This window comes from Phoca vitulina, unplaced genomic scaffold, assembly GCF_004348235.1.
Source record: "Phoca vitulina isolate PV1807 unplaced genomic scaffold, GSC_HSeal_1.0 scaffold6, whole genome shotgun sequence".
In the NCBI taxonomy this organism is placed as follows: Eukaryota; Metazoa; Chordata; class Mammalia; order Carnivora; family Phocidae; genus Phoca; species Phoca vitulina.
The window spans coordinates 66,902,229-67,046,407 of record NW_022589709.1 but is presented as its reverse complement, the minus strand read 5'-3'; the positions used below and the strand labels follow the sequence as shown (position 1 = coordinate 67,046,407).

Sequence of the window (144,179 nt, the reverse complement as noted above, 5' to 3'; positions counted from 1 at the left end):
CTAGCACATAAGGCAAAGTATGCAGTCATCTCCTTATTTCAGGACTAGAACATTACCATTATGAAAACCTTCTTTGAACAAGGCTCTGTGCTCAATTTTATTTATTTTTTTTAGATTTTTTTTTTTTTTAAATTCATTTGAGAGAGAGAGACAGAGACAGAGAGAGCCCAAGCAGGGGGAGAGGCAGAGGCAGGGGGAGAAGAAGGCTCCCTGCTGAGCTAGGAGCCCAACATGGGGCTCGATCCCAGGACCCTAAGATCATGACCTGAGCCGAAGGCAGATGCTTAACCATAACCATCTGAGCCACCCAGGGGTCCCACTGTGCTCAATTTTGAAAAGGGATTCAAAACCCTCCTTGGAATGCAGTGCTATCAGAACTTTCTGACAATCAGAGCTTTTACACAATAGGAGAGGCTACCTGGGAGACCACACTGAGGTCTGGGTAAGGGTGTGGTAGGGGGAGGGGTCGTCGCAGGAGGGGAGGAAAGCTGGTAGTGACTTGGCAAAGGTTTCAATACTAAATCCTAAATTTTCAAATCTTAAAAATCCTAAAAATTTCAAGGCAACGAATAGAATAGATATATTAAGAGCAAAGCTTTCAAGAAGCATTTAAAAACCTTGGGTGTTTGGCATCTTAGAGTTAAATATGGAAGGGCAGCCACTTTTTTAAAACAATCCCTTGATATTTGGAATAAGATGGAACCGTGTGCATACATATATTCATATACATAGCAATACATGTGGCTGAAGTATTTTGAGTTCTTGAGCCCCCAGAGTAGTGGGTAAGGAGCAGGTTGAGGGCTTAGTTAGATGGTGTTTCTGAATTCAGAGAAACAGTGGCAATAACTCCAATGTCTATTGTGTAGCATGGGTTGGCACACAACTGCTTTTGGGCCAAATGCTGCTTGTTTTTGTATGATCCGTGAGCTAAGAATGGTTTGTACATTTTGTCTGATTGACTCAACTTTTAAATTTGAGGTAACTGTAGATTCACACACAGTTATAAGAATATAGAAAAGAAGTTGATGAACTGGATTTATTAAAATTAAAGTTTTGTTCATCAAAGGACTATCAAAAGTGTGAAAAGGCAACTCACAGAAATGGAAAATACTTGCAAATCATGTACCTGATAAGTGATTAATATCCAAAATATATATTCTTATTCAACAACAAAAATCCCCAGATAATCCTATTAAAAAATGGGCAAAGGATGGGGCGTCTGGGTGGCTCAGTCAGTTGAGCGTTAAACTCTTGATTTCAGCTCAGCTTATGATTTCAGGGTTGCGAAATTGAACACCTCCCCCTCATTGGGCTCCATGCTGGGGGTGGAGCCTGCTTGGGATTCTCTCTCTCCCTCTGCCCCTCCCCCACTCTTTCTCTCTTAAAAATAAAAGGGCAAGGACTTGAATGGACATTTCTCCAAAGAAGATATAAAAATGGCTAATAAGTATTTGAAAAGATGCCCAACATCAGTAATCATTAGGGAAATGTAAATTAAAACCACAGTGAGGAAAAAAAAAAAACGCAGCAAGAGACCACCTACACTCATTAGGATGGCTATGAAAAATCAGGGAAAAAAACTCAGAAAACAGCAAGTGTTGGCAAGAATGCGGAGAAACTGGAACTCTTATGCACTGGCAGTAACAATGTAGAATAGTGTAGCTGCCATGGAAGACATTATGGGGGCTCTTCCAAAAACTAAAAACAGAGTTACCACATGATCCAACAATTGCACTTTTAGTTATATATCCAAAAGAATGAGAAGCAAGGACTTGACCATACATTAGTATACTTAGGATCACAGCAGTATTATTCACAATAGCCAAGACAGCTCAAATATCCATCACTGGGTAAAAAGATAAATAAAATGCGGGATATACATACCATGGAACATTATTCAGCTTTAAAAAGGAACGAAATTCTGGGGGCACCTGGGTGGCTCAGTTGGTTAGGCATCTGACTCTTGGTGTCAGCTCAGGTCATGATCTCAGGGTTGTAGGATCGAGCCCCAACCACCACGTCCAGGTCCGTGCTAAGCGAGGACTCTGCTTGGGATTCTCTGCCTCTCCCTCTGCCTCTGTCCCTTCCCCCACTTGTGCTCTTTCTCGCTCTCTCTCTCAAATAAACAAACACACAAATAAATAAATAAAATCTTTAAAAAGGAATGAAATTCTGCTATATGCTAGAATACAGGTAAACCTAGAAAACCAGACACTAAAGGACAAATACTGCATGGTTCCACTTATTTTAGGGTATTGAGAATAGTCAAATTCATAAAGACTAAAAAGGAGCTGCAGGAAGGGAAGAATGAGGAATTTTTCTTAAGTGGATGCTGTTACATTTTGGAATGATGATGTTCTGGAGATGGGTAGTGGTGTAATGCCACTAAATTATAAACTTAAAAATGGTTAAAATGATACATTTTATGTTATGTATGTTACCAAGATTAAAAAAAAAAAAAAAGGAATACAGAGAGATAGATCCCATGTATGCTCTAGGTTCCCCCAGTGATGACATCTTAAAAACTATACATCATATAACCGGGATGTTGACATTGATATAATCTATTGATTTTTGTTCAGATTTCCCCAATTTTACATGTAGTCATTTGTGCAGTTTTTACATTTTTTTAAATGTCTGAAAACAGTCAAAAGAATAATATTGTGTGACAGGCGAAAAGTATATGAAATTCAAATTTCAGCATCCATAAAAAAAGTCTGACTGGAACACAGCCACTTCCGTTCATTTTTGTAATGTCTATGTCTACTCTTGTAGCGATCATGGCAGAGTTAAGAAGAACTTGCAACAGAGACATGTGGCCGACAAAGCATAAAATATTTACTACCTGGCTCTTTACAAAAAAAGTTTACTAACTCCTGTTCTAGAGTATAATTAGCTGTCCCCGCCTCCGAATAAAAGCAGTGAGTATAAAATAACTCGGGGAAAACTACTGAATAATATGTATAAGTTTAGGCAAAGGAATGATAATGAAAACGATAAATTGTCAAGGGTGATATTTATAAAACATTAAGTCGGTGCTATTTGGCCTTGCTGGGAATCTTAATTGTTCCCAGCACGCATCCTCTTAGCTCTTCTCACCAGGGTGAATGTTGAGTGTTGGGTTTTTTGCTGTTGTTGTTGTTCTTGTATTTTTGATTATTATACCAATGAATATGCTTTTAAGTAACAGAAAACAGAACTGAATATAGTTTCAATAATAGGAAAATTGTATTACTTTTCATTAAAATGTGAGAAACCCGGGGACTCCAGAGTTGACTAGTTCAAAGGCTCAAAAATGTAATCAAGGAGCCAGGTTCTTTCCACTTTTCTGTTCTGCCATCCTCAGTTTATTCTCAGGTACACCCCCTCATGTTCTCAACACAGCTGCCATAGCTCACTGTGTCTTAAGGCTGGAAGAGGGGAAGAGGCATGTCCCTTCCTCATGTGCCACCGTAAGGATGATGTAAACTCTTGCAGAAGTCCCCTGACAGACTCCCTTCCTCATTTGCTTCATAATCCTACGCTAGCCTTGGTAAGAAGAGAATACCATGACCAGCCTAGACTAATCAGGATTCATCCCTGGAACGGGGAAGAGCCCTGTGTTTCTGAAACACGTGGTTATCTAATATGTGAACCAAATGGGACTGTATTAGCAAAGGAAAATGTGGGGGAATGAATACTGGGAGGCAAGAAATGTGTCTGTCACAGTCACAGTTTGGGTGTCTGCAACCTTAGTTGCTGAGCGGATGAACCAGGAAGTGGGCTTTCACCAGACACCAAATTTGTCAACACCTTGATCTTGGACTTCCCAGCCTCCAGAACTATGAGAAATGAAGTTCTGTTGTTTATAAGCCACCGCGTCTATGGGACTTTGTTATAGAAGCCCAAATTGACTAAGACACAGTTCAGTATTGCTCTCCATCTGAGTCTTAGAGTACTTTTGAATGCTGACTTTCCTTTCTTAGGTGACATAATTCAGTAGTAGTCATTTCAATTTGTGGGTGGAAATAAAACACTTACATCATCCTGATTCACGTAGAATTTCAAATTTACCCACAGTCAACCGACCCCCTCTTTTTAGAAATAGGAGGAAAAGTCTAAGAAACGTATCTCTGATTGAAATAGAGGAAAGAGGTCAGCACTATCAATGAGAGGGCTTCTAGGACAGTGAAGTCAGAGGGGTGGGGGATGCTATAGGAGGGCAGTCTGGGAGCTGAATATGACATGGGAGGGGCATTTGGGGCCAAGGCCATCAGAACTAGAAATGTAGAATAATGGTAATACCTCTCCCTTAGATTGAGTTGTCACTCTGACCTGAATCTGAGATCCTGAGTGATTAGAAGTTTAAGATGGAAGCTATTGGGGGTGCCTGGGTGGCTCAGTTGGTTAAGCCTCTGACTCTTGATTTCAGCTCAGATCATGATCTCAGGTCGTGGGTCGTGAGATCGAGCCCCATGTCAGGCTCTGTGCTGGGTATGGAGCCTGCTTAAGACTCTCCCTCGGTACCTCCCCACCTGCTTGCACGTGTGCGCTCTCTCTGTCTCGCTCAAAAAAAAAAAAAAAAAAAATGATGAAGGCTATTAAATTCCTCAGACTAGTCCAGAGGAAGACTGTCCCTTTCAGGATTAACCCTAGCAGAGTTAACCCCTGGGGCATATCACTCTTCCTGCTTCTTCCAGGAGGTTCAGTGTCCCCACAACGATAGCTAAAGTCTTGCAGAGCGTTGTGGGAGGTTGGGCCTACCACTCCTACCGTCAGATCTCTTTTCTGTCTTAATTATTTGTGATGTTCTCCCTAGGGCCAGAATGTCCTCCCACCCTTTTTCAGACTTTTTTTTTTTTTTAAGATTTTATTTATTTATTTGACAGAGACACAGCGAGAGAGGGAACACAAGCAGGGGGAGTGGGAAAGGGAGAGGCAGGCTTCCCGCCAAGGAGGGAGCCCAATGCGGGGCTCGATCCCAGGACCCTGGGATCATGACCTGAGCCGAAGGCAGATGCTTAACGACTGAGCCACCCAGGCGCCCCCCCTTTTCAGACTTTTGAGAACCTTCCCTGAAATTTCTTTTGTATCCATCTGCCCTGAGTGCATTTAATTTATATCCTGAGTACAATCTGGATCTTGGTAACTACTCTCAGAGCGTCAGGGACCTTTCAGGAATGGGGGTACGGGGGGGGGGGGGGGAAATTTGGGGGGGGGGGGGGGGGGGGGGGGGGATAAATTCTGAGTGTGGCAAGGAGGAGTTAGAAAGAAGTGCCACCATTAGTGCCCTTTGATGTTAAATACATAACACTGGGATGATGCAAAAGGCACACCTAACACTCTTGGTGAGCCAGCGGAAGTATGAATGTGAAGAGGGGGAAGTGGGAGCAAACAAGAAGGATGCTACGTATCTCAATTACTTTCCCTTCAAAATCCTCTTATTTTTTTGGTGTATTTAGTAAAGAATTTTTGCTTCAAATTCATATACCTGTAATAAAACTATAACCAGAATGCTTAGAATGTTCTATTCATTCATATCCCGCTTCTCTCGAGAAAGGAGATATAAAATCCAACTGTATAGAATGAACAATTATTAGAAATAAAGGGGGAAAAAAAGACAACATAAAACAGAGCCAGGAACATGACTATAAAAGCGTGCCATAAGCACCAGGCACGATTCAGCAGCAAACTCAACTCCAGGCTTACCAGCAACCAACTCAAAGTGGAGAGCGCCTCTGGTTATGCCGTTCACATAGCTGATAAGATAAACAGGCCAGTGGCCCAAAATAAGTCAATTATTCTTGGTACTAAGACCAGACAAATGCTTTAGAGAGTCCTCTGCAACGGGACAGTGTGAAATGCTGAACAGTGTGGTCAACCGTATCTTTACAGGAGATCCAATGATAAGCTCTTTCTAATAGCATCTTTCATTATAGCAAATTCTGCTCAGGGGAAGGGTGGGTGGTGGTTTCTTTGAAATGTCAGTGTGTGTTCATAACTTTGGAAAGCCAGAAACATATTGCCAATTTAAGATATTTCAATGTTTCAGTGAGAGAAAAAAAAACCTAAGAGTCCATCTTCTAGAAGAAAAAGAAAGTCCTGTCTTCAGAAGCCCTCATATCACTGTTCCCCTCCCCCACCAACACACACACTTCTCTAAATTTGCATTCCATGGCTTGGCTGAGTGAAGGAAAGATTATACTATAATAACTGTTTTTAAAATTAAAAAGAAGCCACCAATTAAGGAAACCAGGCAATAAATTATAGTGAAAAATGATTCACTCTTATATAATAGTAAACCAGATTTTGTGGGTCCTGGAGCTTATACAATTTGGGGCACTCTCTTTAAGGAAAATGATACAAAATTATGAATATAAAAATTGTATAAAAATAAATATACGTAAAGAGAAAATAAATCACAACAAGTTCCTGGCGCTATGGAGATTTGAGTCCTTTCCTTCTGAGATTAGGCAATTTACCAGAAATGCTTACAAAGAAAAGCTTCCTGATTACAACCTGCCCTCCCCTTCCCACCAGCAATGAACTCCCAGCACTCGTAGGGGCCTGGGTAAGCGAGGGGCCCTGCAGCTTAACCTTCATTAATTCATAGCTTTACAGAGAAATCTTCTGAGTTCCCGTCACTAGGTCTACCAGCTTTTCCTAGAAGAGGAAGCTTCTCTCTTCCTCTGATAATGCAAACTTTGAACTGTTATTGACAAGACCCCAAAGAAATCAGCGTCTTTATTTCTTTGAAAATGACTCCCTATCCATCTGGAAGAAATAATAGCTCCTCATCTTGCTCTGTTTAAAGTGATCATTTGCCCTTATTCACATGTCAGGCTCTAAATATGGGGTATCCTTGGCTCTCATACAAGAGAATTTCCAGAGAAGTGTTTGGGGGCAAGGAGGAGGAATGTGGGATCTGTTCTCTTCTGTGAGGCAAACAGCAGGAAGTTGGGAAAGTCTGATGTTCTGAGTGTATTTTCTGTACGTCCTTTCCTCTATTCAAATCACTTTTACTTTTATTTCTTGGATGAAGAGCGGTAATCAAGCTGCCACTGAAGAGCTGGGAGCATTTTGACTTCAGCTTTGTTCCTAATGAATTTGAAAGTGGAAAAGCCAGATGGAAAAACAATCGCCAATCTAAAAAGTTAAAATCTACTTCTAGAAAAATATTGCCAATGACTCAGAAAAATTAGAATTTAAAAATGAAACCTCAAGGACACAGGTTTTGCTGAGATTGTTTCCTCTTTGCTTCTCGTACTTGTACTCTGGAATTTAAGCCACGTTAGCATATTCGCTACACAATAGATTTCCGGTGGTGAGAGGAAAGAGTCATAGGTTGAGTTTAACTGAAGGAAGGCAAGGCCCTCTGATGATTAACACAAAATGTAAAGTGGTCAGATTTTTAAGAAATCAACAAATGGTTTAACACAGGAAGATTCCCTTACATGCCTCCCATGGAGCCTTGGAGTAACCGAGCTCCAGGCAGTTGCTGAATGTCAGTGAGTCCCTCCAGGTCCCCGGAAGATGATGCGTGATGGGAAACTGGGTGAGTGTGAGTGCCCAGGGGGAGGCTGGGCTCTGAGCCAAGCCTGGAAAGCAAAGCCTGGGGTACTCAGAGCTCATTAGTCAATCTCCTGGCCCAGGGGGCTCTGGAGAAATCAGGGAAGCCTTTTAGAATTGACGTCTTTGCTTAGAAGGCTGTAGATCTGCCAATGAGAACCTCCCAAGCTGATCCACAGGATCACCGTGCATGGGAAAGGAACCGGAGATGATGGATAAGAAGGAAAAAAAGGCAGGAAAAGAAAGTAAATGTCAGTTTAAGCCTAAAGTATGGAGAAGAAACACTGATGGACAGCTCTGAAGCATTCAACTACAGTGAACTCTCAGTAACTCAGAATAGTGTCAAAGAGGTCTGATGTGGATAAAAACACAAACTATGTGTTAATTTTTAAAGTAAACATAAATTTCTTATTTTAATGCATATTCCTTAATAGTTAAAGGGCAGAGGAAGCAAGCAGAAATCCTCCTGGGAGTGTTTAAATGCTTAGAGGGGGAAAAAAAGTGTAATTGGGTCAATTAAGTGTTATAAAATAGATGCTAAAATTACTTTAAGTACTCGAACACGGGTTTGTTTCCTTCAGAAGGCTAAACGTGATTTCAGCATTTGTTTTGCAAAATATTGCTTTGATGGAGTCTATCTCTTGAGCTTATTCTGCACTCTTTCTTTTTTGCAGGTGAGAAAGAATGTGGTCTTATCCCATGTGGAATGCGTTAGTATATTGCAGCAATCATCACATAACGGCTGCTTCCCATTTTGTATTTACTATGTACCAGGCTCTGGACTGATCTCTTTCTGCATATGCGTTTTGAGATTTTTTTTTTTTTAATTGAATTGACTAAAACATTTAAAAGAAACTGAAGTGCACAGAGTGAGATGCTCATAAAGTGTGTCTTCCATTCTTGTTCCCTAAACATTCTGCCCAGAGTCACTTTGGCTCACCAGTCCCCGACGTTTGCCTTCCAAGAGAGTATGCTGAGCATTTACAATACATCACCACATGTAGTCCTCACTACAACCCTACACGGCAACTACTATTATTTTCTTTGTTAACAGATGAGGAAGCTGTGGCACAGAGCGTTCTTGCCCCAGATGACCAGAAAATAGGAGAACCAGGATCAGAACTCACATCCGTTTTATCACAGCACTTCCTTCCCATTATCTTCACTCCAGATGGCCTCAAAGCCTGGACTCTCCCTTCTCCACCCATCTGCTTGTCCAAGTCCTACCCATCCTCCAGGGCCCTGCTCAGAATAATCCTACTAGCATTTATTGAGTGCTCACTGCATGCCAGGCTCTCGTATACTTGATCTTCTTTAATCCTCATGAAAGTTCTACGAGGTATGTGCTATTATTGTCCTCATTAACAGAAGTGAAACCGAGACTTCGAAAGCCACACACCTAGTAAGTGGTGGAGGCAACACTCAGCCAGGACAGCCTCATCTGAGGCCCCTGCCTCCCAGCTAGGACACACCCACACCCAGACCCCTAGCTTGCAGTGATTTCACGCCTCTGGGGACAGCCTTGGCACTTCTCGTCACAAACCAAGAAGGCATCTGCTTGCAAGTCACCCTGTATTGTTCTCAGGCAATTCAGCATTCTAGGGTCTTCTCTTCTAACTTGGCTGTCACTCTCAGAGAGCAAAGACTCTACTTTTAATGCTTGGTTATATTGTTTAGGAAGTGCTTGGCAAACATTAAGTGTGCAATAAACAATTGGTTTATTATACTAAAAAAAAGTTTTAGCGCCATATGAGCGGTTGTAGAAACCCCGATGAGACTTTACAAAGTAGGACAAGAAACTGGACTAATGAAAATTGAACTCTTCAAACCTCTGTCTGGAATTATGTCAGCAGGATATTTAACCTCTGGAAAATCGACTATCTGTGCACTAGGAAAAAATGAGAGAGGAAAAAGGGCAACTGAAGAGTGCGGTGATTTTTGCCCAGCACTGCTCTCCTGGCGCTCCGGCGTCCATGTGGGCACAGCCCGGGATGGTCTGACTCTTCCAGTAACGCAGGGAACCTGCATGGCTCTCTCTACAGCTGCCGGTACAGCCACAGAAGCCCCGCAGCCCATAAAACAAGCCGAGGGGAAAGTCTGTGACCTTAGGGCTCTGCGTCTTCATTATGGGTAGCAGCACCCAGTGGCCACCATTTTTGAATGAAATTAAAACTCTCTCCTCCCAACTTCCATGAACTCAAGGGCCTCTCAAATCCATCCCGGTCTCCTAAGTGAGGTAAGGTCCAGCACACCACTGCCCCCCCCTCCTGCTCCAGACAGACAGTCTGTCTCAAGGCAGTAAATGATTCACGGGGGCCCCCCCCCGGGGGGGGGGGGGGGGGGAGACATTTCCATTCATTAGACTGAGAAATAGGAGGGATTTGGGCCATACTCTCTGCCATAATGTCTACAGGGAATTGTCTTGGCTGAGACACTCCAGCAAATCAGCCAGGAAGAGCAGGATCTACTTTTCATTTCAGAGGGAGAGGAAGAGGTGGGCAGCTTGGGGCAGGGAGAGAACGGAGCTGGTGGGAAGTTTTGGAACAGCTGTGTTTAAATCAGAGGCCCTGGGTCAAGGGCAGTCAGAGAACATGAAAATTCCAGGCACAGAGAGGATTTCTAAATATGTTGACCCCAAAGAGAGGTCAACGAGAGAGGCAAAGAGAGAAGTGGAGAAGTAGTCATGAAAGCAGGGGGTGTGAGCTGGAAATCCTGAGGGGACAGTCTACTCAAATCTGATATGAATATCTGTTGACTTTGGTCAGCAAGGGACCTAGAGAGCCTTAGCATTGACTGTGGCCACGAGCAATCTCTTTGTGTGTGTTTGTTTGTTTTTTAACAAGGAAACATCTCTCCAACAGCTACATTTCTAGTGCTGCTGTAGGTCTCATTTCATTCTTCATTCTTCCCAAACATGGTAATAAAGGGGAGAAAAAAGATGACTTTATACTTTCATACAAAATTCTTAATTTAGGGGTCAGTTAAACCTTTTTATTGTTTGGTTCTCCCTCTAAATAATTGTTTCCTGTTTTCCCTTTTGGCAGTGGTGCTCCCCTCCTTATCTCTCTGCACCCCACTGCCCTCCACTTTCCTTCTCTACTTTCATTTCAGTGGCTGGCAAAATCAGAACGTTATTTGGTTTTGAAATAGTCACTGTGGAAATTTATGAAATCTTTTTAACCAGAGGTTTTACCAAAGCGGGTCTGAGCCTCTCTTCTTTTGCAACAGTTTAGGGAGCCTGTGTGTGTTGGGGGAGGGGCTGGTGCTGGTGACAGATCAGGTGGCCTCTCAAGGACTCCCCTCCCTGTGGTAGAGACAAACCTGATCCTCAGAGTAGGGGCAGAGCATGGAAATGGGAAAAGCTTCTCTGCTTCCTCCTCAAGATCCAGTGGGAGGCCTGGCCCTTTTGGCAAATAATGGTGGCTCACTGCCACCACTTTATTATGTGGTTGATTTGGAAAGCAGATTGTTGAGAATGTCAAAGCAAAGCAGAATCTTGAACGCTGCTTTTATGTGAGGGCCCTCCTGATGCACACTCCGGGATGGGGTCTAGGGCCCATGTGGGGCTACCTGAAGTCTTCATATCAGCTGTGTGGGGTGGACAGTCCCCTTCCTGTATAAAGCTACACAGGGAAGTGGGGCCTGGGGGTCTGAGGCAGCTTCAGCTTTCTGCGACTATATTATGAAAGCAACTAAGTAACAAGAAATAATCACTTGGGCTATAAAGCAGGTTGGTGCTTTATTGAAGCCAGTGAATATAGAAAATGGTGTAAAGAATCATAAAACAAACATAAACCTGAGAGAGAAGGAGGGAGAGAGAAAGGACAAGCGTTCATCTTCAAGTTCTAGATACACTGCACTGTTTGTCCTGGTCTAAGAGCCGACTGTGCTGGCCCTTTCCGACTTCTACCTCTAGGTTCTTTTTTCCTTCCCCTTGGTCTCTGCTTCCTGGGGTCAGCCCCACTTCTTCAATAAGCTTTTCCTTGGGCCACCAGATCCTCCTGGGCTTCAGGAGCCCTCCTTTCTCTGTCCTTCCCCAACGTTCCAGCTCTCTGAGCACAGAGCCATCACACCGATGATCTGAGGTGGTGCCCAGGACTCGTCAACAGCCGTGATGGTCCCCTTGCTGCTCATGGAGCTTGGCTAAAGCCTGCCCTGGGCCTATAGTCGGTGGCTGGGAGTTAAGACCTACCTCTTAAAGGAAGGAAAGAGAATGAATGACAAGGTTGATTTGTCATGTTTTCTACTTATAAGCGAAACCACATTTGGAGAAAATGTGTGGCCATAACGTTGGCATCCATCTATCTGTATTTTTAGTCAGTCTTCTGTGGGGGAATTTTTCTTCTACTTTTTAAGAGAAAATAAAAGCCACTGGAGAGAAACTCTCTCAAATTTTTGCCACACACCCTTCTTCCGCCATCCTTTCATCAGCTCCCTCCACCGTAGTTGAAGAGATTGCTCATCGCCGCCGTCAGTGCTAAGGTTCTCCCTGACGGGCTTGCTCCGTTCTAGTCCCTTCTCCTTCCTGCTGCCTCTCTTGCTATTGCTTCATTCCATCAGCACTGAAACCAGCTCAAGTTTCTCCCATCCCCAAAACAATGCCCTCCTTTGTTTCCACATTTCTTTCTAATGGATTAACTATAGTTTCATCATTCTGTATTCTTGATGCTCTGGCATCCGAGGCCTTGCTGACCAGGGAGGGTCTGCCTCTCTCCAGGTTAGCTAATTCCTAGAGACAAAAAGCTACTCACCTGTCCTGTGTAAACTAGCCATTTCGGAACCCATACCCATACCCACCTCTTTTATGTGGCTCTCACAGGACTGATACACTCGGCCCACTCATCTCCTACCCTAATTACCCCAGGCCCAGGTACCAGACAACTACAGAGAGCCCCTCTGCTCCAGAGCCTGCTGGAATTGGTCCTGCTCGCCAGTCCTCAGCCTGCTCACCCTGCCTTGCCTTGCCTTCCTGTAAAATCCACAAGAAAGTCTTCTGCCCGTGTTTTCCCCCATCTCCCTCTGCCTCCTCACTGACCCTGGTGCTTCCCCCACGGGGCCCGGTGCGGCCCGGTGTGCCCTTCCTCTGGGGATCTGGAACAAACTATGTTTTCCATGGCAGTGCTCTCCTGATCTGCTAGCTTCCCATTACTGGAATAATAATGAAACCTAATTTTAAAACATCCACCTACTTCCTTACCTGTTTACTTTTGGCTTCAGTCAAGTATATTGAAACAGGTGTCTACACTCACCATCACCACTTCCTTACCCTCCACTCTGAAGTTCTCCTGAAATCTGGCTTCTCTCCCAACATTTTTCTCATACAGCTCCTGTCAAGATCACTAACAATCTTGTTGCTAAAATTTAAGGTGGCTTTTTGGGACGCCTGGGTGGCTCAGTCGGTTAAGTGTCTGCCTTCGGCTCAGGTCATGGTCCCAGAGTCCTGGGATCGAGCCCCGCATCGGGCTCCCTGCTCCGCGGGAAGCCTGCTTCTCCCTCTGCCTGCCGCTCCCCCTGCTTGTGCTCTTTCTGTCTGTCTCTCTCTGACAAATAAATAAATAAAATCCTTAAAAAAAAAAAAAATTTAAGGCGGCTTTTCTGGCATTATTTGATTTAAGTTCTAAGCAGCCTCTGATACTGGTAACCACTGTGTTCTTGAAACTGCTTTCCTTTGGCTTTAGTGATATTTATCTTTTCCACTGCAATTTCTTAGAATCTTTTGTGGGCTCCAGTTCCGTTTATCTCTTCGTTGCAGAATCCACAGAAAATTCAACAGTATACTTGTCATCTCCACATGGATATCCACCAGCATTTCAGAATGGGGATATCCTAAATTGCGATCACACCTCCACCCCAAGCCCACTCCCACACCGTACTCCCTTTCTCAATGAGCCGCACCGTCATCCCTGTTGTTGTCCCTCGGGGCCACAGGGGTCAGAGTCTCGATGGTGTCCCCGGCTCCTCCCTCTGCCACATTCCCCAAATCTAGTCAGTCACTGAGGCCTACTATCAGTTTTGCTTCTTCAATTTTTCAAATCCATTTATTTCTCTCTCCCAATTGTCCCTATGTTAGTTTGAGTTCTTTTGTATCTCATCTGGTTAATCCAACAGCCTCCTAACTAGTCTCCTCAACTTCATTTCCCCCCCTTTCTTCCATTCTCCACATTGCAGCCACATCACTCTTTCTACACATTCCTATCAGAGCACGCAACCCATTTCCTCCACTTTACACCCCTCTGATTGTGCTTAGGACCCTTAGGACACAGTGCAGATTGCTCCACATGACCTTCAAGGACTCTCATCTTGAGTTCTTTGCTTGCTTCTCTTGTCTCCTTTCCTGTCATCCCTCCTGCTCCCCCATCAGGCTGTGTCCTCAATGCCCTTTCTCATCTCTTAGCCTTTGTCTGAGCAGTTCCATAGACTCTCTTTCCTTCTCCTGTTCCTGGCCCACTCTAGCTCATTATCAGATTATCATTACCAGGTTAGGGATATGAATCCCACCCTAAAGTCTTCTCTGATTTTTAGGTGGCTCCAGAGCCAGTGGAGTCCCTCTATCAAGAGTCTTACCACACTACCTGTCAGTGTCTGGTAGTGATAAGCACCTGGGGGCAAGCCCGTCTCTGGCTCACTGTACCGTTTCTAACACCTTGCACGGCGCTGACACAAATGCTTGCCGAATAAACCACTGTGATTCCAACCAACGCTTGTGGGCAAGAGTGGTTCCATGGGATGGCCTGTCCTGAGAACACTAACATTATTGTCCTCATGTTCTTTTCACCATCAAGAATAATATTCATTGAATGCTTACTGTGTGTCATGCAATTTTCCAAGGGTAGGGAAAAAAGCCAGACCACTTCCTTATTTATTCCATTGAAATGGTATTTAAATAAAGTCACTTTCATTTTTCTTTATTTCAGTGGTGATTACAACTGAGATCATTCTTCTAGGGGCGGGTGTATAAAAGCCCCAGAACTAATCACTGACCTTAAGCAACACTGACCTCAGGGGGATAGATTTCCTAGTCATCCATCATGTATTTTGACATGTGCATCTAACCATTCATTAGAAGCCTGGAAATGTTAAGGCCAAATCATCACCACTTAAAAATATACTTGTTTAGGGCTTGTCTTTCAACTGGTTGAACTGGACCACGTTTCCCATCTCTAATTAATTCCCATAGTTAAATAATTAATAAACTAAAGCCATCTTTTGGTTTGCTTGTAGAAATGCAATTGCTAATATGATATGCTAATATTAATTGCTAATATGGGAAAAAGGAGGTCATTGTGGGGCAAAATGAAGTCAATACTTCTGAGTTAGTAGAATTTTTGATGATTTCCTAGAGCAAACAGATGTCTCTACATGTGAGGTTTTGAGCATATCTGACAGAAGCTATAAATAATATTGTAACTTACATATCTGATACTGGCCATTGCCATCTCCAGAGTCTTTATCCACATTTGTTATAAAACAGTTCACAAAGACCTAACAGGAAGAGCCAGGCAATTCCTAGATGAAATTATTCCATTTCATCTTCAGAGAGAAGAAATTGTTGCATTTAATGCTTCCCTACCCCACCATTCAGACTGGGAGGAAAGGTGTTGTCTTAGTCCACTTGGGCTGCTATACCAAGTACCATAGACTGGGTGGCTTATAACAACAGAAATTTAGTTCTTCCAACTTTCTTAGTCTGAACAGACTAATACAAATGGATCTTGCCCAAGGGAACTTCCTAGAGTAGAGAGGGGACCCCAAAAGAAAGGTAGGCAGTTGGGATCTTGGTGCTGGTGGGAAGACAAGCTGCTGGCCAGAGGAGAGCTGTTCTCAGCAAGAGAGACCACAGAAGAGAAACCTGAAGCCATTGCACTGGAGAGAGGCAGCTATACCATGGCCATCACCCAGGGTGGGGCCGGGGCCAGGGCCGAGGTGGGGGGGTGGGCGCAGGGCCAGAGCGGGACTCTATCAGACTTTCGGGAATGCATCTATGCTCCCTCATCCCCTCTCTCCATAAGGTGACCCTGACCCTGAGGGGTCAATACAAGTACCAGGAGGTTGGAGAAGAGGTAAATAAAGGAGGAGAGAAGAAGCTAACCACACCCAATTCTCCACAGCAGGCCTCCAAGCCTGAGGCCAACTTGTGTTCAGATGAGAATTAGGTTGGAGTTAAGATGTTAAACTGTTCTGAACTTTGAACATCAAAGACTATTCTTTGGCCTGGAAAGCTATGGGACCTGCCTGAGATTTTATCTAGGGCCTAGAAAAATGGTCTCCGTCTACTAGGGAATGATGGGCAACATTAAAATTGCTTTCATTTTCACCGTCAGTTGAGACATACATCTTGAAAGAAATGGGTCATGTAGGCATTTTGAAATGTTTGCTAAAAAATCAGCTTGATACTTTATGGCTTCTTTTTTATGTGTACATGAGTATGTACATACATATATATCATACATACATAATCACAGACTTTTACAGTTGGAAGCATATTTACAGATGTTCTAGTGCAACATACTCATTTCATAAATCAGGAAAATTAAGTTTCATTAAGATCTCTTTCAGTTCCAACGTTCTGTGATTTTACAATATGGATAGCCACTCATAAAAGATATTGAAATAAACCATTCTTTTCTCTTATGGATGTGCACTAGGTTATCTTAAAACAGAGCGAAGTAACCTCTGGGGTCGGAGAGGTGCTCTGGACACCAGCTGGTTCACTGCTTCTGCAGGAGACACAAGGATGCTTGCTGCTTTTCTTTCTTTTTTTAATAGACTGGGGATCTGTCAGCCTAAATAACTGCAATATTTGACCAAAAGCCAAGCCTGGGAGTCTAAAAACAGAGTCCAACATTGCCCTTGTTTTAGATAAGATTATTTCTATTCACCTTCAGAGAACGTTTGGGTCTCACCTGCCTAGAGATTGAGGCTTGCAGGTTTACAAGATGTCAGTCTTTCTATAGAACCTTGGTTCTGCATCCCTGAGCTTTTCTCCCCACCCCAAAGCCAGAGGCAAAAGTGGAAGGATATTTCAAAGATCTTTAGGCAGGAAAACAGAAGAGTAGACAATGACCATAGTCCATTAATCTCATTCCTTCTGAGTTCTCCATTTAACATCACCAAATTCTCTGTTACCGCTCACGAACCACTCATCATGTGTATTATGGTGATTGGTGGGAGTGGGAAGAGATTGGTATCTTCTTTTGCAGCTTGGCAAGCATTCTGTGGTTGACAGAGCACCAAAAATCCGAATCCCTTTTCCCTTCTCTTCTTAGGCCCCTATGGTCTAGAAGTAGATGTAGGGAATGAGGGGTTAAAATGTCAGAGGAAAGAGGCAGTTGTCTGTAGCTATGTGTCAGGGCCTTGGATATTCAGAAAAATACTGAGTGCAGTGAGGAATGTGAGGAACTTTCCCTGAGAAATCCCTTGGGCAATGCACAGATAGAATCCAAGGGCGTCTCCATGACTTGAAAGAGGAGGAGGCCTGCACACCAAGACCTCTCCTGTGGCCTCGGGGGTCCTCCAGCACCAGTTCAGCTCAACTCTATGAGAAGATGCAGCTTGTACCAGCTCTGGGCTCACAAGTCTCCTTGGCCTCCCACAGTGTACAGGTTGCCAGAGTGACCTTGTCCAGGTTGCCCGTCACCAAAAATTCCGAAGTGTTAGCTCTACGGGCAAAGCCAACAACCACTCTGTTGGTTTGCTGAGATTCCCTATACAAGATGACAAAGAGCTTTTCCAGAAAACAAGAGGAGGTCTTAACAGCAAAAAGCTACTACAGTAGTAACTCCTAAATCTCAGTGATTTAAGACAAGATGAGTTATTTCTTGAAAACACTGAAGTCCATTTGGGTCTTCGGCAGTTGGACTCAGACCACATCAGGTAGTGGCTTCGTCATCGTCTATGGCCTCAGAGCTCTCCACCGGGGCCTCCACATCTTACTCATGGCGACGGAACAGAGAGAGCATGAATGGCCCTATGAGAGGTTCTAGGGAGTTCGGACACATCACGGCCACTCACCATCACAATGAGCCCACGCCTCACCCCGCTGCAAGGGCACGGGACAAGCAGTTTTGCCCTGTGCCCAGGAAGAAGAGGACACCACAGTGTTGGTGGCACCCGCGATCTCAGCAGCAACCAGGTGAGCTCCCTGGGGCAGGGAGGGGAGCAGGGTGTGCAGGGACAATGAGCCACATGGCCTGGGCAAGGAGGCTGGCCCTGCCCTTTACAGCTGTAAGGCAGAGTAATGGTCCTATCTCATGGGACTGTTGTGAGGGTTCCACAAGAGGACTCCCGTGAGTACCGGACTTAGAACTGCCGCTGCACCATAGGAAATGACTGAGGGACAGTAGCTGTTTCTGAATGGGCAGCACCTACACCACCTACACCAGGCCTGACAGAAGAACACGAGCTGCTTTTGTTTCTCTTCTTTGGTGTTGATCGCTTCGACTACAAATGCTTTCTTTTTCTTTTTTTAAAAGTAGGTTCCATGCCCAGTGTGGAGCCCAACACGGGGCTTGAGCTCCCTGAGATCAAGACCTGAACTGAGATCAAGAGTCGGGTGCCACCTGGGCGCCCCTAAAAACGTTCTTTTCTAATATTTGAGGTCCTTCACGGACCTCCATCTGCTTCTCCTTTTATTTCCTGTTTTCTTCTTTGCTGCAGCTTTTATGGCTGTTTCCGCTCTGGATTTTAATTTCCTCCATCACACACCCTCTGGCTGTAAAAATCTCCTTTGCTTACGCTCTATCCTCTGGCCTCCAGTTCCCTCCCCACCATCAAGTACCTCATGAAAACCTCCTCTTAATGAAACTGTGTCTTTATTGCCCATTTAAAGAATCTTTCTAAATTAAATGGTGTGGTCCCCCCTGATTTTCTACTTTTCTCTCTGTATGTTTTATCAATTCTCACAGGAAATTTACCCCAGGAAAAACAGGGCTATTAGCAGAAGTGATACCAGTAACCGGTAATCAGATTTTGTGGAGTTCCTTGGACACTGATGGGACAAAGTCAGAAAATAGAACCTGAGATAATTAACCGTCTTTGTCACTGCCTTACCCGTGTAAATGCAACCTGCAGAATTTTGGTTGGCACCCTCAACGACAATGAGCTTTATAAAAGTAGGCATTTTGTTTTATTCACAACGGTCGCTTCCTTGCCCTGGAACAATGCACATATTGGTATGCATAACTTTTTCGCTAAAATAATCAGTCTTTGTCTGGAGAAGGGAGAGTTAGCAGCAGAAGGTAAATGGTAAATGAAAACAAGGGAACATTTATGAAAGACTACTTAGTTTCTTCTGGTATTCTCTGCCACAATTTTTTATGGAATTTTTAATTACAAGATTAAAGTCATTATTAAGAAGTATTGTTCCCTGCATCAAAAACTATATTAGTAGTATTAGAAGGGCTAGCACATTTTATAAAAATGTATGTCTTAGGATCTAAATGGCCATTCTTCTTCATCACATTATTCATTTTCTCTTAAAAACTGTCAAAAAGGGGTGCCTGGGTGGCTCAGTCGTTAAGTGTCTGCCTTCGGCTCAGGTCATGATCCCAGCGTCCTGGGATAGAGCCCAGCATCGGGCTCCCTGCTCCACAGGAAGCCTGCTTCTCCCTCTTCCACTCCCCCCTGCTTGTGTTCCCTCTCTCGCTGTGTCTCTCTCTGTCAAATAAATAAATAAAATCTTAAAAAAAAAAAAAAAACTGTTAAAAAGACACCTCTCTAGATTCGCTTTAATTGAAAAAAAAAAAAAAGCAATTACCCATATGTTCTTGCCAGGGAAATTTTAAAGTAATAAAAAAAACTCAGAGCAAAGCATTATGTTCTGTTAAGTTAATTCTGATTTTAAAATGGTTTGTACAGTTACCTTTCAAACGTTGAAGATAAAACACACTTGAGGAGCTTCCTGACATTTTGTTCTAAGTTTCTTTTCTCATAAGAACCAACATTACATTGAAAACACAGAAGAGACAGATGATTTTTAACTTTATGCTTGATGTCTGCATGTGCACATACTTAGGTCTATGCTACTCAAAGCCAATTCTCTATCATCGGGGGACTGCTTTCAAAGTTGACAGATCTTCCAGGCCTCTTTCCTTCCTTCTCCCTCTTCCAGAGTTCATGTGCACACCCACAGAACGTTTAAGAGGTTAAGAGAAATGGGATCACAGAAATCCGTTTGTTTTGCCTCTTGTGAGCAGCTGTGTTCAGAGAAGGTAATGGATAATCCATTAAAAAAGCTGTGAACTGGAGGGTATTATGCTGAGCGAAATAAATCAATCAGCGAAAGACAATTATGATATGGTTTCACTCCTATGTGGAATATAAGAAAGTGCAGAGGATCATAGGGGAAGAGAGGGAAAACTGAATGGGAAGTCATCAGACGGAGAAAAACTATGAGAGACTCTTAACTATAGGGAACAAAGGGAGGTGGGTGGGGGATGAGGTACCTGGGTGATGGGCATTAAGGAGGGTACGTGATGTCATGAGCACTGGGTGTTATACGCAACTGATAAATTATTGAACACTATATCTGAAACTAATGATGTTGGCTGAGTTTAAAGTAAAAAAAAAAAAAAAAAAAAAAAAAAAGCCGTGGCTCAGGAGTACCAGAAGCACCTCTTTCCTCTTTCCTGGGGTAACTACCATTGCTTCTTCTGTCCCTCCACCCTGAGAAACTCTCTCCTTGGCCCTTGGGTTGGGCCAGGAATAGCAGAGACTGGGGCTGGTGAAAGTATGAGCTTCCATGTCCACCCCCCTCACCGCCCTCTTCACACTTCCTACAGAGTCTCAGCAGTTGGCTATCCTTTCCTGAATAGATCTACTGATGAGGAAATGAGGTCAAATTAGCACAAAGTTTCATTTTGAGAAAGAAATACTCAGCAACGCCAACACTTTGGAGAGTGGCACAGCTTTGTCAAATATGTCAAGTTTTTGGTTTGGGGTGTTTTTTTTGTTTTGTTTTGTTTTTTGTTTTCCTAACCAATAAGGTTACCACTTTATAAGAACCAGTCTAGATTTTCTCAAACTCTGATCTTCTACCTCTGGCTTTCATCTTCAGGATCTTGAAGAGGTACAATGTTAATACTCTGGATTATCATTTCACTAAATTGTTACTTTCCCACTGTGGGAATTTCTAACATGAAAATGTATTCTAGGAAAATGAAGGGTTTTTTTTAAAAAATAAAATGCTATAGAGGTGCCCAGCTGGCTCAGTCAGTGGAGCGTGAGACTCTTGATCTTGGGACTGTGAGTTTGAGCCCCATGTTGGGTGTAGAGATTACTTAAAAATAAAATCTTTAAAAATAAATAAATAAATAGCCATATAATAATTCAAAAAACAATAAAAGTAGAGAAACAATTTAAGAGTTAACATTTGGCTTTACTGGGGAAAATGAATAAAGGAAACCGCATTTAAAGGGGAGTCGGGAAAACCTGGAGGGGGAGCTGTCACACACACTACACTGCCCCTGTTTGCAGACCCCACTAGGAACAAGCACAGCTCCAACTTCGCAGGAGGCCAAAGCTTACTTCACCATTCCACAACAGGAAGGAAGTTTCCTCCTTGCCCAGGACAGGCCAGCCAGTGACAAGTCCAGCAACTCAGCCAATGAGAAGCTGCCACAACCCCAAACTCTTGCTCTCTTCCACTGCACTTTTGTTCCCGACAGCCCCTCCCAACACCCTGTGGATCCCTGTAAGAGCACACTCCTCTCCTTAGTTCTCTGGACTTGCCGATGGTTGCCATAGCTTGCATGTCCAGAATTGCAATTCCCCTATTCCCAAATAAACTCCTTTTGCTGGTAAACTTGTTAGTTTATTTTTAAGGTTCACATATTAAAAGATAATTTATTGGCTTCAAATTCTAAAAATCACCAAAACAGAGAGTACACAATTTCAATGACTTTTTTTCTTCTAAGAAATACAGGAAAATCCTCATAACTTAACCTCATATAAATTTGTTTTATCCCTCATACTTTATACGTTCTTTTTCCTACAGCATCTGCCACAGGGCAAACAGTCAATAAATGTTTGCTGAGAGAATGAATGACAGCATAAATGCATTACAATCATCTGCTTCTGGTCCAAAACAAGCTAAGGCAAGAATGGAGAAGAGGGGCTGGAAATGGAGATAATTTCCAGATCTTGACATTAGAACTGAATCCGTAAGAGGCTTTCCTGCCTCTCTGAGTGATGTCTGAGTTCTTGGGTCACATGATTTAAACTAACCTTTCTCTTTACCTGTAGTGAGTGGTTATGCAATCAGCCAAGCAGTTCAGACCCATAGATATCCATAATTTGCCTGGTTTATAAATATAAGGAGAACCCTGTTTATCCCCCTGATTCTAGGAGAGTTGGCGTGAGAAAAGGCACTGTCACATTCATTTCCTACCTGCCTTTCACTCCTTACCAGGGGCTGGCATTGATCTCTTAGCTAGGAGTGCAGTTAAGGGGGAAACTATGCATTTCCTGAGTATTACAGGCCGTGGGGTAACTACAAGATCAGACATGAAGTTACACAGAGTCCTGCCTACATTACCACCAGGCTACCTACCTTGAACAGAAAAATGGACTAAATTGAGCTGTGAGCTGTTAAGAGGCTCACAAGGTAACAGGGAGAAACTGTTCATCCATGAATACTCATTACGGTGTGATCTGGCTCATGATGAGCTCTAAGGGGAAATCCCATTCTTAGTGCAGTGTGGAGTCATGCATACATGTATTATATGGGTTTCATTGACCTTGGATTATATTCTATCCCACAAAATATTACAGTTTAATACAGTAAAACATACACATGATTCCTGTGCCTCAGCATCAGTGCTTGCGAAAGGATATAATTTAAAAATATCGCCATCTGCTACACAGTTCCAGGTATCTGTCTCTTGCTTCAACAGTGTTTGGAAGGAACAGCGAGCCCAGGACGCCCCTTCCTCCGGCCTCCCACACCCTGCAACCTCTTTTCCAGTCGCAACCTTCGGAACCACCTTCTCCGCCATCCTCTGCCTCCCGACGCCAACACCGCGTCGCAGCCCCTGTAGTGTCCCCCCAGGAGCAGGAGCTCCCACCTTCGTCCGCCTGGTTCCACCCCGGGGGGAGGCCTCGTCGACGCCCGGCCCGCCTGGCCCTGCGCGCCCCCCCAGCCAAACTGACCTGTCTCGGGGCTGCGGCTCGGCCGGGAGCACGTGGCTCCGTCGGCGGCCACTCCCGCCCGCGGGCGGAGGAGAGGCTCCCGGGTCCCCGGCGTCGTCGCTTGCGGATGCCAACCGAGCGGCCGGCGGCGGCGCCTCTTCCAGGACGTGCGGAAGCCGCGTCCGCCAGCGGGGTCGAACCCTGGACGCCGAGGAAGCGGCCCGGGTCCGGGGAGGAACCCGACGCGGGCCGCCCGGGGTCTGCTGCCCGCCTGCCCAAGCTCGGCCTCGCGGTGCAGGTGCGACCCCCGGGGTCTGCTGCCCGCCTGCCCAAGCTGGGCCTCGCGGCGCAGGTGCGGCCCCCCGGGTCCGCTGCCTGCCTGCCCAAGCTGGGCCTCGCAGTGCAGGTGCGACGCCCCCCGGGTCCGCTGCCCGCCTGCCCAAGCTCGGCCTCGCGGTGCAGGTGCGACCCCCCCCCCCCGCGGGTCCGCTGCCCGCCTGCCCAAGCTCGGCCTCGCGGCGCAGGTGCAGCCCGTCGAGAAGATGGCCACTGCCGGCCCGACCCCCGCGGGCGGCCCCCAGGCGGGGCGGGCGGGCGTCCCCGCACCCGGCTCCCCCTCAGGCGCCACCGGGAGCCTTGCTCCGAGGGGCCCCTTGACGCCGCCCTGGCGTCTGGGCTCCTGCCCGAGCCTCTTCTTGCGGCCACCGGGCCTGTGTTCACCCTGGAGCCCTCCACCAAGCCGTAGACCAGGTGGAAACAATAAAGCTTTTGCAGAAAATAAAATTAAAGTGCTCTTATAGCTAAAAGATTACCCCCCAAAATGTTATACCCAGTGGTATGCTGGTAAACCAGATCTCAAATAAAAGAAAGCCCTGATTTGTAGTGTTTTCCAGTTTCCATGGTGTAAATGTTCCCACCAGGGCCAATGTCAAGCCACCAGTGGTTGAACAACCAGTTCACAGACTTCTTGAATACTGGATTTAACAATCAACTCTTACAAGCTGGTAAGAGCTGGCTCCAGCATATCCAAGGAAGCAAAATCTTATTTATTATATAAGCCTTTGTTAGAACAGTAGAAAGGGCTTTATGGAAATTTGACTCTTCATCCTGGGATAGTAGACTGGCAAAGGGGAGGGGGTGCTCCCTAAACTTTCCACTAACGGAGGTTGAATGGGCTAGCTCTCAGGAACTCAGGAGCTAGACATCCAATGGAAGGGAGATTCTTTAAATCTTTTCCTTTTCTCTTTGCATTTGTATTTTTTCCTCCTCAAAGTCACTTATTCAGAGAATACTGGGGTAGACTATCTTAGAGCGAGCTATTTCAACGCATGAGAACACTCCCTTGATTTTTAGCTTTTCTGGAATTCAAGCACTTGCTTGGTTTTGTCATAGAGATTTGAGAAAAGTCCTCTGGCTGCTTCCTTCTAGCCGTAAACCACAGTGCTGATTGGCCTCACCGTCTTTTTGTTATTCTCTTACATACTTTCAGAAAAACTTCTTCTCGTCTAGCTCTGCAGCTTGAATAAGTTATACTTTCAAATATGATTAGTGTTGGGCTCCATAGTGGTGCTCCCGAAGTCCATTTTTAGGGTTTTAAGCTTCTTGTTTTAACCTGATTGAGCATAATGCCTGTCGGCTCTGGATCTCCTCAGTAGGTGGGATTGAACCCTGATGAAGTAGAGAAGTTACAGTTGGTATCTCCCGGGACACCTTGGAGCAATGCCTTACGTGTTAGTCAAGGGAAGGGTGTCATCTTCTGTGGGTGAGACCAGTTCTTGTGTTTGTCACAGAGAACAATTCTTTGGGCTCTAAGATGTGGCTTAGCTTCTTCATAAACTGTCTTTTTATTATCAGCCTCTAAATAGTTGGTAAATATAATTGGTTTCTCTTTAAAAGCTTTTTTGGAGTAATTTTATACATCACATGAAATGGAAATGATGGAGATAATTTCCTTTCCTCATTCCTTTATGTCACTCACTGCTATGTCTCTGGTGGTGATTCACCTTCAGTGCACCCAGGATACTGTTCATGATCATCTGTCGCTGAGCTCAGTTCTTGCATTCACTGACATGTGCACCCTTCACTCCACCTTCTCACTTTACAGCTGACCCCACATCTCCAAATCTCCAAACTCCAGCTTCTCATCAGTAAAGACAACATGTTAGAGTCTACCTTGTCCCCCTAAGGGAAAAAGCAGTGTTTCTTTTGCTCTCATTTTTCCTAGCTGTGGACCACTAGTAATTGCAAGGTGATTTACCATTCACCATTAATAAAATTTTTACTAGGGATTTAATAATTAACAAGCTATTTCCTGTTTTTCACACATAAGTGTGAAAACTACCTTTGTCCTTCTGATGACAGTTGTGCTAGTATACCATGCTGACTGGAAACTCTTGAGCTTTTGATACAATTTATTCATTGACTTTTCATATTTGGCCTTTGGGGATTTCTTGAAGCTCAGCTGACTAAAAGACCAAGGCTGGATGTACTAAAATAGAGGTCAGAATTGGAAGGCATTTTCTTTGAAAAGTTTTGATAGAAACATACCGTTTGCTGACAGTCTTCATCTATCAGTATTAATATTTCTATGTCAACGTCTAGGAAATATGTGAATCTGATGGAATTTCCTGATTTTATTTTATTTTTTTAAAGATTTTATTTATTTATTTGAGAGAGAGAGCGCGCACACACGAGAGGAGGAGCAGAGAGAGAGAGACAGGCAGACTCTGTGCTGAGCACGGAGCCCGACGCGGGGCTCTATCCCAGGACCCTGAGATCATGACCTGAGCTAAAATCAAGAGTCGGTCGCTTAACCCGACTGAGCCACCCAGGTGCCCCTAAGGAGAAAGATCATTTTCCCTGAAGGCATTAAGAGAGGCTAACTGCTACATGTGAGAGCTGCTATCATGTGGTGTGGTTTTTTTTTTAAATTAATTTAGTTTTTAAATTGAGTGTTATATTTTATGCTAAATTCAAATATGTTCCTTCTTAATTACCCCATTTGGCCCTATGGTAGATTCCAAAGGGTTGTTTTCAAAATGCTGCCTTCAAAATGCCAAGATGCCTTTGCTTAGAGACATGCATTGGTAAACTTCAAAGAGTAGGGGCAAAAGCAAAATCAATGGTTATGTTTGTCTTTCTGGGAGGCACAATGTTTCTAATCAGTCACTTGGTGAGGTTTTCTAAAATTGTGTATCAAGCTGTGGTTTAATAGAGTTGGAAAGGATAATAAGCTGGAGTCACAGAAAGCTATTTATATTGGCTGAGTTCTATGAAAATGAGAGCATTAGAGGTTAGTGTTTACGGGGAGAAAGAACACCTGTGTTGCACCAGGTGATTACCGAAGGGAAATAAGAAAAATGGGGGGAAACCCTACCTTCCAACAACTCTAATTGGCTAGCACAAATTACTGAATTGGTGAACTCTTTCCACAAATATTAACATTGGCTCCACTCTGCCTGTGCAGATGCTTTGCCAAAGGTGTATCACACCAGTGAAATTTCTGGAACAGGAAAACAATGATTTGGGAATTATGTATGTAGACTATGGGACTAGAAAGACTCTGCCATTAACTGTGTGACTTTGGACAAATTAGTTAACTTCTTTCTTTGCCTTGGATTCCTTGTCTGTACTTGGAGAATATAGTTGGAGATAATGCTTCCAATGAAATAATGGATGAAAAGTTACGATTTTTATGTATGTAAATAAATGATATGTCCTTAGCAAGGAAGGGAAATATAAGAGGTAAAATAAAAGAAAAGTCATTTTAGAAGAAAAACTTGCTTGACATTTTTTAAAGTTGGGCACAAATCAGTGAATACCTTATATCTGATTTCATCAGTAAAATATTGGCTGAGGATAAATCTACCCTAAACAAGCCACTTTACTTGGTGGCAAAAGGATAACTGCTCTATTTAAAAAGGTGGTAGTGGGCAGCATATTACTTCTTCATAGCTAACAAAAGATCCTTAAATCAACTTTAATGGGCAGGCCTAACATTAGAAAGTGCTGTGTGTTGGGGATCCCTGGGGGGCTTAGTTGGTTGAGTGTCCAACTCTTGATTTCAGCTCAGGTCATGATCTTAGGGTTGTGGGATTGAGCCCTGCATCAGGCTCCATGCTCAGCAGAGTCTGCTCATAATTCCCTCTCTCCCTCTCCTCTGCTCCTCCCCCATGCGCGCTCTCTCTCCCTCTCTCGAAAATAAAATAAATACATCTTTAAAAAAATGCTATGTGTATATACATAAGTGCAAGTGTTGAGGGACGGTGGCTTTTTCCAGAGCTATAGACAGATATGGTTTCTTTGTTTTTTAAATTGCTTTAGCCTCTTAGCTACCCACTTGGTAAAGGGAACTTAAATGATCACTTAAGGACTGAGCTTTGGTTAGTGTGGTAATTTTTTTGGATAATTCATAAATATTCCAATTCTCCCCTTTCTGCCCATGGAAGGATTGCATTTGCTTACCTCATTTGGAGTTAGGCATGTCCACATGACTTGATTTGGCAAATGAAATGTGAAAGGAAGTGATGAGATTCACCTTGCACTTCCTCTGTTTTTGTCACCGATGAGATGCATGCTGCAGTAGAATCTACATCAGCCAACTCTGTTAGCTGGTCCGGGCCAGGTATTGTGAATGAGAATTGTCAGCCAATGAGATTTGGGGGTTGTTTATTACTGAAGCAGAGGCTGGCCTATCCTGACTAAGCTAAGCAGTCTATGGCCGGGTATCTACTGTGCACGAACATAGATTCAGAAGTAACCAGGTGACCTAATAGAACCACCTAACTGATACTTAACAGAGAATGCAGCCCACAGACAAAACAAAACATAACGTAACATAACAGAAAACCCTTCAGAATCTAGGTCCTGAGAGCTCTTCCGTTTGCACCAGCATTTGCCTTCCCTACCGCCAGCTACTGTATAGCTTAAGTGACTGCTCATTTCTCTTCTATAATTCCTAATTCGGACTACTATCATTGGCAAAATGAGATTGTGGACCAATAACCTCTTTATTACCACTTCCTACATCTCTCTACCTTGCTACCTCCCTCTCGACATCCCTACTTCCTTCCCTTCCTTCTTTCCTGGAAAAAACAACAACAACTGACTGCCTACTATGTGCCAGGAACTGTATACGTTTCTAGAAGAGCAAAGCCAAAGAACTATGATTTGGCCTCAGAGGAGCTGCTATTTAGTTAATGGCATAGTCTGACCTGTCTCAACAAATAATGTTAATATAAAACGGCAAGCGTTGTACTTGAGATATTTACAGAATAAAATATAGGCTTAGAAATAACACGGAATGACTATGATCTTGTATGTCTGGACCTTGACATTTAAATCAGTCCAAACAACACACAAACATCTTAGTAAGATCTACAGTTAGTAGTAGTCTTTCAAACTTTACTAAGTCATAAGTTTGGGAATGTCTTGAGTAGGCAGACACCATTATTTTCAAACAGAAAAAAGAATGATTAAATACACAGAGTATTTGAGGAATGTATGAGAAATGCCTATCTCATTCTGTTAAGCCAGGATGTAGACCCTTCCAACTCACATGATCTTCTCACTATTAGAACAATCATATCTAAAAATGACAATAAGTGGAAATAATCAAATAACAAAGAAGATACATAAACATTGGCAAATGATTTGGGCTGTAGCCAGGATGAGAAGATGTTAGAAAATATTTTACAGAAGCCTGTACATTTAAAAGCTATAAACTCTGATTAAAGGAATTTGCTACTTTAATTTTAATTAAGTTTCATCAACCTAAGGTAGAATTGCAATAAGTGTGAAGAAAAAGTATGGAAACAACAGCTTTTCTGTTGTTTTTTATTCAGCAAAGCATACATTTTTAAAACAAAATCATTCAGGAAAAAAAAAAATCTGCTGATACCACAATGCAAACCAAACATAGCAAAGTTTCCCTACTGATAACATATTGTGATTTTTATTTTGGCATGGAGACATCACAGAAACTCACAGACTTAAAATATATATACAAAGATTCCAAGCGCTTATTTGGGAAATATCATTGGAATGTTATAAAACTGTGAATGGCTTCTAGAACGCAATTTACTAAATCAGTCTTTGTTCTCACAAACTAGAGTAATCTCATCCTTTGATGGTTGAAAATATATATAATCTCTATTTTTACAACCAGGGACGCACAGTTAATTTTCGTCAGTGGCGGGATTGGCCAGGCTTTCACTGTCTTCGGCTGCTGTGTTGTGTCCCCGTTGGCTTGGAATAGCAGGAAGCACTCGGTTGGTCCACAGAGGTCCTCCAGATAGAACTGGGGAGAAAGGATAGAACGAGAGACTTTCAAGGTTTGCTTCTCTCAGAGTCTCTGGAGGAATAGCTGTGGGAGAACGAGGTTATTTCTAAAGGAGTGGAGGCATTTCTAAGGAGCTTGTCTCGTTCAGAGCCCGGCTGCAGGGGAAAGCTGTGTCTCTATCCATTCAGGCTTCCCACATGTCATCAGGGATGAAATGTGCACAAACACAGGACGGGGCCAAGTTTGATCAAAACGTGATTGGGCCTTGCGTGCCTGGCAGAGCTCTCTTTTCCTGGGGTGGAGTAGCTGTTGATGGCCAAGTCAGCATAACGCTCTAAATGAGCCCCAAGACATCTGTACTACCCCTTTATGCGAACCTCAAAAGGTTCTTGGGGTTCTCTTAGGACAAGCCCTCTGTACCTTTCCATTTCTTTTTCATAGAGCTGGAGTTGATCTAAGATCTTTATCTTCACTTCTCTCTGTACATTTAATTGTGAAGAGCAAAAAGCTCCTGGGCCCTGCCAAAGAAAACCCCCTCTCTGGCTTCTCCAAGCCCTACCAGGATTCAAGGCCGAGTGACTAGTTAATTAGATATCTTTGTGAGTCATTCCTGCTTAAAGACAACTTCAGGCTTGAATTTCATCCAGTGATTGAATTCACACCATCCCAAACCCTCACTTTTACACAAATCAGTCAAAGCAGAGGAATGGATCTGTTAAGGAAGAGATTTTGGTTTCTGCTACAAACTCTTTGTGTGAGTTTGGACATACATCTCTACCTCTCCCTTTCCTTCTCTGCAGAGGGACAGGGTTTTACTAAGACCCCATGGTTCACTGTTCTTACCTAAGGAATCCTAGAACTCTTGATTGGTCCCTTCCAAACTACAGCCTGGGGCAGAAAAGACATGTTGGATATTTATTCTGTGCAAACAGTTGCCAGTGTTTTCCATACGTTACCTCATGTAATCCTCCCAACAACCTTATCAGGCTGGCACTTATAGGCTAAGGGAGGAAACTGAAGGTTAAGAAACTTGTCTGAAACAGGGCAGCTCTTAAATCATCCAACCTCTCCAATTAAGAGGGTATGGGGAGAGAGAGCGAGCGAGCGAGAGAGAGAGAGAGAGAGAGAGAATGTGCATGCTCGCATACATGTTATAAATGACGGGGCTGGGATAGAAAGAAGAGGAAAGGAAGGCAATTAAAATCCGGTATTGCTTGTTTGCATGAGCCAGCTGACTCTGTGGCTTATAGTTTTGCTCCCGGCTCTGCTACTTACCACCTAAGTAATGTTGGGCAAGTCATGTAACCTCTCTGAACTCAGTTTTCTCATCTGTACAATAGGAATAATAATAGAACCTGCCTCCTACTACAGATATGAGGATATACAAACTCAGAATTTCTGGGGTGTGGGGCCCAGAAATCTACTGTATAACAAGCATCCCAGGTAATACTTCAAAGACACTCAAACTTGAAGGTCACTGGCTGAATGGAATATATTTAATATTTTATATTGTAAGAAATTTTTGTACAAAATATTATAGAATAACTCAATAATGTCAAAAGCAATATGGGTGAACAGCATCTACATGATGATTCCTTTCTGTTTAGGGATGCATGGCTTCTGAGTACAGGAATGACACATATTTGTACCTGTTCATCATAGTAAGGAAACCAATGTCAAGGGACCAGTCTTTTTTTTTTTTTTTTAAAGATTTTATTTATTTATTTGACAGAGAGAGAGAGATAGCGAGAGCAGGAACACAAGCAGGGGGAGTGGGAGAGGGAGAAGCAGGCTTCCCGCCGAGCAGGGAGCCCGACGTGGGACTCGATCCCAGGACCCCGGGATCACGACCCGAGCCGAAGGCAGACGCCTAACGACTGAGCCACCCAGGCGCCCTCAAGGGACCAGTCTTAAGAGAAGAATTTTTAAAGCACCTTCTTAAACACATTAAATAGTACATAGCTAAATAAACTTCAGTCATTGTTTTTACAATCCAAACACAAAAATTCCTCAAGGGAGGGAGTTTCTTTTTCTTTTTTCTAAACAAGCATTACCAACTTGGATGAAGCTTTAAAGACTGCTTCTCTTGTATTTTCCTGTAATTTACAAGTTTTGGCGCCTCATGTTCCCTCAAAAAATGAAAGTAAACTGAAATAAGAGTTAGTTGCGTCTAGACATGTTAACACTTGCAAAGGAGGCTGAAGAAGATTCATAATACTTACATTTTTGGTCTGGCAGGGGAGCTAGGTTGTTCCGAGTGATAGGAAGGTCCCTGATCTGGGCTCTGTTTGGGGAAAAATGCTGAAAATTTTGTCCTGGGGACAAACAGAATGGTATCAATCATTTGAGACATAACCAAGGGCGAATTATAAAATCCAATGGATAAGAGAATCATGAAGTTGTTAGAGATCGCCGAGTTTAAGATGCTAACAAGAACCAAAATCATAACAGCTACACTTTATTGAGTTTCTATTATATGCCAGTCACTGTTTCAATGAAAGAAAAAGATGTGGGAAATCAATTCTTGAATAAATTAATTGAAATAAAATTTTATAAACAAGCACAGTTGGCCACCCACTCTATAAAACTTAAAAGTTTGAAAAAATAAAATAGGGTATAAAGTATAACATATCAATCAAATCTGTGGTGAATGACACAGGTAAGTGGGATATATTTTTCTAGATCAGTGTTTCTCAATGCTGGTTGCACATAGGAATTATCTGAGGAGTTAAAAAACAGCAACAACACTGCTGCCCTAGCCAAACCCCAGATCAATTAAAAGAGAATCTCTGGGGCTGGAATAGGGCATCAGACTTTTATCAGTTCCCAAGGGATTCTAGTGTGCAATAGGATTGCGCATCACTGCCCTAGAAGATGGGATCTGGGTGAAGTCACTTGGGAGATGGCTATTCTCTAATATAGGCTATAAGCAGTGCTCTGCTGGAGCAATGTGTCCTGGCTCTTGGGAACCGATGGTGACAATTTCAGGACTTTAGTGAGGGGGTTGACATCACAGTGGCGGCTAGGCATCGGTCAAGGTAGAAGTATTTACACCATGGAAATCAGCAAGCACTGATCCTTCTGGCCAGCTGTTAAATATTTATCAACACAATACTGATTATAAAAGAGCGATCCAAATATCTGAAAATAGAAAGGAATACCCAAGTTATTTAGGTCCTTTTAAATAGTTGACCAAATGGGACAGGATTAGACTCATTTGCCAGCTTGGGCAAGAGATGCTCCCTCTCTGGGGCGCCTGGGTGGCTCAGTTGGTTGGGCGACTGCCTTCGGCTCAGGTCATGATCCTGGAGTCCCTGGATCGAGTCCCGCATCGGGCTCCCTGCTCAGTGGGGAGTCTGCTTCTCCCTCTGACCCTCCCCCCTCTCATGTACTCGCTCTCTCTCATTCTCTCTCTCTCAAATAAATAAATAAAATCTTTAAAAAAATAAAAATAAAAAAAAAGAGATGCTCCCTCTCTAAACCTCAATTTCCTGACATACAAAATGGTGAAAATAATTGTATCTGTCTTTATCACTTGTCATAAAAATTAAGTAGGAGAACAAATGTAAGGCATTTAGCTTACATGGTTAACGCTCAAGAAACATTAGTAATTATCACAGTTTTATTCTGTGAAGTGTTTAACATGATCTCCTGGAGAGTGGAGAATGTATTCATTTGATCTTTTGCCTCGTAGTCTTGTAAGAATCAAAACAACTATGGGACTGCTCGTGGGTTTAATTCTTCTGCTTGGGCCGAGTACTCCTTAGAATAAGGGGGAAAAAGCATTAGCCAAGATCCCCTGTCCATCTGCGTAGGGGAGTCCGATGACATATTGTAAGGGCAGACATCTGAGCACTGCCATTTGATGAAAATTGAGCAAAATTTCCAGTCTCTCTGGTGGGTATTATATTTTTATTCCTTTGTATGCTAAAGGTCAAATAACTTCATAAGCTACTATTTAAAAAGAAAACATCCCTGAGTAGAATAACAGTAAGTAATTACAGCAAGTACCCATATCAACTCATACCTTATTTATCCATGAACATTTGAACAGAAATTTGCAAAACCAAGAAATGAGATAATGATAATTATGGATAATGTTTACTGAGAACTTACAACTGTCAGGGACTGGGTTGAATGCTATAGGCATGATTTCATTGAATCTAAACAATCACTTTCCCTTGTGACATAGATACCATCATCACCCCCATTTTACAAATGAGGACCCTGGCTTGGAGGAGTTCTCAAATGTGTTCAGGGTCACATAATAGAAAGTGACAGAGCCTGGGCTCCAACTTAGGTTTGTCTGACATAGAGCCCATCCTGCCTTCCTAGCAGCCAAAGCCATTTTGACAGGATGCGAGATGGGCAGAAAAGGGATGCGGCAGTGATTTGGGAGGTGGGGGGAGAGCTCGACTTCATTCTGCACTGGCATTTGGCTCAGTTTTGAAGGACAAGGTGGAGCTGTGCACAGCCCAAAGCTCTTTTATCTGTGCTGCAGGCACCTCGGGGAGCATCCAGCCCTTGGGGACAGGGTCAAAGACCACTGTCCTAGATTCAAAAGGCAGGAGGGGTTTTCACAGTTAAACAAAGGAATTTAGTTAAGCAACTAAAGAAATTCAGCACTTATCTATTGTGTATTCACCGTATTCCTGAGCCTAGAGCAAAAAGAGGACAAGGCAAGGTGCTCAGGAGGGAATTACAGTGTATGTTGGAAGAAAAATGGGTTAACTTATTCTTTTGGAGCCCAAGAGTGGTGGTGTGAGGGCATCACATAGGAAAGAGGGGTCCAGAGAGGTGGAGGTATCTTGAATCCCACAGAGCTCACTTGAATGTCTGCTCTGTCACTTCCTACCTAGCTCTGTGACCTTAAGCAGGTGGGCTAACCTCTCTGTGCCTCCATTTCCTCATTTCCAGAATAGGGATTAAGAACTGCTGAAGTGCTGTCAAAGGGGAAGTATGCACTTCACTATCTGCCCCACAGGAGGCTCAACAAGGTAGAGCTGTTCTTCTATGGTTCATAGTAAGAAAGAGCCACAGCTCCTACAGAGATCAGGGTGACTTCGAGACAAGGGTGGCTTTTGAGCTGGTTCTTAAACGATTGTACAAATCTGGGGCGCCTGGGTGGCTCAGTTGTTAAGCGTCTGCCTTCGGCTCAGGTCGTGATCCCAGGGTCCTGGGATAGAGCCCCGCATTGGGCTCCCTGCTCCGCGGGAGGCCTGCTTCTCCCTCTCCCACTCCCCCTGCTTGTGTTCCTTCTCTCACTGTGTCTCTCTCTGTCAAATAAGTAAATAAAATCTTAAAAAAAAAAAAAGATTGTACAAATCTGCGAAGCACACAGTGGACAGAAGGTATAAATAACACGGGCACCAATGCCACAGAGTGAAAGGTATGGGTTATCAGGGAACTGAGAGACATTCAAGGAAGTGTTCAAGGGGACGGGCGAAAGGATAGGAGATGTGAGGCCCAGACACTGAGAATGGGAAGTGAGGCCCAGTCATGCTGGGAGCATTTTGTTTACCAGCTAAAGAATCTGATCTTTGTCCTGGAAAAGACGCAGCACCTCTGATGAGTTTAAACAGAGGGGTCACAGGATCAGATCCTACAGGATCAGGGAGGAGAGCACATTGCTGCTGGGATAGTCTAGAAAACTGGGGAGAAGGAAGTTCTCTCTTGAAGGAGAAGGGAAGCGAGCACTTTCTTACTTTCAGTGTGATGGCTTGTAAATAACCAGGCTGGTAGCAAACACCACAGAGCTTTCTGTTCCATTTTCTCTGAAAGCTGCTCACAATGAATTAAGCTGATGTGTTCCAAATTTCCTCATTAGGTTAAGTGCCTCATCCCGCATCTCTCTCCATCTAGCCCACTGACAGGTCTCAATGAATGTTAAGTGATAATCATTATAGTTAAATGTTCAGAGTTGCTGATGCAAGCACAGGATATTGGCTGCCAGGAATTCAAACAGTAGCACTGCTAGACCCTATTATTTCTACTAAACGCTAGGGCAGGAAAAGAGAAAATCCAAAGCTAAAGGGACTATCCAAGTTTAAATCAGTGGTGGGTCAGTGGTATGACTTACAGTATCCAATTGCTTTATCGTATTAGACTTCATATCAAATATGGGAGATCAATGTTGAAATGTGCTAGATAAACAACTTAAACCACTTAAGTGAACCCTCATAACTGTAGTCCAGAAGCCTCAGTAGTTCTAAAAACAACCTTTCAAATTGGGTTAAAAATGTCCACAAAAATAAAATCCATAAGACAGGAAAATCTTTTTGTTTTGGGAAGGACAATGTAATTTCTAAGCACATCGCACCATGGGTAAATTGGTAAGTATACTAACAAACTGGACTTTGAGATTTCAGGAGAGAAATACATTGCCACGGTGATACTTGCTATTTAGGAGATGTGGGTTCGAGTGCTGATTATGTCATTAATTAGTTGTAAGACTGAGCAAACCGTTTTAACCTTTCTAGGCCATGTGAATTATAACTGAAAAGGGTCTCATGAGACATAATGGTCTCAGCCTCTGGATGAGTAAGAAACTCGCTCAGAGAGATGACATGTCTTGCTTTATCAATGAGGGCTCATCCAGAAAAAAAGAGACCTCTCCTGGTCTTTCAAACAGGGAATTTCGTACAGACTGTTGGTTATGTCTGCAATAGAAAAGCTAAGAAGACAAATGAAGAGAGGGTAGAAGGACAATCCAGAGATGAGCTGTTATATGAAAAAAAAAAAAAAAAAGCAACCCCCCTTAGGCTGGTGAGATGAGAGGAAGAGGAGGTAGAAGCTCGTGGGGGCCAGAGCCACAGTGAGCAGCTGTGGGCGGGCGGGGCAGGAAGGAGAGGATGGAACCGCTACTGGGGCTTCCAGAGGAAGCCGAGGGACATTGTGTACACCTACACTGCTTTCCCTCATTCTCCTACTCTTCTCCTTCTACTGCGCCTCCTGGGACTTGGCCAAAGTACCTGGAAGCAGCTTCAAGGGAGTCTAGGAAGGTTGTTCCCTGAGAGACAGAAGAGAGCTGGAGGGAAAAGACTAGATGTGAAAGCAATGAAGCAGTTGACTAGCACATTTACTTAAATTTCATTATCTTTAAAACAAGGTCATTTCTAGCTTGTATCTGAAGCATAGTGCTTAGTATAGGGCCTGGCACATGGTTTTTTAAAACAAAAAACAAAAACCCAAATACTTCCTTGTGTGTATAACACTATATTCAAATCACTGTTCTAAGTACTTTACTCTTTTAATCTTAACAGCAACTCGCAGTCCTATGTTAGGTTTTTCCTCCCAGTTTTTTCAGGTGAAGAAACAAAAGCCCAGAGATTAAGTAGCAGCAAGTAAGTGACAGAGCCAGAATTTAAACCCAGATGTTTTAACCACTGGAGTATTCTGCCTCTCAACAAATTAGAATGACAGAAACTCTAACCATTATAAAGACCATATAATCTTCTATCTAAACATGAGAAGAAAATTGCTTTAAAGTCAGTTGCACAATCATTTTAGCAAATCCATATCTTTAAAAACTCATTTATAGGCTGAAGATTCTTGGGAGATTTATTTTATCACAACTCAGTTGCCTAGAATGGCTCCTAGTTATTATCAGTGCTTAAAAACATTGGTTTGAAAAAATAAATGCTTTGATGTGCCACAGCTAATTATTTAAGATTCCCTTGGAGAATTTTGTTGCTTCTTTTCTGCTATTCTGCAACCCCAGGACTATTCAAGTTACCTCACTGGCAAATGAAGCAAGTTTTCAAAGCAAGCTTATTGAATTTCCTTTTATTTCCAATAATATAGAAGGTTTTAGATGGCACCAGTGACAGAATGTACTAGTTCACTATCCAATATCTATTCTCTTTTCTCTTCAAAACAAAAATCCAATTTTCGAGGGACAGCCATGTGCCAAGATAAAAGACTACAATTCCCAACCTCCCTTGCAGATAGGCATGACCATGTGACTAGAGTTCTGGCCAATGAGATGTGAGAGAGACATGGGGGAACTAGTTAATGAGAGCTGATTCAGCTGGGGGCATATCCATTTTTCCCCTCTCTGTGCTCCTTTCCTCCTTCTCTAGTTAGCCATAACAGAAGCTGTGGAGCATGCAGATGGAAGGAGCCTAGGCCTTTGGTGATGATGGAGCACCTGGGAACTGCCTAATTCAGACTTCTTTCCTGTGACAGCAATAAATTCCAATGTGATTGAAGCCGCTGCTACTTTGGTTTCTGTTACAGGCAACTGAGCCCAGTCGTAACTGACAGAGAAAAGACAGACCAAGGCTGTCCTGGGAACAGAAAAAGAACAGGATTTTCACAAATTCCAAAAGCTTTTCAAAAGAGAAGGTATTGGGCACCTGGGTGGCTCAGTCGGTTAAGCGACTGCCTTTGGCTCAGGTCATGATCCTGGAATCCCTGGATTGAGTTCTGCAGCAGGCTCCCTGCTCAGCAGGGAGTCTGCTTCTCCCTCTGACCCTCCCCCATCTCATGTGCTCTCTCTCTCTCTCTCTCTCAAATAAATAAATAAAATCTTAAAAAAAAAAAAAGAGAGAAGGTATTAGCCAGGACAGGACCAAATCCAGAAAGGAGGCTGGGTTGAGGCCCTGGAGGCCACTAAAGTGTCCAAAAAAATGAAGACCAATATCTTTCCTTCCTTTATCCTTCTGTAGAACCAAAGCAAAAACACTACCTATGCCACTAACCACACACTTTAGTGCTTTGTGGAGGAAGTAAAATGTTGGGTGGAGTTTTTCTCAGATACTGGGAAATAGCCTTCCTGTGCTCATCCATATTTATTCTGTGCTTCAGTACATATAAATCTGTATGCGGGGAGCCTACCTCACATGTTTCGGACACCAGGCACCTAGAAATGAGGGAAGAGAGCCAGACTCATGCTGCATATTAAATAGGAAGGAATATTTTACATTTCCAAATACGCATGTTCCTCCTCTTGGTCCTTCCTTCTTCTGTGTTTGACAGAAATAGGGGTTCAAGATACATCATTTTTTCTCCCTCTCAACCCTACTATAAGGAAAACAACAGAAACCCATGGATAAAAACAACTGACATTCCACGGAGAGATACTAGGGAGTGTGCTGGATTGTGCTGAAATGGGGACAGGAACGTCCAACTGGTGTCGAAGGGGACTGTGGTTATTCACATCCAGCCCATTATGACCAAGTGGGATTTGGGTTCAGTGTTGCCTGACTTTTTAATTTCTCAAGAGAAGCTAGAATTTTCGATTTTTATGTAAAACTTCATGATTTTTAAACATTAGCAATTAACTCACTTGAAAACAAAACAAGACACTGTGGTAACGAACTGATTTGGGAAGCTGTTTTGTAGCCTCTGCTTTACAACAATGGTTCCCTTTCTCTGGTGTGCATCAGAATCACCTGTGGACCATCTAAAAAATTAAATGTTTTAGTGCGATACATTTATTTAAAAGGGGTGATTAGATACATATATATTGTTTGTATGTGTATAAAAACAAATTCTTCAGTGTGATACATTTATTTAAAAGGGGGATATGTCCTTATGTATAAATATTTCATGTGTGTGTATATGTGTGTGCACACACACGTGTATAAAACATCTCTGGAAGAATAAAAAACAAAAAATAACATCAGTAGTTCTGACGTGGGGTACCGTGTAGCTGGGGGAAGAGACAGGAGGGAGAAACGCAATGTGAGCCTTTGGAATGCATGGAAACTTGAACCATTAATGTGTGAATGTGTTTCCTTTCTACGTGGATACACAGAAAGCATTGCCATTTTCCCTCTTCCCTCACCAAGATTTTGCTTCAGTAGGTCTGGAGTAGGGTTTGAACACCTGATTTAAAAACAAGCCATCACACAAACAAATCAACCCCTCATAATTGATCTTGCCACTTACCCCTGGTTAAGAATCTTTGCTACTGGAAATACTAACATTCCCGCTCGAATCTGCCAGTCACCACACATACTTGCTGGGAAGATGAGAAGGCACATACTTCAACATGATGACTGCTCTCAGGGTGGAAAAGCAGAATGCTTCCACAGCCTGGAGATCTTGAATCCAATGGATTCAAGGAAAAAAGTTGGCCCTAATCACCATTTTGTTCTGGCCCTGCCCTCTAGGCTACTACTGTCAGTCCAGTTCCTCACCCAGAACTACAGGAAACATTTCTCACATAGAGAGAGCTTGCCCGGAATGAGGGAGAAGGAAGCAAGGACAATACCTGATGAAGGATTGTGTAGGTGAGGAAGATGGGGCAGCCCCAAGACCTCCTGCTGACCAGACCTGCTGGTGAGCAATCTGTCTAGCAGCTTATCAGAAGAAGACACAGTCCAAGCCTTACAGAACACCTGGTTAGAATCACCTCTCCAGGGGTTATCTAGCAATGTCTGGCAGCCAGTTCTGTTGTGCAGTAAGTCCTGCTCGCTTCGGCTTTTCTGAGATCGCTGGGCTATCTGATGAGTACCGGAGCTCAGGCCAGCTTGGGAAGTGGCCCCCTGGGAAGCCGTCAGGAAGTTATTGCCCAGGGTGATGGGTGGGAGACTCTGCGTTCTGATTGGTGGAAGCCCCTTATGGGCCAGAGGCTTCTTTTCTGGCAAGAGATATTTTGAATTCTCCGAGGTCCTCTTCTTAAAGTCGATCATAGCCACCTGATCACCAGGCTCGTCTTGGCAGTTGGTCTCCACGATGCTGTCAAAGGTGGTGATGATGTCATCGACTTCCGAGGTGTGCTCCCCCCTGTGTCGGTCCCTGCTGTGATCCTTGTGATAGGCCCTCTGCTCTTCTTTTTTGTTTTTGCAGAAGATTTGGTTGAGCATGCTAAATCGTCCCTCCTTCTTCTGGGGTCTACTGTTCTGGGAAGGAAGGGGTCGAGTAGGCTCTGTTCTATGGGGATATAAAATAACAAGGATGCTATGAGGAGATAGGAAATAGAGACAATCCCCAACCAAAAAAAACCAAAAAACCTCCTTCTGTTCCATCTGCTTGAGAAGGTTGTCTGAGGTCATCCAAAGACACCCCAAAGCCGTGTCAAGTCAAAGGTGATGTGGAGGAATTTGCAACACCCTTTGTCACTCCCTTCCTTGCCATAGTCACTTCTCGGCCCAGTTATTTCTTAGATTCCTCTTAGTTCCTCAGGAGCTGTCCTTTCACAAAATTTACCTCTAATCTCCTTTCACCAAGGGATAACCTAAGCTGAACCTCACTTCTCAAGGACAGTCAGTGGGAGTGTAAGTTTTAAGTCACAGAGATGAAGGCCAAGCATGAGTTGAGGCTTCAACTAATGGGAGTGGGGTATGCTCGCAGAGGTGGGGGAAGTGTGGTTTGGGCTTTCTCTGGAAGAGATCCCAGCAGATCTGCGCAGAGCTCGGACATTATCTACTTCAGGAAGCTGGCCCATTTTACGCTATTTGGACGTTCTTCGCTTCCCTTTCAGTTTTTACTGAATTTCCTATTGAAAAAATACTTTTAAAAAAAGTATACTAAGGGAAACCAAGGGAAGAAGCTTTTGTCTGGGCTTCAGCTGCTCGAGGAAGTGTGTATGCCAGAGATCGGGCGTGGCAGCAGAAGCAAAGTGAGCAATGCCCAATGGGCAGACAAATTCTAAAGAAAAAAAGGTCAGCAGTTGTCCGGCTGGCTCCTCTTCTGTGGAGAGTTTCCCTGAGGCACCATTCTGTTTTTGTTCCTTGGAAAATTCTGTTATTCTCTTTTGAGGCCACAATTGACTTAGTGCTTTCTGTGGTACGAGTTAATGATGAAACCTGACCCATGTGCATGTCCTAAAAGCCAGATTGCAACATTACTTTTCAGAGTGAGATATTGTAATCTGTAATTTGAAAAACATCACCAGTTGACTGCATATAATTCATGTTTTTCTTTACAGGTCACACAGTGTGTAATTGAATCTTTACTTCCATGATGTATTTTTATCTTCCTTCTTTCACCTTCCACTAGGCTTTTTGAACTATTGAACACAACTTCTGGACCCCTGATATTACCAGGGAGAGCCCCAGGGGATCTCTAATATTCTCTAGAGTGGACCTGTAGAGACTATTTCCCTGTGTGAATCAATCCTACATAAGTGTCTTCTACAATCTCTCCTCCTTCTGTTACAGACTGTGATTTAGGCCAGTGGGGTCTCAGAGTGTGGTCCACTGAACCCTGCGGGTGGGGTCCCTAATAGTCTTCAGGGGTTCCATGAGGATAAAACTATATTCATAATAATATCAAGATGTCTTTTTCACTGTGCTGCTTTTTGCTCCAAGGGTACAATTGAGATAGTGAGTGAAAGTATTGGGCTCCTTGGAACAAATCAAGACAGTAGCAAAAAAAAAAAAAAAAAAAGACAGTAGCATCAATGGACTTACATTTTAAAAAATTGTCATTTAACTTATTAATGTCCAGTAAAAGTGATTAATTTTATTAAATATTAACCTTCGAGTATACATTTTTTGACAAAACAGGAAGTACTCGTAAGCAATTCCACTATATAATGAAGTATGACAGTTGTCTTGAGGCAAAACACTTGTGTAATTGTTTGAGTTGCCAGCTAACCCAGGCACTTTTTTTTTTCACAGAACACCATTTTTATGACTCATAGACAAACTATGGTTATTTGGAATTGGCTATTTGCAGAAATTTTCTCAAAAATGAATAAAATAAGCCTGCCATTTCAAGGTAAACAATTGACAGGAATTGCTGCCAATGACAAAAGTCCAGTTTTCAAGCAAAAATTAGAATTTTGAAAAACCTGTATGCACGCTGTAAGCTTGACAGCTTCCTGATACATAAAGGCTTTTCTGATAAGATCAGTGGTGATATTAACAAACGTGATTTTTAAAAATTGTATAATGAAATGTGGAAGATATTCACAACTAACTGAACCAATATTTTCCAAATGACCAGAGCAAGATGTTATAAAGTCATGCATGGGTATAAAACCCACTTAAAGTGCAAGGTAGACTAATGGATTTTGATACAACAGAGTATAAAAAGTTCATTGATATGCCGACAGTCCACATTGCAACTAACATTTAGGAAACTAACACTTGTCAAGTTTTGGTGTAATATCAAAGAAAAAGTATCCAAAATTATCTCACAACACCACTGAAATATTCTCTTCTCCAACTACATGTTTATGCAAAGCCAGATTTTTTTCAGACACTTCAATCAAAACAAAGTATTGCAAGAGATGGAACACAGGAGTAGATATGGGAATTCAGCTGTATTGTATCAGGCTTCTGTTAAGATATCAAAGAGATCTGCAAAACAATGTGAAGCTAAGCTATTCTTCTCATTACAACTTGTTTTTGGTTTTGGAGAATAGGTTATTTTTAACTAAAAACATGGTATTTATGTCAACATGTAAATGTAATGGGGTTATTATTGCTTTACGTGAATAACTAAATAAATATTAAAAATTTGTTTTAATTTCTAATGCCATAAATATTGATAGGTGTAACTCACGTCCACAAAAGCTCTCTGGGGTTCCCCATTTTTAGAAGTGCAAAACGGTCCTGAGAACAAAAAGTTTGAGAATTGTTGATTAGGGAAAAAAAGAAGATGAAGAGACCATGGCATAAAGGGAAGAAGAAAGGGAGAAAAAAGAGAGAAGTGCCAGTCGAGCGGGCATCAGGGCTGATGGATTTGGGCTCGTGACTATCATTTTGCTCCCCTGAGTCGAGAACACGTCACCCTCTGTTGGACGATGGCAAACACAATATTAAGGTAATGATGGCTTTGTACATCAGCAAGTTCAACAGTTGTAACGGATTTTGTACATCGCTGAGAGGAAGAAAACCAGCGCCCGCTGGTGCACTCACCTGCTCTCCTGGGAGAGGAGTCTGACGCAGGCCGCGTGGCCGCAGTGCAGGGCGTAGGCCAGGGGCGTGCTCTCCTTGGTGTCTCGCAGGTTGCTGTCCATGCCCAGCTCCAGCAGTGACTGGACACAGTCTGCCTTCCCTGCAGCTGCAGCCCAGTGCAGCGGGGTCCTGGGGGACCACAGGGGAACAACACAAGGGTCAGAGCACAGACACGGCCCGGGTTGCTTAGCTGGCGACAGGTCCTGTTCAAAGTCTGGGCACGGCCTGAAACACGCGTTGCTATGTACGCCGTGGAAGTGGTAAGCATTAGATGCGGCTTCAGGATGATGGTGTGTCTGTCGGAGCCTGTCCTCTAGTTCTAAGCATCCCCTGGCCTACTGCCTTCTCTGGCCTTCCTGCGAATGTCCTAGAAGAGGAAGTAGTGGGTCAAAGGCTGTGGATAATTTTCAGGCTCTTTATACACAGGGCCAAGCTGTCTTCTAAGAACACTGACTCAATTTAGCCACCTACCAGCTGGGTCCCTATTCCTTCCCTAAACTGAGTGTTATCAGAGCCTTCAAAAATCTCTGCCAATTTGGTAGGCAAAATGATACTTCAGGGTTGTTTTCTTCTGCATTTCTTTAATAGTGAGGTGGAACTTTTGAAATACATTTTTGTCATTTGAGTCTCCTCACTGAAATGACTCTTAATATCTTTTGGCTGTTTTTCTGTTAGATTATTAGTTTTTCTTATTATTTATGTGGGCTCTTTATGTATTAAAGGTATCAATCTTTTTGCAAACATTTTCTCTAATTTGTTACTTGACTTTTAATTTTTTAGTGATTTTCCATAAAATTAAAAAAAATAACCATTAATCATCTCTTCACTTTCGTTTCTTTCATAACTTTATGCTTAGAAAGCCCTTCATCAGCCAGAAGGTAGGTATATATTCATCAGTATCTAAGCCTTTATTAAATTGTAAAACCAGTATTTTCTTAGGAAAAAAAAGCAAGAGACTGGGAGAAAATACTGTAATTTATAAATTGCCCTGGGAAACGCTCAGTCCTGAGGCAGGAAAGAAGGGCATGGACAGCTTCTCCTTGGCTTTGTGGTGGGGCCTCAACCTTGGGCAGAAGGGCAGCCAAGTGGGCTCTCAGACATGGAGGCAGCTGAGGGGCTCAACAGAGAAGGGCTCAGTTGGGGCTATCTATGAAGGTGTATGAGCCTTAATATTTGGAGAGTAGCCTTGTCCCCAGTGTGGCCAGTGCTCCGAGGTGTGGATTGTATCTCCTGTCAATCAAAGCATCCTTCACCTCAGATTATGCTATGGGCAGCAATTTGAGACCACTTAATAGGACCATATTTTTTTCAATATAGTGATCAATCACAGTGCTTACTTGAATATGTGGCAGATGTGATTCATTCCACCCTACTTGAGAGAGGTCTCCAGACAATGTTTATTATGAAATAGGATGAGGCACCAGCCAGATTATGCCATCCTGTTTAAAGGATACATTGCCAATAAATTCAGTAGATGAAGGGCTGGACATCAATTTCGTCAGGTTTACTAACACATGACCACCCACTGTGGAGCAGCTTGAAATATTTCTTCACAACAACTGTGAAGACTGACTGTTTTAATTCTTCGGACTACCAACATGGAAAAAGAGGCCCGGAAGAACAGTGGGGAAACTGAAAATATTTTTCAGAAAAACAAGGGGAGTATAGAGACAACTCCTAGCTAATACACATAGAGCCTTTGTGCGCCATCTGTATCCAATTTCAAGTGATCTCAGCTGTAATTCCTTTCTTATCTCTAAACTTCCTGCAAACACAGCAGACTGGTTTCAGCCATCACAGCGCAGAGTTGGAGGGTGAGAGCCCATGATGGAAGAAATTCATTAGAGATGGCCGAGGAGGTAGTCTCTGAATGGCGGGAAATGATGGCTCTGAGCATGCAGCATTGGTTGAGGTATCAGCAGCTATGGAACGATTTATAGGACATGTAAACATCCCCTAGAGAATTCCCAGAAACATGTGTGTGGGGGGGGGACTTGATAGAAGACTATCTTTCCTGAAGATAAATTGGGTATTAAATTAAACCCAATTAAATTGGGTTGGGTATTAAAGTCAAGTCTGACCCCAGGGGCTGATGACACTTGGGACATTTACGCCCCATAAGCTACTTCTGGGTCTCATGTGCTGTGCCATCAATCTCAGGCTAAATTACACCATGTTTTATTTTAATTTTAATTTTTTAAAGATTTTATTTATTTATTTGACAGAGAGAGACACAGCGAGAGAGGGAACACAAGCAGGGGGAGTGGAAGAGGGAGAAGCAGGCTTCCTGCAGAGTAGGAAGCCCGATGCGGGGCTCGATCCCAGGACCCTGGGATCATGACCTGAGCCGAAGGCAGATGCTTAACGACTGAGCCACCCAGGCGCCCCTACACCATGTTTTAAATATCATAGATCTATAAAGTACTTTAATATCTAGGAGGACTAGGGCCCCCCACATTTTCCCTCTATTTTTTTTTTAATCACTGCCTTATTTTTCTTTCCTTTTCTTCAAACACTTTCCGTGAAGAAGGAAAAGACAGGAAATCACAGTTACTACAAATGCTTAAGGTACTTACACCTCTGAAAATTTTGAAAAAATTCTAGTACTGAGACAAGCTCACAGTTTCAGCGTGAAGGCACAGCTGCGTGAAGCAGAAAACGTGAAACAAAACAGAGGGCAGGATCTGTCAGCGCAGGCTACCCAGCAGAGCCTTAGAGCAGGAACTACATCCTCCTTGAGACTTTACTTCACCTTGAACTCTCCTTGGACCTTATCTTTTGTACTTTCTTCCCTGAGGCTTGTGGAACTGGATTTTCTTTGCTAAGTGTGTAATAATGCCGGATGGGAAATACCCTTTTCAGAGCTGGTTCTAAAAGTACTTTGAACTAGGCAACCTTTTCTCCAGCCCTCCTTTCTTAAGACCCGAGCGGAAGGCAGACGCTTAATGACTGAGTCACCCAGGCACCCCAAATGTGTTGCTTTTCTCGCCTTTTGGATTATTCACCTTTTTTCTTCATATAACTTCAGTCCCGCTACTGTCTTACCTGCTCAGGATCAACATCTGCTCTTAGGAAAAGATCTACTTTCAATGACCTGTACTTTAATTTTAATTATAGTCATGTTAACCATCTCCAGCTCCTGAGACTCAGATGCAATCCAAGATTTTTCCCCTGTGTTGCAAGGATTTCAGATATCAGGGAGTACGAGGTGCTTCTGGGAGTTTATCTAAAGTTAGGATAAATAGGTGGCTAATGTTGCAAGAGGGTAAAAAAAACAAAAAACAAAAAACAAACTGTGTAAGCCTTTTACTTATTTTCAATAGTCTTGTTTGTTGTTATATTATTCTTGTATTTCCATTGAGTCAATGCTTAACCAAAAGAAAGATTAGATAAAGAGTGTAATTGAAAAGCTCTAATAGTTGATTATGGGGATGAAAAGCAATGTGGATTAAAAGTTCTCTGGAAGACGAGGATCCAAGTCTTCCTTTAAATGCTAACTACCTCTGAGATAAGTCTCTTCCCCTTTCTGGATCCTTTTCCACGCCAATATATTTTTAATGATTGGGGGAAAAAAAGCTTGATAAAGTCCTATCTGGTTCTGAATACAAAACCTCTATTGTGCTCTTGTCTGGATAACAAGAACTTGTTAACTTTATGACATAATCCAGGAATGAAGAAAAAAAAATAAGACTTACTGTTAAGAATAAAAAAGAACGTATAGCAGGAAGTTGACCTACAGAAAGTCTTCTGAGAACGTTTAGCAAAAAGTGGAAAATCTGACAATACTGTACAGTCACAGCGTTTCTCTCCATAACAATGATTTTTCCTGCCCTGACTAAAATAGAGCAGTTGTTACTGTCCCCAGCACATGGGTAAACATTACTGGCAGTGAGGAGATACTCATATAGGATAACCCCTTCACCATGTTCTTTATTCTAAGATTAGCTTTTGGAGAAGATGACTGGTAGTCCCCAACACGTCCTGAGTGGCCGCGAATACCTGTCGTCCACATCCAGAGCCTGCAGGTTACACTCAGGCACTCTGGCCAGCTCATTAATGATGTCACTGAAGCCCGCGGCTGCGGCAATGTGCGCGCATGTCTTCCCACTCTCGTCGTCGTAGTTGATGATGGACGGACCCTGGTGGTGGCTCAGGATGATGGAACACAGGGTTCTGTTTCCACTCTGGGGAAGAGAGGTCAAAGGGAGTTCATGAGGTCCAGCCCGGGGCTCTTCCCTGTCTACACATGTTGAGATAGAATACAAAGAGGAAAACAAATGCAAAAAGAAAAGGAAAAAAAAGGGAAGTAAACACATTTTATCAAACCCTCCTACACATTCCCACTAGCCTCTTGTCACTGCCGGGATTTTTATTTCCCCAAAGAGCTAAGTTGTCTTCTACGATTAGCCAGCTAAGAAGGACTTCAGTTAAATACAGGAATAGTTGACTGACGTCGGAGCTGGTCCAAGCAGGGGCTACCTACCCAGCAACTTGCTGCACAAATCTCTGTGCTTTCTTTACCCGCCTGTGGCAGAGGCAGACCCCTGAGAAGCTGGAAGAGTGAATTCTCATGTTAACAAAATGACCATGAGAAGTACTTACTGGTGGCATAATGATGACCAAGATGATCCAGTAATGGTCAAATGGCTACAAATTGCATGAAATTTAATCTCCAAAACCCCTTGGTGAAAGGAAATGGATCATAATTAAGTAGCTAATCAATAAAGAAATCAACAAATACGAGAAAGAAAGAACTTCAGGCAACCATGTAAATTGGGCCTATCTCTCTATACAGATCTAATAAACTTTTTATCTTTGAAGGGAGGCTATTATACCCTCTTTTTAGTAAACTGTTCCAGCCTTAAAAGCCACCAATTCTTCCTCAAGAGTGTCCTACATCTCTTCAGATTGCACAAACAGGTGAGTAAAATCTGCATATTACTGGTTTGAATACCTTTTATTGACCTGAAAAATCAAAAAAACATTGCATGAGCATTTGCAATGTAAGATGACAATAAATCTTCAGGGGCAAATGAAAGAAATTCTCATTTTATATCATGCAATAAAAAGTCTTATCTTTCAGATTCTCCTGGTATCTCTGGAAAGATCATAAAACAATCCAAATAATTCATTAGCATTTTAATTTTCTCAGTGAATCCTCAGAGAGACCTTGGAACTCCATGCACTAGGACTTATGGGTGGAATCGGAGGTCCCTCGGAGGCATGCAGAGCAAGTTAAGGAAATGGGAGAGGCAAGTTGTTATTCTGGAAACCCAGCATGCTGGGGTCAGAAACCCGGGCAAGAGAGAGAGTTAGATTTTTTAAAAAAAGCTGTAATTCTGATATGCTTCAAACGCTGTTCAGCGGCTACCTCCAGATACATTTTTCCATGTAAAATTTCCTGTTGATCTTCTTCCCACTTTGTTACCCTGTTAATGTGACCCCCAAGGTTGCGTTCTAGAACTTGAGTCAGTTTTCACAGTTCCATGGAATAGCACTCATTCATTTCACCTTTCCTCTTCCTTTCCCTCCCTTGTCTATTTGCACTCTGGGCTCTCTCGCTCTCCGGATTTCCCATTACTCAGCTGGCTGCTGGCTTCACAATGAGCCATTACACTGTGACCCCTGGATTGTGCTTCCAGTGCATAAGGGGACAGCAGCTGACAACAGTCCTGAACCCTCTTGCAGGACCAAGGGCCAGGAGCCCTCACAGCTCTCAGGAAGAGTGCTGAGTGGGTGTTAAATGCTACAACCAGGGCCAGATACATCATGTGTGGGGCTCAGGGCAAAATGAAAATATGGAGCCCTCTATTTACACAGCAGGGCACAAGCTTATTCCTTCTTGGTGTCTTTCTTGACATGTCACAGTGATTTTTATTTGTTCTTTAGTGTTGTGCTCCTTTGGGCTGGAGATTCTCACCCATTAGAGCAAACCCTCATGGGTGTCTAAGGACCCCGCTTGCAACCAGGCATATGCTTGATCCTGACCCTCCCCAAGTCTGCGTCCAGGCCCCTTGCCAGGGGGCTGAGAGTTTGTCCTAGGGAGGCAGGGAGGAAGGTACTGGGAGCCACGGTGCCACTGTCCTATCTGACTTCACTAACAAAACAAAAATTCAAAGATAAAATTAATGAGAATTTCCAGATGGCAACCACAAAGCACTATCCCCAAGCACAGGGCTCCCTTCTGAGCACGGGGCCCACTAGGGCTGTACTGGTCACATGCCCATTAAGCGGTCCCTACCCACAAGCTTCCTCCTTCTCCTCCACTCAAACCCCCTCTTTCCACTTCCTCCCTCCATCCTCCCGTTGTCTCTAATGACTTTAAATTATTTGGATCAATTGGTGAAGTGCTATCGCATGCCTGTTACCAGAAGTCGGCTACACTGAACACATCCAAGCTTTTGTGCCTGCTTTATCAACTTTTCTAAGATTCTTTCACCTGATGTTACTTAAACATATTTTGAAGGAGTCTAAAATACATCTAAAACAATCAAGAGCCCCCACCCCCACCGCCAACACTGACACCTTTTAAAAAAAGTACCAACCATTTGAGAAGGAAAACAGAAGCAAAGAGTTCAGTCAGTTCAGAAATTGTAATTTCCTGGAAGAGCAAAGGAATTCAGGTTGCCAAGGTGATTCCAAGGGCAAAATGCCCTGTCACAGTTCTCCCTTTGAAGAGGGAGCGTCAAGCACAGATAGAAAAAACAAAATCTCCTCACCCTGTGTCTTCCTCCTCTCCTGACCCTGAGAGCAGCCATTTTGGAAGTGGCAACACTGACACCCGGGCTGCTTCCCAGGACCTCTGCACCTGCCTCTTCTGGACCCGTCAGCAGCTCCGCTGGGAGCTGAAGTGTCGTCACACACTCCAGAACTCCAACCCCTTATCTTTTTCCTCCAAAAGGCCCTCTGTCCTGAATTTTCCAGGGAACTTCTTTGTCTCTACACCCAGCTCTCACTTATACAACATTGTCACTGTATCTTCTTTTCTCTGATAAGAAGATACTCCCAGAAATAATGGGAAAAGCTGTCTTTACCGAGTGAACATTGTGTGCCTGGCACTGTTCCAAGCATTTTCACGCACCAGTTCATTTCATCCTGACAACAACCCTGTGGGGTAGATCCTCCTCGGATCCCCATTTCGTAGAGCAGAATATGGCGGCACACGGGTTAAGTAACTTGCCCAGGGTGACAGCCAAGAAGTGACGTAGCAGGACAGACAGTCTGTCTGCAGAGCCCTTGTGCTTCGCAGCTACACCATTCTGTCTCTGATAAAAAGGAACCCCGTCTGTTTATTTGATCTTTCATATTCACAGTGGAGAAATGAAAGTAAAAAGCTCCTGTTTAGGCTGCAACAGCAGTGGCGATGATGTGCGCCTGGCCAAATGAGACCTTTTTCAGAGTGAAACACGAGGTCTTCAAAAGCCTCTGCTCTGAGGGTTGCCATGGTGCACCCTCAGAGGAATTTGAGGGGCCCGAGAGAGCACTAGTCTGTGAGCTGGGGCCTTGGCTCACCGGTTTCCTGGTAACCGCATTTCCTTCTTGGCAAGCTGGCTGTGTCAGGCAAAGGTAGGCTCTAGGCCTGGGAGGCCAAAAGGGGTTACAGAGACCAAGAAGCCCCAGAAGGAATGGGATGGTGCCCGGAAGAGCCCTCAGGAAGAAAGGAGAGTGGGGCTTCCCCTTGGGAGAAATGTCATTAAACAGGGGAACTAACAATACTGTACAGATCCTATTCTTATGGAGCTTTGGAATTCTGCACTGGATGACCAGAGGAGGATTGTGGATTTGTTTCTCTGTTTTCTGTCGTATTTGTTCTGTTTCTGTTCATGGATAATTCATACAGTTGCCTTCATGTGCTCTGAAAACTGCTGGGGACTATAGTGCTAGTCATTGTCACTTTATACCTCATGAGGGAGGGTCCATAAGAAGCCTTGTGTGATATAATGATTTATAAAAAATATATATATGGTCATTCAGATTCCTGAAAATGCTTCAGAGCCATAAAGGTGAAAGGGGTGTCTTGTTATTAAAGAAGGTGACTTTTGGACCCCACCCAAGGGTGGGGCTGGTTGCCAGGAGGGCCAACCATGTGATTAGAGGGTTGGAGCTGTCAGTACCCCCACCCAAAACCTCCAGGGAGGGGAGAGGGGCTAGAGGTTGAATCAGCCCATGGCCCAGGACTTACTTAATCATGACCGTGTAGTGAAGCCTCCATAAAAACCCAAGAGGGCAACTTTTAGGCCCTTCTCAGAGAGCTTCCATGCTTGCGGAACCAGAAGGTTTCCATGTGCTACCAAGCCAGACCCCAAAATCCATGAGGACAGAAGTTCCTTTCTTTGGGACCTCACCCTATGTATCCCTTTAACTGGCTGTTGATTCCTATGCTTTATCATATCCTTTCATAAAATGGTAAATGTTAGTGTTTGCCTGAGTTCTTTGAGCCGCTCCCGCAAATTAATTGAATCTAAGGAGGAGGTCATTGGCACTTCCAATCTGTAGCTGGTCAGTCAGAAGCACAGATAACAGCCTCCTTGAGACTGGTGTCTGAAGTGGGGCATGAGGTGCAGCCTTGTAGGACTGAACCCTTCACCTGTGGAACCTGATGCCGTCTCCAGAGACACAGTGTCAGAATTGTCTTGAATTCTCCAACACTCTTAAAGCCCTTGCCACACACACACACACACAGTTGAACTACTATATAATAATTTTGCTGCAGGCAGATTGCTAAAAAACAAGATTCCAATGTTCCGACTGCGGACGCTTTTTATTCTAGAAGACCTTCCAAAGGGTCTGAGTGGGAGATTTTGGTTGAGTTGGTTATTTGCTAACACATGTCTGGAGAATTAGTACTATTGTGGCTTCTTCTTAGAGGGAACTCCAACCTCCCTCCTTCTCTTGGAAGCAGTGGCCCGTTTGCATCACTTGTTGCATGACGGTGACCAGATAAATGGGAGGCTAGGATTTTAGGTCATAAGCCAGAGCCAGATGCATCAGGCTGGGAATGCAGCTTCGAGGGAACATCTACCAGTCTACACAAGGTGAACATTTGAGAGTTGAGAGCCTGGGGCTAACCAGATAAAAAAGATACCTAATAGCCTAAAGTCTGAACCATCTTCATGCTTAGCCCCTTTGGACACAAGCTTTACTGCTTGGCCTGACTCCAGAGGCCACTGTACCCCAAAGCCTGGGGCTGACTGCCCTGGAGAGCTAGGGCAAGACAGAAATTGGGGGGGATGGGGCATGAGGCATGCTGACCCTCCACTGCTGAGCTACTTCATTTCATAGGTTCTCTAATACTGTAGAGGAAAAAAAAATCTCCTTTCTTGCTGTGTTAGTGTGTAGAAAGGGGCTGAATTCTACTGGCTGTCTGACAAGATGGAGATCTCCAGGAGGGCTCCCTCTTGTCCTTGCTAAATGTCTGACTGGGAATCTTTCTGCTGAAATGAAGCCTAGCAGAGAGTCACTCTCAATAAATATTTGCTGAACAATAAATAAATGAGTAAAACAAGCCTGACAAACTATAAGCACATTGCCCTTAAGCACATAGTCTAGAAGGGAAGAATCAGCCATTCCACTGCTTGCAACACCAGTCCTAGACATAAGAAAGTACTAGATGGGCAACTCAGAGGGAACAATTCTGAAAGGGAGCTCAACAAAGAAGGTGGCATTCGGTTGGGTCTTCAGGAATAAGAAAGAATAAGCAGAAATTCTTCAGGTGGAAGGGATGATGTGAGAAGTGCAAGAAGGGTTTCACCAAAACAGAAGAGGGTGACTAAGGTGCAGACAGAATGAATCTCTGTGATGTATTGAAGAGATCATTCATATTTCAGTATGATTGGAGTAAAGCCTATATGGGCTGAAGAGGAGATGTCAGGGAGTGGGTGGGGGGTAGGGGTTGTTTGTTTACAACCTTTTAGGGGTAGTCACCGATCCTCACCGAGGAATTGAAGAAAGTCGTGGATGACCTCCTCAGAAAAAAGTTTGCTAACATATTCACACACTCACACATAGCATATTTCATACAGTTGTAGGGGTTTTAGAAGGCACCTGTCTTGTTAGTCCTTTTTACCCCCAATGCCAGCCCAGGGAGTTTGTTCTGTACCAAAAAAATGGAACTCACTAAAGGTTTTTGAGCCAAGGCCCAACAGTGACCATAATAACTGTTTTGGTGGAATAACAATTGTGTTCATACATTCCTTTGGAATTTGTAGAAAGAAACCTTGGTGGCAATGTGAGAATAGAAGGGATGAGGAAAGGGCTGAAAGTAGGAATACAGATCCTGAAACCTTTCAGATGAGAGATGGTAGAAGCTTGATCTAAGAAAGTGACAGTAGGTGTGCAAAATTGTCTCCATTTGTTCTTCCGGGTTTACTCTCCCATCTTTTTCCATCCTGCTCTTCCCTCTAGCCTATATGAATTGCATCAAATGGGCTCCCTTGCCCTATGGCTTCTGGTTGGGTTTGGCCAATGAGTGACAATGATAGGAGATGGGTGTAGGAGGACAGAGATTAGGGTATTTATCGTTCAGTTCTCTCTCTGCTGGGCCACGGTTTGGTCATTCCATCAAAGGCTACACCTACTGTCCTGGGACCTCCCCTACAGCTCCATCTTTTGCTGTGTCTTAGTAACCACCCCTTCCCATGCACTCTTAGGCCCATATGCCCTAATGGCAGCCTGCTGTGGTATTCGAATAGCCTCTTCAGGAACTTCTGCCCAATTTATCCCATCATGACTGGGCTATGTTTCCTGCTGTGACCCTGACCTGTACAGTGGGGACAGAAAGGAGGTGACAGAGATGTGAGAGCTGAGGAGGTAGAATTGAGGGGTCTTGATAACCAACTAGATATGAAGGGTGATAAGGAAGGAGTGTGGACCATGCAAAGCCCTTTGGCTTGGGCTACTACGAGGACGAGAATGTGATGGGAAGGGAAGACCATGGGTTAAGTTTGGACATGTCCAGTTTGAAGTGCCTGGGAAATGATGTGGAGATGCCCAAGAGAGCTAGAAATGTGAGTCTAGAGTTTCAGAGAGAGGTCAGATTTGAGAATCTTCTAAATAGAATGATAGTTGATACAATGGGCTTTCTGAGGAAGAGAGGAAGAAAAAGACTGGGGACTGAATTTCTGCAGGGTCTCCTGGGCAGACAGGGGAGGAGAATGAGGGCAACGGGACCACAGGAGGGCATCACCAGCTACCAAGGCCCCTGAGAGATGGGGCAGAAGCCCAACCCCAAATCACTTCATGGGCCTAATGTTTCCAATCTTCCCTGCCTGGTTATCTGGGTGAAATACAGAGGCTTTATTATTTTAAAGTGCTATAGCTTTAAACATGGGCTCATATGGTCCAAGAGAAAAGCAGGAAGTTTGGGGAAAGGAATAAATGACAACGGGAAATAGACTCATTCATGTGGAAAAACTGTAAAAGGAGCACAATGCTGGTCCTGTGCTATAAATGAACCAGAAGGCTAAAGGAGGCAAGTGTAATCATGGTTTCAGCTGACATTTGGAATTACCCTTAGTCTTTGCAGATTAAAGGGCAGGACACACCACTTCTGAATTTCACTGCTAACCACAAGGACAGAGAGGGTACATGGTTCTCCTACAAGTGTGACTCTGAACCTTTTAGGGGTAGTCACCAATCCTCACTGAGGAATTGAAGAAAGTCGTGAATGACTTCCTCAGAAAAAAGTTTGCTAACATATTCACACACTCACACATAGCATATTTCATACAGTTGTAGGGGTTTTAGAAGGCACCTGTCTTGTTAGTCCTTTTTACCCCCAATGCCAGAAACACAGTAGGTGCTCAAGAAATATATATTAAGCAATTGAGTAAATAAATGAATGACGCAGTATGCTCACACCAAATCATGGTCAAAATGCAAATATCTTAGGTAGGAGTAGATAAGGTTTTAGCACCCATTAATATGAATTCATTTATCATAGCAGTTTTCAACCCTCGGTGCACATTACAATCTCCTGGGGTGAAGGGAAGCTTTAAAAAAATATGGATACCTGGGCTCTACCCCAGAACGGCTGAAAATCTAAGGGTGTGGGGCTTGCATATCAGTATTGCTTAAAAGCTCTTCAGATAATTTTAAAGTGCAGACAGGACTGCGATCAATGTAGCAGGTTAAAAGCTCTATCATTTAGTAGAGAGAAAGAATAAGAAGATGTGGGTATGATAATTAAGCTGTTGTGGAGGAAATCAGGAACCATAACAAAAACGGTTATCTATTCTAATTACCTAGCACATTACACATTGCTGTCATATGCACACTCTCATTCATACCCCAAAGACACACTGAGAGTTACGCCAAGAGGGATTGGTGATTTTTCTCAGATCAAAACCAGGTCTGTCAATGCAAACAGATTTTCTGAGTTGAGTACTGAGTGTTCTTTTCATTTTGCCAAACGGCCTCTTTGAGGATAAGAGAAGCGGTTCCCAACCCCGAAGAGTCCAAATCAGAAGGTCTGGAGTGGGGCCTGGGAACCTATCATTTTACAAGCACTGCGGCTGATTCCACTGCAAGGCCGGGACTAGAGCAGTAGCTCTACATTGGGGGCAGGGTGGAGGCCGTGGGAGCAGAGATGTGAGCCCCATCCCAGATCTGCGGAATCAGAACGCAAGGGTGATGAGGGTGAACACAGGAAATGCTTGATTTGGAGACCACTCCCACCTCAGCTGAGCACCAGCACATATGGTGGCCCAGCCAGAGGACGGGGCCCCGGGCAGGGACGGGCATGAGGGGGGACGGGGTGGGAGATTAGATACTGAAAGTAGGTAGGAGGAGGCTACAGCAGGTGGCGAGGACAAAACCAGTTTTGCTCACTTTGCAGTCTTGCCCAGAGCTAGTCGCGGTACAGAGTAACTGAACAGCCAGAGTTGGAGGGACAAAACCAGAGCAGTTTCCAAATCACTTCTGTTTCAATTTTACCTCAGGCCTGAAAGTGCCAGGTGCCCATCTCTGGCATGCTTGGCACGTGAAACAACTGGGTGAAACCGCGGGCAGGGCAGGCAGAAACCCCTCTCACAAGGATCCCGGCCGCAGCTCAGCAAGGGTGCCTTTGCTGGGCTGATGAAGATGAACAGTGGAGGGGTCTCTGCTTGGGTATCAAAAGACAGAACGGGCTGGCAAGTTTGTTGGAACGATGCATAATACTACTCTCCTCTGAAGGATGGAGTAGATAACTCTGAATTAATCTATTCTTCTAAAATAGAAAGCACTTCAATAAATGTGAGCTATGGGCATTCTTTCACCTTATTCTCACTTTCCCCCTCTTTGGGCTATAGATTTCTGGGGCCTATTCTGATTTTTTTGGTCATGTGTTCTGAGATAGACTCCCTTTTGTGATCATGGGATAGTGTTAAGAGGCATGATTTTCATTGCTCAGCACAGAACTCAGGGTCACCTGGAATAACTCTGCTTTGGAGGATTTGGAAGAAGAGAGTTATGGTCCAAAGACTTCGAAGGGATTTTCCTAATAAAACTTTGAAGGTTTATCCTGGTGCACCATGAGCTACTTAGCAAGAATGGGGATGGAGAGAGAAAGAGAGCAAGCAAGAGAGGTATTGTGTGTGTGCATGTGGTGTGTGTGTGTGTGCATGTGGTGTGTCTGTGTGTGTGTGTGTGTGTGTGTATAAAACAGCCAAAGCAGGCTCTCTTCCCCCTCTGTATCTTGGTGGGGTTTCTTCTCCCCAACTGATGCACCCAAATCCTCCAAAGGGACAGGTTTGCTGTCGCCCTTTGGTTCTGAAGGGCCGGGAGGAGGGCAGCATGAATCTTCCTTGCTCTAGCACACATATAATCTCCATATCAGTGCAGTGGCTGCACCTTTGATAATTCCACCTTTCAGGTCTGACACACTCAGAGAACTTGTAACATTGCTTTACACCATCTAAACTGGAAACAAGTTTACCGGCCAATTTCTCACCTGGACTGCCCAGTGGAGAGCTGTTTTAAAGTCTTTATCCACAAGAGTAGGGTCTGCTCCCTTCTTCAGCAGCATTTGAGTGTGTTGAGGCCGGTTGTGGAAAGCTGCCCAGTGGAGTGGTGTCATTCCCTACAAAAACACAGTCAGAAAGGGGAAAGGTGAGCACAGGCTATCAGGAAGGACAATGGAGCTCACACTTCCTCCCCAGATCCAAGGGCCACCACCAGATACGTTGGTTGCTGCCAGTCAGTTCATTCATTCCTTAAACCATTCAGTCAACAGATATTTATTGAGGTTCTGCTTTGTGCCAGGAAAACAGGGATGGAGAATACTACAGTGAATTAGATAAACAAGATCCTTGCCCTCATGGGAACTGCAGTGTGGTAGAGGAAGAGAGACAACAAATGCAAATGAGCAAAAGGATTTTCCAGATGGTGCCATGCTGTAAAGAATGCATACGGCATGGTGTGAGGGAGTAATTGTGGGCTTAGTGACTGTTCTGCATGGCCTCTATGAGCCAGGCTGGGGGAACAGAGTAGCGAGCGCCAAGCCACAGAGGCAACCACTTGTGACTGGGGTCACACTAAGCTGCCATATCCCACCACAGGGGGAGGGGCATTGTTTTACTGCAGTATCCCCAGTGGCTACAACAGAGACTAGGTAAATAGCTGTTGAATGAAAGAATGAATGGAGAGGGAGAGAGAACCTTGTGAAATGAGTCTGGAGAGAGAGGCAGGGCTGATCCTGGGATGTGGGATGGGGGATACAAACTCTGTATAAAGCATTTAGATTTTATTCTAAAGTCAGTGGAAAGACAGTGAAGGGTTTTAAGTGGATGTTGACATGATCTGATTTACCCTGTTTAGAAGAAATCACTCTGTGGCAGCTTGTATGAGCCCATCTGGTGAATCTCAGCTTCTTTCAGAGCTTAAGGTCACACGCTTTAGACATCATTTAATAATACAATGAGCTTATGCTGGGAAAGGTAACCATGAGGACCAGTATTATTTGGGAGTGTATTATGAAAAGATGGCCTCTTCTCCTTGCCCACACCTCTCAGTTACACAAAATATCTCTAAAATGACTCTAGATTAAGATGCTTGGTAAAGGGGGTAAAGAGTATGGGCAGCTTTGAAGTTTTTTTCATAGTCACCTCTGCAGATAACATAAAGGTAAGAGTCTAATACTTATCAATCCAATGGTCTTTATGAGTTCTTATGTAGATTAATTCACCAAATCCTCCAAACAATCTTCTGAATTAAGTACTGTGCTGAAGTCTACTATGTGTTCCCCAAACTCTATGTCCTCTTCCTCCAGGGTGCACAGGGTACATTCCCCAGCCTCCCAGCAGATAGGGGTAGCCTTGAGACTGAGCATTGCAATGTGGACAGAGGGGGTGGAAGCCCCTAGTAGGCCTGCCTAGAAAACAAAACCCACGCGGTCTCCCACACCTTCTCTCTTTCCTCATCCAACAAATGAATGCAGAGAACAAGACTAGAGAAGATTCCAGAACCATGTAATTATGAAGCCCAGGACCCTGACTGATGGGGGAGAATCAGGCTACCCTGTCAACCAGGACTGGACTATGATTCTAGCAAGAAATAAGATTTTACTGTGTCAGGCCACTGATACTTTGATTGCTCTAGCAGTTGGCCAACTCTGACAGGTGCCGCCATCCTTCTCGTTTTACAGAAGAGGAAGCTGAGCTCTAGAGAAGTTCCCAAGTCTGTGAGTGAGCACGGAACTGAATCTAGGGTTTGAGGTTTACGGGGGCACTGGGATGAGAATGTTAATCCCCTAGACCAGTTCGAAAATTCTAAATCATTATATTATGGTCTGCTTTCAAGTTGCGAGAGTCACATAAGTGAGATATGCTCTTGAGAATATTTCAAGAAATTGGTTCCATATGGAAAAGAATGCTAATACAAAAGCAGGGGACCTTCTTGTTCTTATTCTGACAGCTGAATATTTACTGAGGATTCAGAATAACTCCATGCATTTCAGTAAGTCCTCTTCATTGTAAGTGTGGCCCATTGGAACTAGAAATCTGGACTCAAGAGAATCAGATTATCTTTATTACGCCTGGATTTCCCCTTCCCAGTGCTGAGTCCCATTTGCTTCAGACTCATTGGCTTCATCATGAAGTGCTACCAGTACTCAGGGTTAAAGACATCAAAGAAAATTTGAAGACACTGTAGTGGAAACTTCATGAGGGTAGGTCCTTGTCTGCTGTCTGAAGCCCTAGAGCTTAGAACAATGTCAGGAACATTGTAGGTGCTGAGTAAGTTGTTATTTAAAATGAATGACTTCTTAACTGTCCTTGATTGAATTTTTTTGCTTTTGTAAAATTTAGCTTTGCTTTTAAAAACTACATAAATAAAAAAAGGGCAAAACATGACTTCTCTTTATAGAGAATCAATTTGTCTGATATGGTCATTGTTACCAACTCTTCAACTGAAACCTGGTAGAATTTTTGATCAGTTCTCCAAATAGGTATATGGCAATCACTCTATGCATAGGTATGATTTACTGATATGAGAACTCAGTGTGAAAATAAGGTTATGAATTAAGTTCTGATGATGCACTGCTAATCCTTGTCTCCTAAATACAACCGTTAAACTTCTAGAGTTATTTCCTTAAAACAACCCCACCCCCTGCAAAAAAAAACTTAAAAGCCCAACTTCGGCATGCTTTGGTAAAGTGGTGGGGTGGAGCACTAGCATTTTTTGTATACCTACTTCCTGTCAAGAAATTTATATATATTACCTCATTGAATATTTATATACATACACAATCCTAAGGGGTAGGCATTTGTAGGCCCATTTTACAGGTGAAGAAACTGAAACACAGGTTAAGTAATTTGCCTAAGGCTATGGTTACATGCCATAGTTGGGATTCGAATCCAGGTCTCTTCAATCCTGGAGAATAACATTCTTCCCACACATCAGGCTGGTAGGCTTTCATTTTGGAAATGAGCTCAAATGCTGGAGAATTCTTTTCTTTGTGATTTTAACTGGATTCAGGGTCATCTAACTTTTTGGAATGGTGGTTTTCATTAGTGTAAGGGTCACCATCCTATATTATTATTTGTTGCATTTGGCATCACCTCTAGGCTCTTACTAGAAACACAGCTGGTGAGTATTTATTTTTGAAGGTATTGAACTATAGATTTTCTTCCATCCCCCACCCTGGAATTTGGGTGATCATCTGACCCTAAATCAAGACTTGAATCATTCCATTCCTTCTTGAAAAAATAATAATTATAAACACATACACACACATTGTTTATATTACACTACAACAGGTTGCAAATAGTCAGTCAAGTCAAGGGAACTTTTCCATTGCTGTTTTTTCAATTGGGCCAGTGAGCAATAAAAATAAATCCCCTTGAGTTAGTAATATGAAAACCAAAACTTTCAAAATCAGCTTCAGTGCAGGCCCTGGCATTGCACAACATACTTTGATTAGGAAAGTAGGCTTTTTTTCTACAACTGCCTCCTTTTTCCTCCAGCTTCTGGGAGCCGGAAGGCATCTCAGTTGTATTATGTGAAGGCTGGTGGCCATTTAAGGGGCTGACTTCAGGCTCGGAGACTGGCGTCTACGTTGAGTGGTGACAGGTCACGGTTCAGCTGTGATGCACATAGGCAGAGCTGGGGCTTCTTTGTCGTGATATGTACAGCCCCGAGCACACAGTAAGTGTTCAAGAAATACTCACAGGAAGAATTAGTGAATTACAGGTTATCAAGGCTCCCTTGGACTCATGGAGAGTAGAAAATACGAGAGTCTGTCGAATGCAGGCCAGCCCTCTGTGTCCAAACTGTGGAGACCTTTTCTAACAGCTGCCCCCTGCAATTTCACCGAGGACTCAGTTGGGCCTCTGAGGCATCGAAGGGCTGAAAATCTGGGAGTCATTTGCAGACACGTTGCAACAAACACCCAGATGGCCCTGCTCAGAGTAGAACTCCACTTTTTTGAAAAACAAAAAGTATTGGCTCTGAGACTAAAAAAGGAACTCACATTCACGTAAGAGCACAGGTCTCCAAAATGTTTCGAACGGAAATGTTCAGTTTTAGTTGGCTTTGAATCCATTTCAAGGTTTCTGAAAGGACTAAGTGTATGTCATGACTGTTGGGTGCCTAGCAGGTTGCTTTGGAAAGGCGCTCTCACACAGATGAGTAATTCTGTGCCTTGAGCCTGTGTCACTGAAATTTTATTTAAGGGCTTACAAGTCCTATCAATGCCTCAGAACTCTTTTTTTTTTTCCAAAACCACTGTAACTTCTGTGTTTTCTGAAGCAGAAATCTGTTAAGTGCTCAGGATGGCACCTGTAGACTGGCGTTAGCAGACACTGAAAGGCACAGAGAGAGATGTGGGACGTGGCCAGGCATTTGCCGCACCCCTCAACTTGGTGCCCTGGGGGATAAAACTATAGTAAGTGCTGAGAGGTCAGCAAAAACAATTCTGGGTCCTTCAGAGAATCTAGATCTTCTAAAGGATCTAGAATTTCACAGAAGTCCAGCTTGGCTCTGGTTGACATTTTATTTATTTATTTATTTATTTTAAAAGATTTTATTTATTTATTTGACAGAGAGAGACAGTGAGAGAGGGAACACAAGCAGGGGGAGTGGGAGACGGAGAAGCAGGCTTCCTGCTGAGCAGGGAGCCCGATGCGGCGGGGCTCGATCCCAGGACCCCAGGATCATGACCTGAGCCGAAGGCAGATGCTTAACCAACTGAGCCACCCAGGTGCGCCTCTGGCTGACGTTTTAAAATTCACATACTAGGGCGCCTGGGTGGCTCAGTTGGTTAAGCGACTGCCTTCGGCTCAGGTCATGATCCTGGAGTCCCTGGATCGAGTCCCGCATCGGGCTCCCTGCTCAGCAGGGAGTCTGCTTCTCCCTCTGACCCTCCCCCCTCTCATGTGCTCTCTCTCTCCTCTCATCCTCTCTCAAATAAATAAATAAAAATCTTTAAATAAAAAAAAAAAAAATTCACATACTATTGATCTCCCAATCACATATGACTACTCTTCACAAAAGTTGTCTCCTCTAGACAAAAAATAGGAATGAATGATGTGCTTTAAAAGATTTTTAAAAAAATAGATGGTTAGAAGTGCAGGAATGAAAGCCATTTCCTTTAATTTTTATTTTGAAAATATTTTAGAATTATAGATCACAAAGATTAACAAATTATTTCATTGTCTTTGTTTTAGAGTTTTCCCATCTGGATAAGTTGTGTATAAGCTGTGTATATCATAACAGCCAAAGATTATAACTGAAGACTAAAAATAATTAGATGTTGGATTTTAGGACAGTAAGAATGGCTACTAATGATGATATTCTTTAAAAATGCTCACTCTCTCCCTGTAATAATGACAAAAACAATGTATCCAACAAAAACATAAAAATCTTTAGGGTGGAGACTTTTATAATTTAAATGAGACACTAACACAGGAAAAGCAACGAAGAGTAACTCAGGCCATGGAAGTAAAAGGGCAAATTTCTAAAGCAAAGCCTTGAGAATAGAGACCTAAGTTGTTATATTTATTTTTCAACTAAACAGAGCATCTACATTCTGCACTAAACTGTGAACTATTAGAGAAGGAATCAAGCCTACGTGAGACAAGGTAGGTATGTAAATATTTTTTAATGAATAAAATGACAATTTTCCCATTCCAAGTAGATCACCCTGGGAGGCCTACAATTATCCCACTTGTCGATCAAAATGTTTTTGGAAGATCTTTTTTTGGAATATCCACTGCAGCAGGGGTTCTAGCCATGGATAGAAATCAGGCTTTGTGTGAGCTTAGATCAAAGAAATAAATTACATCCTTATGGTCACTAACTTCAAATTGAAATTTAGCATCTTCTTTAAATATGAATATAGGCAACCACTGTTAACAATACCTGTGACTTTGCCAATGATATAAATCACAGATACTTTTGTATTGCATTAATTAGGGCAGATATTTTAAAATATTGTTTGTATGCATCACTAGTACAGTGTTATTTGTCCCACCACTAAATCTTAATGCATTAACAAGCAAGCTTGCATATCACCATTACAGATTTGATCTTTATAATATTTTGATAACTGTTTTTCAAAATAACTGGTTTCTTTTGTAATCCTATGTATTTTATTTTATGTAGTTTCAAACATTTTTCTACAGATGGATGCATCAGCTTCACCAGCACACTAGAGGTGTCCATGTCATAAAAATGGACAAGGACTCCTGGCCTAGAGTCTACAGCACATTTTTTGAAGATCCCAAATGATATAACATCTTATTTTTTTGAGAGTAGATTTTTGTCAATAATTAAAAGTCACCTGGAGAGTCAAGTCTGATAAATAAAATGGGTAACTGAATTGGGTCAACAAAACAAAGAGAAAGGGCCAATAAAATAAAATGATTTTAAATTTAGTAATTCTCTATCTATATACACAAGTATATATTTGGGGTGAGGGCTCTACTATGTGCAAGTTACTGAGCTAGAGTCTAGGGATCCAAAAATAAAAAAAAGATATGGCCTGCCTCTAGATGCACAGGGAAAGGAGAAGGTGAGGGTTCTTAAGTAGCAGTGACTCTACTCCATTTTAAGGTGTTCATTTTTAGGATAAAAATTCTGGAGCATTAAAAAATTTTTACTTTATTATTTTACCTTTTGCTAACTGTAAAGTAAAATAATTTCTAGAGTCAGGCACTGTTTCTATTGATTTTGCCTTGACAGTGCACAGTCTCTGCTTATGGTTATGTCTTAGGGATGTTGTAAGTGAATTTAGTGCTAAGATTTATATCCAAAGGTTCACATCTGGTTTTGCAACTTGGATTTATTTTCTCAGAGCACTGTTATAATGAAAGTTTGGATTGTCAGGTCACTCACAAAAATCTACTTATATCAGAATGTGCATTCAACATAGGATTAACAATATATCCTAAATACAATTAAAAACAGTGCTTCTCTGGATAAATGCATTAACAGTCCTAAACCAGATGCCATTAGTTTGTAGCCCCTTTTGATGGAGCACTCTTCCTGTCAAAGCTAAAATGAGAGCAAGAGAGGTTAGATTCCAGGAGTTTAGCAACTGGTCAACTCCCTGTAACTGCAATAGACAGCCGCTCTCTATGTCAGTGATTTCCTCTGAGGTCCAGAAGAACAAAGGCACAAAGGACAATCTGACCCATTTCGCCTTTCCCTCTGTGTTGAAAGCTTGTAAATAAGTCACTTTACAATTAAGCTCTGTGGTCAATGAAACAGGAAAAACAAACAGATCATTAGAACAGAACAATTACAAGAAAACTTAGCATAATGTAGTTATGTCTTGTGGGGTTAGGGAAGGCCTTCTTTAAAAAGACATCAAAAGCAAAAGCAGTAAGGAATAAGAATGATCACTTTGATTATATCATATTTAAAAATTTTTGTACTAGAAAAGACATCACAGACAGTTCTAAAATGAGCAATGGACTGTGAAAAACAATTTGTAATCCAACAGCAGGCAAAGGATTAATGTTCAGAATAGAAAATAAACTATGAATCCATACAAAAATGAAAAAGTAACTCAATAAATGAATGGACAAAAAAATCTAAAGAGGCAAGTCACAAAAGAAGATATAAAAATGGCCATTATGTCTATGAAATGGTACTCAATCTCATTAGCTATCAGGGAAATGCAAATTAAAACAACAAGAAAACATGACCAGCACACTATTCAACTGCAGGTAGAGCTATAAATTGATACAGCCATCTTGGAGAAGCACCAGTCGTGTGTATTGAAAATAAAAATGTACACCCTGGTTCCCAATATTGGTTTCTAGAGAAATGATTGTGTAAAATACTCAAGGAGGCTTGTATAAGAACAGTCTTTAGAGGAGTGTTTGTCATGGTGAAAAATTGGAGACAACCTAAATATACGTTCATAGGGGAATACCAATATAAATGGAGGTATTTTCATAGTGTGGAACATCATGAAGCCATTAAAAGGAATAAGCCAGATCTATATGTATCAACATGAATAGAGCTCTAAGACATACTGTTGGGTGAGAAACCAAAGTTGTAGAACAACATATGGAGGGTGATAGCTTTTATGTTACAGTCCACAGTGCCTGTGAATATACAGAAGACTTTGGGAAGGAGACACATCAGACAGTGATTACCTGGGGGCTAAGGTGGTAGGGTGGAAGTAATCAAGGACTTACTATCATTACTTGTAATATTTAAAATTTTAAAAAGCAAATGTGTTTACATATTACTTATACAAGTAAAAATTAATAATGCAAAAAAAATTGTTTTAAGTCACTGAGCTCAGATCAGGACAGTTACTAAAGTGATAAATCATTTCCCTGATACGAAGTACTACCTCATGTTTTATTTTACTTCAACAGTTAGAGGAGAGAGGCTTTCTTTCTTCCTGTCTCTATTCTGTAGTTTCAGTTTATAATCTAATCTATCTCTTAATAAAGTTAGATTTCTACTAATGGATCCTTTAATCTTTCATCATTTCTGTGATAAGCTTCATCCTTCTGTTACTCTTGGAAAATAATTTCATTCCGACTATGTAGAGGTATGCCTTGCTCTTTCCTCTTGTATTAGAAAACCCTAATGCTTCACTGGCAGCATTAACTTACTGTTTCCCTCATTTCTTTTGCCTTTGATCTTTTTCCTTCCTGTTATTTAGCAGATGCAGGGTGTGCATGTGCCTATGCTTTAACTGTTATCCCCTCATATATAATGGAGACTGCGTTGTGCTTGGAGCTCATTGGCAAAGTGATTGAGGGAGGGGGAGAGCGGGCCATTGCTTGTTCAGAACATTGAGAAGCCCAATGTAGGCAATCTACCAAGGTGGTGAATGAAAAAGAGCCTTCGCTGTGTTCTTTCCATGTCAGAACTGTCCTCATTTCCCAGTTGTAAAGAGCTTCTAGCCCTTATAAATTTATACGGATTGACTCATACTAGCAATCATATGTATATTATTGCTCTGTCTGTGTGTGTACACACATAATATATATATATATATTTTAAAATAGACAAGCACTAGTACTTAGATGGGTTTCAGATGTGCTGTGACACGTCCCAAAGAGGAAGCTAAAACATTGGAAGTAAGTGTCCTTTTTGAGGTCCTGCTCTCTGCACATAAAAGCCACTGGGTCACAATGCTGGTGTTAACAGTGGGAGGAATCTCCTCTGAGAGGTTACTTTGCATGAGAAGGAACTGGAGACATTTCCAATATTTAGCACATATTATCTGAAAAGTGTAACAATTACCACTGTTAGAAAGATCTGGGTCTAATGTCACTGTCCCCAGCAGCCAGGGGCCTTGCAGGGTGGGGAAGAATAGGGAACCATCACTTTGCTGGAGGATGTTCTTTTAGCTGAAGACTGAACGGAGTTGGAGGTCTATAAGAGGAGTTAAGCTTTAGGGTAGGAATGACTGAATTTGCCCCCTTTCTAAGAAACGCCAGTTTTGCTGGGTGAGGGTACGAGTGGAGGTAGAGGAAGTGGTTGTCAACTTTCCCAAACTCCAGAAGTTCGTGATCAGTTGGCAAAAACTGTAACACTTGGGATGCCTGGGTGGCTCAGTCGGTTAAGCGTCTGCCTTCGGCTCAGGCTATGATCCCGGGGTCCTGGGATCAAGTCCCACGTCGGGCTGCCTGCTCAGGTAGGAGCCTGCTTCTCCCTCTCCCACTCCCCCTGCTTGTGCTCTCTCTCCCTCTCTCTCTCTCTCTGACAAATAAACAAATAAAATCTTAAAAACAAAACAAAACAAAACTGCACCACTCAAGCTCCCTGCTTTCATACCATGGGCAGAGTAGTCAGAGAGTGCTTTCTCATTGCTGGTTCTCATTTTTAAAGCAGAAGTTTAAAGCAGAGCAATCCCCTCGTTCCGAGGGTTTTGCTTTAAGCCACTGAAGACATGGGGAGTGAAAACAGCATGTGACCACAGAGTCCGGTGGTGTCCAACCTCAGACTGAGGTTGTGAAGAAGGGGCTTTTCGGTGTGGTCATTGATGCCAAGCCAGCTGGGAGGAACCCTGTAATCAGAAAGCTTGAGAAAGATGAGGGCCCAGCCCCGGATAGGGCACTTCCTTGTACACTGCTGTCTCTGGCCACCTGGCTTCCTTGAAAACAGTGTAATTTGGGATTTTCATGCATATGCATTTTCAATGCTATCATGCTTTCTCAAGGTTATCAGACATTCTTAGTAAAGTGAAGCCAAACCAAGCACATATCATATTAAAACAACAACAACATTAAAAACCAGGTATTTAAATCGGTTTAAAGAAGCTTGTTAAAGAAAACAGGCTGGGTAATGATAATCAGTCCTGTTTTTTTTAAAACAGTTAAGTAGCTAGAATAAGATCCTAAGCTACTCTGGGGCAGCTCTGCCTGGTATCTGGTAACAGTCCTGCAGGAATTTTGCTTGAGAGTCTGTATTGTCTTCTTGGAAGCCTTATGTTGTCTCTGCCACATAAAGGAAACAGCAACTGTGATCATTGGCAGTAATGATGTGGGCCTCCAGAGCATGGAGCCTGGAATTATCCTCAATCTGTCATCTTTCTCTCAAAGGGAGAGCAATGGCAGCCACAGCTTGCCCTTGATGTTTCTGGGACTCAAGAAGACAGGAAAGAGCAACATTTATTTCTCAATATCCAGAGGGAAATTACAAAATTTCAGTGGTATGATAGATGCTTAAGTACTTAATGCAAGAAATCCTTCCCTAGTAGAAGCTACCCATAACCAGGGTGGGGATAAATTTCTGCCTGAGGGTTAAGAGTAGAGACACAAGCTCCCCTCTCCGGGTAGGAACCCCAAAATGTGCCCCATCCCCTCCCTGAACCTTTATGAGAGAAAGCGCCGGTTGAGAAAAGCCCTTCCTTCTACCCTGACAGGTGCAATGGCCAACTGTTCCTTGAGAGGGCAGGCTCACCTCATTGTCCTGGTGATTAATCTCGCTGAGATTTGACTGTTGCACCAAGACTGTTAGGAGCCTGTGAAGAAAAATAGAAGAGGCTCAAAAGAACAGAATCTGTATGAGAACATAACGCTAGAAAGACAGTCCATTGAAGGCCTCCAAATGAAGATGGGCCCTTTCTGTTTATCTAGGGGAAAGAGCCATAGAAAAGAAGACAGTGTGATCTGTGAGGAGGCACCTGGGGGGATTCCTCTCTCTCTTCTCCTCCAACCTCCTCTCTGTCTCAGTGCCTCGGCTGGGGTTAGGGCACAAAGGGCATGGAGAAGGTGAATCTTTTTTTAATTTTTAAAAATTTTTTATTTTTTATTAATATATAATGTATTATTTGTTTCAGGGGTAGGGTCTGTGATTCATCAGTCTTACAGAATTCACAGCACTCACCATAGCACATACCCTCCCCAGTGTATGGATGGGTGATGGATGTTGAGGAGAAGGTGAATCTTTAGGCTCATCTTATTCACCAGACCTGTGTACCTATGCGTGCATTGAAGAACTAAAGTCCTTTAGTACTTATTCTTTATTCTTTTACATAACTGTATACAATGCTTTCAAATTGCTTCACCATCAGTACACGGGTCGTGTCTTTTAAATGTATAGATTATATAAGGAGACAGCATTTACAACTTCGCTTATTTTTTACAAAACATACAAATATCTAAGCATGAAATGACACTAATCAGTGTGAAACAACTATCAGTGATTCTCAAGTTCAAGTTTTTATCTCAGTTGGGTCCCACACTTGGTTGACGGCGGTCAACACCGTGAGAGAAGTGGCTGAGTGCAGTGGTTAGGGACCCAGAATCTGGAGCCAGACTGTGCGGGTTCACATCCCAGCCCTGCTACTGACCAGCTTTGTGACCACAGGCAAGTATCTTACCCTCTCTGTGCCTAAGCTTCCTCATCTGTAAAATGGAGTTAATGAAAAGTGCCTACTTTATAGCTCAGTGTGAGGATTAAATGAGTTAATGCATACAGTATTTACAGCATGCCTGGAACATAGCAAGTGTTATTTCTAGAACACTTAACCCTAGAAGTGTTTTTTTTCTTTTTAAGATTTTATTTATTTATTTGAGAGAGAGAGTGAGCGAGAGAGAGCATGAGCGGAGGGGAGGGAGAGGGAGAAACAGATTCGCCTGATGAGCAAGGAGCCCAATGTGGGGCTTGATCCCAGGACCCTGGGATCATGACCTGAGCTGAAGGCAGACGCTTAACCGACTGAACCACCCAGGCGCCCCAACCCTAGAAGTTTTAACCCTGGCTCCATCTCAGAATCTCCAGGGGAAATTTTTTAAAAACCACAAATACCTGGATTCTATATTCAGGGTTTCTGACTCAGTAGGTCTGGATAGAAGCTCAGCTTTCACAGTTTAAAAGGGCTGTTCAGGAAATTCTAGTAAACAGGTCTGAAAACCACTGAGAAAGGTACTGAATAAATTAATCAATGGATACTCATTGCTATGAACTGAATTGTGTCGTCCCCCCCCAACCTCCAAATTCATATGGCTCTGACCTCCAATGCTTCAGAATGTGACTGTATTTGGAGACTGAGCCTTTAAAGAGTAATTAAGTTAAAATGAAGCCATTAGGGTGGGTCCTAATCCAATTTGACTGATGTTCTCAGAAAAAGAGATTAGGGCCCACAGAAACACACCAGGTGCAGGGGCTCACAGAGGAAAGACCATGTAAAAAGGCAGCAAGCGGGTGATTATCTGCAAGCCAAGGACAGAAGACTCAGAGAAAACCAACCCTTCTGGCACCTCACTCGTGAACTTCCAGCCTCCAGAAATTTGAAAAAATAGATTTTTGTTGCTTAAGCCATCCGGTCTTTGCAGTTCTGTTACGGAAGCCCTACCAATCTAACATACCCAATCAAGATGATAAAGGCATGTCTATGGGGAGACAGTGAAGGAAATTAATTTTGGAAGAAGTATTTGAAAAAATGAAATGGTTTAGCCTTTCCCCCAGTCAGATTTTCATTGTTTCTCAGCTTAGGTGACATGTAGTCCTGAGTGTTAAATTGCTACCTACAATAGAAGAAAAGAAAGTGGGACTGATCGTGTTGCATTAGTGGTAAATGTAACACAAAGAGAGCTTAACTAGGGATGCCCTTCTGGTTGTTTGCCGTGGAGGTGAAATAACCAGGAAGCCCAAGGTTTAAATCTAGTCTTATCACTGTCTTTTGGGGAGACAGGATAATGCTGTGATTTAATTCTGCCCTCACTACCGCGTGACCTCTCTGAGCTTCTGTATCCTCACGTTTATCATGGTGATAACAGCATGGGGATAACAGGTGGTAAGGACTGAATACCATAACAGGCATAAAGCTCTTAGTACACCGACTTGAAAAGAACAATGGCTCTAAATGCAAGCTTTCTGAATTCTAAAATTCCTCCATCTAGTGGGATGAGGCTATAAAAATAATTGCACTTGTGGATAACGCTGTGTTTATCTTGGTAATTATATTTCACTACTGGATATATTTTCCCTTATAGTTGCTTTATAAGGCTGGAAGGCAACTAGTAACTGATTTTCTTCTATCTCTTTACTGGCCATTGTTTAATCTCTAGTCTGAAGTGTGGGGGGATAGTGGGAGGGAAAGGCAAGAGGTCAGCTGTGGTCCAATCTGGTTATCCTCGGCTAACCCTGAGCAGACTGAGATCATATGTAGCCAGACAGCATCTTCTGGGGCTGCTCCAGAGCAGTGATCACACTGAAGGAAGTCGGGCTCTGACCAGATGGGAATGAGGGAGGGGAGAGCAAGACCTCTTGTCACATCCTCGGGATGCCAGGGTCATGGGATGAATCCTGTACCTGGATATTTCTCTATTTGCTTCTCAAATCTATTTGCTACCCTTCAATGTTCTGCTCTGAGATTGACCTGCAATGTCTTTATCGTGCAGGCTCCCTTGCCCCTGACTTCTTTCTGGGTTTGGCCAGGAGAACTGGCAGGAGAGAGGGGGGAAGCCACTTCCTTTTCTGACCATGACTTCTTTTCTTTACCAAAGGCCATGGCTCCTGCCAGGTGGATCCTCCTCTCCAGCCAGGGCTCTCAGCAGGTTCCAATAACAGCTCCCTTCCTTGCCCCTCCGGCCTAGGGGTGGAACATTTTCCTGTTTTGGGGGGTGGGCAGGTGGAAGTGGGGAATTCTGTTACCAACTCTTGTTAGGTAATTTTCAGTAGTCTTCCATGAAGCTTTCTACAGTTACCCTCTATTATTCCACGACTTTCCTCTTATGACCAATTGATACATGCCAATCTATATTGCTTGATTCCGTTTGATTCCTAAGTGTCTCAGATTCATCGATTTTCAAAGATGGACACAAATTTACAGATAAGTATGCTCTCTCTCTCTCTTTTTTTGTGAGAGCAAATGACATGAGCCCCTACCTTGCTTGCAGGGCCATCATGCATTGCCGTGGTGGTGATCCAGACTGGACTAGAAAGCAGGTGTTTGGTTTCCAGCCTGGGGCTTCTGTGCTGTTCCATGGTACAGGGGTCATCTGCCAGATGCTGGTCCCACATCTGTCTTAATTACCAGAGGACTCACAGACTTCTTGGTTTTGTTTTCTCAGAGCTCTCGTTCTGTGTGAAGGTGGCTCAGGAGTATTTCTCCCACAACCCCCAGCCTAGTCTCCTATTAGCACCAGCTCTGTCCTGTTCTCAACTCTCTAGGAAGCAGTGCAAAGCCTACCTCATCCCAGGTAGCAGGACAGCAGGCGCAGATGCCCAGCAGGAGCACTCCCAGACAGGTAGCGTGGTGGGTGGTAAGACAACAAATGCTGGGGCCATTAGAATCCCTGCTCCATTACCAGCCAGCCAGTAAACTTAGGCAAGCTAGGAAACTCTCAGTGCCCATATTTTCTTATCTTTGAAATAGAAATAATAATAACACCTACTTCTTCTTTTTTTTTTTTAAAGATTTTATTTATTTATTTGACAGAGAGAGAGAGAGCGCACAAGTAGGCAGAGTGGCAGGCAGAGGGAGAGGGAGAAGCAGGCTCTCCGCTGAGCAGGGAGCTGGACGTGGGGCTCGATCCCAGGACCCCGGGATCATGACCTGAGCCGGAGGCAGCCTATTAACCGACTGAGCCATCCAGGTGCCCCTAATAACACCTACTTCTTAAAGATCTGTTGTGATTTTAAGTGTGTCAATACATACAAAGCACTTAGAATGACATTTACATGCTGTAATAAGTTCTCTATAATTTAATAATTTTTTTTTTTAGAGAGAGAGAGAGTGTGTGTGTGGCGGGTAGGCAGAGGGAGGGAGAGAGAGAGAATCTCAAGCAGGCTCCATGCCCAGCACAGAGCCCATGTGAGGCTGGATCTCATGATTCTGAGCTCATGACCTGAGCCAAAACCAAGAGTTGGACTTTAACCAACTGAGCCACTCAGGCACCCCTAATTTAATAATTTTTTAAAAAGCTCCACTCTTTATGTTTGGGGATCCCCTTATCTCCATGAGGTGACTGGGAGGCCAGAGAGAGATCAGCTAGATGTGTGCTGGGGTGGGGGTAGCTTGGCTCTGTGGGCTTCTCTGTTTTGCTGGCTCCTTGGGCTCACAGCCCTGAATCTGGCCAGCACAGTGATGACTGGGGAAAAGGGTCCCTAAGCTAGCTGTCTGTCTTCCTATTCCTAAAGCTACCGATGTAAGAGTATCCCGTAGTATAACACCCACCCACAGGTTAGAATATATCACCTGGTACCTTGAGAACAGGACCCCAAAGAAATAATTTCCTTCCTCCCTCTGTCATCAAGAGCCATGAAAAGAGGCAGAGCCGCAGGCACTCTGGCAGGGAAAAAAAAAAGAATCTGCCAGTAACCATGGAGACCATGAAAAAGACTTTCAGAGAGCCCTGTGGCTGCTTTCAGAAGAAATCGCCGCTCGCCTTCCAATGCTAGCATGTGCAGCGTTGTACAAACACAACTCCTTTCTCTTTGGAGCTTCATCTTAACGATCATGCCCCCTCTTTCACACTGGTGCCCTCTGAATGTCCAAGCCAAGGAAGCAAGAAAAGCCATGGAGAGCTGAAAGGAAGAAAACGTGGACCTACTGAGAAGCTGAGGGTTCAAAGCAGGAAAGGGAACAGTGAGATAAAACCTGCACTCCTTTGCTTTTATCCACCAACTTGCTTTCGTGTTCATAATTATAAATCCCTTATTCCTGCATCAGCTTAAATCCCCACTGAGCTGCAGCTTAGCTAAGGCTGTGTATTGGAACTGGCTGGTTTGTTCATGAGTTGTTTCCATCACAGAATCTTGCTGGGGGCAAAGGGCTAATTGAGGTGTCCCCTTGGCTTGTTTATAAGCAGCTACAGTCTGAGGCTTCACTCTAAATAACCTCCAGTTGAGCACTGAGTAGAAGGATCATCTATTTGGAAATCTAAGGGTTAGTAGATTTTAAAATGAGTATGAATACCTGAGTACAAGGACATAATGTGGCCCATACATATGTTTAGGATCAGGGGACAAGTAGAGATGAATGTGCACTAGCAAGGTAGGAAAGGGAGTTTCAGGGGAGCTGAATGGTTGAGTTTGATGTTCATTGGATTCTAAAGTCTAGCAACAGTCTTGTAGGGGCCAAGGGCAGGCCACCCCAAGATGGTCTACTTTGGCATGGACATTACTCTGAGTTAAAAGCAATCAAAACTCAGTAGACTCAGAAAAAGCTCTTTAGCTCCCTCTCAACTGCCTGCCTCTACCAGGAAGTGAGCTATTAACAGAGATTCCCTTTTACCTAAGAAACTCACCTGTCTAATAGCACAATCTTTGTTTTCCAAACATCTCCTCTCACCTTCCTTCTAATGGCCTTCCTCCCCTTTGTATGCTCAGACCCCAACCCCTCTCCTTAGATAAGTCTCATGTTGCTTGACTGTCTCTGGAATTTCCATGTCTGTGTGGATTCCCAGTACATATGCTACAAAATTTTAGTTTTTCCTGTGAATGTGTCTCATGTCAATTTGGTACTTAGTCCAGCTAGAAGAACTCTGAAAGGTAGATGAAACTCCTCCTCCCCAACACACCTGTATGTATGAACATATTTTTTTGTGGACCTGTGTGTGCTAAGGTAAAGAACACTGGGGTGAGAACTGATGAGGTGGGAATAGCAGGATTCATTCTTTAGCATTGATCTATGGTATTTCTTTATTTCTATCTACCTTCCATCATGATCATCACTACTATCATCTCATTATCACCAACACTTATTGAACACTGATGATTGACAGTGTTCAGTCCTTTTCACATGTTTTCTCATTTACTTCTGCCTATTTACTATGAGATAAATACTGTATTATTCATATTTTCTAGGAAAGAAAGCTAGCTGGGCCTTGACAAGTTAATATGGTCATTAAGAAGTGGACCAGATTCAAACCCAGTCAATCTGACTCCAGAGCTTGCATGCCTGGCCACCCTTTACCTCAATCCAAAAAGGATTTTAGGTGGTTTTCAGATACATATAGTAAAACAAGATTACAAGTGAAGAAACTAGACAAAGAGAAAACAAGGGCAGGATAAAGACGATGCAATTATGGTCCTATATGTGTTCCAAAGGTGGGACACAAATTGGGCTTTGGGTTTTTTAAACATACAGAGAGAAAAACATAATCATAAGTCACAGTGTCCACATAGTAAAAATAAATAATCTATCAGGAGAAGCACAGCAATTCCTCCTTTAGTAGATATATTTTTTGTGGTTTCTCATTTTTTGATGCTGTGACAAACAAAGTATTTCCTGACAATGAGACAATAAGGAATTTTGTAAAGCTTCTTAAGGTAGGGCTTAATGACAGAATGTGGCCATTAAAATACATTCTATAGAGTCCACAGCAGTGGATCCTAGGAGCCTAGCAGGTCCCCTGGGCAGGTTACTTATCCTCACACATACACTGGGTAATAAATTTTCTTCTTAGTGCCTCAGCTTTCTTATCTATAAAATGGGGATAGAGATACCTATTACATAAAGGTGTGGTCAAGATTAGATGAGATAATACATGGAAAGCACTCAGAACTTTGCTCTGAACATGGTAAATAATCAGTGCTATTTGTCCTCCTTTTCCTCCTCATTGTAAATGCAGGCCTATATACTGTAGTGGTTAGCCGAACCAGCCTAAAGTTGTATCCACTTAGGAAAATTAAGCAAACAGGTTTGCATGGCCTAATGGAAGGTCACTCCTTCTGCATTGTGTCTGTAGGATTAGGAAGTACCCACAAGCCAGACCAATTTTTTTTTTTTCCAGAAAACAATTACAATTTCATGCTGACACACAAACAAATGGAAGAAAGAAGGCCAACTTTTGTGCCAGAGAGCTTGGCTTGGCTGCTTTCTGCTTAAAACACTGAATGCAGATGCTATCAAACCCTGACATGGCCATAACTTTTCTCATAAAACAATGATAAAATATCTAATTTTAAGCAATGTAATTCCAGAGGGAATTCTTTAAGGCAAGCTAGTTTCTAAATGTTCTCTAGGTAACAAAGCCAGTTGCTTTGCTATATGAGTTGTTGAGGTTTAACCCAATTCATTTTTGGAGAACATTTACCAGAAATGATGGTTTTGGAATAGTTAATCTTAACCTTTGGGTTTTCCTAGTTACCACAGCTAGTATTATCATAACTAAAGCAGGATTTTATCTTCCAGAATCAGCGAAGTGTCCATTTAGGACAATAAAACTGTATCATCAGCACACAGAAGGATGTTTATTTTTCTGGCTTCAACTCTTCCGAAGGTGGTGGTTGGGTCATTAGGTATAATATCAAGAAAAGGGGAAACCACAACTCTGTGTTATCTCAGTTATAGTGATGTAATGTAAATCCTAGGAGATTTAGGGCCACTGCTGGGCATAATAAGAAATAGACTAATATGTCCATGAAAGAGGAAGTACAGTTGGATTGGTGTTCAATTTATTACTGCAGTGATTTGAGATGATGAGTCTGACCAAATTGACCTTGAGTGTGATTTTGACTGAAAAGTCTTGGTTCACCCCTCAGGTGCAATGGCATGATGACAGAGAGAGCTTTCACCAAAATTTATGACCTCCTTTCTTGGATTGGAGTCATTGCCAGGAGGTGGATTCTATTCTATATTCCCAAGTGCTCCTTATACCCATGTGTGGTATAGGACCAGTATGGTAAATGACTAGTCCTTATTAAAAAAATGTGAGCAGAAGTGAATTGTATCAAAGGCTGAGATTTTAAAGAAATAAGGGGGGCATCTCCACATTACTCTTTCCCCATTCCCAGGCTGAGCAAAGAGAATTCTTTGATCCTAGAGGATGGTAGAGCCACAAGATGGAAGAAACTTAGATCCCTGTGTTACCACGTGGAGGGGAGCCACATCCAATCCAGGAATACCTACATTGGACAAAGCTCTTCTGTGTTAAAACATGAAAGCTTTGGGTTTAATGTGTTACAAAACCTATAATCACCATAAGAAAAGCAGTCATATATCTTCCAGAATCAGGCAGATTTTAAAATGATCACTGGGTGAGGCAGGTAGAACCAAGTAAAGCCAATCAAGGCAGAATAGTCTTAAAGATATTTTTTAAATATAGTTTTTTAAAGATTATTCTTGGGAAAACAGTGTGATTTTGTGACTAAATATTTTTGTGGGCTGTCCAGAAAAGTCATTCTTTCTTTTTCCCAATTCATCAAAAAGGAGTCATCCCTTTATGATGTCTATTGATTGTTAGTTCTGAGCTTGCTGTTTCTTCTCTAAACTTCCTTGTTTTGTTGGGCTTTGAGTAAATCCTAGTTCTTTATTATTCCTGGATATAATCCAATGATAACAAGAGGCAATGCTTGGTTGGGATTAGTTCTGGAATTTCCCAAACCCTTTTAGTGTAAAACAGAATGAAATGAAGAAATCCTGTTACCTCTCAACCTTGGTCTCATGAACCCCCACAGAGCTTTAGTTTTAGTTCTGGACACAGGGTCTAGAGGCTGAGGCTCCCAGAATGCCCCTCTGTGGTGCTGGCCTGCACCTAGCTCTGGGGAATGCTAAATTCCTGTCAGAGGCACGTTCTGTGCTGCGGAGGTTAAGGAAGTGCCCAGAATGTTGCTGAAACCACAGTGGGAAATGCTGTTATTAGGTGCTCCAAGGGGTTTTCGAAAGATTGTAGACTGAGGCCTTTTAGACACAGAGGATTGGGGAAGCTATACTTGGTCTGGACAAAACTTTTGCCTTTTTTGCTCAATTGTCTTACAAAAATGTGACCCTCTTGATCATCCAACTTCTTTGAGTATATTTCTTCATACAGCTCCCAGCAGCTCAGAGGCCTGGTTTTCTTTCTAACCCACTCATTTCCCTGTCTCACTCTAGTTTGCTGGGTCCCTTGCCTCCTTCCAACCCATAAATGTTGGCATGACTCTGGGGCACCTGGGTGGCTCTATCAGTTAAGTGTCTGACTCTTGATTTTGGCTCAGTTCATGATATCAGTGTCCTGGGATGAGCCCCTTGTCAGGCTCCGCACTCGGTGGGGAGTCTCCTTGGGAGTTCTCTCCTTCTCCCTCTGCCCTTCCCCCACTCACTCTCTCTCTCTAAAATAAATAAACAAATCTTAAAAAAGAATGTTGGCATGACTCTGACTTCAGACATGAATCTTTATGCCCAGTCAGTGCTTTTCCACTCCCCTCCCCACTATTTGAAATTATCCTATTTATTTTGAAATTACCCTATTTATTTGTTTACTAGTATGCCACTTAGCTCCTTCACTAGAATGTAAACTCTGTGGGTCAGATACACTGTCGTGCTTACTGGGAACCCCTAGGGCATAGAATAGCACTTGGTCCATGATAAGCACTCAACAGTTATTGAATCAATAACTGCCTGATTGAATGAATATATGAATTCAGATAATGAAAAATAGCATTTCTTAAATCAGAGATTAGGAGGAAAGGGTTTTACTGAAATGGGGGGGGGGGGGTTGAGACTAGAGTTTAAGATTCTTCCGGGATAATTTGACTGACTGAAATGTGGTCCTGTCTGCTACAACTTCAAAAAAAATGGACAGGTTTTGTTTTTATTCACCACTGAGAGTTGATTAAGTTACATTCTAATCTAAGCTAAGTCCCTCCCAGTGTGAGCATTGTGTGAACCTGGCTACTTACCTCACATCGGGCTCAGCAGTGGCAGCGTGCAGTGGCAGACGGCCATTTTTATCTGGGATATTGTGCTTGGCACCATTTCTAAGCAGACTCACACAGCCTTCCAGCCAACCCTGAAATACAAGAGCAACTGTCATTATATAACACAGCCTGGTATAACATAGACCAACACACTTTCTCCAATTTTCTTTCTCTTTCTTCTTCGGTGTGGCTAAAACCATGTTTTATTGATTTGAAGTGGTTAAGGATCACAACTCTTCAATTTAGGCACTTCAACAGAAGGCTGAAGGTCTTGAGGTGTGGATTCCTGAGTTTCCTAGACTCTCTCCCCTGTCTCCCATTTCCCATTTCTTACTTGCTGTTTTCCACTTTTATACTGAGTTCCTAGGGCTAAATGTGGCACATGGTAGCTCTAGCCTCTCATTCTATGGGCTTAGCTCCAAATCATGCTTGTCAATGGTCTGACCCAGGTGCCATGGTCCAATTCCAAAAATTGGGCTCCTATGTCATTCTTGAGTTCCAGTCTCCACTCTGTGCCTCAGTTTATCTATATCTGATAAACAAGCTTTGGTCCACTTTTCCAAGTTCCCCTCTAGTAACCACGAGGATAATATTTTGCTTATTCTAGTCTGTCTCCTCCCAATATCTAGAATCCTGACCTGAGCCCTAATCCAATGGCTGGGCCCCTGCCGTCTTGTTGAATGATTTTTCTGATGCTGAATATGGGGCTATCACCAGGACCCTCTAAGTGTTCCCTATAGTTGTGTTTCGCTCACTATGAATTCCCCCAAGAAACTTCATGTAAACTCCCTGCTGTCTACTGATCCTCCAGATTGAGAGTGATATTACTGCACCTCATGCTTGTCACCTTCCTGGTTAGCACTTATAGCTGGGTCATTTCCCCACTATCTCTCATTTCAAAGGGCAGATAAAATGGACAGCTAGTCCTCCCTCCCTTTCTGTTCTATATTACTTTAAGTAACTGACTCAACTCTACTGATAACCAAGTTTGGCTAAGGAGAGTGCCTCCTACATTCATCCAGAGCCACTGGGGTTACTCATTCAATTATAAGTAGACATATAAGTAGATGAAACTATTATTATGAGAATAATATATATAACTCTCTCTCCCACCTTCCTCCATTCCTGTACAGTTAAGCTTCAAGACTACCCAGTCAGATGAGAATGACTGATTTTCCCTCACAATACTGGAAGCAATGAAAATCAAAATGTTACTAAATGAAAGGAGAAGAAAGATAATAAGAAAAGAACCTTTTGGTTCTGGAAATTCTGGAAAAAAATCTTTCAGTAAGAGCACATTCATAGGTTCTAATATTGAATATCGTTTTGAGTTGACTGATAATATATGTCTTAAGTAGAAGCAAATGTTGTTCAGTCTTGAGTTATAGTTTCCTAATGTATTAAATCTGGTTTTAGTTGCTAATGTCCAAGTCATCAAGATCTCTAATTAAAAGGAAAAAATATGACTAGGAAACCCAAAAGAAAGGCATGCTGGGCAAATTTTAGAGTTGCCTAAGTTTTATAGTTTTTGAAAACAGATCTTCTGATGGGGGAGGGTTTGAAACATATTTATCATTTTGCAACATTTCCTGGAACTGTGTGTATGTGGTTTTCTTTTTTTCTTCAGAAAAGAAATCAGAAAATCACTGAATATACTTGAAACCAGTGGTCACTATTCAGAACCAACAAGTACATTTTTCACTATGTGCTGGGTGGTTCCACATGTGTTTCTCTTTCACTTGTGATAAATGTAGGATATTATTTTTTACTACATTTTACAAATGAGGAAGGAGGCACAAAGAGGTAAAGTGATTTGCCTAAGGTTACACATCCATGGTAAGTATATTTGTATATTGAGTTTGGAGCTGTGATGGACACTTAATTTCTAAGTGCCCGCTTTCCCAAGTTTCTCTTTTAATACTTGAATTCAAACGTTGCTAGAAGGGAGTGGTGGGCTCCACAGTGCAATCCCCAGGACCACCCCTCACCCTTCCCAGGAAGCCTCATAAGAAACAGGGATGGGTCCTTCCTTTGGTTACCACAAAGAAGGGGGGCATCATTAACAGGGCAATGCCATATGCTTTCATGCAGGCCTATTTCCCTCATGTAGCTCCTTAGAACACATTCCTAGGAAGAGCTGTCTGCAAAGGGAGCACCTCTCTAGGCTCACTATTCACTGTGATCTACAAGATAACTCTTCCCAATCTTGGAACTTTAGAATTTTGAATGAAGTACAGCTTGGTTTCCATCTATTCTATATGCAAGTAGCAGTCAACTTTAGAAACCATCTCTATTCACTTCCTCCACCCCCGATCCAAATTTTCTCTTCTCCTCAGCTTGGATACAAAAAAAAGAAAAAAAGAAAAGAGAAAAAATCCATTGCAGGAGCAGTTACTAGGGCATGCTTTAGAAGGGAAGGGGCTAGGAGGGCATTCCTGTGTCTCTCTGAGATATGAGACTTCACCTAGTACTCATAGACCAGTGGTTTTCAAACTTGAGTGGGTATAAAAATGGCCAAGGAGGTTTCTTTAACATGCAGACACCTCCTCCCCACCCACTACCCATGTCTGCTCACAGTGTCTGGCTCAGGAGGTCTAGGGTGTACTCCTGGAAAGTGCATTTGAAACAAGTACTCCAGCACTTCGGGAAAAAAAAAAAAATTCTTTCTAGTTTCATGTCTAAGTCCTAGAGAAAGAGGGCATGCAAATAGAAAAAGAAAAAGTAGTTTCTAAAGACAATCTCTGCAAGAATTGGGCAATGCCTCATGCAATCTCTGCTAGATCGTGGCAGGAAGGTGTGGTGTTTGGGGAAGGGACATTCCTACTTCAGCAGGACAGTTGCAAGACAGAGTGGGGCTTGCTCAGGGCAAATCCCCTGCTGTCAATGGGCAGCAATAGCAAATCCAAGAATCTGCTTCAGCAGCAACAATAGTTAGAGGAAGATTTCCAGGAGCCTCATTGGAGATAAAGGAGAATGATGACCCACCTGTGGTGCTAAGAACTTGCTTGACACACACTCAAGGTAGCCCTGTGGTTTCTTAGAAGGATTTGAGGGAGGATTTTTTTTTTTTTTTTAAGATTTTATTCATTTATTTGAGAGAGAGAATGAGATAGAATGAGAGGGGGGAGGGTCAGAGGGAGAAGCAGACTCCCGGCTGAGCAGGGAGCCCAATGCGGGACTCGATCCCAGGACTCCAGGATCATGACCTGAGCCGAAGGCAGTTGCTTAACCAACTGAGCCACCCAGGTGCCTGAGGGAGGATTTGAAAAGAGAGGGACTTGAAGGTTTTCAGTAAAGCTTACCAAACTTGCTCTAATGTTGGGAAATGCTGAGCTGAAATCTCTTGATGAGGACTCACTCTACATAATTTTTATACTTAGTATTGATTGTGGGTTGAGTCCTATGCTTGGTATTGCCACTTAATAGCCTGACATGTCTCCCCTACTCCTACCCCCCCCAATTTTCCCAGTTCCCAATGTTCCCCATATTCTCCAGCTTCCACTCAACTGACCCTACCCCACAATGTTACCTGTAGCTTCAAGGACTACCACCCACTCAGGGTATTAATGGACTGTGTTCTTAGAAGGAGTACCAAGTATGTCCAGAAATGCCCCAAGGCAAATTCTGATGCAGTTAAGATGGAAAGTAAAATTTCTGTAATGGCAATATCGCCTCTATCTTGGAGGATTGTTAGGAAGATCCAAAATGACTCAGATCCACAAAACCAACTCTTCATAGTGCTATAATTGTCAGAGATGATTAGAGCAAAGATTCAAGTTCTGCTTCCACTGGCTAGCTGCATAAATCCAAGAATACTCTTCCACAAGGGGGACCCCATAACAACACTTTTAGCCCTCCCCACTCCCTGACAGCCACCAAAGACAGAGTTGGTACCAGATAGGTTGCCAGGCATAGACTTGTGCGACCATAAGCATCCTGCATGTTAATATTGGCCCCCATCTTCAACAATAGCTTCACTGTGTCCACTTGACGTCCAGAAACTGCGTGCATCAAGGGTGTACATCCTGGAAGAAGACATTTCAACAGCCTTTAATAATATTTGACTTGTGAAATTTATGGGCAAAATTTTTTGCCCATATATGCTCGTTGCAGATAAATGAGCTGCCCTCAACACAAACCCAGCTGTTGAGCTACATGGGACTGAAGAGAAATGAAGATGATTGTTGCTACATTTATATAAACTGTGTATTTTTTCTAGCTCTATTAAATCTTCTGTAATTTTGCAGTAATTGGTTGATCAAACATTTCGTGCCAATGATAAGAATTCCTCATTACTACCTTGAGAATCAGCACAATTTGGGACTAACAGGCAGGTTTATCCTCATTTGGCTTGAACAATGTAGGATCTGGAAGCGTCTGGAAAGCAACTTGAGCCAGGCAGACAGTTCCAGCACACTTTTATTAGAGGTGGTGGGTGATAAAGGGCAGTGATGGCAGCCTAGCCTTAGCTTGCATACAGTCTTAAGGAAAGGGTCCACCTTTGTTGAAATACTTCTCTGTTTTGGTTATTAATATAAGCCAAGGCATTTGGTTCTTCATGTCTTTTCTTTCTGAACAAAAACAGAGATGAAATTACACATTCTGATTAACTTGTAGGCCTGCTGGAACAAGCTAGCCTGGTGAGGCAGAATCCAGGTGCTTCACACTCCTTTAGGTGAAGAAACCAAACCTCAGACACAGTCCCTTGCCAACGTGAGACTTGTTTACAAGTGTTTTCATTGGCGATTCACACCTTCTTCCTGTGAACCCGCAAGCTGTGACCCTAGGAGATCCCTGAGAATGGACAAATGGCGGGACTGCTGTTCTCACCGAAAGATTGCGCGGGCAACCCAGTTGCTTTGCAAATCTCTCCCTTGCAATGCTCTTTGGGTAAAAGCAGCAGTGAAGCACTATGTCTTCCTTAGTCTCAATAGTTCGTTCTTTATTTCTTCCTCTCTCTCCTTTTTCCCTTCTTCCCTCCCTCCCTCCCTCGTTCCTACCTTCCCTCCCTCCCTCTGTCTTCGTTTTTCTGTTTGCGGGTGTTGAATTGCTCTAGCACTGTTTGTTGAAGAGCCTTTCTTCCACTGAATTACATTTGCACCTTTGTCAGAGATCAGTTGAGTATATTTGTGTGAGTCTATTTCTGAATTTTTCATTCTTTTCCATTAATCTGTGTGTGTAACCCTCAGCCATTTCCACAGTCTTGATTTCTGTAGCCATACAATAAGTCTTGAAATTTGGCAGACTGATTCCTCCTGCTTTATTCTTTTTTTTTTTTTTAACATTTTTATTTTAATTCCAGTTAGTTAGTATACAGTGTGATATTAGTTTCAGGTGTACAGTATAGTGATTCAACACTTCCATATGTCACCCGGTGCTCATCATGACCAGTGCCCTCCTTAATCCCCATCACCTTTTTAACCCATCCCCCTACCCACCTCCCCTCTGGTAGCCATCAGTGTGTTCTCTATAATTAAAAGTCTGTTTCTTGGTTTATCTCTCTCTCTCTTTTTTTCCCTTTGCTCATTTGTTTTTTCTTAAATTCCACATATGAGTGAAATCATATGGTATTTGTCTTTCTCTGACTTATTTCGCTTAGCATTATATTCTCTAGCTCCATCCATGTTGTCGCAAATGGCAAGATTTCATTCTTTTTTATGGCTGAATAATATTCCACTGTATGTATATACCACATCTTCTCTACCCATTCATGGAAACTTGGGCTGCTTCCATAGCTTGGCTACTGTAAATAATGCTCCTATAAACACAGGGGCATGTATTCCTTTGAGTTAGTGTTTTTGTATTTTTGAGGGTCATAGGGTAGTTCTATTTTTTAACTTTTTGGGGGGACCTCCATACTTTTTCCCATAGTGGCTGCATCAGTTTGCATTCCCACCAACAGTACGTGAGGGTTCCTTTTTTTCCACATCCTTGCCAACATCCGTTGTATCTTGTGTTGTTGATTTTAGCCATTCTGATGGGTGTGAGGTGACACTTCATTGTAGTTTTGATTTGCATGTCCCTGATGATAAGTGATGATGAACATCTTTTCAATCGTCAGTTGGCCATGTGTATGTTTTCTTTGGATAAATGTCTGTTCATGTCTTCTGCTCATTTTTAAATTGGATCATTTGTTTTTTGGGTGTTGAGTTTTATAAGTTCTTTCTGTATTTTGCACACTAACCCTTTATCAGACATGTCATTTGCAAATATCTTCTCCCATTCCATAGGTTGCGTTTCAGTTTTGTTGATTGTTTCCTTTACTGTGCAGAAGCTTTTTATTTTGATGTAGTACTAATAGTTTATTTTTGCTTTTGTTTCCCTTGCCTCAGGAGACATATCTAGAAAAAAGTTGCTACAGCCAATGTCAAAGAGGTTCTCTTCTACAATTTTTATGGCTTCAGGTCTCACATTTAGGTTTTTAATCCATTTTGAATTTATTTTTGTGTATGGTGTGAGAAAGTGGCCCAGTTTCTTTGTTTTATGTGTTGCTATCCAGTTTTCCCTATACCATTTGTTGAAGAGATTATCCCTTTCCCATTGGATATTCTTTCCTGCTTCGTTGAAGATTGACCATATAGTTGTGGGTTTATTTCTGGGTTTTCTATCCTGTTCTATTGAGCTATATGTCTACTTTTGTGCAAGTACCATACTGTTTTGACTACTATAGCTCTGTAATATAACTGGAAGTCCAGAATTATGATGCCTCCAGCTTTGTTTTTCTTTTTCAAAATTGCTTTGGCTATTTAGGGTCTTTTGTGGTTCCATACAAATTTTAGAATTGTTTGTTCTAGTTCTGTAAAAAATGCTGTTGGTATTTTGATAGGGATTGCATTAAATGTGTAGGTTGCTTTGAGTAGCATGGACATTTTAACAATATTTGTTCTTTCAATCCATGAGCATGGAATGGCTTTCCATTTCTTTGTGTCATCTTCAATTTCTTTCATCAGTGTTTTATAGTTTTCAGAGTACAGGTCTTTCACCTCTTTGGTTAGTTTATTCCTAAGTATCTCACGGTTTTTGGTGCAATTGCAAATAGGATTGCTACCTTAATTTCTCTTTCTGGTGCTTTATTATTGGTGTAGAGAAATACACCAGATTTCTGTCCATTGATTTTATACCCTGCAACTTCAGTGAATTCATGTATCAGTTCTAACAGTTTTTTGGTGTAGTCTTTTCAGTTTTCTATATATAATATGATGTCATCTGCAAATAGTGAATGTTTTACTACTTCCTTACTGATTTAGTCCCTTTTCTCATATGATTGCTGTAGCTGGGACTTCCAGTACTATGTTCAATGGAACTGGTGAGAATGGACATCCTTGTCTTATTCCTGACATAGAGGAAAAGCTCTCAGTTTTTCCCCAGTGAGGATGATATTAGCTGTGGATTTTTCATTGATGGCCTTTATTTTGTTGAGGTATATTCCTTCTAAACCTACTTTGTTGAGGGTTTTTATCATTAATGGGTGTCAAATGCTTTTTCTCCATTTATTGAAATGATCATATAGTTCTTATCCTTTTTCTTATTGATGTGCTGTATCATGTTGATTGATTTGTGAATATTGAACCACCCTTGCAACCCAGGAATAAGTCCACTTGATTGTGTATGATTTTTTAAAATGTACTGTTGAATTTAGTTTGCTAGTATTTTCTTAAGGATTTTTGCATCTATGTTCATCAGGGATTTTGGCCTGTGGTTCTCTTTTTAGTGGTGTCTTTATCCCATTTTGGTATCAGGGTAATGCTGGCCTCATAGAATGAATTTGGAAGTTTTCCTTCCTTTTCTATTTTTGGAATAGTTTAAGGAGAATATATATTGACTCTTGTTTAAATGTTGGGTAGAATTCACCTGTAAAGCTATCTGGTCCTGGATTTTTGTTTGTTGGGAGTTTCTTGAATACTGATTCAATTTCTTTTCTGGTTATTGGTTTGTTCAGATTTTCTGTTTATTCCTGTTTCAGTTTTTGCAGTTTATACATTTCTAGGAATTTAGCCATTTCTTCCAGGTTGTCCAATTTGTTGGCATATAGTTTTTCATAATATTCTTTTATAATTGTTTGTATTTCTGTGATGTTGGTTATTATTTCTCCTCTCTCATTTGTGATTTTATTTATTTGAGTCTTTTTTCTTTTTTTTTTCTTGATAAGTCTGGCTAGAAGTTTATCAATTTTATTGAGTTTTTTTTCAAAGAACCAGCTCCTGGTTTCATTGATCTGTTCTGTTGGTTTTTTTTAGTTTCTATATCATTTATTTCTGCTCCAATATTTATTATTTTCTTCCTTCTACTGGCTTTAGGTTTTGTTTGTTATTCTTTTTCTAGCTCCTTTAAGTGTAGGGTTAGGTTGTTTATTTGAGATTTTTCTTGCTTCTTGAGGTAGGCCTGCATTGCTATAAGCTTCCCTCTTAGAACCACTTTTGATGAATCCCAAAGGTTTTGGACCATTGTATGTTCTTTTTTTTTTTTTTTTTAAGATTGTATTTATTTGACAGAGAGAGAGTGAGAGAGAGAGTGAGCACGAGTCATGTGAAGGGCAGAGGGAGAAGCAGACTCCCCGCGAAGCAGGGAGCCTGATGTGGGGCTCAATCCTGGGACTCCAGGATCATGACCTGAGCTGAAGGCAGATGCTTAACTGACTGAGCCACCCAGGCACCCCTGTGTATTCATTTTTATTTGTTTCCATGTACTTTTAAATTTCTCCACCGATTTCCTGGTTGACCCATTCATTGTTTAGTAGCGTATTACTTAAACTCCATGTATTTGTGGTCTTTCCAGATTTGTTCTTCTAGTTTCATGGCATTGTGGTCAGAAAATATGCATGGTATGGAGAATGTTTATGTGCACTTGAAAAGAATGGGTATTCTGTTGTAGGATGGAATGTTCTAAATATATCTGTTAAATCTTTCTGGTCCAGTGTGTCATTCAAAGCCATTATTTCCTTGTTGATTTTTCTGGTTAGACGATCTAACCACTGATGTAAGTAGGGTGTAAAAGTCCCTTACTATTATTTTATTATTATTGATTAGTTCCTTTCTGTTTGTTATTAATGGGTGCTCTTATGTTGGGTGCATAAATATTTATAATTGTTATATCTTCTTGCTGGATTGTCCCCTTTATTATTATAACTATTATATAGTTTCTTTCTATGTTTTACAGTCATTGTCTTAAAGTCTTGTTTGTCTGATATATGTATTTACTATCTGGCTTTCTTTTGACGTCCATTTGCATGATAGATGTTTCTCCATCCCCTCACTTTCAAACTGCAGGTGTCTTTAGGTCTGAAATGAGTCTCTCGTAGGCAGCATATAGATGGTCTTGTTTTTTTTTTATCCATTCTGTCACCCTACGTCTTTTGATTGGAGTGTTTTGTCCATTTACATTCAAAGTTGTTATTGATAGTTACACATTTATTGTCATTTTATTACTTGTTTTGTAGTTGTTTCTGAAGATTTTCTCTGATCCTTTCTTGTCTTTCTCTTTCATGTTTTGCTGATTTTCTTTAGTGATATATTTAGATTTTTTCCTCTTTATTCTTTCCATGTTTATTAGTGGTTTTTTATATATGGTTTGATATATTGGTTTGTATATAACCTCTTTTGCATGTAGCAGTATATATTAAGTTGATGGTCATTTAAGTTTGAATCTATTCTTTTCTCTTCTCCTCCCCACATTTTAGTTACGCGCTGTTATATTTTATACCCTTTTTTGTGAGTTTCTTGACTGATTTTTTACAGAAATATTCATTTTTACTGCTTTTGTGTTTCCTGCCTTTAAACTGTCACTTTTGGTCTCTCCTTTAATATTTCTTGCAGGGCTGGTTTAGTGGTCATGAACTCTTTAGTTTTTGTTTGTCTGGGAAACTCTTTATCTCTCCTTCTATTCTGAATAGTAGTCTTGGCCCAGAGCTCAAGGCAAATTTTGTTAAAGCTTCGCACATGCCCTGCCCAGCAGTCAGGTACACAACTGTCACCTTGTGCCCCACCCAGCCACAGTGCAGCACCCAGCCAGCCACATGCCCCCTGATGCCAGGGCACAGCTTCCAGCCACCACAGTACTTCAGGAGATCTAGCATAAGACTAATGGCCCAACACAAATTTTGCTAACACTGCCACCCCATTCCCAAGTTCCCCAGCGGGCATGCTCCCTCAGAGCTGCCCTGCCTGGGTCCCACTAACACCACAGAGAGCAAGCACATCCCACAAAAGGCAGAGAGTCAGTGCAGAGGACTGCACTGAAAGGAAAAGTGACTCAGATGCAACAGCAGGGCGTAAGCAGCATACATAGGATACTCTTCTGAAGGGCCAGGTTCTGGTAAACAGGGGACACTACACTGCAGGGCACTCCAGAATCTCCTTTTCATAAAGTCACTACTTTCAAGAAAAAAAGACATAGCCGAGTTTCTTAACACACAGAAACAGACACAGAGAGGCAAACAAAATGAGGAGACAGAGAAATTTATCCCAACTCTAAGAACAGGATAAGGTCATGGCCAGAGATCTAAGTGAAACAAATTTAAGTAACACATAGAGAATTTAAAGCAATGATCATAAGGATACTCCCTGAACTTGAGAAAAGAGTGGAAGACATGAGTAAGACCCTTAATACAGAGATAAGGAATAATGTAGCAGAGATAAAGAGCTCAGTAAATGAAATGAGAAATACTCTTGGTGGAATGAACAGCAGGATGGAAGAAACAGAGGAATGAGTTAGTGACCTAGAAGACAGAATAATGGAAAGTAATCAGGCTGAACAAAAGAGAGAAAAAATAATTGCACAAAACAAGAATAGACATAGGAATTCAGTGACTCCATTAAACAATTACAGGAGTCACAGAAGGAGAAGAGAGAGAAAAGGGGGCAGAAATTTTATTTGAAGAAATAATAGCTGAAAACTTCCCTAATCTGGGGATGGAAACAGATATCCAGATCCAGGACAGACAGAGAATTCCCATCAAAATCAACAAAAGCAGACCTACACCAAGACATATTGTAATTAAATTTGCAAAATATAGTGATAAAGAAAAAAATCTTAAAAGCAGCAAGGCAAAAGAAGTCAGTAAATTACAAGAGAAAGCCCATAAGGCTAGTAAGAAATTTCTCAATAGAAACTTTCTAAGCTGGAAGAGAATGGCATGATAAATTCAAAGTGCTAAATGGGAAAAATCTGCAGCCAAGAATACCCTATCCAACAAGGCTGTCATTCAGAATAGAAGTCTTGGTAGTAGTCTGACTCTCTGCCTTTTGTGGGATGTGCTTGCTCTCTGTGGTGTTAGTGGGACCCAGGCAGGGCAGCTCTGAGGGAGCATGCCCGCTGGGGAACTTGGGAATGGGGTGGCAGTGTTAGCAAAATTTGTGTTGGGCCATTAGTCTTATGCTGGATCTCCTGAAGTACTGTGGTGGCTGGAAGCTGTGCCCTGGCATCAGGGGGCATGTGGCTGGCTGGGTGCTGCACTGTGGCTGGGTGGGGCACAAGGTGACAGTTGTGTACCCGACTGCTGGGCAGGGCATGTGCGAAGCTTTAACAAAATTTGCCTTGAGCTCTGGGCCAAGACTACCAGTGTCTGTGCAGCCCCACCTCCCTCAGGTGGCTCTGTGTTTATAATGGGGGACAGGGGAGGAAAATGGTGCCTGCCAGTTCCCTCATTTTCAGAAATCAGTATGAACAGATCTGTCTCCCACTTGCCCCTGATGTTATGTAAACTGCCATTTTGTTGTTGCCTCTCCACATAGTCTGCTGTCTCTTTAAGGGTGTCAACCCAGCTACCACTCACCCTCCCAAGCTCACCCAGAGCTGAGTCAGCTGACTTTTAAAGCTCTAAGCTCCAAGTCCCACTGGTTTTAAAAGCTCACAGAATTCAGCCACTCTGGTTTTTAAAATTTTATTTATTTATTTGCCAGAGAGAGACACAGCGAGAGAGGGAATACAAGCACGGGGAGTGGGAGAGGGAAAAGCAGGCTTCCCGCGGAGCAGGGAGCCCGATGCGGGGCTCGATCCCAGGACCCTGGGACCATGACCTGAGCCGAAGGCAGACGCTTAACGACTGAGCCACCCAGGCGCCCCGCCCCTCTGGTTTTTAAGGAAAAAGCCTTATGGGGATCAGTCTTCCCAGTATGAGCTCCCTGCGTAAGGGCCTGTTTCTGTGTCCTCTCCATGTGCAGCCCCCTCTCTCCTGCAGGTAGCTTCCCCACCCCCCCACCCCCCCAACTTTCTGACCTTCCTAACCTTTCAGAGACAGCTTTTTCTCTATATTTAGTTGTGGAGTTTGTTCTGTCAGTCTTTGGATCACTCTCCAGTTTATTGACTTGGATGTGGATGATATCTGGTAAACATGGGATGGGGTGAGCTCAGGTCCTCCTGCTCCTCCATCTTCCTAAGTTCTCCTTCCCACCTTATTCTTTTTCAAAATTGATTTAACTCTACTAATTCTTTGGCCTTTCTATATAATTTTAGATAATTCTGTGTATATCTACAAAAAAATCTTGCTGGGGTTTGATAGAAATTGCATTAAACCTGTATATGAATTTGAAAAGCACTGCATATTTACTATCTTGAGTCTCCTAATCCATAAGCATGATGTCTCTCCATTTATTTAGATCTCCTTTGATTTCTGTCATCAGCATTTTATAGTTTTCAGTATACAAATCTTGTACATATTTTGTTATATTCACACCTAAGTATTCTTTGTTGAGTGATTTTAAATGGTATTGTAGTTTTTTTGTTTTGTTTTGTTTTTGTTTGTTTTAGTGAGAGAGAGAGAGAGAGAGAGAGAGAGTGAGCAGGGGGAGGGGCAGAGGGAGAGAAAGAGATTCTTAAGCAGGCTCGATGTTGAGCATGGAGCCAGATGCAAGGCTTGATTCCACAACCCTGAGATCATGACCTGAGCTGAAATCAAGAGTTGGATGCTTAACCAACTGAGCCACCCAGGCATCCCAAATGGTATTATAGTTTTAATTGTGTTGTCCATGTGTTCACTTCTGGTATACAGGAATATAATTTGTTTTTCTGGACTGATCTTATACCCTGTGACAGTGCTGAACTTACTTAGTTGTAGGAGTTTTTTTGGTAGCTTCCTGAGGATTTTCTTTGTGCTGTGCAAAAGGGGATAGTTTTATTTTTTCATTTTCAATAGATATGCTTTTTATTTCCTTTTATTGCCTTTTTGCACTGGCTAGAACTGCCACCACTCTGCTGAATATAAGTAAGAGTGAACATCTGTGTGTACACACACACACACACACACACAATGGAATATTATGCAGCCATCAAAAAATTGAAATCTTGTCATTTGCAATGATGTGGGTGGAACTAGAGGGTATTATGCTAAGTGAAATAAGTCAATCAGAGAAAGACAATTACCATATGATCTCACTGATATGAGGAATTTGAGAAACAAGACAAAGGATCATAGGGGAAGGGAGGGAAAAATGAAACAAGATGAAACCGGAGGGGGAGACAAACCATAAGAGATCTTAATCTCAGGAAACAAACTGAGGGTTGCTGGAGTGGAGAAGGGTGGGAGGGATGGGGTGGCTGGGTGATGGACATTGGGGAGGGTATGTGCTATGGTGAGTGCTGTGAATTGTGTAAGACTGATGAATCACAGACCTGTACCCCCGAAACAAATAATACATTATGTTAATTAAAAAAAAAAAAAAAGTGAACATCTTTGCTTTGTTCCTGATCTTAGGGGCAAAGCATTCAGTCTTTTTTACCATTAAGTAAAATGTTAGTTCTAGGGTTTTTCTTTCTTTTTTTATAGATCAAATTGAGGATGTGCCCCTCTATTCCTATTTTTTTGAGTTTTTAATCACCAATGTGTATAAAATTTTTTCACATGCTTTTCTGCATTCATTGATATGATCATGTGATTTTTCTTCTTTAGCTGGTTAATATGATGGATTACACTGATTGATTTTGAAATACTGAATCACACATTCCTACAACAAATCCCAATTGGTGATGGTATATAATTCTAGTTATAAATTGCTGACTTATATTTGCTAATATTTTGCTAAGGTTTTCTCTATCTTACATTCATGAGGAGTATTGGTCTTTAGGTTCTTTTTTTATATCATACTTTATATCATCTGTTTTCAATATCAGGGTAATATTAGCTTCATAAGTGTAACTGGAAGAGTTTCCTTCTCATTCTGGAAGAGATTATTTAGAATTGATATTAATTATTATTTAAAAGTTTGTAGAAGATTCCAGAGAAACCATGTAGGCCTGAAAATTTATTTTTCTGGGAATTTAAAAATTATGAATATACTTTCCTTAATAGTTATAGGGGAATTCAAATAGTCTATTTCCTATTGGATGAATTGCAATTATCTTTTTTGAGGAAATGATCTATTTCATCTAAATAGTCAAATTTATGTGTGTAGAGTTTTTTTGTTGTAGTTCCTTTTTATCGGTTAGATGTCCACAGGTCTGTAGTGATATCTTTGGTTTCACTCCTGATAGTGGTAGTTTGTGACTTCTTTCATTTTCTGTCAGTATTGCTAGAATTTTGTCAGTTTTAGTGATCTTTTTCACAAAGAATCAGTTCCTTGCTTCATTGATTTTCTTTTTGTTTTCTGTTTTCAAATCCATTGATTTCTATTCTTTCTTTATTATTTCTTTCCTTGGGTTTATTTTGTTTTTCTTTCTCTAGGTTTTTGGGGTAAGAACTTAGATTATTGACTAATACCTTTCCTCTTTTCTAATAAATGTATTTAGTGCTTTCCCTCAGTATTGCTTTAGCTGTGCCCCACAAATTTTAAGATGTCATATGTTCATTTCCTCTCAAAGGCAGTAGAAGCTAGGATTGAACCCAAAGAGTCTGGATCTTGCATTATTACACAAGTGGTATTTAACATTTGTCTCTCCTCATTTTCCATTTCTAGCCCCAAAGCAGATGTACATGTAAGTCTGATTTAAAAACAAACAAACAAGCAAGCAAACAAATAAAACTACTATGGATAATTAGGGGCAACTATTCACTTTACAAAACATTTTGCTGTCATGATAAGGAACTCCCAAGCTCTTCTTGGACAGGTACACTGGTTAAAAATCATTAATGATTTCCCACAAGTACTAGGACGGAAAAAACAATGATAGAACTTTTGTTACAGTCCCATAGGTCCCTGATCCTCTTTTTTTTAGAAGCCTATTTTCTCTCGGTTGTTCAGATTGGCTCATTTCTGTCGTTCTATTTTCAAGTTCATTGATCCTTTCCTCTGCTTCCTCATTCTGCTGCTGAGCTTATCTACTGAATTTTTGAATTGTGATTATTGTATTTTTTAGTTTTAAAATTTTCCATTTGGTTCTTCTTTATGTCTATTATTTCTTTGTTGAGGCTTCCTATTTTTTTCTTTTGTTTTGAGCAAGTTTGTAATTGCTCATTGAAGCATTTCTTTTTTCATGGCCTCTTCAAAATCTGTCAGATAATTCTAACATCTGTTATCTCAGTGTTGGTATCTATTGATTGTCTTTTTTCATTCAGTTTGAGGTCTTCCTGTTTCTTGATATGACAAACAATTTTCTATTGAAACCTGGACATTTGGGGTATTGTATTGAGTTACCTAATCTTACTTAAACCCTCTATTTTAGTTGGCTTTCTCTGACACTGCTCCAAAGGGGAAGTAGGGGTGTATGTGTGCCACCTCATCATTGCCAGGTCAGATCAGAAGTCCAGGTTCCCTACTTAGCTACCATTGACATCTGAGGGAGAAGACTCTTCATTATTAGGTGGTGGTAAAAATACTAATTCTCAAAAAGGCTTCCTCTGACACCACCCCAACAGGTAGGGGGAGGGAGGCTGAGTAGTTGGGGTGGAGGTCCAAGATTTCTACTTGGTCTTTGCTGGAATGATGGGGCTAGGGCAGCAAGTTTTAGTTTGCTTGTTTGCTTGTGTATTTGTGTGATGTTTGGTTGGAGTAGACTCATTATTGTCTAAAAGTTCTCTGCCTTGCTATGTCCCTTTCCTGGTTCTTTGGCTAGAGAGCAGGCTTGTGTGTGTGTGTGTGTGTGTTTGTCTGTGACTATTAGCCTTTCTGGGCTGTTGGATTTTTTCAACTCCAAGTATGGGATATACTTGGAAAGAGAACCAAGGAAAGTTACCACCATGTCATTCCTTGGGTCCCATGGTCCTAGCTAGTCTGTCATTTTCTTTCCACTTTCCAGAGTGTTCTTATGTTTATATTATACACAACATCCAAGATTTTTAGTTATATTTAGCAGTAGGAATAAAAAAAGTACATCTACTCCATCTTCTGAGAAGCAAATCTTTGCTTTCTGGCTTTAATAGTCACACTTTCCCAACGTCCAATGCTACCCAAAATAGCCCTCTTTCCATACTCCTTTTTTAACTACTTGGCCTATCTACTTTAGTTATTCATACAAAGAAGTTGAAAGTAAACCCAAACCAACTAGCTTCATTATACAAGGTGATATAAAAGAATTGGAAGATTTGTGTCCAAGACTATCATGTAAAGAATTACTAAAGGACTTTTAGCCACAGAGGCAGGATACTCCTTGTCCCTCCAGTATCAAAATGGTCTGTCATATATAATTTCATTAATATTGCTCACCTCTGAAGGCCATCTCTAAAAGAATAGGACAGAACATTCTGCAGAATTAAAAATGCATAAATAGCTCACCTTCACTGTCACAGCATTCTAGGATGGAAGGGTCTTCCCGAATTACTGAAGTCAGAGCATTGACATCTCCGTTAGAAGCTGCCTGATAAACCATGGTCAGGTTGACTTCCTCAGATGAGTCACCTTCATGAATCAAACAGAGATACACTTAGTGTGTGTACCAAATTCACTGAAAGAATAACACCCACAACATCTCCCATACAAGTGATTCATGAAAACGTCTCTGATGAATCCAGGCAGGAGGCTGAGTCATACTCCTCACAAGCACCCTCAATGCTTCTGAAGAAAGGTGGACCCCTGTGGGCCATGTTGTAACATCACCATATATTGGGAAAGAGTCTGAGGGATTAGATGTCCTCCGAGATTTTATGATTCTCTGTAGGCCTTCAGGGTATTCAAAATCAGTGAGACCAGAGAGGAAAATGGGACTCTTGTGTTGGTTCTAGGTTTCCCTCTTTGATCTGAAACATGTTAAACTTTTCCTTTCAATGACTCAGTTTACCCAACTCTGATACAGATATTACATTCTTTATTTTCTGTTCTCCTGATGTACTCTCCACCCCATCCCCTCCTGCTGTGTACCCTGAGGGCTGACACTTGCTGACTGTATCACCCAGGCCCCCTCGCTCTCTGGTTTGCCCAAAGGAGACACTGGCAAGAGACTGGTGGGGAGAAGAGAGAGAGGTAGGGAATTTCTTTCTGCCTTCTCCTGGTGCAGTGTCTAACAATAGCTGCTTCTCTTCCACCAGGAGTTTCCTCCTCCCCAGAACCAGCTCTTACTGGGTTCCCTTTGGTAACAAACACCATTCTCTCCACCCTGCCTCATCTCTGTATGTAGTCCCTTCACAAAAGCAGTTGGGGTTTCATGACATGCTGTTTCCAGAAGGAACAGACCTATATGCAACTCCTTGGAATTTGGTAGCCACCTGTATTATACCTTTGTGCACGACTGAACCAACTAATAGTACTACCAAAGGTGAGAACAGAACTTTGGGTCAAGTGATGCCCGGGGAGCACTGAAGGGCTGGGAGGCAAACTCTGCTCATGTGGAGACCCCTAGTGAGGCGCTGTGCAGAGCCCCTCTGCTTTTACAATTTCTCCCACACATAGCCATTATTCAGGGAAAATATGTGTGTGCAAGAAAAGTTTTTAAAACTGTTTTTCTATGAATGTGGACATTACACCAGAAATACTTTACCATTCTAATCTTTAATTGGCAGTGATCCTAACCTGTTGGCTGGGTTTCTCTGCTCCAGTACTTCTGGGAAGTCATTAGTGACTTTTTAACTAGTTGACCTGTCCCAGGAGGAGCTTGTTATTGAAAATGGTTCACTTATGACAACAAGCTCCTTTGTAAAGTTGAGTAGCTGTTCCCTAATTTATCCACAGTAAATTTGTTGTTTTTGGGGGTGTTTTTAAAGCAGGCTCACCTGCACATTTGCCTGGGGGCTGGAAGTAGGAGGTGAGAGATATCAACATCAAATGCCCCTTCCGTGGTAAGTGTGAGGACTCTGGAGCCACACAACTTGGGTTCAAGTCCTGGTTTATACTAACTAGCTCTGTGAATTTGAAAATTACCCTCTCTACACCTGTTTCCTTGTTCTTACAATGGAAATTATGAGGGGTGCCCGGGTGGCTCAGGTGGTTAAGTGTCTGCCTTCAGCTCAGGTCATGATCCCAGGGTCCTAAGATTGAGCCCCGCGTTGGGTTCCCTGCTCAGTGGGGAGTCTGCTTCTGCTCTCCTTCTGCCCTTCTCCCTCACTCATGCTCTCTCTTTCAAATAAATAAAATCTTTAAAATAATAATAATAAAATGGAGATGATGATGATGATTATGACAACCACCTATGTCTATGTCTATGTGTTTACTCTAGAGAGATTATTCTATGGGACCATGATAGCAGCAGCCTTCAGATATTTGAAGATCTTTTTTTTTTAATTAAAAAATTGTGGTGAAATATATATAACACAAAATTTATCATTTCAACCCTTTTTAAATATATAGTTCAGGGGCATTATGTACATTTGTAATGTACACTCAACATTCACATTGTTGAGCAACCATCACCATCAATCATTTTCAGAACTCTTTTCATCTTCCAGAACTCAAACTCTGTATCCATTAAATAGTAACTCTCCATTAATCCCTCCTACAGCCCCTGGAAACCACCATGCCACTTTCAGTCTCTGTGAATTTGATTACTCTAAGGAATCATTTAAGTGGAATTAACAGTGTTTGTGCTTTTGCAACTGGCTTATTTTACTCAGCATAATGTCCTAAGGTTCATCCGTGTTGTAGCATGTGTCACAATTTCCTTCTTTTCCAAGGTTGAATAATATTCTATTGTATGTTTAGACCACATGTGGTTTATCTGTTCATCCATCGATAGATACTTGGGCTGTTTCCACCTTTTGGCAATTTTGAATAATGCTATCACGAACATCACCTCTTTGAGACCCTGCTTTCAATTCTTTTGGGTATAAACTTAAAAGTGGAATTGCTGGATCATATGGTAATTCTATTTTTAATTTTTTAAGAACCACCAAAGTGTTTCCCACGGTGGCGGCACCATTTTATATTCCTGCCAACAGCACACAAGGGTTCCAATATTCCCATGTCCTTACAGACAATTGGTATTTCCTGTTATTGTTTTATGTGTTTGTTTGTTTTAATAATAGGGAGTTAATAGGTGTGAAGTGATATCTCATGGTATTGATTTGCATGGCCCAGTGATTAGTCATGTTGAGTATCTTTTCATGTATTTATTGGCTATTTGTATATCTTCTTTGGAGAAATGTCTCCTTAAGTCTTTTATCCATTTTTAATCAGGTTGTTTAATTTCTGGTATTAAGTTATAGAAATTCTTTATATACTCTGGATATTAACCCCTTATCAGATATATGATTTACATATATTTTCTCCCATTCTGTGGGTTGCCTTTTCATTCTGCTGATCATGTCCTTTGATGCACAAAACCTTTTAACTTTGATGTAGCTCAATTTGCCTATTTTTTCTTTTGTTGTCTGCCCTTTTGTCATCATATCCAAGAAATCATTGTCAAATTTAATGTCACAAAGCTTTTCTCCTATGTTTTCTTCTAGGAGTTTATAGTTTTAGGTCTTATGTTTAGATCCTTGAGCCATCTTGAGTTAATTATTATATATGGTGTTAAGGTAAGGGTCTGATTTTTATTCTTTTGTACATGGCTATCGATTGTTCCAGCACTATTCTTTCCCATTGGATGGTCATAACACCCTTGTTGAAAATCAGTTGACTTAAATGCATGGGATTATTTCTAGACTCACAGTTCTGTTCCATGGATCTATATGTCTATCTTTATGCCAGTACTATAGAGTTTTGATTACCGCAGGTTTGTAGTATATTTTGAAATCTGGAAGTGTTGAGAACTCCAACTTTGTTTTTCTTTTGTAAGATTGTTTTGGCTATTTGGGGCTCCTTGAGATTCCATATGGATTTTAGGGTGGATTTTTCTATTTCACAAAAACAAAAATTTTTTTGACAGAAGGTTACAAAACCATTTATATGCAGAAGATCTACATAAACAATACATAAATTTTTCCTTCTCTTCTTTCTTCTTTCTTTATCCATTTTTTTACCTAGTATCATTGGAATTTATATAGAGATTACATTGAATCTGTAGATCTCATTGGGTAGCACTGACATCTCAACATTATCTTCTAATCCATGAAACAAGGATGTCTTCCCATTTATCAGTGTCTTCTTTAATTTCTTTCAGCAATATTTTGTAGTTTTCAGTGTATAAGTCTTTAGCCTCCTTGGCTAAATTTATTCCTAAATATTTTTTTTGATGCTGTTGTAAATAGAATTGTTTTTCAAAGAACTTTTTAAACAAATAATTTTATGGTTTAATTGTTTTGTGGAACTCCAGCAATTAGAAATAGCACTGAGTGAGAGCGACAGAGAAAAGGGTATTTTAAGTGTTAAAGCAATGTAAAAATATTCCGGGTCACTTAAGAGGTAGTGAGTTTCCTGACATTGAAGATGGCCAATCTTGGGTAGATGGCCACTAAGGAAGTGTATTATGGGAGGAATTCACACAGCATGAGGCACAGCATAAAGGGACAGGAAGATGTGTGAGGCAGTAAGGGGACAGGAAGATGTGAGAGGCAGAACAGAATTTACTTCAGAGTTCCTTCTAGCCCTGAACTATCATACTAAACAACAGAGCCATTAAGAAATAGGAAACGAAGGGGTTTCCACAGAGCATGTGTAGAAACAGCCAATTTAAGTTGAAGTCAATGCAAATAATTAGGTATAAACTTAAGACTATACAAAGAATTTCTGTGGAAATGAGAAAGTGTGATGAAAAAATTACATGTACAAAGAGAAGGATGAATGATGGTCTTTAAAGAATCTAAAACAGAAGCAAGAAAAATTTTTTCTACCAAAGGTCACGAAACCATTTATATGCAGAAGATCTATATCTAAATAAACAAACAATACATGAATTCTTCCTTCTCTCCTTCCTTCTTTTCTTATCTATCTCTGTATATATCTATCATCTATCTATTTTTCTATCTAGTATTATCTAACTATCATCTGGAGCATGTTTTCAATGGCTCTAGCCTCTCTAATTGTGTGAAAGTAAAACAGATAGACTTATGTATGGGTGCATAAAGAGAAATTCCAGAATTCACACAGAGGGGGAGAGGCTAAAAGTAGATAAAATGGAAAAGAGACAAAGAAGTAGGAAGAAAGAAGCATGTGAGTAGATGTAAATTATGTTTTCTAAAATGTTATCTATGTATATGTATAAATATGAAATATGTAAGACTGGAAGAACATGCATCAAAAAGTCAACAGAGATCATCTCTTAGATGTTCTTTAGAGCTTTCTATACTATATTTTCCAAATTTTCTATAATGAGTTTATATTTCTAAAAATCATCAAAGTAAACCAAGTTTTTTTCTTAAATGCTGAGGAAAGTGTCTTATAAGCTTTACATTAATATGCTACTACTAAAAGGGTAAACAGAGCCTAGTGTGTCTGTAACTGAGAAAACAAGTCCTGGATATTTGACAAAGTTCTGAAAAAGAAAAAAAAATATGTGTATTTTTCTAATTCTGACCTTTGTAAATTCCCTAGATTAAACAAACAGGTACATACATTAAGTTTTTAAGTTTTACCTAAAAATTGGAAGGATAGACATTCTTGCAATCATCTATTTCCCTCATTTTTCATGGTTAAAAACCCTAAAAGATTTCTGCACGTGCCATAAATTATCCACCTAATTCCAAGTGCCTAGCTCTTTAATAGTGGGATTTCAGACATATGACAGGCTTCTAGAAATGTTTGGGATTCGAGGACCTGCCTCAGAATTTCTCAGATTTTATACACATGTAGGCCTCTTTTCTAGAAGCTTCACAGAGTAATTCTGCCCTTGAGTTACTATCGCGGAGCTGCTTGGGAAAGCCACTGGCTGCATCAGTTACTGGCCTCTTGTGTTGAAATCTACCCAGAGGTCGGCTTGACACTTGTTCTGCTTAAGCTGTGACCATTTTGTGGAAGAGTCAGATCAATGTAAGGATAGACTGGGTATTGCAGTTTCAAGAGTCCAGACGAGAATGGTCTTGAGAGGCTTTCTTTAGTTCATTCTATTCTGAGGATCCTTGGGTGGCTGAACCCACCCTAGAATCACCATGAAGTCCGGGTCAGGTTCATTTTGGCTAACAACAGGGGATTTTGTAGCTCCTCCTTAGACTGTTCGTTACAGTGGAATTGATTGCCTGTGAAGAGCTGAAGTTTAATGATTCATCCATTTACTTGACATCTACCCTAGGCTAGTGAAATTGTGGGGACAATATTGCAGAGTCTCTGTCTTTAAGAAAGACATGTCCTAGTGGGAAGACAGTGTGTAAATGACAACTGAGATACACCAGGGATATGGCAGGACAGAGGAAGAATCACTTAAATGAATAGTTCCCTGGGCATCCCTCTCTCCTCCTGCAGGATTATCCTGGGTGTTCCAGGGACAGTAGAGAAAGTCCATTTCAGGGGTTGTGTAGAATGACCTATATAGGGTGGGGAGGCCCTTCCACTTTTAGGGAGGATGCCAAGCCTACACTGTACCCTGATGGCTCCATGTGACAACATTGCCACCCGCTGGTGATGAAGAGTCCCTGTGGGCCTTGACCTGGTCCCTGAACCAGGATGGTACCAGTTCTGCTGGAGAGAATTAAAAGCCGGTCTGGAAGTCTCTGGCAGTGCAGAAACAAGTTAAGATCATTGATACAGCTGGCTGGCATTGAAACAAAAGTAGTTTCATATGACTCATTATATATATCATGTGACACATTGCATATATACTTGGAGGCACCGTAGAAAAATACTAAGAGCACAGACCCAAACTCCAGAGTTTGAATCTTGGCATTGCCACTTACCTGCAAGCTGTGTGACTTTAGGGGTTGCTTAACTTCTCTATTCCTATTCTTCACTTGTCAAATGGGATAAGAATAGTAACTACCTTCTAGGGCTGTTCTGAGAGCTAAATGAGTTAATCCATGCAAGGTGCTTCGGGCAATGCCTGCACAGAGTAAGTATTCAATCCATGCCAATTATTATGAATATTACTTCTTTGACATAGATAGGGCTCTCTGTCTTCTATGTCCTCAATGAGACCCTTTGCATTGCTGAGCAGGCTACAGAGATCTTGTGAGCTGAAACATTTTGCTATTTCTTCTGTTTTCTCCTCCAGTCCCTCAGGGTATATTGGCTGAGGCTTTAAGAGTTTTTTATAAAGTGCCAGTCATATGTGAGGAGGAAAAAGAGTCTCTTTCTAACATTTTAAAGAGAAAAATAGCTCTAAGCGTTCTGCATATACCAGCTGAACAAGTTGAGAACAAGTACTCAAAGGAACTTTCATGCCCTGGGGGTGGAAAAGGGGATTTCATTCTCTGGGGAGGAAGTCTTGCAACAACATTATCTCAAGGGTAAATATCTGGCCACAATCAGACCTTTCTTAATAACTGGATTTGTGATGCGACACATGTTGTGTTTCTTTGAATCTCAGCATCACTGTGTCCCTCGGGGTGCTTCTTCTGACCTGTGAATGCCATTCCGCAGTTGGCATCTCTACTGGACCTGGGGTGGTGGTGGGGTAGGGTGTGGGGGCACTGGGAAATGGAATTTGCTATTTTAAGAAGCATATCTGTGTTGAACTTCAGTAATGATGCCTCTCTAAAATGTATTTTCATAGAATGAACTTCATTTTAATAATACCAATTCTTAAAAAGTGAGATCTCAATCTTCAATGCATAGGGCGTTGAGGATATGTACAATGAATGGATCGATTGAGTGATTTAGCATACATGTTCAATGGGTTTTCTCATCCATTGGAGTCTTGTGGAAATCTCCTTGATGTTAAAATATTGTGTCGATAAGTTCTTTGGCAATTAGGCAGGTATAAATTTTAAATGAATTTTGTGAAGGACTGTACTAGCCTAGTTGGTCTTTGGAAATTGCAAAGTAAGCCAAGTGCTGTCATTTCAACCACCCTTCCTCCAATCTCCCTAACTCTCTTCTGGATCAAATATATCACTCCAACTACCTCTTTCACGTCCCAGAAATGACAGGTTTCCACATCAAGTATTTGCCATTTTAACTGGGGACTCTGGAAGGTGAGGAACAGGTGAGGAGGCAGAGTTTGTTAGCTAGGAGAAGACATGACAACTATTTTCAAATACTGGAAAAACTGGAAGAGGGTTTAGACTTGTTTTCTGTAGATGCACAGGGAGAACTAGTCCTAATGGGCAGCAATTGAACTAATTAAGACTTTGAATGACCAGAGCTATTCAGAACTAGAAGAGATTATCTTGTGAGCTAGTGTGCTTCTCATCACTGCCCATGTTTAAGTGGGTTCTGACCAAACATAGCTTAGAATGCTGTTGATTAGATACCTGTGTTGAGTAGAAGGCTGACCTCTAAGGTTCCTTTCATGACTGGTGTTCTATGTGTCTTTCTCACATCTGCGGAGAAGCAAGTAACAAATAACCTATTATTGAAGAATAATGACTATTGGGCTGGAAGGGATTTGGAGAAGGAGGTCTTCCTTGGGTCCTCTAAAAGGCTTCCTCTGAGTAGCCCTCTACTGTGGCCACTTACAAAAATGTTCCTAATGCCTTGATCCACTGAAAACAGTTTAAAAAAACAAACATAGTATGAATGGCTGGGCCATTGTCAAAGAGGGAACAAGTCTATCACCCTACAGTCCCTTAGCTTTGCATTGCTCCTGAAGCCCTGTTGCAGACACTTTCTGCCTGCTGGCCTTCTATGGATGTTCTTGTTGTCTCGACTCTGCTTTCTCCCTCTTTATCAGTAATCCATTCCCGGATTGGACATTGATCTCTTACTTTCCTTTACTTACTTTTCTTGCTTACTTATTTCTCTAAAATTGCCCTGACCCCGAAAATGTCCATATTTGCTCTCTGTCCACAGTCACAGATTGACAGTAAGTTCCTGAATAGCTGTCTCATGTGTTTCTAAAGATGCCTGAAGAAATTGAAATGGAACTGTGGCAGACTTCCTGCCATGGTTTTGTTGTCTTTTTTTTTTTTTGGTAACTATTTTTATTTTTATTTAAATTCAAGTAGCCAACATATAGTACATATTTAGTTTCAGATGTAGTGTTCAATAATTTATCAGTTGCATATAACACCCAGTGCTCATCCCATCACATGCCCTCCTTAATGCCCATCACCAAATTACCCTATCCCCATACCCACCGCCCCTCCAGAAACTGCCAGTTTGTTTCCTATAGTTAAGAGTCATGGTTCTTCTCCCCATTCGGTTTTTCCTTCCTTACCCTATGATCCTCTGTGCTGTTTCTTATATTCCACATATGAGTGAAACCATATGATAACTGCTTTATAAAAGGCAAAGAATAAAACCAAACCTAATGAATAATCACTCTTTATATGATTGCACTAGAATTTTGGCAGTATGGCTTTGTCTTTATTACAGGAAAAAAATCTCTAACATTAGATAGTAGAAGCTAGAGTAGTGTTGGATATATTGTAGATAATTGATAAATATGTTTATTGACTTAATTGGCATATTCTTTTCCAATTGACAAATCGACAAGAGTAGATAAATGAAGTCTCATTTTTCATAATTTTTAGGAAGAGAATTAGGAAAAGTGGTGGATGAAGGTGTCTTCTGCTCCTTTAAACAATTTTATAAGGCTTATCACTAGGATTTTAAGTAGAGTTGAAGTAAATGAACAGCTTCCATCAACTGTCATATATTATGGATATAGGGTTAAAGTAAGGCTGGTTTAAACCATATTTATCAGAACTTTGAGCATGTAATATTGTGGGGTCTAAACAAGTGACAACAGAAATTACTTCTCAGTAACTAAGAGATTTGATTTCTCAGTTAAATCTGAATCTCATAAAGAATCCTCTGCACAATGAGCATATTAGCCAAGTGTGTTACTGTGAACCACTTTGGGTTCAGCTATCTATTTTGTAAACTGAAAGGGTGATTATATCACTGGATCTCAACACTGGCTATACATTAGAATCACCTTGGGAGCTTAAAAACAAAAACAAGGGGTGCCTGGGTGGCTCAGTTGGTTAAGTGTCTGCCTTTGGCTCAGGTTATGATCCCAGGGTCCTGGGATCAAGACCTGCATCAGGCTCCCTGCTCAGCAGGAAGCCTGCTTCTCCCTCTCCCTCTGCTTGCTGCTCCCCCTGCTTGTGCTCTCTGTCAAATAAATAAATAAAATAAAACAAAAACATATATATAATGGAATATTACTCAGCCATCAGAAAGGATGAATACCCAACTTTTGCATCAACATGGATGGGACTGGAGGAGATTATGCTAAGTGAAATAAGTCAAGCAGAGAAAGTCAATTATCATATGGTTTCACTTATTTGTGGAACATAAGGAATAGAATGGAGGACATTAGGAGAAGGAAGGGAAAAATGAAGGGGGGGAAATCGGAGGGAGAGATGAACCATGAGAGACTATGGACACCGAGAAACAAACTGAGGGTTTTAGAGGGGAGGGGGTGGGGGGATGGGTTAGCCCGGTGATGGGTATTAAGGAGGGCACGTACTGCATGGAGCACTGGGTGTTATACGAAAACAATGGATCGTGGATCACTACATCAAAAACTAATGATGTATTGTATGGTGACTAACATAACATAATAAAAAACAAAACAAAAAAAACAAAAAACAACTGATGCCCAAATACTAACCCCAGATATTTTGATTCATTTGATCTGTCATTTTATATGTTATTTAATTTATAATACTTTCTTGCTTTATAAAAATTACAAAAATACAGATAAAAAGAACATATACCCTTAAAGATAATCACTGTTAAGATGTTGACCTGTTGTATGTACTTGACTTATGTGGCACCACGGGATTCCTGCCCACCTACTTTCTTCCCAGAGCCTCTGTTCCTCTACCTGCCTGTGTAAAGTAATTAGAGAGTATGGAGAAATACTAGCAGAAGCTGAAGCCTGGAAGCCTGAGGATCTGGTTGCTTCAGAATGAGCAGTTGTGAACCTCTGCCCTTTCCATCTTACTGTTCAAAATCTGAACTGTCTCCTGCCCTCCCTTCTGGACTCAAAGTGGACATGACTGAAAATGAGTGGTAACCCAACTCACAGGCTGTATAAATGAGAAGGCAAGTTCCTGAGGAGCAAGCAAAGGGGATAAAAAATCCAAAAAGCTGCGAGGCCAGGCGACAAAAAAAGTTCTGGAAGGTGCTACAGCACCCTGAGGCACTGAGCCTCAGGGATAAGGACAGTGGCTTCATGCCTGTGGCGGCTGGTGGGGAAGGACTAGCTGACCAAGCTAGCAATGCAAATCTTAAAAGAGCTCACACTGTGATCTTTACATGGCTTGGAATACAATGATAGAACCTGAAAAAAAAAAAAAAGACTAAAATTTTCTAAGATCCAGCGTGAGTTTGGCTAATAGTAAGGACATTTTGTTGCTTATTTATTAAGTGAATCTCTGTATCTCCCCCACCCCAAAATCCCCTTCCATAATAAGGGACCAAGTCAAGGGTGATATTAAGAGGATCCAACAACTGGTTTATCAGAACCTCCATCAGAACGGAGGCAGGCCTAATAGCTGGGGTGGGATCTATAACTTGTTAGCTGCTAAATTGTGCATAATGTGTATGTGTTCCTGGGAATGATTGGTACAAGAAGATGGGTGGTCTCTATTGATCTGAGGGTATAGAGATATTTTAATATTGTAACAATCAATGACTAACAGTTCTGAGCCATAGTGCTGGAATTACACATATCTATTTTTTACAAAAATAAGATCATGCTGTACATATAATTTTTATTTTTGCCCCTTTTCACTTAATGTTTGATCATAAATGTCTTCCCATGTCACAAGGTAAGATTTTAAAATGTTATTTATAAAATGTGGCATAAAATCCCATTGACTGAATTTAACACAATTGATTTGATCATTTTCTTATTATAGGACATTTAAATGTTTTCTCTTTTTTCTGGAGAATCATAAGTTTTTTGGCCATTCCAAATAATGTGATAATATTCTTGCATATATATCTTTTCTCACATCTTTGACTATTTCCTGTGGACATACTCCTAGAAGTGAACATGGGAGTCAATGCATTTGACTCTTTGTCAAATTGGCCTCCAGAAAAGTTAAACCAATATACCCTCCCCAAGCAGAGCTTGAGAGCACATACTTCATCTTTCTTAATGATGCTATATATTATTTTTTTTAAATTAACATTGATGTGAAAGAAGAAAAATAGTATATAATTTTCAATGGTCATTTATTTTTCCTGAGAGAAAAGTTTTTCCAACTGTTTATGGCTATTTTATGAATTATTTATTGGTGTCCTTACATCTTATTATTTCCAGGCATTTATCTTTATCTAATTGATTTGAAATACCTTTTTATATAGTAAGGACACCAGTTTTTCACCTGTTATCTATGCTGCAGTTATTTTCCCTGTTTGCTACTTAAGTTTCAGGTGTTTTGTTGGTTTTTGAAAAACACATCTTCAATATTTATGGATAGTGCATTTACAAAATTTATTGCATTGCTTTTATGACTAAAGAGGTAAGAATTTGTGGGACCTTAGGCTTACTTATATGTTAATATTTAACTATAATTAATGTGGAATTTCTAAACTATATTTTTGTATGCTAAAATTTTTTCCCAAATAGCCAATTATTGGATAATTTTCCCTTTTCTTGCTAATTTATAATGGCAACCTTATCATATACTAAATCACTATTAACTCCCTACAGGAGGCTCTTCCTACCTCCTGTTCATCGAAACTGTGGCTTGGCAAGCAGAAGCCCAGACCTGCCCTCTCTGCCATGGTGCACACATGAACTTGGGGATATAGCCAAAGTGCACCTCAGGCACATTCCAGAGAGTCTTGTGGCCAGTCCACAGTCAAGGTTCTGAGCTTTTTTGTCTTTCCAGCAGACTTTTGAATTCTAGAATTTTTGGTAGCATATTTGAAGCAATTAAAAACTTAGAACAACCCCAGAGTTAGCAAAAACTATGATACAGCCACTTCTACAGGACAACAATGTCTCCCAGTCACTATGATAGCATCCACTCTTACTGCGCCCTTCATGTCTCTGTCACTGTCTGAAGAACAGTCATAATGATGGTTAACAGTTACATCATGCTTATTATGCACCAGGCACTGTACTAAACCCTTTCTGTAAATCAGCTCATTTAATTTTCACCTTATGAAGTAGGTACTACAAATTATCCCCATTTTACAGATGGGGAAACTGAGGCATAGGACAGGAATGTGACTTACTCAAAGTCATACAGGTAGTAACTGGTGAAACTCAGAAAAGGCTGCAGGTTGTCAGGCCTCAGATTCTACCCTCTGACCCATGTGTACTATTGTATATAACTGCCTTTTCACTCAGGAGGCAAAGCTCTCACATATTCCAGTGAACTTGTGACCTTTCTTTGGAGCTGGATGGTCATTCTACATTCCATTCTCTCTAACAGAGCCTGTGCCCGCATCTACTCTCTGCTGCACAATCTGCGTGGCTCTGCATTCTGCCTGACAGACATCACTGTCCTGGACTTTAAACTCATTTGTAGCAAAAATAAAATTCACATATCAACTGAAAATTGGAAATGTATCTATGAAGAGTTGGTTGTACACCAGAGAGAGAATTAAAGTTGGTGGTAATAGCATAAAGATTCTAAAGTGAGGTTGACTGAATTCTTTTAGTTTGTTAAGATAAATATCAAATGACCAAGGAACAAATAATTCTCAAACTGAAGCACAGAAAAAGGGAAATTTGGCTAATTTCTTTTCTTATTTTTAAAGAATTTCTTTTTAAATAACAAACTGAGGGTTTTAGAGGGGTGAGGGGTGGGGGGCATGAGTTAGCCCAGTGATGGGTATTAAGGAGCACATATATTGCATGGAGCACTGGATGTTATTTGAAAACAATGAATCACGGAACACTACATCAAAAACTAATGATGTACTGTATGGTGACTAACATAACATAATAAAACTAAATTAAATTACAAAAAAAAATAATAATAATCTACACCCAACATGGGGCTTGAACTCACAACCCCAAGATCAAGAGTTGGATGCTCTACTAACTGAGCCAGCCAGGCACCCCCTCAAATTTATTTTCTAAGGCCAGCAAAACTGGTAACACACACACACACACACACACACACACACACACACAGAGGCACCTACAGAAGAATTCAATTTGTGAGCATAGAATTCGAAGTTTTAAATTAAATTCTACCAGATAAAATTCAGTTGGATATTGAAAGAATAATACACGATGATCAAATAGTTAATCATTTATAAAGATGTTTCTGTTGAGGAAGCAGAAGGCTTGCTGAAGACAAAGCATAAGCTGACACCCTGCAACCTTCCCCACCCCACTCCTGGGTGGGACATGTGTGACGGTCTTCTAGGGATCTCCCAACTATCTTAATGTTAATACCTTGCAAGATGGGAAAACAACCTTAACTTGACAATGGCAAGGGCCTCCAGTATCTTTTAGGTATCTTGTAGGTCGGTCCTCTTTAGCATATGAAAGTTCTTTTGAAACCTCCCTTTTCCTTACTTCCCCCAACTCCCGCGTACATAATCACCACTCCTCAGGACCCTGGTGCCACAGCTCTTTCTGCCCTCCCTCGGCTCTTGTCCCTGTGCTTTAATTAAAAGCACCATTTTGCACCACAGATGTCTCAAGAATTCTTTCTTGGTCCAGCTCCAGACCTCACCCTACTGAACTTCACCTATATTCCAAAACCACAACATTTTGATTTCTTGATATCTATTAATAAAATATATCACACCACTAGAACAAAGGGGAAATACATGATAATGTGAGTAAGGATCTAAAAAAATGCTTAACAGCTGAAAGCTTACATTCTAAGTATGGTTAAGTGCGTTTATTTCTAATCAATTCCAAACATCATATTTAATAGTAAAACAATAGAGAAGAAAGAAGACAATCTAATGCAATAAGTATGAAGCAAAAAAAAAAAAAAAGAGAGAGAGATATAATAATCACAAAGGGAGAGGAAAGTTATCATAGTTTTAATAATAGCTAACTGTCCCAACAGTATCATTTGAATTAGGCTATTTATTTGCCTCAACAATTTTATGAAGTAGGTAGTATCTTTATCCCAATTTATAGATGAGGATATTGAAGCATGGAGAAGTTTAATAATTTCCCCATAGTTGGCAGAACAGGATTTGAAAACAGTCCATTAGGTTTCATCCTGTGCACAAGGACAGCACAAGAGAACTAATGACAAAACTATTAGAAGTAATGAGATTTGATTAAGTTAGCAGATTTTAAAATAAATATAAAATATAAAACTAGATAGTTCTCTGTAATAAATAATATAAGCAGGAAATAACTCATTACAATGAAAATATAAAATGTCCAGGAATAAATATTTAAAATCTAACTGAGGAAAACTACAGAATTTTGTTGAGCAATATAACAGAAGAGCTGAATTCATGGAGATATATGCCATATTCCCAGAAAGGGCAAACTAAATAGGATAATAAATTTTAATTATTATACAGATTCATTTGTAAGTTTAATGTCATTTCAATAAAAGTTTCAATAGTTTTCTGGGGGGTCGGGTTCAGGAAAATGACACTACTTTTAATTTGTAAAAACAAATGGATAACTTTATGCTTTAAAGAAGAAAAAAGATTATATTTAACTATTTGCTTATCTACACAGAATCTCTCTAGAAGTATACATAGGAAACTGCTTATATTGTTTTGCTTCCAGGGAGGGGAACTGGAGGATTAGAGAGTTTGGCAGGGTGGGAGATTCTTCATTGGATATTGTTTTACACCTTGAACATGTATTAATGTGTATCTTCCAAAAGCAAAAATAAATAAACAAAAAATGAATAAGAATATCCAATGAAATTGGGGGAAAAAAGAGTACTGAGGGAGTTTTCCTCTATCAAATCATAAAACATGATAAAACTATTAAATTTTAAAAAATGAGATTCTGCCTCAAAACCAGATAGATTCCCAGAATCATGTAGAGAGCCCAGAAACCTGCCTGGCACCAGCATGGACAGTGAAAGCTAACAGGTAGACTGGCTTTTGGGCAAAAGGAAGAGTTTTATCTGGAAGGACAGAACACCAGTAACAGAGGACAGGCAAAGTAGAATTAGTCCAAGTTGTGTGAGCTTTCCTGGAGAATTCATTTCCTTCTGATGTGGTTTTCCTGCCCAGGAAAATTCTGCCTCTTCCAATTTCCACAAAAAACAGTGGTGCTATGCCATGTATTCATTACTAAGGAGGAGCCAGCTTAAAGGGTAAGATGTTCTCTTGACCTGGGAAGACCAGTTGTCCATGTGACCTTATGTGAGTCATTTATAAGAATCACTGGCACTCACAGAGTGATTACTCTGGGCCATGCCTAGTTCCAACTGCTTTGTATGTATTCATTAAATTTTTAGAACAATCCTTGCTATAACCATCTTTACAACAATCCTATAACCACCACTAGCACTCACTGAATGATAACTATGAGCCAGGAATGGTTGCAGGGGCTTTGTATGTATTCATTAACTCAATCTAGATAAGCAATCCTCTGTAGTAGCTTCATCTTAGTTTACAAGGTAGGAAAGTGAGCTGTAGAGATGTTAAACAGCTGGGTCACACAGTAAGTCGTGGCACTGGCCTTGACCTGTTCAGTTTGGCTCCAGGGGCCATTACAGCATTACATGGTATCCCCATCAATACCTCTACGTTTCAGTCTTCACATATAAAAAGTGAGGGAGTTGGATTACAGACTGAGGTTCCTTCCAGTTCCAAAATACAACTGTTCTAAGTCAAAACACTCCCAGGATCCATCCTGAAATTGATTTCTGCTCTGACTACCTGAAACCAGATGCCTGTGAGCCCATCCTGACGCCTCTCTATATTTACCGGTCATGCTGAGTCAGCCAAGTTGTAGCCAAAACTCTAGAACACCATTTTTTAATAGCACTAAGTAATCAGAAGGATAAAAGTGTCAATTCAGATGAATTTCAGGTGTACCTCTCACAGTTCTTAAAAAGAAGTTTAAAAAAAACAAAACAAAACAGCAGACTGTGCTCTGATTTATTATGGTGAGTTAAAGAACAAAGAAATGGTCTCAAGGTTATTCACAATCAAACCACAGGATATCGATGTCCAAATAATTCTTTTTTTCTTTCTATCTAATGCTGTTTATGTGTGACCTTGTTTTCGGGGCTGGGCTCCCTGAACTGTCTTTTGGAGAAACATCAACAGGTTGCTGCAGAGAACAAATGTGCTGAGTAGGAATATGATGAAGAACCTGGCTTCTGAAGCTTCTGTGATGGAACCCAAGCCTTGACCTTGCAAATACCCAGCTTCTATCACATCAGCTCCACAGGTCACATTTCTGTGTCACCCCAATCTTTTAGCTGTGGACTCCTCTCCCAAGATGCTGGTGCCCTTCTCTGCTCCCAAGGCAACCTGCCATGGAGACTGAATCCATCGCTACCCTGGAAAAGGTCAGGCTGTCACAATGAGCAGTACCCACTGAGAGCTCATTGCAACTGGATGTTCATCGTGGGTTAGCCACTTCAGGGCTGTCAGCTCCCACCAGTCCCACTTGAGGTGCCGCTACCTTTCTTTTCCTTCTTGCGCTAGGAGTCACGAAGTGGTGGATGGGGTGGGCTATCAGAGACCACAAAGTCTAACTTTGTGGTGAAGGGGAGTGTGAGTAGGGCTTGGGTTTCAGAAGCTGGAGTTAAAATGGCAGCTTTGCCCTTGACCTATGTGGTGCTGGCCAAGTCGTGTAACCTCAGACAACCAAAGATGGGACATATCTCATAGGCTGTGTTGAGGTTCAAGTGACATAACAGGAGTAAAGAGTTTAGCACAGCACCTAGCACGTGGGAGCTGCTTAATTAACCAGTTATTGCTCTTCTTCTGATTAATGATGCTGATTGATATTCTTGGCCTGATCTCCTTTATCTCCCATTGGAAGCTACTTCCCAGCCCCAGCAGGGAGGGTGAGTTACTATGAGTCCATCTTGGTGGCTGAGAAGCTGAGGACAGGCTGGGCTCACAGACTGAAGAACAGAGCCATTCACTAGCTGTGTAACATTCATATGGCTAGAATACAGCACTTTTTATGCTGAAATCCTTCTTGTATTGCTTGACTATTTTGAAGAAGGTCGGATTAATTTTATAACAGGAAAAAAATCCCAGTATATTAAGAAAAAAAAACATTGTAAGAACTGGTTGATATGTAGTAGTGCAAGACCTGTCACTTCAAATTACCATTTAAAGAGACTTAAATGATATTGTGATAACCTGAGATGGAGACATCACCCTGCGGTACTTTGGCTGGGAATGCATCATCTAAAACTAGTCATGAGGGAGCATCAGACAAACCCAGAAAGAGGAACTCAGTATTAAAAAAGAGAGAGAGACTGTAATTTCAAAATGTCAATGTCATAAAAGACAAAGGAAGAGTGCAGAAATGTTCCAGAAGAAAGGAAACACAAGACACATGACAACTAAATGTAATACCTAATCCTAGACTGGATCAAGTACTGGAGGAAATGCTATGAAAGATGTTACTGGCTCACTAGACAAAATTGGAATGCGGACAGATTATAGTATACACACACATATGCATATATATACATACAGGGAGGCCGAGAGAGGCAGAGACAGGGAGATGTGGGACGGGGAGAGACAGAGAAGAAAGCCAACAATAAAGCAAATGGGGCAAAATGTTAACGTTAGGTGAATCTGTGTAAAAGACACAAGTGTTCTTTATACTATTTTTACAACATTTCCTTAAGTTTGAAATTATTTTCAAACAAAAAGTTAAAAAAGAATTAGAATGCTATTAAATATTGTACATGTATATTTTAAAATTCTGAGGAACATTTAGAAATAGAAATATTTCCTGTGTAAAAGGACAGTCTTCCCTTTTCCTCCTCCCCAACAGACCCAATAAAACAAGATCATGGATGAGTCAGTGACATTTTTAAGTTTTACAAAGAGAAAACAAACTAGGGGCTCCTGGGTGGCTCAGTTGTCAAGCGTCTGCCTTCAGCTCAGGTCATAATCCCAGGGTCCTGGGATCGAGCCCCGCATCTGGCTCCCTGCTCAGCGGGAAGCCTGTCTCTCCCTCTTCACTCCCCCTGCTTGTGTTCCCTCTCCCGCTGTGTCTCTCTGTCAAATAAATAAATAAAATCTTAAAAAAAAAAAGAAAAGAAACCAAGGCCCTTATTAAGCACACAACTCTATTTATTAGTTGAAAGCTAATAAGGATTAGGTAAAACCACCATGATTTTAAGAGATAAATCAGAAAAGCTGAGATGTAGATCATTCTTCAACAAGTGGATTCTCAGAATCAGCCAACACTGCCCTGACTGATAGACAGGCTTCCTGATAGAAGTGCTAAGCATGACTCCTGGTTGGATGTGGTCTTTCTGCAAGATGGTATCTGTACACATCTTCTACACCAGTCTTGCATGCACGTGCGTCTAGAACCTCACCTTCTCACCTTGTCTCATATTTGGGGATAGGTGAGATGTTTGTTTCGTACGTGTTTGGTAATAACAATAGCTACATGTGTAGAAATTTTTTTTTCAGATTCCGTTAAAATATCCTTGTATCCAAATGGTTGCATTAAAGAGAAAATACATGAATATCAATTTACTCAACACAGTTAATAATTGTTAAAGAAATGTGGAACTGCCCCCCTGCTCAGTGTGGTGGCCTAGCTGACTTCTGAAAAAGGGGCTGAATAGCGGATTTGCCTTCTGAAATTGATCTGGCTACGTTGTGGGACATAACATCAGGGTTGACACAGACCTAAGGGACCTGGTGTACCTCCATTCCCTCGGGCTACCACTCCTGGATCCTCCTTGGGATGCATCCTAGGGCAGGAGGCCCCCTTCCCCAGGACAGTAGGGCTGTCCTCTGGAGAAGAATAGTGACAATGACACCACTCTCCTAATCCCCAACCTGCTGAATCACTTGCATTTTCATGGCTCTCTAAGGCTGTGAATGGTAATTGTTTGGATAAGATTCGTCAAGGGCTTCCCTCCAGCTAGGCTCACAAGAGGAGCCAGGAGGGGACTGGTTTGTCACAACCTTTCCCAGGAGTTGGTTGATGGGAAGGAGTTTTCCTGTGCCAAAGAGACAGCAAGGAAGCAAGTAAGGGCAGGCTTCCAGCAAACCTGTTTGACTAAACTTGGTCTTGAGTGGGCAATAACACTGGAAAAAGAATTCTCTCATCTCTCATTTTCCCTCTGCTCCTCTTCCTTCACCAAAAGAGAAGGCTAATCATTTCCCAGAGGCCACAGATTATTCTGCTTCTAAACCTGTGGACTGATGATTTACCAGCTAATCTTCCTTTATCTGAACCATCAGTCTGAAAATTAATCATAGCATTCTCCTCAGTGTTCCTGGGTTTTAGTCTAGGCACCCACTCAAGGTTTTTGAACCTAAAATCATCATGTGAGCCCAAATCATTCCCTCTCTGTCTTGTCTCCTTTGCCTGGCTTTTCTCTGCTCTCTACCCAAACCTCTTTGAAAATTTGCTTACTCTTCCTTTGGAGGCATCTGGATGTCACACAGAATTTTCACTTTTGCTTTTTCAGCAAAGTGCAAATCTGTACACTCTAATTTCTTTTTGTTTAGCATTCCCATTTTGGATGAAAAGTTGGAAATTAAAACCATCACATCTGTGTGTGGGAGCTTTAAAAATCCGCAACACAATGGAAGAACAGCTTGATTGTGAAAATACTGCTTCATTAATTTGAATTTTCATTAATCTCTACTTCTTCATTAAAATGTATGGCCGATGGAGGAAGAGTACTGTCTAGATCAGACATGGGTTTTGAAGTCAAGCAGATTTATGCTTGAATCTCAGCGTTGCCATTTTATCTGTCGTAACCTTGGGTCAGTCATAACCTTTTAAAATTCCCTCATTGGTAAAAGGGGGGGAATAATAGTGGGGCAGATATGAGGGTTAAATGAGCTAGTCTACGCCCATGTGGCACACAGCCTGGCTCTGCTAAGTGCTCAATAAACATTTGTTCTTTTCAAATGTAATCTATGTAAAGTACCTGCAGAGTCTGCACCGAATAGATGCCCTTTCCATCTTCCCTCCCAAATGCCAAATTTCCCTCTAGTTTCAGTAAGAATGGATTTGTACCAAAACCCCAGTCACGATACTTTCTGACAAGGGACTTGAGATTTGATATCTTTTCATGCCATGTAGCAGGCTGAACGGTGGCCCTGAAGATATGTCCACGCCCTAATCTCCGGAACCTGTACATTTTACTGTATATGGCAAAAGGGTGGATATTACCTTATATGTCAAAAGATGTGATCAAGTTAAGGCTGTTGAGAGTAGAAGTTTATCCTGGATTATATGGGTGGCCCTCAGTGTAATCCATGCACTGGTACTATGAGAGAGAGAGAGTTCTAAGCCAGATGCTCACAAGAGAGACACACGCAGAGGACAAGGCCATGTGAAGATGGGGCACAGGCTGGAGTGGAGGCCACAAGCAGCCAGAAGCTGGAAAAAGCAAGGAAGGATTCTTCCCTGGAGAGTGCAGAAGGAGCAAGCCGAAGTTTTGATTTCATACTTCTGGCCTCCAGAACTGTGAGACAATGCCTTTCTGTTGTTTTAAGCCACCCAACCTCTGGTGCTTTGTCAGGCAGCCCTAGGACCCTACTGCAGTGGTTGAATCTGCACCAGAGGGCCTCGCCCTCCTCGTATTGTTTCAGCACCTCTACTAGTGAAAAGCCTGTGGGGTGGGCCCCAACCCCCTCAGGTGCCCACAAACACACTGCTCATCAAACACGTTACCTCCCAGGCCCTGCGTGGGGCCGGGTGTAGGCAAGACCCTTGGGGACGCTTGTCCAGCTCCCATTCTCTCTCTGAGGCCTCAGGTTCCTCCTTCCGGCATCGCAGACCTTTGCCTTCCACAATTACAGACAAAGCTTAAAAATGCAAATCTCTTCAGTTATATACCATCTCTACCGCAGTAGGAACCTTTGTGTTCTGTAGTAAATGATTTTACTACAGGTCCTTTCCTGCATGTGGGCTTTGAGAGGGAAGACAGCCAGGAAGAGCACGTGGGACCAGAAGTGATGTTGCTATGGTGAAAGCAAAAAGCACAAAGCAGGAGTGGAGAGCTCTGAAGACCCAGGCTTCCTGTGTCACAATTTCACAAAGCAAGCCAGAAACCCGGCTCTCATTCCTTTGGCCAGTCAGAGAACCAGATCTTTAAGCCTGCCAGCAGCCCTGCCCCTGCACATTTTTCAGACCCAGAGATCAGTCTGCCAGGTGCATGCAAATGGGAAGAAAACTGAGACAGAATATGGGCAACTGCCATCCGTCCCTACGCCCCTAGCATAAGGATGCCTTGTTACCTCTACCAAAGAGAAATAGAGAAAAATGCCATTGGAGGGATTCAGACTTAGCACATCCACATCATTTGAGCCCCGAAGGTCATTCTGTGTCATATTTTTCAAGTGCTAACCATTCTCTGGGAACCCATAAACCAGAGCAGCCTGAGCCCTACCACCACCCCATAGTAGCTATTGGGGCCAGAGACCACCCATGAAGAGAAATTTCTCATTGTTCTATTGTCTGGATAGTGAACACCTGGGGCTCAGTCCCCTCTATTACTCATTAGCTGGGGCTCTTAGTACAAACAGGGCCCACCTTTTAACCTCTCTGTGCTTTACTCTTTCCATTGGAGATGTTAGGGGGATGGGTTGGATGAGTGGTTCTCAATCTTTGTGGTACATGAGATCTTCCTGGGGAGCTTCTGTTAGGCCACACCCCACACCAATTAAACTGGAGATCTAGGCATCAGCATTTTCAAAACCTGTCCACATGATTCTCATGTGTGGCTAAGTTTGAGAACCTGTGGATTACATGACTTCTAAGATCCTTCCAGATAGCATGTCTTTCCTCAACATCTGCATCTACCAGAATTATGATTTTCTAAATATTCAGAATTCATGGAGAGCCCTCAAAGCCCACATTCAACTTATAGAGAGAAAGTCACTTTGCCATGGTTTGCCCAACAACACAATATTGGTATTTAAAATCTATATAATGGTCTAAACCATTATGGCCTTTCATGCTTTTAAGAGGGTGGAAGGGTTAATGTGATAACAGAACTATTCAGGTATCATTTAATTTATTATTCTAGGGGACTGCTCTGAATGGTACCCTGGAGTTCTGAAAAAATATTAAAGTTTTCTAGTCAACTAGTATTAACCAAACTCTCATTTGTTCTGAGGACTGCTAAATTCAAGCTGGAGATAGAGAAGTGAAGAGCCTTTCACGTTTGAGGAACTCACAGTCCAAGGTAGTAATAATTATAATAGCAACAATAATAACAAAAGCAACCACAATTTTAAGGTACTTATGGCACATTAGGCAATGGGACTGGTGCTTTTTACAAATTATTTTATATTCTCACAACAACCTTGCTAGGCCAGCATTATTTCCTCCAGTTTATTGCTGAGGAAAATAAGGCCCAGAGAGGTTAGGTAACTTGCAAAGGTCACACAGTTAAGAAGTCGATCTGCCATCCCAGCTTATGCTATTTCCACCATACCGCAGCATCTCTAGAAAGAAAGGATTGAGAACTAGAGATAGAGTTGTCAGGGAGAAGGTTAACTTCGATGAGGGAGAGTCAGGACTGGGGTGGAGGAAATGCTGTGAATTGCTCACATGAAAGGTGCTATAAGAAAATAAATATTACAAATTAATATGTTAACTAGTTATGTTTTAGGCTCAGTCCTGTAAGGAGACACAACCCTAGAACACGAGGAATTCTTTATGAAGGGCCAGCTCTTCGCAGTCGGTTCCAGCTTCCTTAAATTAGTCTTACAAAATAAGCCCACTACGCTCCTCTTTGGATTGCATAGCTCAGCAATGTCATTTTTTAGCCAGTATTAGGTCTTTGGATTTAGCCATATTTTCACTTTTCCTGATTGTCTTCAGTGATATAAGATGTACGCAAGGGAGAGGATAGTTGTGGGCATGGCCACAACAGTCACTTTCTCTATGGTGTTCATCATCCAACGCAGTGTGAACCAGTACATTCTGAAGGTGCACACACACACACACACACACACAATTCAAAATGAGGTAAGGCATGGAGATCAATCTGTGTGTGTGTCTGCGTATACCTGTACATACAGTTACTCAGAGATCTCAATGTAAAGCTAATATTTGAGAAAGCACTGAACTAAAATAATTCACCCATGAAACCAGATTTGGCTTGAAGGATAGTAAACACAGTATGGCCTACAGCAGGAAAAGGGAAAAAGAAAGAAGCAATGAATTTTCTTAATGAGGCTTTCACAAATCACCATTTTCATGTTGTACCCAAAACAAGGAAATGATCAAAGAACTTGAGGATCCTGAAGAATACTCACAGGTAACAGAAAGTGGTTTAGATAACAGATTATTTTTTAAAATATTCTAAAAAAATATCTATGATATTTACAGAGTGGAAATTTCCTGTGCATAGAAAAGGTGCATCATTGCACAAAGGTATTATGTATACACACATGTAAACACTTCATATGCAAAATGTATATGGCTGAATACATGGTTTTTATGAGGATGGGTTGATTCCACAGCAATCTTTTCATGTGGAAAATGACCTCCACTCTGCAAATTATGCGTAAGAAAGATATATCCCGTCATTACAAATAATAACATAGTAATAAGTCATACCACAATCCCGGATGAGATAATATACGAACTACAGCGTAAACCTAGGTTAACATCTATTCCTAAAAGGGAATCAAGAAGTATTTATGAAACTGGAGCAATGAGATATTGGGTTAATAGACTGAAAAGAGATACGTGATTTATTCTTTTTATATTACTTCCTATAACATTTTTTGAGAAGATTTGAAAAAAATCAAATGAGAATAAAGATGATCGTATCTGAAATAGCTGGTGTGCTCGAAACCCAATTTTTTAAATTTGTAGATCAGAATATTTTAACAAGACAAACAGACCAGAAGCTTATTTTTCCCTTCCAAATGCTTATCAAATAAGAAGCGAACATTTAGAACAGGTTTTCTATCTGAAATCCTCTTTTCTCTCTCTCTCTCTTCTCTCTCTCACCCTCTCTCTCACACACACACACTACTCTCTTTCCTCTTAGAATTGCAAAATCTCAACTACTGAACTAAAGATGCGAAGAACCAAAGGATGTATGAAAACAGCGTTTTTACCTTTTTGCTGATCAAACACAGATGGAGTGCTGAAATCCATGGTTGCCTGTCTCATCATTCACCATCAGAATGGCAAAAAGCATCCAGGTTTCTAGACAGGAAAAAAACACCACCTCACATGTTACAGTCAACACATCAGTCAGATACAGCATCAGTCGCCAAGACCTCTGAGAATTAAATGTGCATTAGAGCTGCAGGTTGTTGTCAAGGCAAATGATGGTAATAAGTAAATGTTATTCCTACAATACCTGCCAGAAAAAAGAGTTACTTCTTAATGGTTCCATTCATCAGCTAAGCTTGTGGGTAATTATCATACACCGTCTGACCCCCAACAAATAAACAAAAAAGCTCAAACTCAAAAAAACACCATTTGCAGGGGGCCACTTGCCTTGGATCAGAGCCAGGAAAACACTGGAGGTCACGGAGCTTCAGCAGCTGGAATGTTGCTTTAAACCAAAAGAAATCTCAATGGGTGAGTGAGGATTCACAGGGCCAGACGGAGCATGTGCAAAGCTGCCAATGCAGTTGGATTCAGCTGTGTTCTTGGTGGAGTGCGAGCTGCATTTGGGTCATGTGAGCGGAGAGTGCCATCTCAATGGACTAGGACGTAAATAGTGTAGCAGGAAGCTGCTGGCCATGTGCGGTATGGAGTGATTACCCGTTTGCCTAGCTCATCTGCAGTGTCCCCCTTCAGCTAGCTTCCTTCTCCAAATGACAGGGAGGATAAGGGGAAGCAAGTGGCATTTTGAAAGGTTAGATTTCAAGGCTCAGATACCCATGACAATGAAATTAGAACAGTCTGCAATCACAAGGGTGTTCAGTGCAGTATTATCTGTGGTGGAAAAAACCCCAGAAAACACCAGAATGTACATCATTTGAGGAACAGTTGAATAAATGATAGTAAATTCATCTCTAGATTAAAAAATGTGAGGTAAATCTCTCTCTGTATTCATCTGGTAGGATGTCTCTAATCTATTGTTAAATGAAAAAAAAAGGTATATATTTCATTTGTTCACATTTCTATAAAACCAAAACCACCCACTGTATATGTAAATATATTTATATATGTTCTAAGGAACATCAAGGAAGATGTAGAAAGATACCCACTAAACTGTTAATAATTGGTTACCTCAGGGGATTGCAATTAAAGTAGTAGATTTCTAACTCCATCCACCTTTGTACTTTTAGTCTTATAACAAATGTCTATTATTTTTTATTTGTCATTAAAAATCTGATGTAATAAATTCAAAGCAAACTAACAAAGTTCTGTACTCAAGATAATTTGATTTTGGGCTAAATCACACAGCCATACAACAGGTGCTCGCCTAAATGCTATTGAAAATGGTAATATTTTCTTTTTAACTTTGTGTGTGCATGTGGAAATGAAAGCAGAAACCATTTTTCTTCATATATGACCATAATTTGTTTTGATATGGACTGATAAAATTTATGACGTGTTCTTCGATAGACAAGCTTCTTTCTTATCTCTTGCTTCTTATATTTTCTCACTGCCTTATCATGTATTTTCCATTAAACACATCATCTGGCCTCAATTCCCTGTGGCAATATTGCTGCTCACTCACCTTTCCCACATCAGCCCCTCCCCCCTAAATGCCCTCCGTTCTTTTTATTTAAAACGCGAGCAGAACCTACTTCTCATAAATAATCATTATGCAAAATGTGCTCCATAGGTAAATATCTTACATTTCCCAGTGCTGTTTTTTCGCATTAGCCATGAAAGCCGAAGCAAGAAGGCTCAGTGGATTGGCAAATGAAGTGACTCATACTAGCAAATACTCAGCTAAGGAAAGATGGCTCAAGCTTGCCCAGATGACTGAGGCAAAAGGATTTTTTTTTTTAGATTTTATTTATTCATTTGACAGAGAGACAGCGAGAGAGGGAACACAAGCAGGGGGAGTGGGAGAGGGAGAAGCAGGCTTCCTGCCGAGCAGGGAGCTGGATGTGGGTGGGACTCGATCCCAGGACGCTGGGATCATGACCCGAGCCAAAGGCAGACGCTTGACGACTGAGCCACCCAGGCGCCCCGGCAAAAGGATTTAGATTAATTTCCTTTTCATTCGTTTGCTCATTGATTCATCAAGTGCTATGGAAGGATTACCACATTCCAGTCATTTCTATAGGCTCTGATGATGCAGGTATGACCAAGGTCTCCACACTCAATGAACTTAACACTTGGGTGCAACTTCTGCTTCTGGCCAAGGTGGAGTCATAGGGACTGGATTTACCTACTGTGTAAACAACTAGAAAATTGGGCAAAATATCTGAAACAATGGTTTTCAGATAGCAGGTAGTGATTCCTGGAAGAAGAGAAACAGATGAGCTGAGTCCCCAGCTGACTGCCTATAGGGTCTCCAGACTGGAGCACAGGGAGGGTGCAGCGGGCTCAATGGTGGTCCCCCATAAGATGCATCCACATCCTAATCCTCAGAACCTGTGAAAGTGACCGTATTCGGAAAACGGGTTTTTGCATATGTAATTAAGTTAAGGATTTCGAGTAGAAATCATCCTACATTATCTGAGTGGGCCCTAAATCCAATGACAAATGTCCTTAGAAGAGCCATGCAAAGAGAAGGGGAGGTCATATGACCAGAGATTGGAATGATGCAGCCACAAGCCAGGTACCCTTGGAGCCACTAGAAATTGCAAGAGGCAAGAAACAGATTGTCCCCTGGAGACTTCACAGAGGGAGCACAACACATTCCCTGGTTGATTGATTTTGAACTTCTGGTCTCCAGAAGTGTGGGAGAATAATTTCTGTGTTTTCAGCCAAGTTTGTGCTAATTTGTCACAGCAGCTTCAAGAAATTAACACAGAGGAGGTACTGAAAATAAATGCAAAGTCTCAATAATTGTTACATTTCTGCACACATTTATAATGTTACCAAAAACCAAATTAAAATATAGACAATTTCATGTGGGTAAAAGGGCTGTTTGGGGCTCATTTTGAAGAAAGGCAGTCAAACAGAGTGGAAAGGATATGAGTTTGAGCTTGTTTCTCATTCGCTGTGTGATTAAAGCAAGTTACAGAACTTTCTGAGCCTCAGTGTCTTAATCTGTGGCAAGAAAATAACACCTCCTAACTTCTCATGAGAGATATTATTGTTGAGTCTGCTCCTGGGCTTCAAACATAGAGAAAATTCTTGCTATCCAACTAAAGCCAAGTGTAAGATAACATTTGGTTTATTCCTAGGTATCTTATGGTTTTGGGTGCAATTGTAAATGGGATCAACACCTTAATTTCTCTTTCTCTGTCTTGTTGTTGGTGTATAGGAATGCCACTGATTTCTGTGCATTGATTTTATATCCTGCCACTTTACTGAATTCCTATATGAGTTCTAGTAGTTTTGGGGTGGAGTCTTTTGGGTTTTCCACATAAAGTATCATATCATCTGCAAAGAGTGAGAGTTTGACTTCTTCTTTGCCGATTTGGATGCCTTTTATTTCTTTTTGTTGTCTGATTGTTGTGGCTTAGGACATCTAGTACCATGTTGAATAGCAGTGGTGATTGTGGACATCCCTGCCGTGTTCCTGACCTTAGGGGGAAAGCTCTCAGTTTTTCCCCATTGACACTGTTGGTGGGAATGCAAGCTGGTGCAGCCACTCTGGAAAACAGTATGGAGATTCCTCAAAAAGTTGAAAATAAAGCTACCCTATGACCCAGCAATTGCACTACTGGGTATTACCCCAAAGATACAAATGTAGGGATCCGAAGGGGTACATGCACCCTGATGTTTATAGCAGCAATGCCCACAATAGCCAAACTGTGGAAAGAGCCAAGATGTCCATCGACAGATGAATGGATGAAGAAGATGTGGTGTGTATACACACACACACACACACACACACACACACACACACACACACACAAAATGGAATATTATGCAGCCATCAAAAAGAATGAAATCTTGCCATTTGCAACAACGTGGATGGAACTGGAGGGTATTATGCTGAGCGAAATAAGTCAATCAGAGAAAGACATGTATCATATGACCTCATTGATATGAGGAATTCTTAATCTCAGGAAACAAACTGAGGGTTGCTGGAGTGGTGGGGGGTGGGAGGGATGGGGTGGCTGGGTGATAGACTTTGGGGAGGGTATGTGCTATGGTGAGCGCTGTGAATTGTGTACGACTGTTGAATCCCAGACCTGTACCTCTGAAACAAATAATACATTATATGTCAAAAAAAAAAAAAGATAGCAGGAGGGGAAGAATGAAGGGGGGGAAATCGGAGGGGGAGATGAACCATGAGAGACGATGGACTCTGAGAAACAAACTGAGGGTTCTAGAGGGGAGTGGGGTGGGAGGATGGGTTAGCCTGGTGATGGGTATTAAGGAGGGCACGTTCTGCATGGAGCACTGGGTGTTATACGCAAACAATGAAGCATGGAACACTACATCAAAAAACAATGATGTAATGTATGGTGATTAACATAACATAAAAAAAAAGATAACATTTGGTTGTTTCTTCAAGTACATTTTGAATAAGGCCCTTATTCAGACAAACGGGGTGCCTGTGGTTCATTAACTCTTATCTCTAATGTAGGAGGGGAAAAGAGAAGAGGTCTCTGTAATTGCAAAACCTGGCTGCTGGTCTCCCCTGCAGCTCATCTCCCACCACCTTTCTCAACCCTCACATCCAGCCACACTGCTCTCCTTTCTGTTCCATGAACATGCCATGCCCTCTCCCAACCTCGCAAAAGTTTGCCATTCGGTCCCTCCACTTGGAGTGTCTTTCTTCAGTTCAAATGTCACCATTTCAGAGACACTTTCCCTGACCACATCATCTAAAATAGTCCTCTAGTCGTTCACCCCACCAGTCACTTCCTTCTCCGGAATGCCACTAGTGGATTTACAATGAGAGATACCCCTGTCAGGGAGACTGGGTCGCTGTGCTTCTCAGACTACCTGCGGCAAAGGACCAAGTTTTAAAATTTCCAAAACATCATGGGCTGATACATTAATAAAATGTGATAAAAATTAATAATAGAAAAAGAAAAGTTTCTAGAATGCCAGCCCCAATATTTATTATTAGATTCAGTAGCCATAAAGTTATATGTCAATAAAAATAATTGAAACAGGGATGCCTGGGTGGCTCAGTTGGTTAAGTGTCTGCCTTCGGCTCAGGTCATGATCCCAGGGCCCTGGGATTGAGCCCCGCATCAGGCTCCCTGCTAAGGGAGCCTGCTTCTCCCTCTGCCACATCCCCACAATCATGCTCTCTCTTGCTCTCTCTCAAATAAAAAAATAAAATCTTAAAAAAAATTAATCAAAACAAACATAGAATAAAAAAAGAATTATAAAAAAATGTACACATTGTTCACTGAAAGTACATTTAGGCATTAATATGCTGAGCTGTCCATTATGGTAGCCCCTAGTCACATGTAGCTATATAAATTTAATTAAAATTAAAATTAAAAATTTATTTCCTCAATCACTATGGCCACTGTGATTGTATTTTGTCATAATTAAAAACTTTTGCTCCTTGAGAAGTGCTTGTAAGAAAATGGAAAGACAAACCACAGATAGGGAGAAAATATTTGTAAAATATATCTGATAAAGGACTTGTATCCAGAATAAACAGAGAATCCTCAAAACTTAGTAAGAAAAAACAAACAACCCCATTTTAAAAAGGGCAAAAATTTGAACAGACATGTCACCAAAGAAGAGACATAGATGGCAAATAAGTACATGAAAAGATGCTCAGCATTATTAATCATTAGAAAAGTGTAAATTAAAATCACAGTGAAATACCACCACACACGTATTGGAAGAGCTTTAAAAAAAGCTAACAACGCACTGAGTGCTGGTAAGGACAGGGGATCTCTGGCAGATTGCAGATGGCCACTGACATCTTGGAAAATAGTTTAGCAGTTACTTAGACAGTTAAACATAAATATGGCTCAGTGATCCAAACTCCCTGGCATTCGATGAAGAAAAATGAAAATACTTGTTTTCACAATGCATATGAATGTTTATAGCAGCTTTATTATCACTCAAAACTGGAAACAGTCCAAATGTTCATCAACTGGTGAATGAACAAACTGGAGACACATGACGATAGAATACTACTCAGCAATAAAAAGGACAGAAATACTGATGTGTGCAACACACAGATGAATCTTAAGTGCATTACACTGAGGGAAAGAAGCTGCACACTAAAGGCTATCCACCACATGATTCCACTTACAAGGCATTCCTGCCAAAAATACAGAGACAGAAATCAGACGAGTGCTTTGGGGAGGGAACGGACTACAAAGGGTACAGAAAGAACTTCTGGAGCGATAGAAATACTCTGTATCTTGATCGTGGTGATGGTTACACGCTCTGTGTTCACTTTTGTCAAATTCCTATAACCAACCAAACACCTCAAAAGGTGATTATGTAAATCATATCTCAATAAAGCTGAAAGAGTCAACGATACAAATTTTACCTCTATAATTTAACAAATAATGTTATCCTAAACTTTAAAGCACATTTGTTAAAAATTAAACTGGAAATAGCAAGTTTTAAAAATAAGTGCTTATATCAGATTTTCATACACTTTTAGATTATAGTTGACAAGCTAACCTTAAAATATCACATATTTAATACTGTTCTACTGTGCATGACTTTCCATGCAAGCTTGACAACACCCAAACAAGTCTACACAATGTTCAAGGAGACAAATCCATCACCACAGGCTTAGAGGTTGGAGCAGGGTCAAATTGCGGTAACCAATTCTAAATGGTTACAGTTAGAACTACTATCAATTTTTGTACTTACCTTGTCTCCAACTGATGACAAGCAGTTTCTGTACTGGCACTAGCCATGCCCCAGACTTGGCCTAGGGCTGGTCTAAATCCCCCTTCCCTTGACCCATCCATAGCGGGCTGCTTCTTATCCTAAGGTTTCAGCTCAGAGGCCTTACTGATCTCCATGTTCCACCTAAAGCAGTAGCCGCTTCCCTGCCCCATCCCAGTTACAATTAATACAGTGAGCTCATTTTCCCTTCTTATAATTGTCACTATCTGTAATTAACTTGTACTTTGTTAGGTCTTCATTATCTGTCTCCCGGTAGCTGATCTTTTCAATGTGCTTCAGTTTCAACGTGCTTCAGTTTCAACTTTAAAATGCCCATATCTGTATTTTGGTCTGAGGGTATTTTTCCAGAATTCAGAAGGCCACTCTGCTAGCTCTCAGGGCAGGTCAGAAGTTGCAGGGGCTTACTCATGCCCTCCCCAACCAACAGCAGCCCTCAACCAGTGACTCTTGGGAGCTGGTCTATACCCACCAGCTGCATTGCCTTTGGATGTAATGATTCTGAGACGGGCTTTCCCCGTTTAGGACTAAGCTCCGTTGCCACCTGTGTTAACTGATTTAAGAACACACTTTTTATGGGTTGCTGGTCCCTCCCTGTGTGACTTCCCCCCTTTCCTACCAGTAGTTTCCTGCACTTTTTAATCAACTACTTGCGTTAGAATCATTGTCTCAGGATCCGCTGCTAAGGAAACCAAAATTAAGACCCTTTTCCACTAGAGGGTAAACTTCACAAGGGCAGGGCCCTTCTCTGCTTTGTCCACTCTGTGTCCCTGCAGTCTAGCACACAGCAGGGCACAAAGGAGGTGCTCAATAAATATTTAGTGAATGAAGGACTTCACTGGATACTTGGAGAATGAACATCATTGAATGACTCTCCCTGCCAAAGCTGATAATTGTTACATTAAAACCCAATTAACCATCACTCTTTGGGGTAATTCCATATTAAGTACTTTCTGGTAAGAACTTGTGATGAAAATTTCCCATAGAAACAAGAAATCATCTATTTGAGAATTTCAGATTTTAATGATATTCTGATTGTGCTGTAAACCAAAGGTGAACTCAGAGAAAACTTTTAGGTAGTTCTACATTTTATTCAGGCAAAACCAGAGCTTTCCCTGCAATGTGCTCAAGTTAGGGAGGTGAGAGCTGTACCAGGGGCAGCCTAGGCAGGGCTCAGGGCCTTGGGCATCAGGCAGCCTTGAGTTTAGGTCCCAGCTCAAGCATTCGATCTGTGACTATCACATTTGTGATACTGAGCAAATCATTCAACCACAGTTACAAATGAAGATCAAAAATACTCATAGTGTTGTTGTAAGCATTAAGACCCAATAATATATGTAAAATACTATCATGGAAAATTGAGATCATGCTCTGGTTTTAAAGAAATTTATTGAAGTCACTTATCTATCTTACTAAAAAATGCCTTTAGGTTTGTTTCTGATTATAGAAGAATACCCATAGTCTTTTTTTCCTGGTTGAGTTAATTAAAACTAGGCCAAGGAAATCAGTTAGTAGGTTAATTATTCATAAGACTCATGAGAAAAGTTAATCTCTCAAAATGAACATGGTTATAACTTTAAGTGAACAATTATAGTTCTCTACCACAAACTTGCTAAATCTTGTAGTTTCTTGTAATAAATATAATATTATGAAGTCAAAAATCCTTGGATCTTTTTTTAAAACAAAACTTTCAATATTTTCTCTCTCCCCCCTTAGTAAGCAAACTCAACTTTATAATGCCAATATGACATCTAAGTCTAGATTAAACTTAAATTTTATGGAAATTGGCACATAATTTTTTTGAATCTTGTTATTTTAAAATCTCTTAAAGGCTACAACTTTGCATTCTTAAAGTACTTTAGGTCAACAACTTCTTTATTTAAAACTTCGCATTAAGATTCATGATGTGTAGTTTCAATTATAATTTTAATTAATACCGACTTATATAATTCAAGTTTCTTTCATAATTTTTTCCACAGTGCTCACTGTAGATGAATGTTTGTTTTTGCCCCAAATTCATGTGTTGAAACCTAATCCCCAATATGATGGCATGTGGAGGTAGGGGCCTTAGGGACCCGACTAGGTCATGAGAGTGGAGCTGTCAGGAATAGGATTAGTGCTCTTATAAAGACTTTTCTTTGAGACTTTAATGGATCCTTATAAGTGGTCATTGCAGAGCTTCTAAGGCTGCAGTGTCCAATACGGTAGCTATGAGCTAATATACCTGCCTATTCCGCATCTGAAATGTGGCTAGTCCAAACTGAGATGTGTTGGAAGTGTAAAACACATACAGGATTTTGAAGACTTATCTGAAAAAGATAATCTAAAATGTGCCCTGTTTTAATAATTTTTATATTAAGTATATATTATGATAATATTTTAGACATACCAGATTAAATACAATATATCATTAAAATTAATTTTACCTGTTTCTGTTTATTTTTGAATCTGCCTACCAGAAAAATTAATATTACCTACGTGGCTTGCATTTTATTTCTACCAGACACTGCTATTTTATGGGACTCCACGTAATCTTCAGGAAAGGCTGTTTAGCTGACTGGCTCAGCCATATCACTGATTTCCAGCAGGACTGATGTGGCACAGTTTGAAAGAGGATAGAGGAGGAGAGGAAACAGGGCTACACTGAAGAACACGGAGCCCTGAAGAGCCCCAAGAAGCCATCATCATTTTCACATTATCATTATCGTTATATGACGCGAGTCAGTCACCTACCCTTCAAGCATCACCTTCCCATGGTATCAGACTACAGGCTGCTTTAGCTTATGTCCCTGTGGAACTGGGCTTGCTTCCTGGTGAGGTGTGTTTCTCTTTACCGCTGCTCGATGCCCCCGTCTCTCCCTCGTCCCCTCCCATCCCACACCACTTCTCTCCCTGATGTTACTCCCCACCGGATCCTTGATTAGATGCTTCTGTGAACCAGCACAGTTGGGGATGAAGAAGTCGTGGCTGCGCAAGAATATTATCAACTGTGGAAAGGAACCGTGGACCGCAGGACAAGAGTCCTTGCTGCTATCCCTGGAGTTAAGGGGTTTCTAAACTACTTCTGAAATCAGTGGGTGCTGTCCAGAAGCTTATCTGGACCTTTCCTAAGGATTAATAGCCCATACACTTAAGAGTTCCCAGTGTTTTACTCAGAACTATATTCTTGGCTGAAATCGTGGAAGAACTGGAAATCGATGGTCTCTGTCACTTTGGATCTCCAACCATTTATTTATATTCTACCCACTCATTTCAGGAAGCAGCAATACGAACTTTCTCCCTATAAAATATGCAGTATACTCTCTCTCTATATATACGTGTGTGTGTGTGTATACATATATATACATTATTCTTAAAATAATTTTCATGTTACTTTGATCTTATAACTTGTACCTTTTAACACCCATCTACTTACTCATTCACACAAACAAACATTTAGCACTTACTATGTACCAGGGACTCTTAGAGCTTAAACTATATCTCCTTTACAAAGACTTCTTTGACCATTTAACATTCATTACGCTATCTGGCACTTAATCATAAGTTATTAATATTTTGCATGGTGTTTTTTAAAATTTGTTACATGATCATGTTAGACTTACATTCGCAACTAAATTCTAAGTTCCCAGAAGGCCTGAGCTGAATGATTGGTCTTTCGTCTCTCACAGTGCCAAAAGAGTGCTATGCTCACCGTAGCCAATAAAGGTACTGGTTTGTTAAATGCCCAATGCTAATGGCCCAAATGGGCAAATCCAACTTTTCGCAAAATGATGAATTGGGTGATGGAGCCTTCTGACTCCCCTTCCCAGTCTGCATAGTCCCATTCCTATTTAGTGCAAACATCCCCATTTCTGACTTCACCCTGTGTTTTCCTTTTATTTTTAGTTTCCAGGATACCATCAACTTTTTTTTTTTTTTTTTTTTAAGATTTTTATTTATTCAGGGGCGCCTGGGTGGCTCAGTTGGTTAAGCGACTGCCTTCGGCTCAGGTCATGATCCTGGAGTTCCAGGATCGAGTCCCGCATCGGGTTCCCTGCTCAGCAGGGAGTCTGCTTCTCCCCCTGACCCTCCTCCCTCTCATGCTCTCTCTCTATCATTCTCTCTCTCTCTCTCAATAAATAAATAAATATCTTTAAAAAATAATAATAATAAAAGATTTTTTTTTATTCATTTGAGAGAGAGATAGAGAGAGTACAAGCAGGGCAAGGGGCAGAGGGAGAGGGAGAAGCAGACTCCCCTGCTGAGCCTGAGCAGGGAGCCCGATGCGGGGCTCGATCCCAGGACCCTGAGATCATGACCTGAGCTGAAATCAAGGAGCAAACACTTAATTGATTGAGTCACCCAGGTGCCCCAGGCTACCGTAACCTTTTACCTTCATGCACATCATGATGGGAACTTGGTGAGTATTTACCAGGCATTTCTAGTATGCTGAGGTTAATCTGGAGCAATGGCTTTATTCATTCATCCATCATATGATAAATATTTAATGAACACTAATTATGTACCAGGCAATGGTGCTGGTGTTGGGGGCATGGTGGTGACCAAAATAGGCATGTGGTCCCCATTCATAAGAAGCTTTCAGTTTAGGGATGATTTATGAGGCTACCTTTTGTGGCCTCCTGGCACTTCAGAGTCCTTGGATGCTATTCTTGGTCACTAGAAGCCTGAAGAAATATCTCTGAATGACCACCTTCTGTAAGAACACAATAACCCTCCCCATACCTGGGCAGACAGAACACTCTTCCTTCTATCCTTTTATTGAATAACAGAGTGCTCTTCCTTCTATCCTTCTGTTGAATAATGCTGCTCTTCTGGACTCTGGAAGGCACGTTTGCTACCCTACCTTGGCCAGATGAAAAACACTAAGGGAATTTTCACCCTGCTATCCCAGTTGGATGTATTTAGCCTAGTACTCGCTGATGAGCACTAATATCCATGGATGTCCACAGATTAGAATAATTTTGGCCTTTGTTTTAAAATCCCAAATAGATCTTTTTTTGAATTTTTTTCTCTGAACTGCATTTGTTTCATTTCTAGATTTCCATCTCAACTGGAAACTGTGGAGATTTACCTTCAATTGCATCTGGTTTCTGGCTATTTCCTCAGCAACCTGATGGTTTGGGAAAATACAGAAAACAAGACATAATAGAAACCCAATCCACGATACTTTTTAAATGTCTATGTGGATGGCGAATTTACTGAACATCTCAAAAGTGTTTCTCAAAGTTCTAACTTTGGCCACATATCCTTTCCTTCTATTTTCAACTCATGAATGATTGGCCAAGTTCAATGAAGTCCTGTGGTTTGAATTAAGTTAGCATGTCAGAGAGGTCTGGCTCCAGCAAGCTCACTCCTCCCCACCACTTCCTGACAGACTCTCAAGTGTTTAGAAGTTATTTTTCTTTGCATTAATTTTTCTGAGAGGAAATCCTTGTGAGGAATCTAGTTGAACTTGGCTCTCCAAAGTTCTTGTAGAATTAGAAAAAAAAAATTTGAGGTTACTAAGAGGGTTAATGGAAGAGAAGCCTGTGGCTGTTTGCTCAGAATAGTTGCTAATGAGGCCAAGTCTCAATCCATAGAGTCGCTCTGTTTTGTGACCACAGACTGTTACCCCTAACGACCACAAAGGGGATGGGATAGGAAAGAGTGTGTTGTATCAGTGCCAGTCACTGCCAACGGCAAAACAACATACAATGTGACACATTCTTGGTACATGAGAGCCCCAGTATGATCGTTGTAGGCTAAAGCGATGCTTCTTAAATTTTAATGGACATACATATCGCCTGGGGATCATCTTACGGGGCAGATTCTGACTTAGTAGATCTGAGTAAGAAAGAGTGGATTTCTACCTAGTTTCCAGATGCTGCTGCTAGTTGGCCCATTCTTTAGGTAGCAAGGGGCCAGAAAATATTTCAAATACTAAGTAAAATATACGCTTAGTGGGCTTTGACACCAAGGTTCTCTACTGGACAGTAAAAACCTAGTAATATTAACTAAGCCCCCAGGGACCACAGAAAATGCATCTATAATAGAAGTGAGCCAGAGTGGGGATTGGTTACCACCTGGAATATCTGTGGCTGGTTTTAGGTTAAAGAAGGAGTACAGGCCTATAGCTAGATGTTATTAAGGTCATAGAGCCTGAGCTTCCTTCAGAGTTCTGTCTGCATTCTAGTTCTTTGCATTTGGGCAAATTATCTTTCTCCCAATATGTACACTGGAGAGAATAGTGGTCCTTATCTTAAAAGGTTGTTGGATGAAATGGAATAACAAAACAGTGGTGCACTGAAGCCAGCACCTACTGGCTAACTGTGAAGTAGTGAGGAATTTTTTGAGGTGCTTTGGTAGCCTGAAATTAGCAATGATGGGAATATTTACACCAGGGAAATTGGCAAATGCTACTAGTAAGGGCTATTTTTTTTTTTTTTTTTTTGGAGAGCTGATTTACTAGCCTACCACTTTGTGTAAATTACCTAGTGCCCAAAGAACTTGATAAATATGAATACTATCTTAGCTACCTTATCTTAATTCTTCAAGCACTTGTGGTTTGAAACACATCCTTTAGCACTAGATATTTTATACCAGTTTCTTTTTCAATAAATTCTATAATTGGGTTCTTCTCAAGAGTGGGTCTTTTGAAACTGGATGCTGCAGAGGTGTTGGGGTTAATGCAGAGCATGAAATCAGCCATAATAGCTGGCTTGCTAAAATGTAACATGGAGGCCGCTGGGGGCGAGGGAGGGTTCTGGAGAAGGGCATGGGCCTTTGGAATGCTGGGGTCTGCGTGACCACCCTGTTGTTGAAATGCCGCTGGGAGTTGCCTTCCCGAAGCTCTCTTAGCCCAAACAACTGCCCTGGGATCTAAGATGTATGCATTGTCCCCTAGGCTATGTTTAGTAGAACACGCAGATTAGCATATCTTATCTTTCCCATAAATCCTCCCAGTTTCATTAAGACCAATTGTCACACATCACGTACTTGAGAAACAGCGATAAGGATTTGTGATTATCCTGAAGGACCAATAAAGGCGGGAGCAAAGAAGAGCAAAGGGTCTTCATCTCTGAGCGTTGACCCCCTTGCCTTCTCCTCTCTTTCATGGCAAAGTTTGGAGTAATCGTTCATCCGTCAGTACAGGGATTGCTGGCCATTCCCAGCACAGAGGTATGAATACATTCTGCCATATCCCGTGATTGATCAATGCCTTGATTTTGAGGTCTCCAAGGAAACTACTGAGCATAATTTCAGAATTTTTGGAGTTCATTGCTCCAAGAGTTTTGATTCCTTTCACAGGAAAAATCAGAAGCCAACCTGTACGATCTCAGGATAGATCCCAACATCTTAAATGTCTCTTCAAAGTTTGTCTAGTGAAAATCAGAACAGGGAGAAAGAGAATCAAGTGCTATAAAATAGGTCTGTGTTCCAGTCACAAGTTTTCACACATTTGTCAAAATAATTGTAGCTGGTAGATTGGGAAATGGCACCTGCCACAGCAAGTAGGGAGGTAATGTCCCTCTGTGTATTTGTGCCAACAACATGTATCTGAACATAAGAGAGCTTAAGAATCAGCCTCGCCATCTAATGTGAATGCCCTCAGCTCTTCTCTCCTGTTCCTCCAAATTTCTCTGTACCTTGCCCTAGCCTCTAAATCCCTTCCGCTGCAAAGAAAGAAGTGTCTTTTCTCCTTGAGAATGCTAGGCTACCACTAGTGTACCTCATTCTACATAAAAACTTTCCTTAGCGAGGCAGATTTGCACAACCATTAAGAGCTTGACTGGAGCCTGACTGGCTAGTTCAAGCCCCAGTCTTGGAACTTGATGCTGTTTAAGCTATGCCTTATTTTCCTCACCGGTATTAATGACTTCCCATAAGGTTTCTGAGTGAATTAAATTGGTTTAAATATGTGCAGCTCTTAAAGCAATGCCTTATACATAGTAATTCTTATATATATTTACTATTATTTCCATTAATTTTTCCATCTCTTTTGCAACTTCATCCTTTCCCCCCAAGATCCTTTTCCTTAGCCGACATGAAGGCTCACATCTTTCAATCCTTAAAAAACAAACTGAAACAATATAAAACAAAACTGTGATGTTCCTTCAAACAGGTTTACTTTTACTATCCCAGCGTGCTTTTTTTGGCGGAGGGGAAGCCTACATTTGCTCTTTCCTTCCTGACCACCCAATCTTTCCTTGGTCTGTTTAAATTTCAGTTCTGTAGCTGCTCAGCACAGGCCCTGCTACGCAGATAACTGTTGACTGGCCACCAGTTCTGATGGAACGGCTAGGATTCACTTCATCTAGGGCTGCACCTGTGGCTGGTGGAGCTGGTCGGTAATGCCTGCTATGAAAAACAGATAGGCTCAAATAACATTTCCCACATATCTCAGGGCTTCTACCCCTGAAGCATCCAGGATTATTTTGGGGGTAGAGGCAGGCCCTTGGCAGTGTAGCCTAGGCAATGCGGTATGGTGGAAAGAAGGGTGAACTTCATTATCACAAGACCCGGGCTCAAGTTCTCTTCTGGTCTACACATTATAGATCATTATAGATGCTTCACCAATACTTGTTCAACTACACTGAATTATTTCCCAGCAAATCACTCGGGACTCTTGCCTTCTTAGTTTTATGCTAATGTTTCAGTTATCCAGGTTGGTTCTGACTCTGACAGCCTGAAAGGAGGTCCTGTGTCTGAGCCTGTAAGTCAGGCTTCTACGGGCAAGAGGGAGTAAACCCAGGGGCTTTGAAAGGATTTTATCTCTGAAGGAAGATTAAGGCAGGAAGATGAACTTGGTCACAGGACCCAGATCGGACCCTTTAAATAAAGAAATGGGGCTCAGATGAAATCCTCTCCTGCTTGAAGCCAGTCTGGTTTTTCTCTGGTATCATCTATAATGTATCTTACCTCTTTCTAGCTCTGCCTCTAATCTCTTTTTCCTCTCAGGAGAACCTTAACCCCTGAACTCCTCCTGTCACATGTCTTAAAAAAAATTCTGAATGTTCAGAGAACCATAAAATACATTAGAGCAAAAAATTATCTTAACTGTTCTCATTTTACAAACAGACTCAGAGAGTTGATAACTAAACCAATAATCATCAGAGAAAATAATTCTCTTTCATTTGTAGGAAGAAAAATAAGGAAGTTTGGATTATTGCTGGGCTGGTTGAGGCGACACTCCCATTGCATGAATACAGCATCAACAATTTAATGACATCAAGGCTTTGGGGGTTTCCTTTACACGTTGTCCAAAAGGATGTTTTCACATGAGCTCGTGCCAGATAACAGTTTTGAAATGCTGAGTTGATATCCAGCAATCCCTTTTTGGATTTCACAATTTCTTTTTGTGAGACACAATTAAAAATATATCTTTTTCTTCTCCAGTGAAAGTGGCATTGGAGCAAACAGATTTATATTAAGCTTACAAAGCAGAGTTAAAATTTTAGCCAAACCATTATGTATTGTATTTGGTCTAAATTATGCTAAACAACTGGTTTGGTAGGCTTTGGGTCCCTAAAGTAGCCATCTTTTTGGGATCATATAGACCTAGGCTGCATGTTTCCGGGTAAAACAATGCCTGAGTCCTTGTTTGGCCTAATTTGTCCTATTTGTCAGTGAGAGATGTGCGGTGGAAGTTATACATGTAGCCATGTATCAGCCTTTAGGCAACTTTCGCTTGGTGGAACATACCATCCATTTGCAGGATCTAAGCTTCCAGGGCTTATATTCTGACATTCCCCCTTCTTTCCCTCAGGGAAATGAATTCTGTTGAAATCCAAATTGAGAAATAGAAGGAAAAAAGAGATCTTAATTTGCAGCTGAGATTTTAGGCAGGATGAGGTTTAAGGAAACAAAACAATAATTTTTAAGAGCTAAATCTAAATTAATCTCTGAATCTCCAACCAGACAACAGGCTTAATCTTTCCCTCATCCAGTTAAGCAAACAAACTGAAATTCTAGCGGCATAGGAATAGAGCTGTCATTTGATTATATATTCTCTTTGTTAAAACTTAAGATACAAAGAACATACAGGGAGAGGCTTTAGCTATTTGCCTGATAGACTGAGATATGAGAAAAGGGATTTTCATTATCAGGCAACTAATAATTGTTGGGAATAAGACATGGCTATGATGATCTCTGAATCCCCCTTTGGCAATGATAGTCTCCACAAGAGGAAATCAGCCTCTTTAAGTGCTACTCAAGTGCAATTTGTGTAATTCTGTTTGCATGGACACATATTCCTGTGTATTAAATTCTATGCTTACCATGCATAAATAGAGGTCCAAATCAGAATTCTTAAGGTTTTCTGAGTGAAAAACCAAATAGCTGAGTTAGAATGATGTATTAGAGAAGATCATTCATTGACTACTGATCAAGAAGTATGGATTGGATACTCATTGAGTGCCCGGCCTGATGTCTGATGCCATTTATTCACTATTCCAACATGCTTCAGAAATGAGCTGCCTATTCTCAGACCTACTGTACCCCTAAACTCCTAATAATCAGAAAGGAGAAGTATTTTTCAGTCCAATTTCTCTGCATGGATAGGTGTAAACTAAGGGTACATTTTGTCCCTTCTGCTGGCTCATGAGTCTCACATTATGACGCTTCTAGACCACCTCCCGGAGCAAGTCCTGTGTGTTCAGAACCTTTCCTGCCCCTCGGCCAGTTATACTTCCTCTTCAAGGCCAGCGTCTGTGAGGCAGGTGCCAATGGTTAGCTATTCTAAGATCCAGCTCTATGGTTAGAACATAATCATCCTCTCAAATCAGCAGACTCCTTCAGATATCCTGACATCAGGAGGACAACCAGTCCAACACCCTGATTTTACAAAAGAGAAAACCAAAACCAACACACACAGAGGTGTGTTGACCCAGGCCAGTGCTTTCTCCACTGCTCCGTGCCAACTCTTGCTCTCTGGGTGGAAATTAACATTGGTTAACTATCACAGGTGCCTTCTGGGAATGATCTCCTAGCCAAAGACCTGCAACTTTGAGAACTGGGCAACGTGAGGGACAGGAATAATTTATCACACTTTTCAACACAAAGATATGTCTACGACTAGGAGTGAGTCAGCCCTATCAGCCCTGATTGCCTCATTGGGCCCCAAAATCTGAATTTGCTCTGAAGGAACTAGACCTGACCCTTTGACTCTCCCCCCACCTTTTCAATTCCCTTTAACTCCCATGATCCCTAGTTGCTATGCGGCCACAGTTTTGCACACAAAACTTACATGGATAATAAGATGTTCATAATTAACAGATAATTTGCATTAAGAGTTTACAATGGGTCAGATGCTATGCCAGGCTCTTTATGTATATTTTTTTTCATTTAATTCTCACAGGAGCCCCATGAGATAGGTAGTATTAATAGCTAGCTTCACTTTGCAGATGAGAAAATTCAGGTTTGGAGAGGTTAAGTCACTTGCCCAAATTCCAAGAGCTAGATTTTGAATCGAGGCAGTCTTAAGTTCAGGCCTAAGCACTGACTCATACTATTAATAAACCAACAAAAACACTTTGAGTATTGACTATATGCAAGCCATTCGGCAAGGCTCTATGAAGGATGGGGCTTCTAGCCTAGACATCAGAAGACCTGTTTAGCAACAACACGTATATTATACGCATATAATGCGTATAATGCGTAATAAGTAATAGATCAATTATAAGCTAGGGTGGGAACTTAAATCTTTTTTTCTGTTTGCGTCAGGGACCTCTTTGGCAGTCTGGTAAAACCTATGGCCTCCTTATCAGGATAAATGCATAAAATGAAAAGCACAGAATTGCAAAGGAAACCAATTACATAACAACATAGTACAAAAAGTTTTAAAATGTTGTCATATAGTGGTGTATAAGCTTCTATATTAACACATCATAAACATCACCATGTTGAGAACCAGTAACATGGAGAGGAAGAGCAGTGGGTAGTGAGGGGCCAGAGCTATGGGAACCAAGTGGATTGGGGCCCAAACTGCTTCTTGTATCTCTACAGCTCACCCAACCCTATGCTTCATTCCCAGAGATTGTAAACTGTATGTATTTTCATTGTGCTGTGCATGTCCACGTACTAGTTTTTCTTATTGCTCCGTAATAAGTAGATTTTCTCATGGCTCACTAAATAGACACATTTTTGCACTGTTATTACATCTAGTGACCCTAAAGTCCCACATCTCAGAGAGGGATTTTAAAAGATTGTGCACGCAGGTTTCTCCAATGTTTCTTCATCAAAAAGCAATTTTAAAACCACAGTTTTAAATATCAAGAAATGAATTTGGATAGATTTCAATAATTGCAAACAGTCACTAATTCCAAGAGTGAGGTTTCTGTTATAGGTTTTCACTTTTTGCACTAGGCTGGCAAAATAATTACACTAGGGGATTAAAATTCATTTTACTGCAACATGAAAACCTTTAAGAGAAACCTCACTCTTTGAATTAAACTAGGCTGTTTATAATTATTAACACTTATTTTAACTCACTTTCTGGTATTCAGAGCTGTGGTTTTGCAATTGTTTTTTCAAGGAGAAATACGGGTGTTTCTGGACTATGAGCAACATATGGTATCAAGATGTGGTTTTAATTTGCATTTCCCTCATGAGTAATGATGCCGAGCACCTTTTCATTTGCTATTTGACCATTCTGATATCCTCTTTGCAAAGTGCCTGCTCAGAATTCTTGTCCAATTTTAAAAACTGTGCTGTCTATTGTTTTCTTATGGATTTATAGAATGTTTAAAAAGATATTCTTGATATAAATCCTTTGTTAGATGTCTGTGTGCGTGCGTGTGTGTGTGTGTGTGCATGCCAATCTAGGGCTTGGTTTTCCATTTTCTTAATAGTGTCATTTATTGAATGGAATTTCTTAATTTAATTAAATCCAATTTATCAGTATTGCCTGTGTCCTATTTAAGAAACTGTGGCCTCTCCGGGGTCCTGAAGATATTTCTTGTGTTTTCTTCTACAAGTTTGGTTGTTTTTTTTACTTTTCAGCTTTAGGTATATGATCCATCTTGAATGAATTTTTGTGTGTGGTTTTGAGGTGAGGGCCAAGCTTCTTTTTTTTTCCATTTGAGCCAGTGCTATTTATTGAAAAAACCATCTGTCCTTCTTCCACTGAATTGCTGTGATGTCGTTGTCATGAAGTGACTGATCACACATGGGTGTGGATCTGTTAAACTGTATTCTATTCCACTGTCTACTGTCTGTTCTTATACTAATACCACACTGATACCTGGTTTTGTTTTTCCCCTTCAAGATTGCCTCAGTTCTTTTAGATCCTTTGTATTTCCATATATGTATTATAAGTAGCTTGTCAATTTCCACCAATTAAGAAAAGCTGCTAAGATTTTTATTGGGATTGTACTGACTCTAGAGATGAATGTGGAGAGAACTGATATCTTTTTTTTTTTAAGATTTTATTTATTTGCGAGAGAGAGAATGAGAGACAGAGAGCATGAGAAGGAGGAGGGTCAGAGGGAGAAGCAGACTCCCCGCTGAGCAGGGAGCCCGATGTGGGACTCGATCCCGGGACTCCAGGATCATGACCTGAGCCGAAGGCAGTCGCCCAACCAACTGAGCCACCCAGGCGCCCCCAAGAATTGATATCTTAACAATGTTATATCCTGGAATCCCATGTTCATGTTACCTTCCTTCATTTATTTAGGTCTTCTTTTACTTCTCTCAGTACTTTTTTGTAGTTGTAAGTATAGGAGTACTATATATCTTTCATTAGATCTATTCGATAATTGATGTTTTTGGTGCTTTTAAAATTTTACTATCTAATTGTTTGCTTCTTTTTAAAAAATAGATTTATTTCTCTGTTGAAATTCTCCAACTGCTCTCCTGGCTACCATTTCCTACATTTTCTTTTCTTTTTTAAAAAGATTTTATTTATTTATTTGTCAGAGATAGAGAGAGAGAAAGAGAGAGAGAGGGCACAAGCAGGGGGAGTGGCAGGCAGAGGGAGCAGGCTTGGGATCATGACCTGAGCCGAAGGCAGCCGCTTAACCGACTGAGCCACCCAGGCATCCCTTTTTCCTACATTTTCTTGAAATATTAATCATTATTATTTTAAACTACTCGTGGGCTAATGTCAATATCTGTGTCGCCTATAAATCTTTTTCCATTATCCATATTTTTTACATGGATTTCAGTAATTTGATCCCCTTTATTTTTTATTATATTTTCACAGGCATCATCATATTTGGTTAAATGCCAGAAGTCATCAATGAAAAATTGTAAAGACTTGAGATGATGTTACCCTCTTCCAAGGTTAAGTTTTCTTCCGGCAGGTAGATAGTCGAGATCTTGAGAAAACTTGATTTTATGCTTCTTGGGGCTAGTCCATTTCAGTTTTTTCCTGTTCCTATGGGATTTGTCCTTATTCCTACAGCATGCCTCTTATTCTCAGGGCAGGACTCTTGAGGTTTTGATTCAAAGCCTGGGATTTGTGCCAAGCTATCTTAGTAAGGCTTTAATTATGACTTCTGCCTCCCTAGTAGTACTGAGATCTCTGATTTCAGAGGGAATGTATATGCAGAATTTCAGTGTCCTTCTCTGCTCACCTCCCTCCTCCAGGACTTGGCTTCCCAAGTAGCAAACTCCAAGCTACTCCAAACTCTGACTTCTGCCTCTTCAGTCCAGCGAGACTATTGTATGCCCCCGTTCTGCAATTTGCAAATGTCCGTAGGAAAATATCTGGGAGGGATGCGGAACTCACGTCATGGGCTTTCCTTCAAGTCCGGTCTGGATTTGTTGTCTCCAGCGCCTTCAGGCAATTGCTTTAGATATTTTGTGCAATATTTAGGTGGTGTTTGAAGACAGTGTTAGTGTGATGCCAGCTAAGGCTGTGTAAAGCAGAACTATTTTTCCGGGAAAACAGAACAAAACTTGTGCTACATTCCTTTCTCAGAGAGTACCACGTCATCTACAATCTGAGGTCAGGGTGGGATGTAGGGAGAAACAAGAAAAGATCCATTATTACTCATTCAGGATGATCTGTGCTGGAAAGTGGAGCTTAGACAATGCACAAATGGCTTCCTAACCTTTGAAAACATGTTGAAAATTATATTTAGAGGATTAACCCTGATAACTCAATGAATCAAAACTCATGCTGCTTCCTACTCATTTTCAAAGGAAAAAAGATGACCTCATATATGGCTCCAACAACTTTCCTCTGAAAATTGTTTTTAAAAATAAGTCGTCAAGTTTTTATTTCTTAGTTGGGCATATCCACAGTGTTCAACATTGGTCAAAAGTAAAAGCATTTGTAACCATAATTGTCCTAGAACTTTGTGATAAAAGTAATTTAGAGCAGTCAACTCTTAAGAATTCATGGCAAGAAAGTTTTATAAGCAATGTAGGGAGGGTGAATCAGAGAGGAAAAAAGCAGATAAGAAAACCTTTTAAAAAATTATTTATTCATTTTTTTTAAGATTTTGTTTATTTGACAGAGAGAGACACAGCGAGAGAGGGAACACAAGCAGGGAGAGTGGGAGAGGGAGAAGCAGGCTTCCCGCTGAGCAGGGAGCCCGACGCGGGGCCCGATCCCAGGACCCCGGAATCATGACCTGAGCCAAAGGCAGACGCTTAACTGACTGAGCCACCCAGGCGCCCCCAAAATTTTTTTAAAAAGATTTTATTATTTATTTGAAAGAGAGTGTGCGCACAAGAGAGCATGAGTGGTGGTGGGGAGGGGTAGAGGGAGAGGGAGAAGCTGACTCCCTGCTGAGCAGGGAGCTACATGTGCGGCCCAATGCAGGGCTCAATCCCAGGACCCCAAGATCATGACCTGAGCTGAAGGCAGATGCTTAACCAACTGAGCCTTCAGGCACCCCCAGAGTAGACAAGAAATTCTTAAGGAGGTGGGTTTCTCAGATCTGGAAGAACATTGGTATAAAGAATAGGAATGGCTACAGGAGTCATCCCAGGAATGATCCAATCCAGTTTTCTGTGTCTCCTCCTCTTCTAGTCAGTGACTCTTCAGAGGCACCAGAGTCCTGATGATGTTCAGGGTTCCCACTCCTGGATTCCCAGGCCTGTCCAGAGGACCTGAACTAGGGGGGAAGGGGGGAGGGTAGGAGGGTGGGGAAATTAAGAGGTAGATCTGCTATTTGCTAGATGTGTGAACTTCACCAAGTTACTTACTCAATCTGTTAAGAAGCTTTTCAGTGCAAGTAATAGGAAACTAAGCCTCAAAGGCTTAAAAAGAAGAACTCAACTATCTCATATATTAAGAAGTCAGGATAGAACTTCTGTAGGATTGGTTGATTCAATAGCTTGATAAGATCACAAAGAACCCAGGTTCTGTCCATCTTTCTATTCGGCCATCTTATATGTATTGGTATTGTCTTTAGCTATTTGGTTCCCTGAGTTACATCCAGACACAATATCTGAAGGAAAAAATGGAAATTTTCCTTCCTATGTATCTCTTTTTATTAGCTACTAATCCTTTTCCAGGATCCCCCCACCCCAGCACACCTCATTTCATGATTTGTTGAACATAACTAGGTCCCTTGTTCCACCTAAGCCAATCTCCAGTAAGGAGAATGGGGTTCCCGTGACTGCCTCTAGAATCTGTATATAAGCCAAAGCCACCTGGGGAGAGATGGGCATTTGAATAAAAGTGAACTCTGACCACAAGGAAGAAAGAGTATTAGGTAGATAACCACCAGTGTCTACCATACTTGAATTTGCCGAGCCTTATTTTCTTTATCTGCAACATGAAGAAATAATAGTATTTGGCTTTTAGAATTGTTATAAGGCTTAAATGCAAGAATTCATGGGTTATTCCTCCAAAAATTCCCACTAGATTCCTCTATAACTTCTGAAACTGTGCCCCATAGGGTTAAGGAGGTTGAGACTAAGAGAAAATTTAAAGCTTGTTTTTCAGAGACTTGTTTCTCCCTAATCAGCTATTGTTTCTTTTCAGACCTCACTAACAAATCCACTAGCTGTCTCCACAGAGGCCTGGGCTGACACAAATGAAGGTCACTGATATGATTCTAGCCTACGAACAAGCTAGGCTCTGCATTCTTTCCTAGAGATAAGGAGCCCTAGACCCCATCCAGTTTATACCAACTTTTGGAGCATGTGCACAGCCCTCTCCTTGTCTTACAGATCACCTCCTGATGTCAGGGGCCAAATTTTGCCTCATTTTAATGTTAAATCTCCACCCCAAAGTGAACATGGGATGTATGTTACATAGATGTTTGCTCAGTGTAGATGCTCCATCTTTCTTCATGAATAGTATTACATTTCCCCACCCTTTTCTTCAATGTGTATATAATCCCAACCGCTATGATTGTAAAACTTGTTCTAATCTCAGTCAGGGGAGGTGGATTTGGCGCTTGCCCTTCCATCTCCTCATCTGGCTGTCTCTCCAGTAAACCCTTTCCTTGCTGCATACTCGCTGTCTCAGTGATCAGCTTTGCTGTATGGCAGGCATATGAACTTGGTTTTGGTTATAACTCTGCTCTACTGATAATACCTCCTAGCTACCATTTATTTTTGTCTTGGTGTCATACGCTACAATAGGTGCTTTATATATATTTAAAATATATATGAAGTTCTTTTATATATATATTATATATGTGTGTGTGCTTTATATATATATAAGTGTATATATATATATATATATTTTTTTTTTTCTAATCCAACCACCAAAAATGTATTCATGCATTCTCTTCATTCATTCATTCAACACATATTTGATGGCCAGGAATCTCATCTTACAGGCAATGCAACAGGTTTGGAGAGGCTGACTAGTATGTTTAAAATGACATAGCAAGTGAGTGGCCAAGTTAGAAATGTGCTTAGGTCTGTCTGACTCCACAGCTTACAAAATCTTTATGACTTCTTTTCCCAAAAGCCTCCTCAGGGTCCCATTTCACCAAGCTGAATCTATTAAAAGGGGTGGCTGGGAGCAACTATGGAGTGTCAACACACACCCTAAGGTCCAAAGAAAACAGTCTTACTAGATTGCCCACAGGAGCCTCTTCCCTGGAATTGCGGGTTAGTTCTGCTTGGCTCCAGCAGGGGGCGGGCTGGTAACAGTCAGCACTTGCCTCCTCTCCTAAAGCAGCGACTGAAGT

The 144,179-nt window shown here is 41.5% G+C and overlaps 1 protein-coding gene across 1 annotated transcript; it reads right to left on the bottom strand.

Annotated features, from left to right (window-relative positions):
* Positions 1 to 28,499: 28,499 nt before the first annotated feature.
* On the bottom strand, positions 28,500 to 119,786 carry ANKRD55 (ankyrin repeat domain 55). Its single transcript, XM_032404401.1, has 12 exons — positions 119,668 to 119,786; positions 119,280 to 119,370; positions 94,473 to 94,595; positions 81,727 to 81,857; positions 77,815 to 77,924; positions 67,663 to 67,723; positions 56,741 to 56,869; positions 46,810 to 46,994; positions 42,772 to 42,939; positions 39,174 to 39,835; positions 31,177 to 31,269; positions 28,500 to 28,972 (listed from the first exon to the last, which is right to left on the bottom strand). The coding sequence occupies exons 2-12, from the start codon at positions 119,335 to 119,337 to the stop codon at positions 28,851 to 28,853; spliced, it is 1,842 nt and encodes a 613-aa protein (XP_032260292.1). The 5' UTR covers positions 119,338 to 119,370; positions 119,668 to 119,786; the 3' UTR covers positions 28,500 to 28,850.
* Positions 119,787 to 144,179: the final 24,393 nt, after the last annotated feature.

Coding starts and splice junctions, on each gene's coding strand:
- ANKRD55 (XM_032404401.1), bottom strand. CDS start 119,337: ATGATGAGACAGGCAACCATGGATTTCAGCACTCCATCTGTGTTTGAT. Junction 46,995..56,740: donor CTCTCCACTGGGCAGTCCAG/GTGAGAAATTGG, acceptor TCTCTTCCCCAG/AGTGGAAACAGAACCCTGTG. Junction 42,940..46,809: donor GCTCTGGATGTGGACGACAG/GTATTCGCGGCC, acceptor GTGGTCCCCCAG/GACCCCGCTGCACTGGGCTG.